This window comes from Dermacentor andersoni, chromosome 8 (assembly GCF_023375885.2).
Source record: "Dermacentor andersoni chromosome 8, qqDerAnde1_hic_scaffold, whole genome shotgun sequence".
Classification (NCBI taxonomy): Eukaryota; Metazoa; Arthropoda; class Arachnida; order Ixodida; family Ixodidae; genus Dermacentor; species Dermacentor andersoni.
Genome location: NC_092821.1, coordinates 38,008,986 through 38,153,164, shown reverse-complemented (window position 1 = coordinate 38,153,164; position 144,179 = coordinate 38,008,986). Strand labels below are relative to the sequence as shown.

General features: G+C 45.6%; 1 protein-coding gene and 1 long non-coding RNA gene across 4 annotated transcripts; both read left to right on the top strand.

Annotated features, from left to right (window-relative positions):
- Window positions 1–29,072: 29,072 nt before the first annotated feature.
- On the top strand, window positions 29,073–134,393 carry LOC126526411 (uncharacterized). Of its 3 annotated transcripts, XM_072289641.1 has the most exons (8): window positions 29,073–29,345; window positions 44,622–44,718; window positions 68,999–69,175; window positions 77,784–77,809; window positions 97,154–97,300; window positions 106,703–106,770; window positions 108,109–108,204; window positions 132,540–134,393. In XM_072289641.1, exons 2-6 carry the CDS (start codon window positions 44,655–44,657, stop codon window positions 106,709–106,711), a joined length of 423 nt encoding a protein of 140 aa, XP_072145742.1. In that variant the 5' UTR covers window positions 29,073–29,345; window positions 44,622–44,654; the 3' UTR covers window positions 106,712–106,770; window positions 108,109–108,204; window positions 132,540–134,393. The 3 variants fall into 3 exon arrangements, with proteins under 3 accessions (XP_072145742.1, XP_072145741.1, XP_072145743.1); XM_072289640.1 differs by lacking the exon at window positions 29,073–29,345 and having other exon boundaries at window positions 42,479–44,718; XM_072289642.1 differs by lacking the exon at window positions 29,073–29,345 and having other exon boundaries at window positions 42,479–44,718; window positions 108,109–108,208.
- On the top strand, window positions 51,611–59,249 carry LOC126526412 (uncharacterized). Its single transcript, XR_011896266.1, has 4 exons — window positions 51,611–51,675; window positions 52,427–52,517; window positions 56,661–56,846; window positions 58,670–59,249. It is a non-coding gene; the product is annotated as an uncharacterized lncRNA (long non-coding RNA).
- Window positions 134,394–144,179: the final 9,786 nt, after the last annotated feature.

The following is a 144,179-nucleotide window of genomic DNA, read 5'->3' as shown; positions in this document are numbered from 1 at the left end:
AGGATTTTGTACTTCCTTTGATCCTCACAATCCATTCTGGTAAATGTGGAAGGTAATGAGCATCTTATGATTTCCTGCTCAAGAGAAGTTCCCATTCCGGGCTCCGACAGTGGTACAATGTAGAATCGAGGTGCAAGTTACAGAGGACAACTGCGAAATGATTGTGGCTGTAGCTTCTGGTTCACATTCAACAATTTACCGACAAGTGCAGTCATGTTCACAATACAAGAACTAGACGCTGCACTGGCTTCATCTCGAAGATCATCAGCAGCTGGACCAGATCGCATCACATACACAGCACTCAGTTCTCTGGGAGAAGACGCACGCACTGTTCTACTCTCCCTCTTCAATGCATCGTGTAGCTCAGGCACTGTGCCGAAAAAAATGGAAAACCAGTCACATTGTAGTGCTTCTGAAGCCTGGAGAGAGATCTCATGTGATATTTTCCTACAGACATGTTGCCCTGGGAAGCTGCGTGGGCAAGGTCACGGAGATAATGGTACTGATGAGGCAAGAGTGGTTTCTCGAAAAGCACAACCTTTACCCAAACATTGTTCGTACACATTGCCTAAATGTTTTATATTATGTTACATACCTATTCTGTGCACTTCTGAAACTGTAAAAAAAGAAAAATACTTCTCTGTATGTTCATTTCTTGCCTATGTATTTCGCTCTATATTACGGGTGACAGGAGCTCAGTCAAGCTGCGATAAAGCAGCTTTTTCTTACCACCTTTTTTTCATTCTGCCATGTATACGAAAGACGAAAATAAAGACTGATTGATTGGCTGAAAAAAATGAAATGACGGGTTTTCGCAAAGGAAGATCCCCCATTGACAGCGTGATTGACATGGCGTCAACCATAGAACAGGATAAGAAGCGCCGACGCTTGTCAGAAGCACTATTTTTGAACGTCAAAGGTGGACATGACAATGCGGTGAATGATGTCATTCTTGATGCACTTGAGGAGCTAGGAATTGGAGGTAGGATGTTTGACTGGTTAATGAGCTGCCTTACAGGCCAGACCATATGTATGACGACGGCAGATGGGGAGACCATTCGTCATGAAATCAGCCGTAGCGTTCCTCAAAGAAGGGTACTCAGCCCTACGCTGTTCAATATAACTGTTATTGGACTCGGCGATGTACCACCAGAGACTGCAACCAGGAGCCTATACGCTGACGATATATGCATATGGGCTTTTCGTGTTTCGTGGCCACAACTTAGTGCAAGACTGCAACGTGCAGTGTCGGTCACCTAGAAGTATTTGCAGCAGCGAAGTCTACAATTCGCTCCTACGAAGTGTACGGCCCTTGCATTTACCCGCAAGATGATGCACCGCTACCAGATTACTAATAACGGCGCAGCCATGACGTACGTAACGTATCACAGATTTCTCGGACTGATGATTGACCTGATCTAAGCATTTGTCGATGCTCAAGTCAGAATTAGGCAGCTTCATACACATTTTAAATATATAGCAGGCATGAAGTGGGTCCCGTTAGAGAGGGCATTGCTTCAGCTATATGAATAACTTTTTGTAGGCTACCTACGATACAGTGTACTGATTATTACAAACATTCGGCCCACCTGCCTACGTACACTGGAGATCTTACAAGCTCAGGCACTGAGAACATGTCTGGTTTGCCATGCTGCACTTCGACAAAGGGGTTCATTGTGGAAGCACGTGTACCTCCTGTAGACGCTTATCTCTTATGCGAAACTTTAAGGGTATATTTTTGACTACTGAGCCGCCATGAACGTCACCCTCTATCGACCATTCGCATTCTCCGTCCAGACAGCACTTTCTCGGGATCCCTTTCGCGTCTTGAGAGCATCCTTTCCTCACGCTTTACTACGGCAAATGCAGCGGCCGTACAAGCGCGGAATTTGTCATGGCCTGCGGTGAGTCTATCCATTCCCGGAGTCAGGAACAAATCACGTGTACCTTCATGTGGACTTAAACCGCTTACTTTAACCGATATATCTGAAGAATATGCCGCTTCTCTATATATATTTATTGACGGGTCGAAGTTAGCTACTTCAACCGCAGCCCTAGCAGTCTAGCAGTCGCCGGAAGAGAACGCCCGGCTCTTCGCCTGACCCCCCTACCGCGCGCGCCACTGGAGAAGGCACGTATCCGGGCCGCGTACCTCGCTCGCGTGCGCGCCACCTCTGCACCACTATGCGCCACCCACCCTCACCACGTCGTTATAATAAAGAAATGTACGGTATTACGTGCCAAAACCAGGATCTGATTATGAAGGACGCCACAGTGGGCGACTCCGGAAATTTGGGACACCTGGTGTTCTTTAACGTGCACCTAAATCGAAGTCCACGGGTGTTTTCGCATTTGGTCCCCTTTCGAAATGCGGCCGCCGTGGTCAGGATTCGATCCCGCGACCTGGTGTTGGGCTTAGCAGCCCAACACTATAGCCACTATGCAACTGCGGCGGGTGAATCGTTATACTGCGCGATGCTATTTTCGCACTCAGCATTGACTCTCTCTCAACGCTCTGCCCCCAGCTCGGCGAAGCTGCGGACGTAACGAGAAACCGAGTGAGGCTCTAACACCTTCCTCATAGGCCTCCTCCATGAACGGACGAGGCTCCTGCTGCTTATCCCTCTCTTCCCTTCCTCTCATCTTTATTTCCCACTTCCCCTGACGCTGAGCCATGCTCCCTATTGGGCTGCAGAAATAAGCGTCTTTTCCCACATTAAACCACTGCTACTACTTGTAACAATTCCACTGTAAAACTACCATTACTCCAGCAGATGATACACATGCCTTTTAGTCGTGATTTTCCCATGCCACAAAGAACGCTTGTGACGTTTCTCCACGGGCGTTATCAGAGTAGCCAGATTAACACGGTTCCTCTTCATGACCGCTTTCGATTTTGCTTTTGGCATCATGCTTATCATCACCACGTTGCGTCCTGGCGTGCTTTCATCCTCACCTGAACTAAGCCCAGGCACCCTTGTAGCCCTATTCCTTACGTGCTCCGGCTCAGATTCCAGGGAATAGTACGCCTCCGGTATCCCTGCTTCCATCGGAAGGTTTGGGGCTTCAGACGCCGCTGGCCATTTGGGACGTTCTGCTCCTAGGTCCACAACCTCTGCTTACATAATGGTGCGTACGTACATAATAATGGTGGTCCAGAAAGATTATGTTGCTTAGAATAAGCCAAAGTTTTAGTAGCTTCAGAACCATGTGGTATTTTAGGCAGTATAATGATTCATGCACGTAGAATTGCTAGCTCCTTTTTGCATAATTTGAGCTTCTACGCAGGCTACTTGTTTGGGGATAAAATTTCTGACTTAGAGGACAAAACCAATCGACCATAGTACTACAGTTTTCATAACTCCGCCTTTAAGCAGCACATCAGGTAGCCAATGTGCCCAAGTCATTGCTTTGCCGTCGGGGTGGAATCAATGGAGGCGAATCATTTGAGCTAACTTGTTAGGTCTAAGCAATTTACGTAGACGGACGTGCTTCGAAAATATTTTATTGTCAAGTTTTCAAAGGTGCACGTTTTTACATTGCATACGTGGTTGTTCAGAATACATTAATAAAGAAATGTTCTCTTCGAAATGCAAAGGAAATTACATCCAAACGCTTTGTTAGTGGTGTTTCCTGAACAAAGCAAGAATATATACTCATTATTATATAAATGACACCATTCACTGCGTTGTATTTTTGGGCTTTGATCATGGGTTGTTATCCGCAAGTTGCGAGTGGAGTTTAGTTTACAACATGGTAACTTTCGTGTGGGATCTTGACAGTTGGACATAACATGTCTGTTTGCAATTCCGGGTATTAGTTTGCATAGAAATTCACTGAAGGCACCTAATGTTTTTGTCATTAAGAATGAGGGGGACATTGTGGAGTCATGGTGAGGCAGCGAAATAAATTTTGCCTTAGTAGCTAAAGCAACATAGAAAAATGGGAATCGACACATACACGCAACCAAAAAGTCTCAAGAGATGTTACCGGTATTGCTTTTTGCAGCCATTGAACTAATGTTTGGTAATGAAATCTAGCACATTTTCATAGTGGCACTTTTCTGTGCAGCCATAACAAAATGTGCAAGATCCGGCTTTTTTCTGTGACAAGAACATAATACATATTTCAAAAGAATAATATTTGTCAAGTTGATTACGTTATTTTAATGTACAACACAACAAAGGAAAACCTTGCGGCACATGTATAGAATGCACCACGTAGCAAAGAAAGCAGAACCAAAAAAGTGGTGCCGGTGGTAGAGCTTACGATAACGCCATTGTTATAAGAAGCATAGCTGCAACGAGAGTTTTGTTTCATATACACAACAGCAGGTGCCTCGATGGTTGCGTTGCCATAAGTTGTGGCCCCAAGAAATTATTCGGGCACCACATGAGTACCTCGAAAGGGATGGTAAAGCGTGCTCTTGCACTGAACGCTTCGCCCTTGGACGGAAACTGTCCAATATTTATTCTTTCATTGTGATAACAATTATGCGTGCTGTCGAGGCACACAAAAGCCATCAGCGTTGGCATTGGCGCTGCTACTGTGTTTTTAACTGTCTCAAATGACTCCTCGCAATGTATTCAAGTACATTACATATTTAAGACGTTCAAGATTTCTCGCGCGATTTGCAAGATATTAGTTTCTCTATGTGGAAATGCTTCACGAATCCTACCTGACCATAAGGTGGCTTCATTCAGAAGAAAGAAAAATTGAGAAGTAGCTTCGTCCACTCTTTGTTGCAGGGCTCCATAAATAAATAAAAAAGCTAATGTTTTCCGTCTTACTTTGGTAATTCCTTCTTCGAATTTAGTGTGCAGCTTTTGGCTTTCAAACCTTCCTGATAATACTGCTAAATTGATACCAACATGTTTAAACAGGCATTTGGTAGCAGAAGTTGCAGCTATTTTGTCTACTAACCCTACTTTTTTAGTACTTAATAATAATTCATTTATAGTATTCATGAAACTGACGATAGTTGATGGCAGGGTGACCTAGTGTAATTTACAGCGACTTTTGCTTTCTCACACTAGAACTTGCTGCATTTCTCCATTCGTTATTACATTGTTGGTAAGCGCTTTATTGTAATCCTTAACTGCACTGTATGATGTCATATAGGCGTGTTTTCAGTATTATTTAATCTATTAATGCCACTAAATATGCTACAGTGGTAAATATATCTATGGAAGCATTCTGCTACCACAAATCAGAACTTATACTAGAAATTAGTGAAATCATCTATGAAACAGCTAGCAAGGTGCCCATTCACGCAATAACTACGTGGTTTAAGTGCCATTACATATCATTACACCAATGGAGTTATTGGCGCACTTCTTGCACGCTGATTGGTTACATATTGTTACGTAGGAAGACACAGACGAAAGGCTATGTACAAGCATATTTACAAGAAAATACGCTGCGCTTGGCCAAGAGCCAACAGCCTGCGCTAGCTTCTAATCGTCGTCGTCGTCTTCTTACGGCTCGGCTCTTCGTCATTGGAAATACTATCCCGTAGCACTACCCCCGGCTGCAAAAGCGCCGTCCCGGAGCGACTAAAGGCCGGAGTCGCCGAAAAACGTCCAGGACTGCTGAGAGGCGCTCGAGGTGCGTAGCGAATGTTGGGGAGAATACTATAACGTCGTCCAAGTAGCACAGGCACGTGGACCATTTGAAACCGTGAAAAGGGAGTCCATCATGCGTTCAAAAGTGGCAGGAGCGTTACATAGACCGAACGGCATCCCTTTGAATTGATAAAGACCGTCGGGTGTTACAAAGGCAGTCTTCTCGTGGTCGAGATCGTCCACGGCAATCTTCCAATAGCCGGAGCGAAGGTCAATAGAGGAGAAAGAGCGAGCACCGTGGAGGCAGTCAAGAGCGTCATCAAGCCGAGGTAGGGGATACACGTCCTTTTTGGTAACCCTGTTAAGGCGCCGACAATCCACGCAAAAGCGCCATGAGCCATCCTTCTTTCTTACCAGCACAACAGGTGACGCCCATGGACAACATGACGGTTCAATAATGTTCTTGGCAAGCATTTTCCGAACTTCAGTGTGAATAACTTGACCCTCAGCCGGTGATACGCGATACGGGCGGCGATGAATAGGAGGGGCATCGCCGGTATTAATGCGATGTTTGACAGCTGTTGTTTGGGCCAAAGGACGATCGCTAAAGTCAAAAATTTCTTGGTAGGAAATGAGAACGCGGTAGAGCGCACGAGCGTGCTCGGAAGGCATGTCGGGTGCAATCATTTTTTGTAAGTTGGCGATGGTACAAGCTGCCGACTGCGACGGTAGAGGAGGTTCGGCTGAATTGTCGTCTACTGAAATCGATGCTACAGAGTGATCCTCGAATGAGTAAAGTTGGGCCAGAGACATCCCGCGTAGCAGCACTTGTGTCGTCAAGCCAAAATTGACCACTGGCAGGCAGACGCAATTCGCCGTAATAGATAAAACTGTGTGAGGTACTGTGATCCCGTGTGTAAGGAGGACGTCTTGCATAGGAGCCGCGATATAGTGACCGTCGGGGACTGGTGGGGATGACACGAAGTCAACGTACGTCAGTGCCGAAGGTGGTAAGCGAACGAAGTCGACGTAACTGAGGCGAGTAGGGTGTTGTTCAGCGGGATCCAGAACAGGGAGGTCGAGGCGGAGAGTACTGGCAGAGCAATCGATGAGAGCAGAATGTGCGGAGAGGAAGTCTAAGCCGAGGATGATGTCGTGGGGACAGTGAGCGATGACTGTGAATAGCACGATTGTTGAGCGATCGGCGAAGGAGACGCGGGCGGTACACATACCAATTACGGGGGCTGTTCCGCCAACGGCGACACGGACAACAGACGTCGTGGCGTGCGTGATAATTTTCTTGAGCCGGTTACGAAGGTCAGCGCTCATTACGGACAAATGCGCCCCAGTGTCTATGAGTGCAGACACAGTAACACCGTCGACTTGCACGTCAAGAAGGTTCAGATGAGTGGGCAACGTCAGTAGAGGATTTGGCGGCGTAGGGAGCAATGCAGCGATACCTCGAGGTGCTGCATCGTCTAGTTTTCCGGCTGGGAGCGGCGTCCGAAGGGAGTCGGCGAATAGGAGCGACGGGGCTGGGGAGAGCGAGATTGTCGTCGTTGGGGCGATGTCGAACGAGAATAGGAGCGGTTCGGTGAAGGAGAATCCGCGGCGGCGTTATCGGAGCGTGCGGCATAGGGACGAGAAGGGCCACCTGGGGGGCGAGAGTAGGCAGTATAAGTAGGCCGCGTCGGGGAAGTCCAGCGGCTGCGACAGTCCCGAGAAATGTGCCCGATTCGATGGCAGTGGAAAGAAATGGGCTTGTCGTCAGCAGTGCGCCATGCAGATGGGTTGCGGGAACGTGTTGGGTAAGAAGTTGCGGGACGGGGCGGAATCGAAGAAGCCGGGCGGGTATCAGGACGATGGGCCGAGCAGATGGTGTGAAGACCCATGTTTTCGAACTCCTGGCGGACAACTGCCTGGATCAGTGAGACCGTTACTGCAGATATGTTGGTGGGACTGGAGTCGAAGGCAGCCTGATAGGCGGCCTCGATCTCACGCCGGACGATCCTGGTAACATCGGCAGTGTTATTGGGACGAGGAGTGTCGGCACAGGAAGATGTCGCTGGGTTGTTGGGCAGACGGGCAAAATGCTGGTCAATACGTCGGCTTTTAGCGAGTTGCAGGCGGCGGCACTCTTTTATAACAGCATCCACCGTCGCTACGTTGTTGCAAACGAGCAAGTTGAAGGCGTCATCGGCAATGCCTTCGAGGATGGGGGCAACCTTGTCGGACTCAGTCATGTGGGTGTTAACTTTCCGGCACAGAGCCAAGAGGTCCTGAATGTACGTGACATAAGGCTCTGTTGACGTCTGCACACGGCCGGAAAGCGCCTTCTGCGCGGCAAGCTGGTGACCGTAGGGGTTGCCGAACGAGTCTCGAAGCTGTGCCTTAAGTGAATCCCGACTGGTGAGCTCATCTTCGTGCGTGCGACACCAAACTCTAGGTGCGCCACCGAGGTAAAAGACTACGTTGGCGAGCATAATAGTAGGGTCACACCGGTTATTGCGGCTGACGTGTTCATACAGGCTGATCCAGTCATCGACGTCTTCCACATCTTTGCCCGAGAATACGCCAGGATCACGGGGAGCGGGGAGAGTGATGTAGGTCATCGAGGTGGCAGCAGGTGTCGGAGCCGGCGGAGTCGGGTTGTAGTCGCCGGGAGCCATGAAGGAAGGCTCGACGTACCGTCCACTGCGAAGCTCCATGACGAGGTACAAGAAACGTCCACCTCCACCAGATATGTTACGTAGGAAGACGCCGACGAAAAGCTATGTACAAGTATATTGTGACGCTCTTAGGTGCATAGTGGGTTCACGAATGTGACGCGCTTAGGTGCATAGTGGGTTCACGCCTCAACAAACAGTATGTGGGGGCACCGGAGGGTAGTGAACGAGGACGACGACGTGTGGCTGGCTGGCTGAGTCTCGACAGGCGCTCAGTTGACCAAGGCCATCGCTTCTAACTCTACCCGGCTTCAAAGTAACGCCTTTTGTGGTCGTAACAGAGTGGTGGAGGTGCGGGGTACGACAGAACGTACCACGGAGTCGCAACATCTAGAACTTCGCCGGAGCCGTCGTCTTGCCGGTCTCTTGCCAACGACCTTCCCTATGGCTCAGGACGGAGGTGGACAAATGCCAGCTATAGTTTCACCTTCTCAAAGGTCAGCGCCAGTTGGACCTTTGCGGCACTACATGGAACCACGCTCGTTCGCGGGAAAAGTGGGCGAAGACGTCGACGAGTGGCTGATGCACTACGCAAGGGTGAGCCGCTACAACCGTTGGGATTCTGTCACTCAGCTTGAATATGTTGCACTCTTTCTGAGTGAGACAGCGCTGATGTGGTATGAAAACCACGAAGACTCCCTAACAACGTGGGAGCACTTTGTTGAGGAAATTAAGAAGTGTTTTGGCGACACCCACGCCAAACAGAAACGCGCCGAGAGAACACTTGCTCAAAGAGCTCAAGCTCCTGGAGAAACATGCACTATATACATAGAGGAAATCCTCAAGCTGTGCAAAATCGTAAATCCGCAGATGTCCGAGGAAGACCGAGTCGGACATCTCCTCAAAGGAATTGCAGAAGATGTGTACAATTTCCTCATAAGTCGGGAACACGTTGATTCCGTCTCAGATGTCGTGCGTCATTGCCGTACGTTTGAGACGTTGAAAACACGTCGCATTGTGCCAATGTTTGGACGCCTGGCGAATGTGACAACCATTGCCAGCGTCGATGAGGGCCCGTCTGCCGATCTTTCGTCTACTATACGGCAGATCGTGCGTGAAGAACTGCTGCGGCACCAGGAACTTGCGCGCGACGTCATACGACAACCTGACGCTTATTACCCGCAACACATGGCGCCTGCCGCACCCTGCGCTTCCTGGCAACCGGCGGTATGTGTCACAGACGTCAACCACAGAGGTGCTCCATGGCCACGTGAGGACACATTTACGCCCGAACACCGACCAGCAGAACACCCTCGCCCCTGCAGGTTTGCACGCAGACCGACCGTTCCTCCTGTGCAGCAGGCTCAGCCGCTCCGCTCTGCTACGCGACCCCCCACGGCTGAGCGCTTCGAAGGGCAGTTCATCGATCGTCGTTTACCTGTGTGCTATAGCTGTGGCGACTTGGGTCACATTGCCAGGTACTGCAATCGCCGCCAACCACCGAGGTTCGACCGATCGACGATGTCTAGGCGGTACCGCGCTCCTCTGGGCGAAACATATTCGCCCTCGCACTCATATTTAGGAAGCTTGCCTCACCAGCACCCGGAGCCGCTACGGAACCGTTCTCCAGCATCCGATCGCAGCTTGACACCACCACCCGCTTCTCGTGTAAGCCGGTCGCCCTCTCCGCGGCGTCGATACCCGTCGCCACCCCCGGAAAACTAGCCAGCGCGGCCGTTGGAGGTGAGGTCGCTGGACAATCTTCGATATCGACAGAGATACCTCCAACCATTTGTATGTTTAAGAATAAGGTGTTTGTATTAATTGACGGGGTTTCATCCATGGCCTTAGTGGACACGGGAGCAACCGTTTCAGTGATGAGTCTTGCGTTTAAAAGCCTCCTAGGACGAAAGGTGATGTTTCGCTGGGACCGTGCCGATACGTTTCGCGGAGTGAGTGGGGAGTTGTTGTATCCTGTGGGCGTGTGTAATGTAGACGTTACCTTGGGTGGTCAAATATTTAATGCGGAGTTCGCTGTTCTACCTCATTCTACGCATGACGTAATCCTGGGTCTTGATTTTTTGAAACTGTGTGGTGCCACCGTCGACTGCAAAACGGGTGAAATCAGTGTAGGTACGAGCTTTGCTGCGGCGTTTATGGAAGCCCCACCGTGTCGTGAAAGTGTGCTTTGTGTATCCCGGGATACAGTTGTGCCTCCGTTATCCGCAACGTGTGTTTCAGTCGCCTGTTTCCCCACCACCGACGGAACGTTTGACGCTACCGTGGAGCCCGTTCACCTGAGTTGCATCAAGAGGAATGTACTGATACCGTATTGCACGCTGTCAGTTGTTCAGGGACGCACCAACTTATGGGCCGTAAACTGTTCGAGTGAACATGCAATACTACCACAGGGTCTGAAACTTGCCGCCTACCATGAAGATCACGTGCTATCGCTCGCCATTCTTACAGAGGCCCTTGATTCTGCGGATGAGCGCCATTTCGCTAATGTCTGCCCTGCGGCGCACTCCTCATTTCTGACTATGGTAAACAAGTCGCTCAGCACTAAGCAGCTTCACGAAGTGGCGAATATTCTGCTAAAACATGCCCGACTGTTTGACTTCTTCCAGCAAGAGGGACCACCATTGTTTCCTCCTTCTCCTATACACCATCGCATCGATACGGGATCTGCCCAACCGCTGCGACAGAAACCATACAGAGTCTCACCGTCGGAACGCAAGGTGATCAATGACCAAGTCCACGAAATGCTAAATAAGAATGTAATCCAAGAATCCGTGGGCAGCGCCAGTGATCCTGGTTAGAAAGAAAGATGGCACATGGCGATTTTGTGTTGACTACCGCCGCCTCAACACCATCACTAAAAAGGACGTATATCCTCTTCCGCGTATTGATGATGCTATCGACTGCCTCTCATCAGCGTCTTACTTTTCGTCTGTTGACTTGAGGTCGGGGTACTGGCAGATTCCTATGCACGAGGCAGACAAGGAGAAAACGGCATTTGTAACACCAGATGGACTTTTTGAATTTAATGTGATGCCGTTCGGGCTCTGTAATGCGCCTGCAACTTTCGAGCGCTTCATGGACAACATCCTGCGTGGTTTGAAGTGGGAAGTATGCATGTGCTATCTAGATGATGTAGTGATTTTCGGGCGCACGTTCAGTGAGCACAACGCACGTCTCGATCTTGTGCTAGACTGCTTGGACAAAGCGGGTTTGGTGCTCAACTCGAAGAAGTGTCATTTTGGAGAGCGCCAAACACTAGTTCTGGGACACCTAGTGGATAAGGACGGTATACGGCCTGATCCAGCGAAGACTGCTACGGTGGAAGCCTTCAAGCAACCTCGCCATGTAAAAGAGCTACGCAGTTTCCTAGGGCTTTGCTCGTACTTCCGCCGGTTTATTCGTGGATTTGCCAACATCGCGTATCCGCTGACATGCCTCCTCCAGAAGGGCGTTCCCTTCGAGTGGACTCCTGAATGTGAAGCTAGTTTTCGTGAGCTGAAGTCTCGTCTGACATCTCATCCCATTCTCCGACACTTCGACCATGCGGCTCCCACAGAAGTTCATACGGACGCTAGCGGTATTGGCATCGGCGCCGTCCTTATTCAACGCGTCGACACCAAAGAACACGTCGTCGCCTATGCGAGTCGTTCTTTAAGTAAGTCCGAGCGTAACTACACCGTTACAGAGCAAGAATGTCTTGCAGTTATTTTCGCAGTACAGCGCTTCCGGTCGTACCTGTACGGGTGCCCCTTCACTGTGGTGACAGACCATCATTCTCTTTGCTGGCTGGTTAATCTCCGTGATCCGTCGGGCCGGCCTGCGCGTTGGACACTCCGTTTACAGGAATATAACTTTACCGTTTCTTATAAAAGCGGCCGCCGACACGCCGATGCTGACTGCCTCTCGCGCATGCCGCTTCCAACGACGGACTGCGACGCGGACAACTTCGACTGCTATATCGCATCACTGGAGCCGGGATTTCCTGATATAAATACCTTCAAGGTCGAGCAACAAAAAGACAGAACTTTAGAACCACTGCTCATTACTGCAAGGCAATCAGCACCATCCACTCGTTTCTGTGTTCGTGATGGGGTTCTTTACAAAAAGAACTATTCTACTACAGGCCCACGATATCTTCTGGTGGTCCCGGAGAGTCTCCGTGTCTCCGTCTTGCGCGCTATGCATGACGATCCAACATCTGGACATTTGGGGTCTGCGCGAACTCTCTACCGCCTCCAAGAGAGGTTCTACTGGCCTAAAATGCGCCAGACGACCACCCAGTATGTGTCCAGCTGCAGCGAGTGTCAACGTTATAAGCGTCCGACGAGTGCTCCTCCTGGTCAACTCCATCCAGTGCCACCCCCCAGCTCTCCCTTTGAGCAAGTTGGCATCGACCTCCTCGGTCCTTTCCCGCGTTCATCTGATGGGAATCGCTGGATTATCGTGTGTGCCGATCACTTGACACGCTACTGTGAGACAGCTGCAATACCATCGGCTACTGCAACCGAAGTGTGTATTTTTCTGCTGCGTTTTGTCATTCTCCGACATGGACCTCCCAGAGTCATCATCAGCGATCGTGGGCGGCAGTTCACTGCAGACGTGGTCGAAGAAATGCTTCGTCTATGTGCTTCAAGGTTTCGACATTCCACCCCGTATCATCCCCAAACAAATGGTCTTACGGAACGCACGAACAGAACTCTTACTAACATGCTGTCCATGTATGTCGAGTCAGATCATAAGAACTGGGACAGCGTGCTACCTTTCATTACGTACGCATTTAACACCTCAAAGCATGAAGTTACGGGCTACAGTCCCTTCTTTCTTCTCTACGCTCGTCCGCCTCGTTATACACTAGACACTATCTTCCCGTTTTCCAGCCACGATAATCTTTGTATATCAGAGACAGTCTGTCTTGCTGAAGAAGCCCGACGACTTGCTTCGTTACGCACTCTTGTTTCACAAGACCGCTCGAAGGCACGCTGCGACCGCCGACGCCGACACGTGATATATGACCCTGGTGATTTAGTGTTGCTCTGGAAACCAACCAGGAAACGTGGACTATGTGAAAAACTGCTGGCCCACTATGTTGGACCCTATGTTATTACGGAGCGCATCAGCGAATTAACCTACCGCATAGCACGTCTCACATCAAATGGCCGACGGTCAGCAAAGACTGAACTTTCGCATGTCGCCCGTTTAAAGCCCTTTATTTCTCGACAGCCTGTTTGACTTGCCCGGCGGGCTTCGTCTGCGCGGAGGGAAATGTGACGCTCTTAGGTGCATAGTGGGTTCACGAATGTGACGCGCTTAGGTGCATAGTGGGTTCACGCCTCAACAAACAGTATGTGGGGGCACCGGAGGGTAGTGAACGAGGACGACGACGTGTGGCTGGCTGGCTGAGTCTCGACAGGCGCTCAGTTGACCAAGGCCATCGCTTCTAACTCTACCCGGCTTCAAAGTAACGCCTTTTGTGGGCGTAACAATATTTACAAGAAAATACGCTGCGCTTGGCCGAGAGGCAACAGCCCGCGCTAGCTTCTAATCGTCGTCGTCGTCTTCTTACTGCTCGGCTCTTCGTCATTGGAAATACTATCCCGTAGCAATATTTCAGAGAGAAAGGTCACACAATGCAAAAGTATGCGTCGAACAGGTCGACAATATGAACACTAGGCAAAAGCATAAATTTAATAAGGCACCGCTGTCCAAAGCAAGTCAGTATCACGATACAGTATATTAGAGTGGGGATATGCAATAAACAGTTTTAAAAAGAGATGTATATGCGATAGATGTGGCTTACTGTGGGAGCTTATCATATCCTGTGTAGCTTTCCGGCTATATAGCCCGTGAGTAGGTTACGGTATTCCAGCGAGGGACATCAAGCTTTGCCTGAGGTTAATCCTACTTGAGATAAGTTATGGTGGATGAATAAAATGCTGATGAAGGTGGTTATTATGATAGTACATTTCGTAAAAGAAAGACAAAGCGAACTATTTCGTGACGGGTACAATTGAGGGGAAGATTAAAATTTGATTTAAGTTTTCTAACACTTGCACTACGGTGACGATTGGATGGGATAAAACAGGCGCCACCCTTTTGACTGCTTCAAGCTCATACTTTAGTGTTCTTTTGTTGCTTTGCATCTCTGATCGCCGACTGTGTTCGCCGCTCTCATTTTGCTTTAAGTGTAGCCTGTTTCGTGGGCACAGGTTGGCCCAATAAACGATAGTTTTGTCATGCATTACAGTTCGGTCTTGGCGTCAGATCACGACTGCGTCGCGTTGATCTGTGGCTGGTATGCGACGTTGTCAGGTCCTCTTTCGTCGTCGTATTCTTCCACACTTCGTCGTGATGGCGGCGTGTCGTTATGTCGTCGAGGTAGTTTCCTCGGCATCTTCGTCGTCGGCGGAGGATATTCGTCAGTTCGACGAACTGCAACCGCGCCTGCATCGGTTGCTGCTTTTACTTTTCCGGATATGGGCTCGCTGACCGGCCCCTGGCTGGGCAGTGTATGGCCGGTGCTGCGGCAACAGGTAGCGGCCTGGTGACGGCGAACGGGACGGTCGTCGAGGGCTCCACTGAGTGGCGGCGAGGTAGTCGGCGATATCGCGAGGTTGTTCGCCAATCTGTGGTCGCGGCGTGTTAACGGCGAACCGTCGGAGTCCCATCTCCTGGTATGGGCATCGGCGGTAGATGTGCCCGGCTTCTCCACAGTGATACCAAAGCGGACGGTGGTCAGGGGCGCGCCAAACGTCAGTTTTCCTTGGAATGCCGCGTGAGGTGACGGTTTGGCGTGCTGGCGGCGGGGGTGGTGGTGGACGACGAAACTGTGTCGTCATTGGGCCCGGTCTGGGGCGCGGAGGGGGAACGTGACGGCGGGCTACAGCAAAATTCCGCCCTTATCTATATGGGAGGCCATTCAAAGCGGTCAGCGGCCATCACGCGTTGTGTTGGCTAGCTCACTTAAAGGACCCTTCAGTACGCCTGGCGCGGTGGAGCTTCAGACTACAAGAATACGACATCACTGTAACCTACAAGTCCGGACAAAAAGACTCAGGTGCCGATTGCCTATCACGCAACCCCATTGACCCGCCACCGCAAGATGACGAGGATGACGATGCCTTCCTGGGAATATTAAGCGCGGAAGACTTCACTAAACAGCAGCGAGCAGACCCGAAGCTAAAAGGCCTCGTTGAGTACTTGGAAGGGAACACCGACGTTGTCCCTAGGGCATTTAAGGGCGGGTTGTCTTCGTTCACGCTACAAAACAACCTGCTCGTGAAGAAGAACTTCTCACCAGTCCGCGCCAGCTACCTTCTTGTTGTACCGTCAGCGCTGCGTCCAGAAGTACTGCACGCCTTACACGACGATCCAACCGCTGGACACCTCGGATTCTGCCGGACGCTGTCGAGGATGCAGGAAATTTATTACTCGCCGCGTCTGACCGCCACGTCGCCCGTTAGGTCAAGACATGCCGATACTGTCAGCGACGCAAGACACCACCGACAAGGCCAGCAGGGTTACTACAGCCAATCCAACCTCCTCGTCGACCATTCCAGCAGATTGGGATGGACTTGTTGGGACCGTTTCCGGCGTCAACATCCGGAAATAAGAGGATCGTCGTGGCGACGGACTACCTCACCCGCTTCGCTGAAACTAAAGCTCTACCGAAAGGCAGCGCAGCCGAAGTGGCGAAATTTTGCGCCGGGAATATCCTGCTGCGACATGGTGCTCCAGAAGTCCTCATCACCGACAGAGGAACGGCTTTTACAGCAGAGCTCATTCAAGCCATTCTGCAATGCAGCCAGACAAAGCACAGGAGGACAACCACCTCTGATATGTTTCTTTTTGACATTTCAGGTAAACACGCCTAGAATTTAGAATACCACCGCGATGAACGATGTCGAACGCTGCAGCGCTACGTGTCACGGGCGTGCCATAATGTGAAAAAAAGACCCTCCCATGCTTTTCCCCGGGCCTTTTCAGTATCCGCAGCGCTCGACCTGACGTCACCAGAGTGCATCCGGTGACGTCACCAGGGGTAGACCCTGTCGATCGGTCCAACAAGAACCTAGGACCTCCGGTTAGGCTGCTATCAGGTAAGTACACACACTCCCGGCTCTTCCTCGTTCCTTTGCTGGCTTGTGCGCTCTTGCGAATCGGCAAATACGGTCCGGACGCGAGTGCCCAATGATTTGCGTTCCAAGAGACTCGTGTTAACGGTCTGATTTGCTGCGCGAGCAGATTCTGACAGTGTTTTGCGTTGGCTAGAAGGCATCCAAATGTGGTGCTTGACTGCAAGAGCGCCGACTGTGAAAAAACGAAAACGAAAACGAAAACGAAAAAACGACGTGACACCGGCTGCCGCATGATGACGCCCTGCACAATGCCTCGCTTGAGCGCATTGTGCAGGGCGTTGTTGTACATTGTTACGTTGGACTCTTTTCAAGCGTTTACAGAAACTGGCAGCGAGATTTCAGTGAGGACAGAGTAAAGGTGAAGGCAGGCAAGTTAACCAGAATAATGTCCGGTTGGCTACTCTACACCGGGGGAATGGGCAAGGGAAAACAAAGATGACAGGGAGAGAGAGGAGGGAAGGGAAGAAGGAAATTATGGGTGAGTTCGCTGACGCGTGAGGTCTAATAGAAGCTGCATTAATAGTCACATACGTTCACAAAAGCCCGTCATCCTCAAGAAGCACAAAAGCGCCTTCACTGCTTTATGGGCCGACGAACGATGGGGGCGCTGTTCCAACAGCATCTGCACAGAGAGTGGCCGATTGTCCAGTTTTCTGAGAGTGTTAGCATGTTCTCGTCTTTCTGAGGCATATCGGGGCAGCAGATGGTCGATATGTTCTTCGTTCGCTGCCGCAGACCTCGCATGCTGCACTCTCGGTCACTCTAATTAACGTAGAGTATGCCTTTGGGAAGGCAACTCCTAACCAAAGGCGACAAAGAAGCGTAGATTCACGTCGAGGATGTCCGAGTGGAGGTGGAAGTCGCAGTGAGGGGTTTATTCGAGGGAAAGTTCAGAATGAACTCTCGCTCGATTCACACTACTGTGTGAAGGCTAAGGCCTGGAATAACAGTAGTCAAAGAAATGATATCGGCGAAAGTAGTTCAGATAGCGTCATCAAGCCATGATGTTGTGGCCGCCTCACATGCTGGAAAATTGACAACTTGTGTCGGTCCAATGTCCTTATAAATGCGAATAAAAACAGTGTTAATGCAAAGAAAAGCCTTTACAATATTTCCCATGTTAAAATCACCAATTAGCAGAACAGGCACTCCAGGAAAAAGGTCGGTGATCTCGTTGAAGCCTTCGTGAGGTGCGTCACAGTATCTACTGCAGTTAGATGGCAGTCGATATCATACTACCCATACTATTTGATTGATGTTCACATTTATGAAACACAAAACTATTTCTAACGCTGTTCTATTCACGCACGGGCACACTGAATTTGTAGTATCATTGCTATTATGACACCTGCGTCGAATCGCTCAGGTCTGTCAATGCGAAATATATTGTATTTCTTTACACAAGCGAAAAAATATTTGTTATTAACAGTAATAGGGAGCCATGTTCCCGTTAATAAAATATCCACATTATAGTCAATGATGAATAAATAATATGGAAAGAGCCCACGGGGGAGGCCGCAGCACCTCGCACTCCCTCTGGTTCTTGCGCGACCGGAGCAAAGGTGGCACGGGGACGCACTGCGTTAGGTACAACTAACGACATGCCACTCGCGACCGTTGACGCTGCCTTTAAAATTTGTGAGACTGTGTCATTACTGGCATCGTAGCCATATGATGTGATTAGCGAACCGTCAGTCATAGTGCAGATTTATAGAAAAATTTAGAGCCATGGCATCCTCTGTTAACTATTGTTGTGCTTTGCGTGTTCCCGCGGACTAGTCTTTTCAGCGTTGCGGTCGGTCTACCTTTCAGCATTTTACGTTTGCAAAAAATATAAGTAGTCTGGTAGGAAGCAAACTTGAATATGATAGGCCGAGTCTTGTTTGCTGAAAATCGGCCAATTGTGTGCGCTCGAGCAATGCTTACAGTGGGTAAGGCTGTATCCAGGAAATGTTTAGGGAGCATTAGCTTGTTTCGACAGTTGTGATTTTCCCAGGCAGTGTCTTCTAACCCAAAGAAAGCTAAATCATGTCTTCGAGATTCATCCTTGGCGTCGCCTAGACATGCGATAAATACAATGGTTTCTTTCTGCAATCGTTCAATTACCTCACGAGCAGAACCAAGATCGTGCTGCCGTGTGTCTATTGGAGATGTTTTTGTTTCCATAGTTGCGAGGCAATTTTTAATATCAGCAACGTGATTTGCCAAAGCCTGGTGCTGATTATTTAGCACACTGATATTGTTAATCATTTGTTGTTGACTAGAGTGGATTCGAATAGAACATTGATTCACTTCATTATTGATTTCAGGACCAGGATTACGCTCGACGTCACCGCTCAGCACTGACAACAATATACTGAAAGATTATGGAAATGCTTCTGGGTATGGAAGCACAAATAGACACTGATTCTTCATTCTAAAACATTTGCCAATAAAATGCAAGATATCTGACCTGTGCTACGAAACAAAACTTAGCTGAGTACAATGTGAAGCCGTTCCTTCAATGTCCACAGCCAGAAAATGCAATGAAGCTTCGATACAAAGCCTAGATTAAATACAGTTGCCTTCGCAAGTATTGAGAGATGTTCCGCCATCCGCCTATCCACATTTTCTTTAAACGCTCTTGTTTTCTTTTGCCAATATATTTCGTTTGATTTGTAAGCCGCGAATGGGACGCCGAAATATCTACGAGGAGTTGTGACCCACTTCACCTTGGCGAAAAAGCAACGGTTGATTGCCATTCGCCATGACAGAGCCCCATGTATTTCCGCAGGTTTGCATAGTTGCCCGTGACCTCAAAATAGCTTTATACACTACTCGTTGCGGTCTGGGTGCTTTCTTCATCAATGCAAAATACAGCTACATCGTCTGCATACGCCGGAAGCTTTACTCCAGAGCCTTGTGCACGCAACCCCCGAAAGGCGTTCCGCTGCTGTCGTCGATGTTGCTCCGTATGGGCGACTTATAAAAACACACTGCACTGTTTTGAGTCGATGACTGCAGACGGGCCAAGCCGAATCCACTAGAGAAGCCAGTGCAATGACCAGTGAAACCAGTCCTGTGCCGGGGATTTGGTCGTAGATCTTGTTTGCGCAGCTTGACTTGACAGCTGACCCCAAAACACCAGCCATAGTGACGTTGCGCATTGAAAGGATACCTCTGTGACGACGTTGAGCAGCCTTTCATTGCTTGCTTACTATTGGATAAAGTGATTGGCAACAATTTTATTGGGGTGCTGCCGCTGTTGTCGATGAAGCTCCGAGCGGATGCCTGGGAAAGAGGATCTCCACTGTTATGAGTCGGTGACAGCAGCCATGCACGCAGACACCAGTGGACAGGTTGGTGCGATGCCCAAAGAAACTACTTTTGCCCTTATGATGCCATTTAGGATCCCATTTGAGCAACATAACTTGACATCAAGCCCGAAAACACCAGCCATTCTGACAAGAAGCAGCGGGATGAAAGTTAACTTTGGTGAGTACATTGTGCAGCCGTTGCTTCCATGCCCGCTCGACATTCTTACACGCAGCCCTGCATTGTACATGACACTGTCTCCAATAGTAGCAACGCCTGTTAAGCACCTATGATTACTAACAAAATCCGGTGAGTTTCTCAATAAAGATAGAATGTGTAGGCTGTCTAATTTCCACAACACGTTTAGCTGTCAAGCCGTCGTCTGTGAAAATACAGGACTGTTTCCAGTTATGTTCAGTCCCACTTTTACTTTGAGCTTAAGATATCTAAACCAACTAAGCCAATTTAGTTTTCTGGGCAGTGAAACATTCAAAGAGACGCGTTGAAAAAGTGATCAATGTGAATATTTGTATAGACATAATCCTTTGTTTACCTTTCAGCTTGATGCGCTTTTAGTGTAATTCATTTATAGTAAGTGAATAACTACCACAAGGAGGCTCCTATGCCGGCGCACGCCCCTCGTCATAATTTACCAAATGCCACAACGGGCTTGTCAGTGAAGCCCTACTATACTCAATTTCAGACATGAGGTGCGACGCTTTGGAGGTTAAAGGTACTTTTTGCATTAGCTACGTTGGCACTTGAAAATAGTTCGACGTTTTAAAGCGAAGTGTTCATGGCCTCTTCTCTCTACTTTCCGGGCGCTGTTGCTGCCATGATGGTCTCGCAACAATACCGAATGGTGCTCGCCTCTGTGCATCACTGCCAACACCGTTGGGGCAGCGTTTCAGTGTTTCTGCGTATGGCACGTGCTGCGCTGTGGATGTCGTGTGGCTGCGCTATGATAGCGAAAACATTATTTTCTTCCATAGCCTCAAGAGAGCGCTGGGCATGCATCCTCTGCACGTTAACCCGAGAGCAATGCCGCACTTGCATTGTTTACGAAAGCTTCGATACAAAGCCTAGATTAAATACAGTGGCCCTCGCAAGTATTGAGAGATGTCCCGCCATCCGCCTATCCACATTTCCTTTAAACGCTCTTGTTTTCTTTTGCCAATCTATTTCATTTGATTTGTAAGCCGCGAATGGGACGCCGAAATATCTACGAGGAGTTGTGACCCACTTCACCTTGGCGAAAAAGCAACGGTTGATTGCCATTCGCCATGACAGAGCCCCATGTATTTCCGCAGGTTTGCATAGTTGCCCGTCACCTCAAAATAGCTTTATACACTACTCATTGCGGTCTGGGTGCTTTCTTCATCAATGCAAAATACAGATACATCGTCTGCATACGCCAGAAGCTTTACTCCAGAGCCTTGTGCACGCAACCCCCGAATGGATTGATTTTCAATAATACCCCTAAACATTGTTTTCGATATACAGGGTGTCCCAGGTAACTTTAGCCATAGCTAAAAATATGCGAATTCCACTTAACCAGGGAGAACAAAGGTATTGTTGTTTACCGTCGCTTGGAGCCCCCGTCGTTTGTTCCGAGTTTAGTGACAGAAGTAGTGCATTGTTCAATAATTACATAGTGCGACCAGGTGACAAACACACGTGTGGGCTGCCTCGATCGTACTGCTTGACACCATTTAGGATGGGGACAAGTTAGCCGTGATACAAACGCCATATAGCTGCTTCGTTGCGGGTAAATCCGGAAATCTTTTATAGGCCATGCGTCAAGCGGAAACTCTGCCCTTTCGTAGCTGCAGAATTAATCGACTGGAGCGCCGGAGTGTTTCCATTGAACTTTTTTGTCAGTTCACAAGCTAGCTGACAGCGTGTCGCTTGCGTGTTTAGCGGACGCACTCGGGCACGTGTGCGACTGGCATGAATTCGCACTACTGTCTGAGCGCGCGAAAGGTCATCGCTGTCTTGAAGCTCTCTGGAAGCAGCAAACAAGCGCTGCCATAAGACACCCCAAATGCACGCGATCAGTTGTATGGCATCAGCAACGAAATCCACCAGTTCTAATGCGTAAACACTTCTATAACTACAAAACGAGGAAACACTTTCTGCCCGCATGTCACTTAAAACGAACCGCTATAAAGAAATAGGGTATAAAACAAAGTAAATTTAAAAGGAAAATTATTGTCGGTGGTGAGTTTCGAATCAAGGACTGCACGCTCAAAGCACGAGTGTTGAACCCACTGTGCTTAGCACCTTCTTTTGAAATATTTGCTAGTTCAGTCAAACACACGTTCGCAAAGCCGAGGAAAACAAGATCTGCAACCAACAATATCAAATGATTTTCCAGTACGAACCATCAGTACAGCTGTGCTGGCGTTGTCGTTTAATATTTCCTGAGCACTGTAATGAGGTCTGCCCTCGACAGCCACTCTGGAACACAATCGTGCAGTCTTTGTATCTCTACAAAAAGTGTCATGCAATCGCGGAACAACAACCAGCGGGTCACACGCCCGGGTCACAGTGAAATTCCGTCATGCGGGTGCGCCATAAACAGTGCAAGCCAGTCAGAATTGCCAAGTCGTATGGTGCTCCGTCGTCGCTGGTAATGTTCATAAATCGTATGCTATAAGGATCCATGGAAAGTACCCCCTCCTAGCAGTGAAGAAAAACATTATCAATATTCTCCGGTTTCTTAAAGATAAGATAGTGTGAGCCCTACAGCAGAGAAAAACCCTCTTCTTCTAAACATGTTCTTATAGACACTGCATTTTTAAGTTGTTCAAAGACAAAAAAATATTGTGCCTAGGTTAATTTTCAATCTCATGACTTACTTTAAGACATCCATATGCTGGCCTGCACTGACACTCGCCTTAACATAGGGACAGGTAATCCGAAATATATGCATTTCGATACAGCTTCTTTTTAGCACCACTCAAGGAATATTCGTAGAGAACCTTGTAGCCGAAAGCTGTACCCTGGCTACCACTTCCTTTATATAACCGCGAGTCCGACACACGACATCAGTGCTCGCTACAAACTCAGGCAGTGCACATTGGAGCATCACATGAATCACAGTTCGCCGAAAAGGGTTCATTAAACCTAGGGAAAAAAGATTTACCAATTGCGTAAAAATAGCTATGCCAACCCAGAACCGAAGTCTTCACCCTACGAAAAAGTCGCAGGTTAGGCCGAAAGGCCAATCATTGATTGTGATAGCAAATAAGCTGCCAGCTATATGAAGTAAGGATAGTAGTTTTATCGGCAGTATTAACTTGTAAACGTAGGCATAATAAATAAATAACGAGCATGGTGTCACGCACGCACACGCCAGCATGAACACATCTCACTAGATGACCGCGCAAACTCACTGGCAAAACGTTGGAGTGAGGAAGCGCGGCAGCAGCCGCGAGCGAATTGACCTTCCCACAGCGTCTCGCATCAACTTTAAGTGAGCCACGGAAATACAGCGCACGGCGGGCTATGCCCACGTCGCAGATGGCATTCAAGATGCAGTGGCCTGGACGGGCGCGCACCTGCCCGTAGTAACACAGGCCTCCCTCCCTGCTCTCCCCGTGGAGGAAATTCGCGCGCGATAGAAGGCGACGCGCTTTCTCCCCTCTTCTCTCTCTTGCGTGCCCGGCACCTCGCACACTTTCACGCGCACATAGAGCATGCGGCGCGCGGCGACGGGAATATCGGCCTTTGACTACATACGGAACCTCCCGGGGATGTCGACGGCAACGGAAAAAAATTCGCCTGGAGGGTACATATAAGTGCCATCGCAGTAGTAAATTCGCGCGACTACAACTCTCCCAGGTAGAAGCCCACACAAACATGACGAAAGTGCGATGCATCCTCTGCACGTTAACCCGAGAGCAATGCCGCACTTGCATTGTTTACGAAAGCTTCGATACAAAGCCTAGATTAAATACAGTGGCCTTCGCAAGTATTGAGAGATGTCCCGCCATCCGCCTATCCACATTTTCTTTAAACGCTCTTGTTTTCTTTTGCCAATATATTTCATTTGATTTGCAAGCCGCGAAAGGGACGACGAAATATTTACGAGGGGTTGTGACCCACTTCACCTTGGCGAAAAAGCAACGGTTGATTGCCATTCGCCATGAAAGAGCCCCATGTATTTCCGCAGGTTTGCATAGTTGCCCGTGACCTCAAAATAGTTTATAGACTACTCATAGCGGTCTGGGTGCTTTCTTCATCAATGCAAAATACAGCTACATCGTCTGCATACGCCAGAAGCTTTACTCCAGAGCCTTGTGCACGAAATCCCCGAATGGATTGATTTTCAATAATACCCCTAAACATTGTTTTCGATATACAGGGTTACCCAGGTAACTTTAGCCATAGCTAAAAATATGCGAATTCCACTTAACCGGGCAGAACAAAGGTAGTGTTGTTTACCGTCGCTTGGAGATACTCAAATTATTTTTTCATTCCGCCTAGTTAGATAATTAGTCGTAAGGAAATAATCAACTTCTCAAATATAATAATTAGATGAAAGATGTTAATGAGAAAATTTCACAAGAACATGAAAAAATCACAATACAGCCTGATGTTGCTCAACACGTTACATAAAAAATTGGAGGACGCTTAAGCTTCGCCTTCAAGAGTGGAACGCGATAGCGTTATCGCACCCTGTTCGCACCGCCTACTCAAACGCGCTACGCCAGCCAAACGTCGCGATCGGCAGAGATAGCCGGGCCCCGACGCGCCATGAAGGCGGACGCGGTCATGGGGCGAGTGGCGCGCCACGTGTCGGGGCAGCGCCGTACATTGCGAGGAGGGGGTCTTCTGTGTTTGCCGCAAGATGGCTCTGCGTGTGCGCAGAGCGCAGAAGAAGTTTAGCGGAAACGTACTTCGCTACTCGTGAAACTGCGACTTCTGTAAGTTACATGGTCATAATTACCGATATACACCGCAGTATAACTTTCTACGGCACGTTTCTGAGGCAACACCGCATTCACTAGAGGCGATTTTGTCCCGTTTAGAAGGACTGAACTGGTGGCTGAGTTAATAAAAAAAAACTCGTGGCTGAGTGGTAGCGTCTCCGTCTCACACTCCGGAGACCCTGGTTCGATTCCCACCAGCCCATCTTGCAAGATGTTTTTATTTATGAAGTGCCTTCTGGGATTTATCGCTCACGGCCAACGCCGCTGACGCCGACACCGACGCCGACGACACCGGCTTTTCTGCGACACGAGCTCCTTAACGCTATCGCGTTAAAAGTGCTTTTCAAAGCGTGAAAGAGGCCGGCCAATGCACGCAGAGTGGCTCGAGCGGCCAGGCGCGCGGCAATTTGGCGTGCATTGGTGTGCTTCTTTCACGCACGGAAAAACACTTTATGTTGCACGTATTGAGCTAAAGAAAGCTGTATCTGGAGCTTTTCATGTGGCTGTACAATTTTCTCGTTCACAGTTTTTATGTAATTTTAATATGCGAGAAGTTGAATAATTATTAAGTACTATGTATCTATTTAGGCGCACTGAAATAAAACATTAGTTGACCATTCGCAAGGTACGGCAAACAACATTACCTTGGTTGTGTCCCGCTACATGGCATTCGCATATTTTCAAATTTTGCATAAAGTAAGTGGGGACAACCTGTACAATAAATAATAGTGAGCGAATGGACATTCCCGGCGAGAAAATTGCTTCAGCTTATTGGGGGCCCAAATGCCTGATTGAATTTTGATATCGTATCACAGTTACAATACGCCTTGGGCACTACTTTAGTTATGATAGTGCCCAGATTAACATTATTCCTCATCTTAAACGAAATACTAGGATCAATACAGTGAAGGGCATTTTCGATGTCTAGTTGAAAGACAGCGACTCCAGCTTGCATGGCATCACAACACTCCAACCCATTCAGCCCTTTGTGCATATTCACAACAATGGTACGATTATGTATTGCGCACATCTGATGTGGCCTAAATACATCTGTTATCTGTTATCGTCTTCAGAAGACACGCGCAAACGTTCAGAAAACGAAAATATAATCGCAGTTTGTTACAGATATTGACCTGTAAGATGAGATTGATTTTAGTTTGCCAGGGTCTGCTGTCTTTGGAATCTGAACTGTGTCACTAACCGACGGATGTCGTTCCTTTATCTTATGCGCCTCATCAAATATTGCCATCAGAACTCTGGATATTGCTTACTTTAAATGTTTTTTTGAATACAGGCCATACCGACATGGACACTTTCCGGGATTGAAGCTTTCCATCGCCTTTTGCACTTCCAGTTCGGTTAGTTTCGCGTCAAATTCAGTATTCCTCTGAGAACCTAGGAATTGTTCCAAAATAACAGTCTAATAAATCGTTCACACATGACCAACTTAAAGGCTAAACGCAATTTGTCGTTTCGAGTGAACGCATGCCTAATGTCCTCATTATGTGTGGCTTCGACTCCGTCATGCATGGTAATTTTGATGTTCTTTCCTTGGATATGCTTTCGCTCCAGACTCACAGCCGTTCTAGTGGGTGTCTCCCCACATGCGAAAGCTTCTGCGCTTGCTCCAACCAGTGCACCTCGAAAACGTTCTTCAGCATAAACCTCCGGCTCTTTGCACTCTAGCGCAGTCAAGTTCTCATGCATTTTCTTGAGCACTATTTTATCACTTCTTTTTTGATAAAGTATAATACTATATCTTTCTATAGCTTTCATTTTTGTTGTCTGTTTAACATGATCCCATTGTTTCATTCTCCAATCTTCAAATTTGACATCTTTTAACCCGTTAACTGTTTGGTGAAATGGTGGGTGCTGCAGCAAAGTTGAGTTACTTTTCGAAAGGTCCAATGAGAAGGCAGCGCGCCTTTTCTAGGTGCCTACTCGATAAGTTACCAGGGAGTGATCAGAAAACTGAACAGGAGTTACTGCGTAAACGTTATATTTATTGATCAGTTCAACAGACGAGTAGATTCGATCTAAACATGCATGATTGCGCTCCTGAAAATGCTTAATTTCAGCCCTTGTGACACTTCAAAACGTTCTCTTACATCACCAAGGCCAATCTATGATATGACCTCTAATATGGTTTGACTTGTGTCGCAAAAAACCTGAAAAGAAGTTCTATATTTCGCTTTGAGCAGGCAAAAGAAATCCCCAAGATAATCATTATTTTTTGCAACAAAAATCGTTTAGCACTCGAAAAAAACTTTAACTCGTTCGTCCGTGTCATTTGGCGCAAATACACAAAGGATGCACCAATGTGTCTTGTGGTAATAACTACAAGACAAACTTTCACATACAACAAATCATCCTAAAGTACAATAAATTACGTTCGGTGCCTTCCCAATGACATGACTGATTGCTTTTAAGTACTGGGGAATTAACCTAATCACCATGCTCCCGGTCTGCCCCTCGCCTTCAACCTTTCACTCTTGGACAGCCAACACATCGATGCCATGCTCCCACAACAACCGACACACCTGAGTAAGTTTTTTCTTCCCAGATAGACCTCGAGCGTTTAGTGCACCAATGCTTATTAATGGGACCGACACTATTTTAGCTCAAGGAAGTATGGCTAGACGCCCCAACGGCCGTCCGGTGGAAAACGTTACGAGTTCTGCGGTGGTGGCCTGTCGAGAGTCCTCCTTGCAGGTAGGGGATAGAGGCTTTGTGCACAATGTAGTAGTACTGCCAGGAGGCACCTTTGCCGGCCGTTCCTCAAATTTCTCTCGCGGCTCCCCCGGATTAATGATGACGAAGTGGAGATACCTCACCAGCAGTTCCATCCGATCAGATGATCTCATCATCTCGGGGCTGCAGATCGTCACAGCCCAGGCGTGCTCAAGTTTATACGCGCCCAAGGCCTCGATTTCTGTGGGCGCACCGACCTTGGTCAGGGCGTCCCTGAAGTCTTTCACACGAAGAGCATCACACGCACGTCTCCGTGCAAAAAAATCGTGTTAAAATCAGCACAACCTATTGGTACATGTGGCATAATAATATCATAATCCTTATCGGCAGCGTCAACAATCATGTTCTTGCGACTAATAGCCGCCGATGCAGCTGTGACTTAGCTCGCCATTCTGTGACCGTACACTTGCGTGAGTGGGAGCAGTATGACTGGGCTAAACACCCACCTATGCACAAGGTGAATATGTCTTAACCCTATGAGTGTGTTGTACCGGCGCTACAAAACAAATGTAGCAAGATAACAGTTCCCGTGAAGGTTTTGTTAAAATATTCGGTGATGGTGCAATAAAAACCATCTCTAGGAGCACGTGTAGAGCCAACTTGCAGCATTGTAGACATCAGCGAAGTGCCGACTGCGAAAATTTATTCCTTAACACACAACATCCCCAATGCGTTTCGGTGGTCACGTGAGGCCACTTGTTCCTTCATCGACCGAAATGCCTCCCATCTCTGAGGCTCATGTGTTTTGCGTCGCGCCACAGTGACAGATAAGCAGTCAACGAGTTGATGAGTGATGACGGGTTATATGGGTATCATGAAGGTTGATAATCGTACGACGAGGATGGATAAGGTCATGAGGAGCGATAAGCGCCTATAAATATTGGAACAATTCTAATAAGGTTGATAAGAACTGATAAGGGTTGATAATGGTCCAATCAAGTCCGATAAGACTGATAACAACCGCAAGTGTTGATAAAGGTCGGATCCAGTCCAATGAGGTTGATAACTACCGATAAGGTTTGATAACTTTATAGTGGTCGGATCACATTTTATAAGATTGATAATAACATCGAGCTACGGGGAGACGAGCAATTCGTACAGTGGTTATGCCCACTTACGCAAGTCGAGTGGACTGTCTGTGTGAATTTGCTTTCCTCTTCTCGCCTTGAATGCGACGCTCTCTTGTCTTGTCTCGTGATGATCGATTTGTTATTGCGGTTGCAATTATTTACTTCACTTGGAATAAAGTTTGGCTTCAAAGCTGCTTTTATATGTGACACTGTTTTCTTAAAAACCATGCTTAAAATAGCAAATATACGTTTTGCTACTTTTTAATTCGTTGCCATTGCCATCAATTCGAAAGGGCATTTCTTTTCGTATAGCAGCGCGTCGCCAAAGTAACAGTCAGTGGGCTCAAGTGCTCTTCGTGTAAGTGACACTAAGTTTATCCGTGTGACACGAATAGAACTTAACTTCCAGGAGTTCTCTAACTTATTGTTTACAAAGAATAGAAAGGCGCCCGCGCTGCACTTTTCACAGATGATGATCGATGAACATTCACAATGTTTTGTATCTAAGCTTGACAGCAAGATAGAAGGAGGAAAGGCCACAACTAATACGCTCTCACTTGCTGCCGACTCCAATCGTCAACTGCTAGCAAAATGTCACGGCGTTCGTCGCATGGCCACTTTTATACAGCTTCGTCTGATGCGACAGCTCTGCTCGGAGGTATAGAACGGCAGCAACCGGTCCAACATACCGTTAGTAGTCTCTACCGCAGACTGGTCTACGTTCTCCTAGCTGCCCAAAACTTTGGCTCAGACAAGCTAAGTATATTAACCTGTGTCGCTGGATATTCGAGCTGATGCGTTCTTATATTCCATATGAACATGTATATTAGGTCCTGCGCTGGTTGCATACAACTGCTCATCAAGCGAAGAACTCACAAGAATATCGTGCAATTTTATTGCCTCCAAGGTCAGTGACTAAGCGATATGATAGTGATGTAGGGTGCCTGGATGTGGGCGCCTCAGATTGGTCATAGTAGAGACAGAATAAAAACTATTGCATTAGGTAGTGATTAGCATGAAACGTGCGATTTCCGGTTGGCTGTGCAAACGTACTACGTCTCTGCACACAAGCTCCATCAAATAGAGAGTGGTAGTAGTTTCAGCCTAGCCATTGAGCTGAAGGTGAGTATTAGCGAAATCCTTCGGCTCCGCAATTGAGAAAGCCACGCTCTATGTGTGTTGACAGGTGTGCTCCAGCCTTTCGCATTCCTTAGGCGTACACAAAATAGGAACGTAATTTAATCCCTCCGAAATTAGCGTTATTTTAACGGATAACTTGTATAATAAGATTGTTGGCATCACGCACTTGTATGCAAGTGCGTAACATTGCATTTTACCTTCATCGTACTTAATGTTTACGCTTGAAAATTAACACAGAATTTGTTCATACCCAACAATGTCTGTCTTGATACTGACGTAAACCCAGTAGATGTCTATTGCTACTGCACTGGTCAAAAAATTACGGGTAAAGTTGTAATTGAAAAAACAATTCAAAATAAGGCAGACTATAAATTGTGTGCAAGGAACTATATTTTCTGCATCTATGCGGTGTAATTATTACGACTACAAAGACAGGTATAATCAAAGGCAACTTTAGTACAGGGCATATGACTCAAATTTTGAGGACAATTCAAGGAGTTCCAGGACTCCAAAGGCCACTATTTAGGGTGAAAAAAAAAACTTTTATATACCTACACTGAAAAATAGTGAACTCTGCAGCTGATGAGTTGTACACATTCTTCAGGCTCATCGAGTTGCTTTTTCTAAGTTAACCTTGCCGTTGTAAATGCAAATCATTTCCTTGCATTATATTTAGTATTTTCCGACTTAAGTAAAAGATACTCGGCATGTTAATTGCAAAGCATAAAATGTCGTTAGTTCCCCCATTTATATGGCCTACATCGCGAAAACAGAGTCATTGTAGCTGCTGTGTGAACCAACTAGCAAAACGCAGATGGTGGCATGGCTTAGGTGAGTTATCTGTCTTTGTCTAACTTCACGATAGCGAGGGTGATTTAAGCAATCCTGGCGTGACTTTCTGCGGACACGCCACCTTGCAATCGTTTAGCAACGCTCCCAAAAGAAAATAGTCTGGTACTGTTTCCCCCCAGGAAGTTCTCGTGGCATAGCCCGGAGCTGCGATGACTTTGTTGCTTTTAATGTTCGAAAGTCGAAAGGAATTCAAGGAGCTCATTGATGTTTAACAAATTTTAGCGGCCCTTCGTTCACTATATTTTATATTGAATGTTTTCCAATGATTTCGAGGACGTTTACAAAACCTGACGAGGTGCTGCAAAGTAAATGTGAAATATGCTGCTCAGTAATCTTTCAAGTAATCTGACTAACATTGGTACCTCTTGAGAAAAGGTGCAAGACAATATACATCATCTACTTTTGTTGGGGTCGACTGGGTTCAGTGGGGACGTGCGTCTTATTCTGGTGAGTATTATACAGAAGAAAGAAGCGTTGTATTCAAAAGTCTAACGGAATTCTGCCAGATAAGAAGGCGTCATATGGCAGAAACATTCTGCTCAGCATAAAAAAATCCGAAAACAAGCGTGTGCTTATCAACTTTCTTAGGATCCACGTTTCAAACATGACACGAAATATTGGCTCTTGCAAAAGAGTCCTGCAGAGTGCGAAATGCTTAGAGAAGAAGTGGATGCAGACGATATTCTCATTTGGACGCCTCATCATATGATTGTAGCGAAGCAGTAATGCGGCAGTATACATGTTTACATGATGCACACAATATATGGAACGTTTTTTTCAGCGTGCATGGAGATTCTTGCTGTGCTGAGGTGCAGTTCTCCATGAAGAGAATTTTGTGCCTTACCCGTCTTGCTTTGTTGCATTGTTTATGTATACACAGTTGGTATATTGCCTACATGTGTGACGTCGTACAAGTAGCATGTCGTATAACTGAGGAACAAGTTTATGATGGCGTCTACTAAATACTTTAGATAATAATGGATGCCAGGGGTTTCCGGGCCTCTATCCCGCACTCTTACTAGGCCCCACGCGTCTTGTCGAATAGTGTTAGACTTCAAGCACAGAGATCTCAGCCGGTTCTGGAGTGATAACTACAGCCAATAATTTCTTGCAAGCTGAAGTATAAAAAGAAACATTTATGCTCGCAAACACCACCATAGACATGCACACGTGTTACGCCGAGTTATCCTTCGTTTATATATTTCCACCCAGTACTGTCTGTACCTCAAACCTCCTGGGCACCTTCTGTATTCGTTATTTACTGTTCTTCCGAAGCTACGGCCATTGTTCATTTGTGTCAATGATCCCGCGGAAAACGAGGCACAAACATCTGTAATACTTCATCAAGTCGGCAGCTTCTGCACGTAACAAAATTTATTTACAGAAATACATTACATTGGTTTAGTTTTCAAAGCATCCATATTTATGTATATGTCAGATGAGGGTTAAGCATAAGTTTTCATTTGAAGCTTTGTTTAGCAAAACGAAGGTTTTTTAGCACTACTGCCGCATTTTGGGGGCCCTTTCTTTCTTGTTTGGGGTCCCAAGGGAGTTCTTCACAAGATCACACGCAAGATCTTCACACTAGACCACCAGGTGGTGCTTGCTGGTCCCGGCATCGCTACTTAAAGGCCATTTTCATCTAATGTCGACCATTCTTGGCAGCAGTAGCAGCTCGTGCACAAAGTCATGCCTTCTTTTCTGCTTGTGCAGGTTGGTTACGACGGCATCTGTCATTTTCTTCGTTATCCTGTGACTGTCACTGCTGCCACAATATGTTTTTACGCTACTTGTGTCCTTGCATTAGGTTTTTAGTGTGGTTTTTATAGTTGTGTCCTGTTAGATATGCCTACATGTGCTGAGCTCGCTAAGAGAATTCATTAACTGTATTTTAGACTTCTTAATGAATCTGATCGGATGGCTGATCCCATCGTGAACAAGGTTATGGTTAACGTGAAGACCTCTGGGGTTGACATGCTGGAGCTAAAGAAGCACGTGGACAGCCTTTAGTCCAGTTTAAAGTTTCTGAATGGTTTGGTTGACAAGCTGCACAGTGGAAAGGCCTCACTTGTGGCAGAAAACAAAGTCATGAAAACTGAAAACTGCTTACTTCCCCGCAAGGTCTTCGAGCTCGAGCAGTACTATAGCATTAACAGCTACGAGATAAAGAGTATCTTCTGTACTCGGAGCGAGAACTGTGTTGCGGTATTGGAGACAGCTGGCAGGAAAATTTGATGTCCCGCGACTTCCTCTGACATCGATGTTGTTCATGGACTCTCTACTAAACATAAGGGCAAGGAAAACCTAATTGCTATATTCTGTTCTCAAACGAAAAACAACGATTTTATCAGCAAGGCACGAAAGGCAAGGCTCTACCTCAGTGACTACGGTAAATATGACAACTTTCCTATATTTGTTAATGATCACTGGACACCACGAAATAAGACACTTTCTTCCAAAGCACTGGTGCTAAATAAAGGTAACAACTGGAAGCACTTGTGGACTGATAACTGTCAGATTAAGGCTAGAAAGACAAGTGAGAGCCGTGTTTGTCACATGGCTGGAGAGTCTGGCGTTTCCGATTTCAATTAACTGCCTCTATTCTAACCCTTAAATGTTATTACCATCAACCAAGGATTCCTACTTGTCAACATCTACACTGAATAAATTCATGTCGCGGGACTGCCATTCAATCATTCCCTTCAATGGTAGAAGTCGGCGCAAGCATTTTCATGATTGTCAGTAGCTGTCTTTTGCACTTAAAACATCTTTTCAATAATATGTGTGTCTGAAACCTGGCTTAGTAATGATGACAAGGACCTATTCTGCTTCAAGTGCTCCATTTTGAGAATTCTCACACAGATACGAGTAATCATTGTGGTGTATTTCTCTCATATAACATTTCATACAAACACCGCCATGACTTGGAATACTAAGTCTGAATCTGTATTTATAGCATTTCATTCCCACGCCTCCTGTACGAACATCAAGAACTTCATGTTTCGCTGCATTTATCGATCACCTTTGTCTTTAGAGATTGAATTCTTTAGTGAACTTGACCAAGCATTGGAAAAAATATAATGCCCTATTAGTACCGCAATCATCATCAGGGATATCAACATTAACCACATGGACACCAATTCATCTAATTCTTCTAGTTATTCAAGCATTTTCCATAGTTTCTTGTATGAATATTCATTACTCTCTCCACTGGATGCTGTAACATTGTCGATGGCACCTAAATTGATCAGGCAGTATCGAACTTAACAGACCCACCTGACACTGGCATTGTTACCACCGACATTACCGATCAGTACCCTATCGTTCTGCGCCTGCACAATCACTCAACCTTAATATTTTATTATTTATTATTTATTAGTTACCTGCATCACCCCGTAGGGCATGTCCCCGTAGGACAGCCTTGAATAAATACATGAACAAATTATTTCAATGCATGGTTAAAAAGCATCATTTTCTGTGATGTATACAATACTCGATGGCAAACTGTTCCAATCTCGAACAGTTCTAAGAAAAAGTAATAACGGAAGACGTCACCCGTACAAGAAAATTACCTGACCTTCAAACAGTGGTCAAGTCGCTTAGATATGTAGTGTGGTGCCTGTATATATTGTTCGCGGTTTATACCTGTTTTAGAATAATAAATATCGTGGAAAAATTTTAATCTGATATGCCTTCAACGATCCTTCAGCCCTATCCATTTAAGTTTGTTTCCTTTCTGTCATGCTAAGCTGGTGGCTATACTTACCAAGAACAAATCTAACTGCCCTATCCTGGATGTTTTCTAATTTATTTATAAGCTCAGATGTGTGCTGGTTCCAACAAACACATCCATATTCAAGTATTGAACGTACAAATCCCGGCCACGGAGGCCGCATTTCGATGGGGGCGAAATGCGAAAATACCCGTGTACACGTGCATTTAGGTGCACGTTAAAGAACCCCAGGTGGTCGAAATTTCCGGAGCCCTCCACTACGGCGTGCCTCATAAGCAGAAAGTGGTTTTGGCACGTAAAACCCCATAATTTAATTTTAATTTTTTTTGAACGTGCATGACTGAAATACAACTGCGTTTTTAAGTTACTCGATAAATGACTAAAAGTGCGCCGCAAGAATCCCAAAACTGACGCTGCCTTATTTCCGATATGGTTAACATGTTTGTTCCATCGTAAATCAGAAGTAAAAAACACACCTAGATGTTTAAATTCCTTGCTTGTGTTTAGAGTTAAATCATGAATTCTATACCTATACGGACGATTAGCTCGTTTTCTTGTCAACGTGACCTGTACAGTCTTATTTCTATTTAATGACATGTCCCAACGCACACACCAGTCTGCTAAAGTATTTCAAACATTTTCAGTTTGAAAGTATTCCACAGTTGTTAGATATCTAGATTATCTGCGAGTGCGTCAAAAGTTGGGAAGAACCACTCGAAAGCAGCGCTAATCACCTCGTAGTTGGCCCTGCTGTAGGCATAAATTTTTCGACTAGCTGTTTTTGCAACCTTCAAATACACAGCTGATAAATCTGCTAGAACAACGTTGTGATCGCTCAAACCTGGCAACACCCATGCAATGTATACAACATCAGGTACGTTACAGAGAAAAAGGTCGAGTACGTGACCTGTTCCGTCAGTGCGCGATGGCTCGTGCACATACTGATAGAAAGTGTTCTGATCTAAAATATCAAAGAAAGTTGAGTATAGGTTCCCTCGAGCTGTATCCCATAGTTCCCCAGCTCACCAGTCAATATTCGGAAGGTTAACGTCCCCCCCCCCCAGAACAAGGTATTCATTGTTAATAGTTTCAAGAAAATTTGATAAATGAATTAGTGGTTCTACAGAAGGCCCAGGAGGCCTATAATATGACGCAAGAACGATTGCTTTCCCATTCTGCAGCCTTGCTTTACAAAAAATCGATTCAGTTTCATTATCCGGAAATTACATTTGCACTCTCGGGATACTATCATGGACAAGAATAAGCACCCCTCCACCACGTGCACAGTGGTCTCGACGAAAACACTCGTACGTTGCCGGAAATACTTCCGTGCTTGCGATAGTCGGGTGAAGCCCAGATTCTGTTCCCAACACAATGGTCTGTTGGACGGTAGGAAGAAAAAAGTGAAAATCCTCAACTTTAGTTTTTACACTGTGGCAGTTGACTAACAGAACGCTGACGGTGAACATCGCAGTATTAACAGTACTTTGTCATCGCTCCGGTGCAACGCCGGCTTTACTATCCCATTGAAAGCGCCCGCTCCCCAAGTGAAGCGTATGAAACTTCAGAGCTGGTTTCAAGCCTTCTTTGCTGTTTTGTTTGGCATACGCACATAATTTATATCGCTTATCACGGACAGTACGGGAAAGGTCTTCAGATATAGCAACGTTCGATCCCGTGAGCCAAAATGCTTTTGCAAGCTCGGCTTGGCGGTCTTTAAAAGAATTGAAGCCAACAATGATGGGCCGATTTTTTCCTTTGCAGAATTTACCCAGCCTGTGTTCACGTTCAATAGCTAACGAAGATAATTCAGGCTTCGCAGTGCACTGACTTATGATGAGTTCCTCAGACTGGGCGGCCGTCTCATTGGCATTAGAATCCTCCAAGTCATAAAAGCGCTAATTATTGCGCCTCTCACGATTTGCCAAGTTGTCTAATTTTTTAGTCATGCCTACCAAAGCATCATGATCTTGTCGCTGCTGATCTTGAACGTTAGCTAAGGTTATTTCAATTGTGTCGATCTTTTCTAGCTTAGTTTCCAACGAAAGAAGCCGAGCTTTAACGTCAGTAACGTCTGCGATGAGCTACGATAACTTGGAAAGTATTGCACATCGACCATTTAACAGTTCTTGGATTTGTTCAGCAGTTGGCGGACCTGGGGGACACTCGATATCTCCGCCACAAAGCAGCAAAATAATTAGATAAAATACCGGGCTACGAAAAAGTCAAAACTTCCTTTTGACATGCACATGTTTCGACAATGCAGAACCGCGTCGCCGACAGGTCTACACTTCAGTCTATAGAGTTGTACTTGACAAAGAAATGTTTCTTGATAGCGTAACTGAAACTGACTGGTCGGAAGCTGTACCATCTAATGATCCTCAAAAAGTGTTATCACAGCTTTCAACGACACTTTCATCGTATTTCAACTCCCACTCACGTAAACTAAAATTCACAAAAAAAGGTGTCATCGCCGCAGAATCCATGGCTTACAGATAGCCTTCTCAAAGCAATGTGGTCTCGTGAAAATTTGTATAAAAAAACTAACAGACAACCTTTCAATACCAAACTACTTGCCCGTTACAAAAAATTTTTCTAGCTCACTTTCTGCACAGCTGAGAAGTGCGAAGAGGAATTATAACGAAAAAACATTATAGAAAGTGGTAACAGCACTACGAAAACTGGGAAATACTTGACACCTTTTTAAACCGTAACTCTCAGAAAGTCATTTTGAGGATCATTCACAATGAACTGATATACATTATTCACATCTTGTGATGATTTCTTGAAATACACTTCTGATTCTGCTGCATGCTGTGACATGTCCTTTAGCAACTTACCTCGTTCATACTTTTCTTCTTTTTCCGACGACACCTGATGTAGTAATTTTAATAATTAGGACTCTAAAAGCCGGTAGCTCTGGCCTCGATAAAATTAACGCTTACACATTAATACGATCACACGACATATCACTAACGTTCTCTGAGCTATCATTAACGTGATTTTAAAACCGATGTTTCCCACGTGAACTCGAACTCGGTCGAGTCATTCCTATCTTCAAAAATGGTGATCGCACATTTGCACAGAATTATAGACCCATTTCTGTTCTTCCATTTTTAAACAAAATTATTGAAAAACTTATCGAAAAGAATCTAACATAATCTTTAGATAAATTTAGCTTTTTTCCCTTACCAGTTTGCGATTGATGAAGGTGCATTTGCAGGCTCGATATTCTTTGACCTATCCAAGGCCTTCGAAACAATTAATCACACTATTCTTTGGGCTAAAGTTGAAGCCATTGGAATAACTGGTCCGCGACTACATTTAATCCGCACTTACTTACAAGTTAGAATAGAAGTCGTTAACATTCCTGGGTACTACCTTAAAGAAGCTACTACTAACATTGGTGCATCACGCGGGTCCACATTAGGCCCCCTACTTTTCCTAATTTGTATTATTGATCTGCCTAGTTGTATTTTCTCATCGAAGTGCATTCTGCCCGCTGATGACAACTATATTGAGTTCTAACGATTGTGTAACAACGCTAACAAATCAGCTAAACAAAGTTCTCGGGAAAATTCCCACATGGTGTGAACTTAATCAGCTGAAGATTAAAAATAGGGTCATTCCACGCAAACTGTTCCAACCTTGGCGCTCGACCATCAGCGATTTACTTGAAAAAAATTGAGGACTATCTATTTAAAGCAAGAAGTCATTCTGTAAAACATTTTCTGAAAAAAATTTTTCAGCACCGCTAGGAACATGTGAAGTTTTTAGAAAGCTCGAAAATAAGAGTCATAAAACGCATCGTCAAAAAATGTTCTCTTTTTAAATTAGGCGAGCAAACGATTTTTTCTTGGGAATGAAGATAGGCTTTTCACTTAAAAAAAGGTGTTATCCATCTTTACGTTTCCGTGAGCTTTTATACGGCACTGAGTATGCAAAATTTGGTGCATATTGGGAATTTTCTTGGAGAAAGATTACTTTTACTGAAACGTTGTGTTTGATAGTAACTAATTGCCAGCAAGCTGTACTGTCAGTGAAAAATAATTTGGGACGAATATAACGTGAAATGACCTGTACAGCTGGCGACAAAATTTAAAAAAAGTTAGTTTTAGCCTATGTTCAGTCGTAAATTTAACATTGAGATGGTCGGGGTAAAAATACGCTATATAGTGTATTTATTAGAAACATCTATTGTCTAGAAACTCAGAACCTTTTATCAGATTACTTTTTGTTTTAAGCAAGAAAAATATTTTTGAATTTATGTTATACCGGTCTCTGCGCTTGCACGTGTTCCCCCTTGGTAGGAAAGCGTTCTAGCGGTAAGTAGCACTTGCGCGGACGCGAAATTTCCTGAGTCGATGGAGGAGCATATAGACAAGATGATCAGCTCCATGTTTTTACTTGAGTGCTTTATTAGAAATTATTAGTCGAGCCAATAAAAACGCGAGCCCCAATAGAGCACATTTAACCGGATGTCGCCGTACACCTACGGCCTGCATAGCGTCGTCACGCGGCATAGGAAAGTTACGCCGGTGAGTGCAGAGTGCACTTAGGTACACTAAGATTTAGACACCGGCGAAAACATTGTGAATAAGAAAACAATCTGTTGCTTTATTACGGCAAATATGTAGCAAATGTCAGCCAACACAATCGTGTTTTGGCGACCATGTTGGCAATGAAGTTAGAGGAGCGGTGTCCACTCGTCATTAAATGTTTTGGCATGCTTAAGTTCAAAATACTGCATTTAAAAAGATGATGGAAATAAATGAATACGTTTAGTTGTTCGCCCTCTCTGTCTTTCTTGTAGTTAAATGTTCACTTCAGACCGAATGGGGCAGTTCGCTGACCTTTGTGAAGCGCAGGACTTAACATTCAGTCTGCGATAACTGAAGAAAGAAATGGGAAGGCTCGTTCGAGTTATCGACTGTATAAAGGTTGCGGCTATAATCTTAAAACGCGCTCCTATGCTCCTCAGATGCGTTATATTTTTTCACACAAAACCTGATATGTTTCAATGCTTGCACTTCCCCTCGTGGTCTTCTTGCAGCAATGTTCAGATTAAGGTAAGAATGACGTCTCTTAGGCATTAGCAGGCCACAATAGTTGCTTTAAATAAAAGGAAGGAGATTTCAAGTGCAAATATTTTCTGTACCTACAGCTATAATTTATTTCTGTAGCGGCTCTAGCAAGACCTGAGAGCTATTATTGGTGATATCTGCCAGAGAAATCAGCCTATTTATGCTGAAGCGTGGAAAGACTCATCCAGATCCGCCTAAAGGATTACAGTTTTGACTGTGCCACTTTTGCGCTACAGAATAAGATGGGCATCAGATACTTTTCTTCGCAGCGACTTTATTATAACTTCCCCGAAACTGCATGGAAGGCTTCTAATCCCACCAACCCGTACATCTCGTCGCCTCTTTAACTCTTGCAGCATCCAGCGCTTGCATAGTTCAACAGCTTCCTTTAATCAATCGTTTTTGCCTAGCGCCATTATAGAGTGGAACAATTTACCAGATAGAGTTGTCAATGAGCGCAACCCCATTATCTTCAAGCAGCTGCTTACTGATCACCTTAAACCCTAACCTTACAATGACCGTACTGTGCCTTCATTCTTTTGCGATTGCTGTCTCACATTGTGACTGTTCTGCTGATTTGCTTTTGCATTCTATTCAGTGTGCCTCTTGTTGTTGTTGTTGTTTTATTTTTTTTTAATGCGAATCCACAGGCTGAGTCTTGTAAGAAATTGTAACCATATCTTTGTTTCTATCCTTATCTTCTGTAACCCCCCCTTATGTAATACCCCGACAGGGGTCCTTAAGGAAAAATAAATGATGATGATGATGATGATGATGATGAATAGTCTTCTTGTATATGGGTGTTTAGTGTGGCAGCAGTCATTATTTCATATCTCGGAACGCAGGAATAAGAAACCCATGCTATTCATTTCGCACACGTTTATTGCATCAGACATGGAGGAAGGAAACCCAGCAGAGGCCCCGACCAGCACGAACGTATTAGAGAGAGTGTGGCGGAATTGATGTGCTGTTTTTCGCAAAGGAGCACTGGGACGGGTATCCCAAATGTCAACATTGCCATAGCAACCACGCTCACGAAGCTTTCGTTGCTGCTCTTGGTCTCTGAAAAGTGAGATAAGATTTTTCCGCCGGTGCATTTTTGGCAGAACATTGTGTTTGGCGAAAACAGCTAACTTTGGAGTGTGGTGTGTAAGCTTGAAAGTTCTGTTTGGGTCTGTGAGGGTGAGTGTCAGCCAGCAACATATACACTCAAGCAATCACGGCGCGGATCTTTGTCGTCTTCTTCAACGTGCCACGGAAAGAAACAGGAGCACGTCTGCTTCACTAAAACTGCAACAGAAGTTTCGTAGGCTTTGTTTTCACGCGCGTCGGCAGCACACGCTTCCGGCGGTTTGTAACAATGCAAGTTCGAACTTCGCGCCCATCTGCTCCGGCGAGCTGCAGAACCGCCTATTTGAGGCGCAACCTTTTTACAGTCGATAGCTCGAACGAGCCTTCCCATTTTTTTCTTTCCGATGCCGCGTGACGACTCCATGCAGGCCGTCGGTGTACGGTGACCTCCGGTTAAATGCGCTCTATTGGGGCTCGCGTTATTTATTGGCTCGGCTAATAATTTCTAATAAAACATTCAAGTAAAAACTTGGAGCTCATTCTCTTGTCTAGATGTTCCTCCACCGACTCAAGAATTTGGCGTCCGCGCAAGTTCTACATACCGCTAGGACGTTTTCCTACGAAGGGGAAACACGTGCAAGCACAGAGACCGGTATAACACAAATTCAAAAATGTTTTTCGTGCTTAAAACAAAAGGTCATTTGATAAAAGTTTTTCAGTTTCTAGACAACTGATGTTTCTAATAAATACACGATTTAGCTTATTTTTACCCCGAACACCTCCATGCTAAATTTACGATTAAGCATTGGCTAAAACTGACTGTTTTGCAAATTTGTCGTCAGTTGTACAGACCATTTCACGTTATATTCGTTCCAAGATATTTTTCACCTAAAGTACAACTTGGTGGAAATTAGTTACTATAAAAAACAACGTTTCGGTGAAAGTAATCTTTCTGCAAAAAAATTCCCAATACGCACAAATTTTGTATATTCAGTGCCGTATAAGAAACTCACAGAAACGTAAAGATGAATAACACCTTTTTTGAGTGAAAAGCTTAACTTCATTCTCAAGAAAAAGCGTGTGCTCGCCTGATTTAAGAAGGGAAAATTTTTTGACAGTGCGTTTTACGAGTCATCCTTTCGAGCTTTCCAGAAAAATTCACATGTTCCTAGCAGTGCTGAAAAAAATTTTTTCGCGAAAATGTTTTACAGAAAGACTTCTTGATTTCAATAGATTGTCCTCAATTTTTTTCAATGAAATCGCTGATAGTCGAGCGCCCAGGTTGGGACAGTTGGCGTGGAATGGCCATTTAACTGGACCAATTTTTTCGTCTTTGCCTCGCATCAGCAATCGCCTGAGCTGCTTCAGTATATTTCCATCAACAATCACCTAATCAGTGCAAATAATCATTGAAGCTATTTGGGTATGGAATTTGCTCGCCACCTGAAATTTCTCCAGAACATAGCTAATAGAAAAAAGGTAATGGCACATGGAATATCCGTTTTGTTCAAGGTAGGACGATATTTCCATTTTCTACTCTCAGGTAACTTTATTGTGTGTTTTTTCATTCTCATTTTAAGTATTATAACTATGAATCATGGCGAAACACTTATAACAGTCAACTAACTTTGTTGCCAGTCATTGAGAATCGAGCTATTCGCTTAACATTTTCACCTCGTAGCATTAGTGGTCAGGTATTACACGAACATAATATATTTAATGTGACTGATTTTGTTAAATATACCCTCGCCATATTTATCTCTAAGCCCTTAAACAATGATATTCCAGTAACCACCATACCAAAAACATCCCTTATTAATGTAAATAATACTCGATTTGTAGGCAATATGAACTTCATCTTACCCTACATTCGAACCAACTATAGTTAGCAGTAAATGCACTTTTCAGTTTTACCTCTCTTAAACACTTTACCATTTCCTTTAAAATTGCTGAAAGCTCACAGATTTTATACAGAACTCAAGCACTTTTTTTTAGCTTCCTCCGACTTTTCTACTTAAGCGTAGTAGAAGTAGTGTGTCAACTGGACTTCAACTTCGTTTCTATATTTGTCTACCGCATTTTTCTTGATTTTTTTCCTTAAGCCCCCTTTGTAGTTTCACCTACCGTGGGTGAATTCGAACCCTTTTTATTGTTTAATGCATTCATCTGCTGATTTTCTGTCAATTTATGCCTTGTCTCCTAAAACTTTCATTATGGTAACTGTTGCATGTCGTCATTGTTTGCATAGTGATTCTAGTCATCATGCACAGGAGGTCCCACTCGATTTTCCAGCTAGGGATCTTCTTGTGTATTTATTTATCATCTAATTATCCCCATTTTGGTCCTGAATAAACTGATTCTGATTCTGATTCTCCTTTTAGCCTCTATCGTCTGCGTAGGTGTACACTGTCGTCATATCTTGCGTATAAGCTGATATAATGTATTATTCTGATTCCACTATTGCATCCTTTCCATACCATTAACTCTCAAGGATGCTTAATTAGCCAGGTGCACTTAAACGCTTGAGTCATCTTTGTGTGTTGCATGTGTTTTCAGTTCGCTAACATGTTTTGCGATCAACGCACCAAGTAGCAAGTGATTTTGGCACGTGAAAGTCGTAAAGTCATCTGCACTTTGTCGTTCGTAGCGAAATTATTTGCGTTTCGAAGTAGCTTGACTAAAGCGCTCTCTAATACTCACTATTAGGAAATATGCGATTGATGTCATCAGGCGCATATGAAAGAGAATGCAGAACTCCTTTCTTTGAGTTCGAAATGGCGCCCCCTCTTAGATCTTGGCAGCTGCGAAAGAGGCAGAACTTACATGAAGCCATAGAGAAGTCGTATTTCTGGAATAAGACACCTGCACACTGCACATACCACGTGTTCTTTCACAACACAGCATGCTCTCAAACTTGGAAAGCTTATCTTCCATAGATAGACCTGAGCGACGAGTTGTGCCGATTTTTTGACATCTTCGCAATTTCATTTTAAGATTTGAATTGAACGTTGGTTTGCTTTACCTACGAACCAACTCAATAAATATTTCATTATGCTACCCTAAACATTACGTCGGTAATTCAACAAGACATTTCCCAAATACTGAAGATCACGTCGCTTTCTGTTGAATGAATAAAATGATTTTGGCTGTAGCTAGTCCTGTATCTTTTCTCACATATTTCTTGAACTTGTCTGCCTTTGACCTAGTAGAACCGATGGTATGTGACATCACGCCATCGATTTGTGCCTAAGGCCTGAATATCAAGACGTTTCGGGCATATACACTGAATATAAATGCCAAGATTGTATCAATATTGGACCCTGAACAACAAAAAGCATGAATAGCTGTTATAGACTAGCGAAAAACAAACAATGAGTCATCGTCTGCGTCCGCCTACTTACTCAGTACGCAGAAACAGCAGCAATACCCTCATCCACCTATGCTTGCATCGCAGCTTCTTGCGTTTCGTGAATCTGCGACACGGCCCAACTCACGTGATCATAAGTGATCCCGGAGGGCAGTTCATCACCGACGCTGTAGAAGACCTGCTTCGTCTGTGCGTTGTCCATTTCCGACACTCAATGCCGTATCGTGCACAGACCTATGGTCTTGTTGAACGGAAGAACCGAAAGCTGATAAACATGCTATTACGTATTCTCTGACTACAGAAACACAGAGGTTGAAGAAGTAGAGGATGACAACGTTCCGTGCGACGAGCAGCAGGGTTTACACGGCTATCTTCGCGATCAATCATCTATGTCATGCTTAATCAGTAATTAAACACGCGATAACCCGTAACAATGCTATTACGGGGGCGAAATGCCATATCACGCCTATAAACTACCCTAACAAGTCTGACACGCGTCCGATGTATGTCACATACCAAACGCCCTGATATGCTGACACTGTGAGGCCACCAATATCGTGAGGACCACAAGTGCGCTGTACGTCGCGCCCTATGCGGTGGCGCACACCACGCCAGGGACTAGGAGTGTAAGAAACTACTCAAGCCCAAAGATACCACTAAATAAAAAACATGTAGGCTAGCCCAGGTGTCAATGTCACTACGACAGAGTAAACATTGCTGTGGCGAGTTCTAAATAGCCAGCACATAAAGATGTTTGTTTAGGCTGCTAGATAAACGTCTACAGTGACGCAAGCTGTCCGCCTGAAATGAAATAATACAGGATATCTTTCTGTAGACGAAACAATTCTGGGATGTGGTTTTCATATGTGCCTTTTCTTTAAAAATGGAATGCAGCCTAACTCGTTGCATCTTTTTGCATGTCAAACTCGTTTCTAGGGTCAACGGCTACGACGCACGCAAAGAAGTAAAATGACGATATGGCAGAGTGTGTTGTTGCTTGCAACAGCAAGCTATGTGTCGTCTATTTGTGACGGTAAGTTAAATATTATAGAACTACAATTTGCGCTATCTTGTAGACTATCATATTTTTCTGCTATTCATAGAATTGTCTGGCAAAATAATTTCAATAAAAATTGGATGGCCTGTAAACACTCTTTAGCATACAAATTTTTAATTGATGTGTGGCTCAGCGCAAGCGGATTCGGCATTATGCGGCATTACTTACGCTTCCAAGACGTCTTAGTGCATTTACCTGACGCTGGTACACCTTTTTCTATGTATGTATTTGTGTATTTAGATGTAATTGCTAATGAAGAATTCCGAGATTCATATGAAATAAGTGTTTACAAAGCCCATACGCCTGCACAACATGCTTCGGAACAATCCAGTGTGCTTTTACTTGCTCTATATAGATCCGTGCAGGTGGAGGCACTTATTACAACAAGCGGCTTCATGAATTGAAGCTCCAAAAAAGACGGAAGCACGGAATGGTCGTAAACAAGCTCTCGACAGCCCCCCCCCCCCCTCGTCCTTCTTGATAATGTATACTTTTCTGATTCTCAGTGGCTATGGTGTTCGGTGGCTGAGCACGAGGTCGCGGGATCGTATCCCGGCCACGGTGGCCGCAGTTCGATAGGGGCGAAATGCGAGAACAATTGTGTACTTAGATTTAGGCACATTAAAGAACCCCAGGCGTTGTAACTCTCCGGAGTCCTCCACCCCGGCGTGCCTTATAATCAGAAAGTGGCTTTCGCACGTAAAACCTCATATATTAAATATTTTTTTTTTACTTTTATGCACAATAACTTGCATTGCTAGCCAAATACAACGGTTGCATTAGACAAATACATCAATTTATCAGAAGCAACAAAATCAGATTTTCTGAATGAAGTATAATCACTTTAGCTGAACGCCTTCTTAATTAAAAAACTGCGAGAGTGCTTTAATCATTTCGGAAGGAATTCACTATTTTCATTGACATTAAAAGTATGCTTGATAATATTTCATGCAACAGGTAACGGCATAGTTTTAGTCAATTAAATAAATGAGATATTTATCTTGCGCCGTCGAAAAGGGTACGTATACAAAATATTCTTTACACTCTACTAATAACTCTCCTCAGCTCTTCCTAGGGCATAGACTATATTCCCCCACTGCCTTGTCTCCAGCCTGCTTGTTGCCTACCCTGGTAATGAAGCCGCCCATCAGTATAGTATATTTTGTTTTGACTTTACCCATCGCCGATTCCACGTCTTCATAGAAGCTTTCGACTTCCTGGTCATGAAGGATGTAGGGGCGTAGACCTGTACGAACTTGAATTTGTACCTCATATTAAGTTTCACAACAAGACCTGTCACCGTCTCGTTAATTATATAGAATCCCTGTATGTTACCCACTATATCCTTATCAATAAGGAATCTGAGTCATAGTCTTTTGGCCTCCTAACTTCACTGAGCCCTATTATATCCCATTTACTGCCCTCTAATTCCTCCAATAGCATTGCTACGCTCGCCTCACTAGATAACGCTCTAGCGTTAAACGTTGCCACGTTCAGATTCCAATGGCGGCCTCTCCGGAACCAGGGATTCTTAGCACCCTCTGCTGCGTCGCAGGTGTTACCGCCACCGTGGTCAGTTGCTTCACAGCTGCTGAGGACTGAGGGGCGGGGTTTGATTGTTGTATTCATATAGGAGGTTGTGGTCAAGTGCTGCACCAGGGTGGCCAATCCTGCTCTGGTGAGGGAGTGCGTTATCGGTTCTGGTCACCGGGATCAGGCCGCACTCCAGGCCTGTGCATGCAATTTTATCAACACGCGGTTTTTTATTATTTTTTATCCTGTGGAAAATTGCCCGACACCGGGATTCGAACCACGGTACTCTTGCACGTGAGGCGGATGCTTGACCTCTACGCCACCGCTGCACATTCGAACACAATTACTTCAACAGAAATGACCGAGGTCCTACATTTTATCTTGTGTACTAAAAACACAATCCCGTAAAATGAAGCACGTGCAACTCATCGCACATGTTACCTGAAGTTCTACTTGGAGAAAGCCTATTATTGTTAACATCGCTCACGAAAACTAAACGAAGCTGTGAATTAGGTTGCAAACTGTGGTCCCAATATTTGACAGCAATGCGGTAGGTTAGCATGAACAAAGAAGATACCGATGTGAAAGCAAACGGCTTCGAAAATATCAGTGGGCACGAACCAAAGCCTTACCAGTGAGGGACTCATTGTTTCTTCCAAGCAATATGTGCTTCCTCTTTTTAACCTAAAGGAAAATCCCAACGGACGCCTACTTTTTAAGTCATGCAAACCTATAATTTTACAGCAAAATTTTTAGTGAAACCTGACACGGCCGAAAACGCTATGTTTCTTTTATTTTTGTCACTGAAGTTTAATATTCAGCAAGTTTATATTTTAGGAAAAAGTGTGGAGCGTTAGGTGGGGTGCGCAGGCAAACTTGTAGCAGTCTTGGGTGTAAATAGCGCTTAAGCGAGCATGGAAAATCACTTGTGTTCTGGCTGTGTTGAGGTGTGATGTTAAAGGGACCGTAAGGAGCAAAATAATTTCTTTTGCATCAGTAAATTACCCTTCTACAACACCAAAAACACCACTCTTGCCACGATGAGGCTCCTGATAAGCCAGAAAATCGCCAGAACGAAATGCGGGTGGCGCGCCTCTTTGAAGTTCCCGCACCTGGTCACTGCGACGTCATGGATTTCTATAGCATCTTCTAGGGCCTACTTAATGATACAGCGATACACATTGACTACATTGTGTTGTTCTAAAGGAATCGAATATTAAACCTGGCTAGCTTTTGGAACCTTTACTGAGCCAACGCGGCCCAAATGCGACAACATATACCTTGGAATCCCTGACCTTACACTGACGTACCAGCATCGGGGTGTCGGCGCGAAATTCACGTACTGATCTTTCCACCTTCATTTTCTCATCTAATAATCGAACAATTATTTTTAAATGACTGCCTGCAGGGTTCTCAGACAATGCTTTATCAGACTAAACTGATTGATTGTTTTGCTTGAGTGTTCCTTTAAGCATCTACAAACTGCCACCCTATCATTGGAAATTGAAATGTGGCAAAAATTGTATTTCAAAAGACTGAGAGCCATGTAAGGATGATATGGCCCATAATTATTAAGCGCAATGTTTATATACGAATTATAAATCTATTTACTTAATTCTGATATGTCCATCTTTTTTCAAATGCTACGTACACGTAGTAGCTTTTGCCGATCCCCTCGGTTACCTGAATGAGATATGCTTAATTTTTAATTCAGTTGAAATTGGGCCTCATACGGTTGTGGATATTATACAAAAAGTATTAAACTGCGTAAGATATGCATACATTTGGTTAACAATTGTGAATTGCATCTGGAGCGTCGAGCCCAAGATATTTACCAAATATCCTGAAAGAACTCAACCTACTCCCATTTAGAAATTTTGGGACCATAAGGTGCATTTGATGAGTGACCTGCTGGAAATTCTTTATAATGTCCGCAAATAACGGGCCTTCCGAAAAATTATTCAAGGCAGTGCTGGAAATCATACAGGGAAGTTGTAGGCAGTGTTTATTGATCCATGGTGTTAAGCATCTGCAATGAGTGCTAGCACTATGACATATGACAATTACCGCCTACCTGACACTATGAAATAGTGTTCAAGTAGGAGGCAATTCTGACAAGCTAGGGTTCTTTAACTAAACCTGAACGCTACTGCAGGGGCGTTTTTCAATTTCCTATTTTTTGAAATGCAGCCGCTGCGACTTGGGATTACAACCCACTGCTACGTGCTCGGAAGCAGAAAGCCATAGTCAAGGCGTCAGAGCAGCGGGTGCACACACAATGCTCCCCGCTCTCTTGAGAAAGCTGTGCGCAAAACTGCGCGACAGAGAGTTCAAATTCCGACGAATGAAGGCCCATGTTATGTTTAATGCATTGAGAGCTTACCATTTCTGGCCATAATGAAGCCTTCGCAAATATTTGCTGAATACTCGTTTTCTCCTCACGATTGTGTACAACACTAGGCCCATAGGTAACTTTCTCAGTGGCTTCCGTGAAGGAAAGGAGGAAACATGTTTATATTTGGTGAAAATAAGGGGCAGGTCATTTTTTTATGAGTGTAATTCGAACTATTTTCACGTTCGTCTGTGCCGTACTTCATTTACCTAATATATGCAAGCGCTTGTGAGAGTTGGAGGTGTGTTCTACGAAGGGTGTAATCTTTAATTCGCTACTACCGAGTAATAATGGGATGGGTAAACCTTGCGAATCAACATGGCTTCTATGCGTAAATTACTGCCTTTGAAAGACAACTTTGATGATGAGACTACGATACTTATTCGCAATGTTTCCCAGTGAACTCGCAAACGTTTATCTGACACCGACTTCACATTATGTTGAAACGGGGATGGCGCAAAAAGGAAGGTAAAGCTACTGTGTGGCAAAACTTCGCGCATCTGGCTTAATAATTCTCTTCGGAAATAGTGCGTGAACATCCGTCGTTTCACTTTTTATCAGGCGTTGTACGCAGCGCACGAAATGTCAGCCCGCAATCACAGAAATCACAGTGGCACTGATTTGGTATTTTGCAAAAATGCGGCAAGTACATAATGACTGCTTGGCGCGTGAATTTAATGTGGAATCTGTTTAATCGGTTAATGAGCATTTTAGAAAACTGTTCTATGCATGCTTTTAAGGTATCCTTGGAGAACAACTGCACTGTAAAAAATTTCCGTAATTATACGGAGGATTTCCGTCATTATACGGAGAACTGCAGGGTAAAAATACGGAAACTATGTCATATTTCAAAAATACGGCAAAATCTGCCGTTAATATACGGAAAGTGCTCTCCGTTTTCAGCTTTACGGACATTTTCACTGTAATCATATGTACGGCTATACACTGTTTTCGACGAAACAGACAGAATTCCGTATTTTTGTTATGCGAACATCCCTATTATTGTGAGAAAACTTAAGCTGTCTGAATGAGCGCTCGTACTCGTACAGTTTCAGCCAACAATATTTTATTGAACACGTAAACTGTACGCATTATGAAGATGCGTACAAAATGTGAGAGCTAGCCTTCTACCAAAAGCTGCGATAACAGATCGTATAAATATATATACGCATCTTCTATTGCGGTCGCAGTTTGCCGCGCATATGGGCCTCGCTGATCATATGCGCAAATATATGCGTGTTCTCGCAATGTTCTCAAATTAAGCGCTTTGTAGTTAATAGTTGTAGTTTAAGTGAACGAAGAGCCGTGGACATACGTGCATACGTAAACAAGCTTGCAGCATTCAGGTGCTGGTGCACTGGGAATGACATTGGTGCTCTGTATACGCCAAAAATTGTGTGCACTCTAAATCAGTACCGAAACGCAGGGAGTGGTATAATGACCGTAACGGCATTTACATTTTGCAACAAATGGTCTCGAAGGGGGCTCGCGGCCTATAGATCCAAGTACAACGGTCGGATGAAATTTTCGAATGCGGCAAGCAATTAACCCAAGTGTCAAAGGGCATTGCTGAACTGCAATGTAGTTGGTTTAACTCATTCCCCTAATATTTACAAAATATCTCGTCTCTGACAATAACTGCCCATTCATTGAGACAAATCGATTACGCATAATCTTCACTGTTCATGAGTTAATTCTTGCGATAAGATGTAATCGCAAACATTTGACGCTTCATCTTGAACCAAGACCGGTAAGCGCGCTCGTTCTTGTACGGTAGAATAAAGAACGCGAACATGCACCGACATGTGTGTAAACTACTGGAAGGTGACTGAAGATGAAGGACCTATTACCGTGCTAGTACTGTGTGTACTGTCAAAAAGAAGAAAAAAATAATACGGAAAGAAAGAATGCCCAGTGCCGAGATGTAACGATTCAAGCTTTATTTCTTTTTGACCTAGAATGCAACACCATTAGTTCCATGTGCTTTATATATGGGTAATGTTATGACAGAACTCATTATTTACCCGTTCATTACATGCACCAACCAGCCCAAATTATCACTATACTAGAGATTATGGACGCATCGCAGTGCATTGCTTTGCACTTCATTGCAGCACAGGGGTTAGCTATCCCCAGTAGCGAACGCTTTGGTTGACCTGCCTGCCTTTCTGCTTCTTGCATTCTCTATCCCTTTGTATAAAACGCACTAACTTGTGGGAGAGAAAGTGTTCTCCTCTTTTAGAATTCAATTATTTGTCAAGCAATTATATTGCAGTTCCAGTAACTGTATCGACCGGGTCCCGGTCGAAGAAACCAACAGCAGGCGTTTCAAGACAACAGTGAACTGTTATGTTTATTGCGCTGGGCATTTTATACCAGAGCGAGGGAAAGGGGGTAGTGGAAATAGAGGGCAAGGAAAGGCACGTGTCGTTCCAGCGTGCCAAGATAGCTTGTGCTCGTTGAACTGATACGATACAGTAACTAGAGCACAAATGCGAAAACGAAACCGATTCTGTTATCCACGCTCACAGAGTGCGGCACCAGGGGGCAGCGCGCGCTGCGCGTCCGTTAGGAGTGGCAGACGGAGCTGCACATGTGTAGTCAGCCGGAATTTTTCGTGTCGTATTGTAAAAGTTGTTAATTTGCCGTAAATATCTCTTGATTTGTACTCAAGAGTGAAGCAAGACTCCAAGGAAGAGAGACTGACGCATCGGGAGCGAAGAACAGAAACGATGGATGGTTACGCTGCTTGGGTCTCGGCACGTTCGAATTGGCAAAGTTCCGAATTTGTCGCTGTGTTTTGTACGCTTGTGCGCTCGTCATTTGCCGTCATCGCGCGGAGATATTTGCGCTGGATGTCTTTCACTTCGTGTACAAAACTCTGCACGCTGCGGCATCGAAGAAGTTGTCATGTGTTTGGGTGCACGTATGCGCTTGGACAAGGATGTATCCTGCTTGCCCTCAACGGGTGTTGAACAGTCTACGCGCACTCGTAACTTGCTCATGAGGTAAGCCCATTTTAATCTTATTTGGTTTGCATAACGTAGGTGTTAAAGTGATGTGCGGTAAGCCGGTGTCGCGAACAGAAATATTGTTTCAAAAGACCACTATGCAACTTCTTAGGGCAAAACTGACGCATGAATTGGGAAAGGGATCACCCTATCTTTTCAGATCGATTCCAGTCGTAGCGCGATCGGCTCGATCGCAATTTCGGTGAGGTACTTCTAACCTTTAGCTCACTCGCGTTAAAAGCGTAGAATAAAACTGCGTTCAGTTGCGCACTTGTATTGACGCTTGTATTGGCTTGAGAGCATACTGTATCTGATACAAGAAGTTCTGTTAAAATACGGAAATAAACGTTCGAGGCAATAGCAGTCGCTCACTACCTGTGATCGTTACTTCCTTGCTTGGGTGCACGTTTTAATTGTGACCAGAAAAAAAAAGTTCTTTCCTCTGGCTGATCTGCTGTGTTTCCTCGGTGCAACTTTTTGCAGTGCAGCAAGACGTGTTGCTTCGAACGATGGCTGGGCAGTCAAGGCATTCGTGTCAGTAAGCAAGCAGTAAACGGGGTATCAGTGCGAAAAAAATTGGACATACAAGAGAAGCGAATGGTATCATCATTGACTCTTTTATTTTACGAATAATTCAGTTGTATTACTAAAGCGGAGAGTGGATATGCATGAAAGTCAGATTGTATTGATACTCAGCAAAAACAAGGTAAATTATCATTATTAATCAATCCTTTTCTTTTACTGAAAGGCAAGTTGCTGTTGTGCTGGAGCTGAGAAGAGGTCTGCTGCCTGCAATGGGTCCATCTCTCTCAAGTTATCGCAGTATTGTAGCTCTCAAAGTGAGTGGATTTTTTTTTTCTCTTAGCTATTTGCCACCTGAATCATGACTGCCACCTGCCACCTGAATCAAGCTGTGTAGGTGATCTTTGTTAGTGACATTGGAGTGCTGGTGGACAAGCACTCCTTTATGATTGCAATGCATATGACAGAGTGTAGCTGTGGCAGTATGCGAAGGTGTTAATCTATAAGCCCAATTAGGTTCTGTGAAGCAATATGTTAATATATTGATGACATTGGATTGTGGTCTAGCAGGCAGAAATGATAAACAAGGAGAAGTAATCTTAATTTGCACTTGGCAAGATGTGCAAGCAATTCAGGCTGTTACACATGAAATGGGACATTTGTAGATGTCTTCTACAATGCTGCAGTCCTGAATAGCTTCAGAGTTTAGTGATACCACTATAATTTCTCTGTAAAGCATGCAGCACAGTTTAGCATTGGGGGAGGCTGGCATCAACAGGCGTCTACTTACTTACTTAGTTAAATGGGGTTTAATGGCGCAAAAGCGGCTAAGGCTATGCTGCGCCAAACATGAGGTGTTTTAAAATCCAGTTAATGAAGGAAAAGGCTTTGTTAATAATCTATATTTTATGTAAAAATCCAGTGTTGTCTAGAAATTTACAAACGTCACATAATGGGACTAGCGGATCATCACCTAAAATTAGAGCAGGGTGTAAAGGTATGTGTAGTTGATATAATTTGTGCAAAAGTGTTCGTCTCTGTGTTTCAGTCTGCGTACATGTGAGTAATATGTGCATAACTGTTTGTGGCTGTTGACATTTCTCGCATGTTGGTGTGTCTTCTTTCGTAAGTAAGTAATTGTGTGTGAGCTGTGTGTGCCCAATGCGTAGTCGGCATAAAACTACATTGATGAACCGCTCCTGATGGTAGCATGACTTCCACTCGCCAACTATGGGTTTCGTGAGATGTAGTTTGTTGTCAGCACAGTGGTCCCATTCACGTTGCCATTTCGCCGTTAAGGCATTTCTAATCGCGCGGATGCTATCTTTGTATGGAAGTGTTGTGTTTGTTATCTGTTTGTTCGCTGCCATCGATGCATATCTATCGGCTGCTTCGTTACTCGGTATCCCAACATGACTTGGTACCCAGCAGAAGTGGATTGATCTCCCATATTTGTTAAGTGCGACCATGTTTAGTATGTCCCCTAACAGGGGTTCACACTCAGATTTTAGGTTTAGAGCCTTCAGTGTACTTAAGGAATCAGTGTAAATGACTGTGTTTTTGTGCTTGCCAGTGATAATCTTTTTCACTACAACCCATAAAGCGTAAACTTCAGCAGTGAAAACAGAGGCATGTTTTGGTAGACGAATACTTCTTTCCCAATTTTCTGTTACGGCCCCTACACCCACGTGTTGTTTTGTTTTGGACCCATCAGTGTAGAATGGCATGTGATTTTGATATTGGTCCTGAAGAGCACGGAATTCTTGTATAATGTGGTCGTGAGGAGTGTCTCTTTTCCTTAAATGTGTTAATGTCCAGTCGCACAACTGCGTGAAATCGTACCACGGGGCCAACCGTTCTGGTTTCCTGGCAACCTGGAGGACTTCATGGGGAATTTCATAATCCCGACACTATTGCTCATACTGCAGTACAAGTGGCCTAAACATGTTTGGTTTATTTCTGTAGTGTAAGCGTGAGTTGCACTGTGTGACGATGTTGTAGCATATGTGTTGCGGTGATGACTTGAATTCTGAGTACGTAAGGAAATGTGAGGAATGCTCTGCGCTGCTGTAATGAGGGTTCGTTACATTCAACATATAAACTTTGAATAGGTGACGTCTACTTACTGTGAAGTTCAAATGAGGTGTTACTGTTAGGGTGACTATATATAATTTATGGTTTAATTCTAATCTTGTATGAGGCAGACATAGTTTACCCACTTCGTTAAACAATAGAGGTGTAATATCTGTGTATACAAGTATTACCCATCCATTTATGCCATTTGGACAATGGCAGAAATGCATGGGCAATACTTGTGTACATAGACATTACATCACTATTGTTTAACCAAGTGGTCCCCTGCATGCTAAATTTTACAGGGCTATTATTAAGTAATGTCAACTTTTGTTGTAACATTAAGGCACCTTTTATATTATTACAGATTACCACCATTGTGTACCATCATAGTGTGATATATACACTAAATGTATTTGACTTTGCTATAAAACCCTGCACAGTGGTGCATCATGAAATTTTTTTCTATAGTTTCTGGCCTCAGAATGCACTTCACGTTATATTCTTGTTTGCAACAAAACTATAATGCAGGTTTCTCTCCTTATATTTTGTGGCACTTCAAGCTGCGGCGAGCTAAACCACTGGGCAGCAATACTGGAATCGCTACTGCGTGTGGAGCTGTCTTCAAACACACAGAAGGAATACATAATTGCTTTTTTAGCGCAAAACAATGGACACAAGAAAGACGACAGAACAAGGCGCTACTCTCAACTGACATCACTTTATTGCGTCCCTCCTTTGTAGACAGCAGAATCTAGAAGAACATGCGCTGTGAACACCATGTGCAGGAACCACCAACATCTGATCACAAGAGCACACTCATAGGACAGAATCCAAAAAAACCGTATTGAGCACTGTACAAGGTTAAAGAAAGCACACTAATACACTGTGACCCCAATGACTGTATGAAGAAAGCTTCCGATAACTCTCTGGCGGTTGTATCACGGCTCTTTTTCAAAATCGTAGTATCACGAAACATTGCGAACATAAGCGATCCATACCAACAGGCACAGGTTCCCATTTGGCTCAACATTGTAAAATATGGAAGTGCAAAGCCATGTTTCGTGATTCTATGATTTTGAAAAAGTGCTGTGATGCCACCGCCCGAGAGTTATCGGAAGCTTTCTTCATACAGTCATTGGGGTCACAGTGCATTAGTGTGCCTTCTTTAACCTTGTGCGGTGCTCAATATGGTTTTTTGGATCCCGTCGCATGAGTGCGCTCTTGTGATCGGTTGTTGGTGGTCCCTGCACATGGTGCTCACTGCACATGTTCTTCTAGATTCTACTATCTATAAAGGAGTGACGCAATAAAGTGATGTCAGTTGAGAGTAGCGCCTTGTGCTGGTCGTCTTTCTTGTGTCCATTGTTTTGCGCTAAACAAAGTATTTATGGATTCGCACCAACTAGCCCGCCAATGCATTGTGTTGAACGCAAAGAAATACTGCTTTGCCTTCTTTGACTGTGTTGCGGGCACTTCTGAAGTACTGTCTGTCCAATAACCTTGGTGGCATGGAAGTGCCGTCCACTTCTATGCGTTGCTTTCTGTTTCATTGTGGCATCACATCACATTATATTCATAATGTGTATGTACTTTTTCTAAGAGACCCATATTCCTATCCTTGTGTTATATTTGCTGTCGCCTTATTTATGTGCAAATGACCAGTGCTCCAACTTCCATTTTATCGCAAAGTAAACTACTGGTACCTAAACAGTTGTGTATATCAGAAAACCAAAGCCGAACTGCCGAACACTATCAAGCAGCAGCCTTAGTACAGTGTCAAGTAGTCAGATTTTATTGGTTATGCAGAGGCGCACAGTGTACCTCTTTATTACTTACTGAACAATTAAGCTGTGTGAAAACTGAGTATTTATGTAGCTTCAACCACATGCTATTGGCCATTGTTCCTGCCCTCAGTAAATGTAGGAGATTATCATGGCATTTCTTTTTCTAACTCTTTTTCCTTATTACAGTGGGATTACTGCATGTGTAAGTAGGAAACGGATCACATAGGCAATCAAAAGCCAACAATGTGTAAACTAGGAACATTGATTGTACAGTTTGATGACCCAGAATAAGTAGAAATACACCATAAATGATTGACGATTAACTTTTACTTGACACAGGGCTAGAGCATACAGTAAGCATACTGTATGCTCATATGGTGTCACATCAATTTAAATTTTAGTGTAGCTTTACAGTGTACGCTTCTATTGTTGCATTCCGTCAGAGGGATGGTAATGTTTCGCGTGTCTAGCAACTAGACTGTCTATATACAGTAGTAAAAGTGTGCGAACTGTATTTTTTAATGATTTGATAGAATGTGTAGAACAATAAAGCCATACAATCAACGCACAGTGATGTGACTTTCTCTGCACATGTTGCAGGTTCAAAAAAGTATGGTGGAAGCTGTTGCCAAGGTTCCGACCAGAAAAGACAGCCAGTATAAAAGGGTCCACACCACTGATCTCTACTACAGGGCATGGACAGCACATCGAGCACCCTCGACTGAAGCCAACCTTGTCCCGGAAGTTGGTGCTTCACAACTTTGCGGCAGCACTTCGTTTGCACGGGTGTGTGGCATTTCTTCCCCTAACATGCCTGCCTGATGTGCCATAAACTACCCAAGCAGTGTTTCGAGGTTTCCAGAATTTTTCCATTGCAGTGTCTACAGTGTAGCTAACATAAGTGGCGTGCAATGGAAACACTGGTAGATGAGAAAAAACTTGATGTAAGAGAACACTATCGTATACGGGTTCAGATTGTCATAAAAGCGCTTACCAGACATGTAGAGACCTCCTAAAATGTGAAAAACTACAAAGAAAAGTTTTTCGGCAGCAATATTATCTGATCGCACGCACTAGTTAGTCCACCATATGCCCTGCTTCCAGGACAAGCGCCTGCATGACACCGCATTTCCACTGGCTTCACCTGCATCCGGTGCGGTGTGCTGCATCCAGCAAAACATTAGAAATCACTGGTGCACAGTGTTTTCTGTCCCCTTTCTCGACGCCTACTGAACACATGGTAAACTGTTTCCAAAGCAAAAAAACAGAGGGAAAGGGTTCTGAACACATTGCATTTTAAAATGGCTGGTACTGGGTAACGCAAGTACTGTGGCATAGTAGATTTGCACCAGGCAACCTGTGCGCCCAAAAAGGCTGCTGTTTACTTGCAAATGGCCAACGTATTGTGAGCATGTTGAAGTTCTTTTTTTATTCTCATCGCTTATTTAGCTAGTGGAGACAGCTTTCACAACTGGAGAAGAAGCCTTGGAAGCATGAAACACTTCACAAAACCAGCTTCAATATATCGTGTCTGCATCACAATTTCATGGCTGCATGAGTGAACCCTCTGGTTAACATGTAAGAGTGTTCATGATGTTTGCCATGCATTATCCACTTTATTTACAGGTCAACCCTATCTTGAGATTTAAGCTGATGTTGTGTTTAGAGAAATTATGGTCGAGAGCCAGCTTTTGAGAATACAGATTGAGCTCGACAGATTAAACGCCAGAACAAGTCGTTGAGGATTTCAGATCAAGAATCTTCAAAGGCCAGTTCATTTAGTGGTGTTAATATTCTGCTCAAAGTTGTTGACTGTTACGTTCGTATGGTGCCCAAGCATTGCGGTAACAACTTCACTTGGAGTACATAGCAAGGGTGTATTCGACGTAAGCTGCAGGCTTTTTTCTGTGTTTTCAAAAACTGGTTTCTTGTTCAGTTCAAATTTTCAAATTTTGCATTGTTTATTAGGTGTTGTGTTCTGTTTCCTTTTCCTGCAGCTCCTTAATTAAACATCTGAATAGTGAACACAACTTGACCTTTTGCTTGATTTTCTAGATTACCGCCCTCGATGCAAAACAATTTCACTTCAAAACTGCTTGTACCGTACTGAAAGAATAACTTGAAGCAGCCATAGCCACCAATAACACGCAAGAGATGATTATGAAAATTGTAATATTGTTTTTTGATCTACAGGGTGTCTTAACTATCGTGCACCAAGATTTAGAAATATGTAAATGCGATGTAACTAGACAAAATGAAGGTAATGTTGTTTGCCGTCGCTTGGAGATACTCTGATTATATTTTGCATTCTGCCTAATTACATAATTCTTAATTAGTTAATAAATATCTCAAATAATTAAATGAAATGTGTCAATAAAAAGTTGTAGAGCAATATGAAAGCCTCCTTATACACTTTTTTGTTACTGTTACTCATTGTGTGCTACACAAAAGTGTTTTTCCAAGGAATAAGCCTGCGAATACACATAAAGTGTCTTGAGTGGCCAGTCATGTGTCAGTTTTGTGGTGCAAAGCCACGAATACACCTTAAATGGGTTCTTTTAAGAAAAAGACTATTATTCCAGAGGGTTCAATTATCCTTCTTTATGCAGCCTGTGGAGACAAGGTTTCTTAGACATGGCCATGGCCCTCAAGGAAGATGCCGAGGCCACAGGCAGTTCCTCCAGTGACCGTGAAAATGTCCCCTGGAGCACAAGTCTAATTTGGCACCCCTACCTTTCTCCTGCAGCTTTTCTGTCTACTTAGCTAACCAGGTGGGTCAATGATGGCAAAGGGAAAAAAGAATCAACAGCTTCAAACGTAGAACTTGCTCAAGCTCAACGCATTTTTGGTGTGAAGTTTTTCCCTTATCATTTATCAAAAAACGGGTAATAAGTATATGATATGGTCTTCATACGGACACCTCTTTCCCACAGAGAATTAGCAGTAAAAAAAGCAGCTTATGAAGGCTTGAATATTAGCTAGGATGATGTGGCATAGATAGGATAATGATTATGAATGTTTCTGGTAAAGGTAGTGGTAGTAGAGTGAATAATCAGTTTATATATGGATTAAAAGACATTTCGTTCCAATGCCAGAATTTTAAATCATCCCAAATAATTCTTGCGTTTGATAGTCTATGCGCATTGAGTGACAGTGCTTCTTGATGCTTGCTTCTTGCTGACATCATTCTCATGCTGCATAATTCACCTGTTTAAGTTCCCTATTTCTCCCGTTCAAGCAACTTTACATTCATCATAACATACCTTGTAGATGAGTTCCAGAAACTTGCTGATGAGATTAGGGGGCGGCGTGCACCCCAGGCTTAGATATGCATTCAAGAGCCTAATATCTTGCAAATGTTAGAAATACTCCTGCTAAGCAAGTTCTTGGTGTCATACAAGGTTATTTGCGAGTATGAATTTGCCTAAATTTAGAAAACAGTCAATCTAAAACATGTCAAGCAATATCGCTGACAGTACACACATTCCAACGGAACTAAATACAAATAAATGTAGCATTAAATGCAGAATCATTGGCATGATGCCATTCTTTCAGTGGAATAAAATCTGTCCTGCGTTGTAAATCTGGAATCCTTTATAATCCAGACTACTAAATGCCTCATGAGGGTTGTGACGTAAAATATGCGTGTATTTTTTCCTCGTTTTTTTACTTTAAGACCCGATAATGCTTAAACAGCAGTGAAAGAACTGAGATCACGGTACTTAATACTTTATATTGCTCCAGAAATCCGTTTTTCTGCCGATCGCAGCATTTGACACTACCAATTTTTGACAGAAAATGTGAGACAGAAGGCACATAACACTTGAGGTGGTGCTATTCACTTTGATTGTTTGGGAACAAAACTCATAATGTACATGTTATGGCCCTATGTGTCATTGCCTTTGAACAACAAAAAGGTAGGGGGTTTGCGTTTTGCAAAACCGCATGGAGGTTTTTACTGTGCGCAATTAAAATTAGAAACCTTCACAGCTGATACTAAATGCATTCTCCACAGCTTTAGGTTATACAGGTGCACTACTTTACACAGAACACACTCTTTTACCTCATCACTGCCCACACTCTTAGGCAAAGTTACACCCTTTGGAGTACCCCTTCTGCCACACAACGATAATCGTCATCTGCCTTGTTGCGTTGCCTTTCTTTAACGCTGCGAGCCCTGTACTTTCCAGTAACGAACGGCATGCGGGTTATCAGCATGATAGCATTCCCGAAAGGAAAGTAGCGGGCGTGGCGTTTTAAAGAAAGGAAACACATCAAGGCAGATAATGATTATTGTTGTGTGGCAGAAGGGGCACTCCAAAGGGTGTAACTGCCTAAGAGCGCAGGTGGTGATTCAGATTCTTCAAAGGTGTTTCATTGTATGGGATGGCACATCGCTCTTCACTTATTCGCAGAATATTGCATTCCAATTGTGTCATATCAGATGAATCCATTAGAGAGCTTTAACTTGCCCTAAATTTATTACAGCTCTGTACTGGTAAACTGGCAGCAGCTTGCAGTGCTTGTGGGAAAACAATTGTAACCGCCATATTATATGCAACTGCTAGTGCACAGGCATCGGCAGCAGCAATGGTTAGGGTACACTTGTTTCTTCTGTTCTGGGGTATGCATCCTCCACGAGAAAGTAGTTTTTTTTCGTCTTCTTCTTCTACCACATTGGAATGTAAAATGGGGTGTAATTTGTAGGGTATACTCTTGAATAAACTTCATGAGCATTTATTCTTGTCTGTGCCACAGATCATTGTTGCTACCACTATAAAAGCAGTTTACAGCACCCGTAGGGAACAATCTGTGAATCTTTACCGAACAGTAAGGATGATGAATAATCGAATAACTTTTAGTAATTTTCAACAAATTTAGCACTCTTTGCTTTCCACTGTGGTGTTTTTCAAACCGTAATGTTGGCACAAGGTTTGTCTGCAGGATGTCATTTTGTGTGAATGAGTGCACTTGTGCACATAACACCTCATCGTCAACATTCTGCTGCACAGAATGTCATTAGCTTTCGTATGCATTGGTCACTATCGGCTGCTCCTTTGTTAGTTGGAATGTAGCATTTATGTAAAGCACATTTGATGTTCTAACAAAAAGCATTGTGCCCTATTATCTTCCAATTCTACTTGATGCCTAGTGCTATAATAGCATGGTTGACACCATGAGAGTGAGTGTGGTGTATAATTGTGTCTGGTGGGGTGGGGGGTGTACATTAACTTAAGCAACTTTTCCAGACGACTTGAATCAATATTGTGGAATGCTGGTTTTTTTTTTTCAATCACTGTTACCAAGTTTCACTTTGGTTGTGGCAACAAGTTTAATGTAGTTCGCTAGCACTCCTGCCAACACATATAATGTGCAGGCATCTGTGTTGAAAAAAAGACCAGCTAATGGTTTGCGAGGAGCTAAGGTCCATTTAGACCATTAAATTTTGAGCTTACACCGGTGGAAATAACTGGTGAATGAAAGCACACCCAGGAGAACTGACCATAATATTTTCTTTCAATATAATAATGATGAAGCTTTGAACTGCATATCAACTGACTTGTTTAAAAAATGACCCATTTCCTTGTTCAAGTACGACAAGGTTCCACAGGAAGACAGAAACTTAAAGCCATCAACAGCAGCATGAATATAAACAGCGCTCGACGTTTTGCAATCTTGCACCTGGTTATCATATTGTCCATTCCATTTTTTTCCACAGGCTGTTCTTTACTGTTTTATGGACATAAACAGTTTAATTTTAATGTCCCTATTTTTTAATATTTCGTTAATATATCTTTTCTTCATCGGCTTTTAACAAAATATATATTCGTAATGTGCCTTCATTTACCATTTACAGCGATCTTAACCAGATGCATCTTGATACAAAATTTATTTTCCTTAATTCTTCGTTTTCCTTTTCCAAAAGTGCAAACTGTTTATCTTGATACCTATTTTGTCTTCTCGGAAGATTAGGTCTACTGGATTAATGACTGCTTACATGTGTACATCATTTTCTGTTTTGGTCACCCCTACTCTTTGCAAGAACTGACAGTAGTGCTCATACCCGCTCCATCACAATCACCACTGCCAAGCACACCCTTCCTTCCTTTATTTTAACACTTAGGCTTCTCTTGACCTATTATATGCACCAGTTTCTTCTCCCCCAATGAGGCTAGGGGCCACTGAGCTATGCACAATCCAAAACAACACAGCCAAGGAAAACATTTGCTACCCTAATGACAAGCACCTATGTCAAAATGTTGGCTATAGCAACATCCCTTGTTCCAACAATGTTGGTCTACTTACATGTTTTTCTAACACAGAAGTTACTGCTTTGTCGTGTTCTGTGATTATACTTTTTTGCTGCTTTCTTTAGGATGGATATTCACGAATACTATTTGTTTCTCCTAACAGCAGCAAGTTTATCCTTGGAAGCATTTTGGGTCAAGAACAACTTTCACCAGGAAGAAGTGCAAGACGAGTGATTGAAGAAAATAAAGTTGCTTCTGTGATCTAAGAACTTGAGGACTGAAATGATGCACCTTTGTGTATATATGCTATGCAGTGCATTCATATCACAAAGTGCAAAGTGTTTTATCTCTGCAGCCATGTCAGTGTGTTGGCAAGACAATTTTCTCAATGGTGACCTGCTGCTTTGTCTATGAGCTGCCTTCATGACATTTGCATTAAAGGCGATGTACTATCGTGGACAAAAGTACCCTGGAAGTGCGAGCGTTGACCAAATTGCATTTCTGTTCAAGACCGCTGAAAACAGTGGGTCACGTATGCACATGCCGAACGCAGATGGTAGCACGGCTGATCCCAGCAAATAGTGCACCATAAAATTCGGTGGACTCTCGCACGTCCTGGGCAATTTTGTCCCCGATGGCACATTCTTCGAACAATGGATATGCTCGGGAATACGGGAAGTACCTGTACTTTAACGGATATAGTACAGATTTAGCATACGGAGTCTTTCGTTTTCTGAATACGGCAAGCACCTGTATTTTAACGGTTATAGTACAAATTCAGCATACAGTGTGTTCCGTTTTCTGAATACGAGAAGCACCGTACTTTAACGGTTGTAGTACAGATTCAGAATACAGAGTCTTCCGTTTTCTAGATACAGAAGCACTCGTATCTTGTATTACGGTCTCTCTTTTACAGTTGTCCGTTCTACGGAAATGACCGTTCTTAATTTACGGAAGAGTGTTCGGTCACAAATTACCAGCAAATTTTCTGTAAAGTAAGGAAATTTTTTTTTACAGTGTGGTTACGCACAGCGTATTACTGCATGAAATGAAGTCCATAATATAAACTATACGTTGTTTCCAGGCGATTGATATCTAAAGGGTTCGACTTGAAACAAACACCGTCGTTACAAATGTAATCTAGATTATCTTGATTAAAGCAGCACCGCAAACAACGCGTCGTGCGTCGTATATGCGAAAAACGGCGTGTAGGAAAAGAAAGAACCCTTAAATTTTATTTTACTCTTTTTTACGCAGTTACAATAATTTAAACGGTTACATTTTAGTTTTGACTCGATTATTAGGCTAGAAATCAAGAACCGCAATAGCCTGCTTTTTTTCTTTTAACAGGTTTCTGTCATAAAGCATTCACAGAAAATGTCTTTCGCGGTACAAAAAATTTCTATAAATTTTGTTTACATTAACAGCTTTTTTACAGTGTACTTTATCTGGCATGCACGAGCTTGTCCCAGCCTTGTGACCATATCTTTTGTAAATGTTCGCTTTGCTTTCACGGCACCCAATCGAATTTTTTTTCTTTTAATCACGTGCTCAATGGCATTAGTAAGCAGAGCCTTGCCCTTTGAAAAGGAGGTTTTTGATTAGCTGTATTTCAATTTAATCAGGTCGTGCAGCCGCGTTATTAGGGACACTTCTGCTTTTTTCCAGAAAACGATTTCCATGATAAATTTTGATCGGTCGGGCTTCTGTTTTTGTCCTATGCTTCCTTTTATGCCGAAGTTACCACTAATAACGTCTCCGATGTACCGCAGTTCATCGTTCCTTACAAAGATGTTACTGTTATCTCTTATAGCCCCGTTCGAGCTCTAAATACTCTTACATGGTTCCGGAACCTTTCTAGTGCGGTTTTGTATCTTTTGCGCATGTTATGCATCCAACGTTCACTTGTGTAATTAATTTTCTCGTGCACTAGCTCACTCGCCTCCCTTTTCTTTGTATTTGTTCCGTGTTAAGAGCACCTTTCCTTCGCGTAATCCCAACGTTTGGGCTTCTTGATGTTTCCCAGACGCCTGGTCAAGCACTTTTATAACTTGCTTTACATCCTTGTTGCACCACTTGCATGGTATTCACACTCTCCTCCAAAATATCATTGCCGTGTCTGTCTCATCTCCTGCTGAATAACCTCTACTAGTTTCGTTGCAGGAAAGGCCTCAATTTTCTTCTCTGTGTTTTTTTGCTATAGCTCGTATTTCCCTTTCATTGATCTTTAGAAATTCTAACACTATTGGTTCCTCTTTTGCATTAGTAGCTCTCCCAAATTTTAGGGTAAACGTTTATAATCGCTACCCACGCTTTTTTTCAAGTTTATCTATAGTAATCCGGTCTAGTCGTTCGTAAACCATTTCTTAGACTAAGGCGTAATTTATATATGGCTGCCTATTCCCGCATTGCCACGTTACCTGTCCATGAGACTTATTCTCCCTAGTTCTGTCCACCGCATGTAGGCTTAGGCACCGACCTAGTGGGTCATACACAGGGACCAAAATCAGCATCAAAATTGTACATCAAAGACCAGCACAGACCGGTCGGCATGTACCCAGTGATTGAAGTCGGTATCGTCAATGTCGACAGAACACTAGTACATACCCAGCAGAGCATCTACAGCGACACATGTCGGCGAGAAAGAAGTTCGTAGAAGAGTGGTACAAGTACACATTGCCTACATACTCAGTTACCAAAGTTGCTGAGACAGTTGCTTTCGAATCATGTTGCCTCAGCACAGCCAGCCTTACGGTAAACCATTAAACACCTGCTACAGAGTGAAGCAGGTCGTTTGGACAGACAGACAGACAGACAGACAGACAGACAGACAGACAGACAGACAGATAGACAGACAGAGAGACAGACAGACTGACTGACTGACTGACTGACTGACAGACTGACTAATAGATAGATAGATAGATAGATAGATAGATAGATAGATAGATAGATAGACAGATAGACAGACAGACAGACAGACAGACAGACAGACAGACAGACAGACAGACAGACAGACAGATAGATAGATAGATAGATAGATAGATAGATAGATAGATAGATAGATAGATAGATAGATAGATAGTTGGATAGATAGATCCCGAAAAGTTCGTGAAGTACCCTAATAATGTAACACATTATTAGTACAGTGTTCTGCGACAGCTAAATCACAGAGCAAATCGCTGTTACGTTGCAATCGCTATTGCCTATCAAATTCTCAGTGATTGTGGCAAATTGGTTACAAATGATAGGGCAGTACCAATTCATCTTTTCGACATTGTACGACTGCACAGAAACGTACAGTGACGGAATTCGCCTGCTGGGCCACTCAATCTCTATGTCAGCTTTCATTAAAAGATAACTTGAAACGTGTATAAAAGGACAGACAATAGTATTTGCTGCATGAAAGAAGAGGACGATAGCCCACTCATAATAACACAGCGTAATCAAGGCTGACAAAGAACGTCCAAGCAAGCATTCGAATCTTAGCCCTTCTTTGATGAAAAGATCAATGCTGCCGCCTTCTGTAGGGTATAACTTTATTTTGGGTTAATACAACTTAACCTAAACCGTAGCGCCCATATTTTTAGCCATATATATATATATATATATGTATATATATATATATATCACCGCGCATTCTGAATGAATAGCATGCTAAGAAATGAATGCGGGAAATTCGTTTGTGTTTTTCCTGATGCTTCCATGGTTGCATCGATATTTTCTGTTTCCCAGCAGACATTGATTTTGCACTCTACGTCAGCAAGATTTTCCGCGTATGCCAAATCAGTATCCAATATCCAACTAAAATTCCACCACTTTCTATATTTTTAAGGGAATAGCGCTTTGTCACGCAGTACGAAGCTGTCCGCACAAAGATTCTCCCTGAAAGAAATAGAAGCGTTGTTATTCGAGCATACTGCTACTAAAACGTAGTACAAAACATCCTACTGAAAAATACGCCTCCCGGATTCTCTGCATTCATAATTGTGCAGTATACATGTTGCGAGTTGCCGCATGTTCCCATACAACCAACATAGAAACGAAGGTTGTGCAGTGGTACACGTGGCTTGGAGCGCATGGGCCCGTGGGTGCCTCATTACATAGTACTGCTCTTTATTAAGGTACTAAGAGTTAAATACAGAAACAATAATTGCGCAACAAGTGGGACGGTCAAAAACACCGTACGGGGTTTATTAACATGCAGTGCAAGTTTTGCCATCAGATATCACCCCACTAACTAACAAAACCGTATGGTTTACTTACACAATTTTGCTGGTACCTAATACAGGAGCATTTGTTTGTTGCTGAAGCATCCCTGATGACAGAATCCTGGAGGTATCATATTCTTACTTTGTGCCCACTTTATTGCGAGAGCAATTGCATGGACATTCCAGTTACATTTCTGCCGTTACCGTGATGTCTTGTAAAATGTCCAGGGGAGAAGACATCGTCGCCACGTGCTGTATGCTTCATGTACGACTGGATGCGTGCTCACGTACTCACGCACGGGGCAGAAACCTGGAGGCTTATGAAAAGGGTTCTACTTAAATTGAGGACGACGCAACGAGCTATGGAAAGAAGAATGATAGGTTTAACGTTAAGGGATAAGAAAAGAGCAGATTGGGTGAGGGAGCAAACGCGAGTTAATGACATCTTAGTTGAAATCAAGAAAAAGAAATGGGGCATGGGCAGGATACGTAATGAGGAGGGAAGATAACCGATGGTCATTAAGGGTTACGGATTGGATTCCAAGGGAAGGGAAGCGTAGCAGGTGGCAGGAGAAAGTTAGGTGGGCTGATGAGATTACGAACTTTGCAGGTCCATGGCCACAATAAGCACATGACTGGGGTAGTTGGAGAAGTATGGGAGAGGCCTTTGCCTTGCAGTGGGTGTAACCAGGCTGATGATGATGATAATCATGATGATGATGATGATGATGCGTGCAAGGATGAGCCAGTGAAGCCGACTCAATCTTGCCGGAGACGAGGGAAGTGCAGAGAAAGAGTCTCACGCAAAGCACCAAGGGGAGGGGAGGGAGGCGGGTCGTTCTACTTCGGCAGCTGCTGTGTATTATGCGGTCGCACTAGCCCTATCATGAAAGGGATCAGCGATGGGAAGAGAGTGCACCGAGTGCTGATAGCTTCGTATGCACTGTGTTTTTGCCACTTAGTTCGCGTTGAAGCGAGAGACAGCACGAAGGACAACTCGCTCGCTGCTGCTGCCGTGCTTCCTCACTCCAGCGTATTAACAGTGAATGTCCACAATGATTGAGTGAGATGTGTTGATGTTTGCTTAAGCACGTATGACATCATTGTTCGTGATTTTGTTAGCAGACGATTGCTTCCATGTTTATACGGACGATAAACCTACTATCCTTATTCGTATAGCTGTCTACTAATTTGTTTTCCAAATAGATGTTTTGCCCTTAGACAGTGAACTTTTTTCTTTAATAGCGCGTGCAACGTTTCCCGGGACACTTGACACATGTCAGGTGCACACGATCATATGTGTTTTGTACAGATGTGTAAAGCAGTGTAAATAAAGGAAAAAGAACATTTTCAGTTACGAGAAATGTAATGAATTCATCGTGAACAAAACTAATATAAACTGTTATTTCCTTTATGAACCTCTTACTGGTCTATGCATTTGTGTTCTGTAGTTCTTTAACCTCTCTTGTTTCATTCTTCCATGATACACAGATTCGCTGTTTTAGTCTTTTGCCACACTGTTATGCACTTCTGTATGTGTTTTGTATTTTAACTACCGTTTTTCTCTTTGTTTTTTCAAGTTGTAAGAGTGGGATGGCCGCTTCTAGGCTTTGGCTTAACGCCCCAGATTTTACATTCTCGAAAAAATAAGACGACAACGATGGAGGGGAGCTTGCACTGCATTCGTCCACAAGCATGTCCATTTTGACAGGTCAATAAAAGAAGAGTTCGGCAGCAGGTTACATTCCCGTAACAGACGAAGCCGAAAGCCTACTACACATATGATTGCACTCATGCTTCTGCATTAATTTATATTATCGGACGGGTCAGAATTTTTGTAACACATAACAAGCCGTAGGGTTATGTTAACCTACGGCGCTCTAGCTCGACCTCTTCAATTACACATGTGAGCGCCCAGTGGAGTACCTAAAGGTTGTTTCTTTCTTTCCCTCTTTCTTTCCGTCTTTCCTTCGTTTGTTGTTTCCTTTGTTCTTCCTTTCTTTAGTTTCTTCATTCACATTCATGCATGGTATCTTTGCTTGCTTACTTACAGGAGTATGAGCCACTCCTGATAATGACATTTTTCTCACAGGACTAGACGTCGTTTCTTTTTAGGGTGCAAGTCATTGCTACGAGCCACTTCAGGCTTTTGCCCTGAAAAGCCCGTATGCGCTACGGCGCGAAAGCCGTAAAAAGATATTCTCGTCGGATACGTGTCTACTTGGAACAGCAAAATTAATCATGACCAATAAAAACTGCATAGAAACACATAAAACCGAACACCATGACCCCAGGCCAAAATTCACACAGCTTGCTCCCAAAATTATCTTCATTTTGTTTTGTATAACCTTTCTTAGTCTAAGATATCAGCCACCAAAATTTGGTCATTGTAGCAGTAAAGCTGAGGAAATTAGATATTACAAGAGCTGCAAAGCAACCTTAATCACACTCTGCTTCCTTTTTTATTCTTCTTGGCTAGAATGCTGGCGAGACAATGAATGGAAAATTATATGCTACGATTATGAAGTGCCGGAAGATTTGTGCCCTGGTGTTCCCGCGACATATTGCAGGAAAAAGAGGCAGCGATGTGTTTGCGGCTGCAAATATGGAACGTATCGGAGGATGGACTGGGCATGTGTGCCGTATAGAGAATGCGGTGAGTAGATAAGCGGATTAGTACTTTCGATCGCGTCTGCTATGGCCTTGCTCACAACTGAGGAAAGAAATGGGCAATAAACCAATCCAAACATATGCCTAAAGCGTGAAAAATAGGTGTCCTCCGTGTATATACTATGTTGCACTGGCAATGAGTATCGAAGAAGGCCAGGTGAGTGCCGCTCTAAAATGCCTTCCACGTATTCATGCAGACTCCATAAGAAGTACCACGATGAACATTTTTTTTTCAGTTTCCAGTTATTTCTTTTTATAACTAAACGTTGCTGAAAATCACCTGGGCGCTTAGCAATACTGCTAGTTCTGAGCCCATGCAAATGAATACGAAACACCATGGCAGCTCTGGTTAACAAGTAATGTGATTTGGAAGTACAGATTCCGCTAACGTTGTTAGCGGGAAACCACCAAACACAAAATCTGTTACTATTACAATACACAAACATAATGATTACGAATTATAAATTGCTTAAGAGCATACGAAAAAATTTCTACTCTCTTTTATCCTCTTCGGAAAATTATTCCATATCTTTGTTTAAATGTAGGCTAACCTGCGCCTACCATGCAAGTTCCTAACAGTTGATACGTTAAAATGTTTGTTCAATTCTGTCCTAGTGTGTATGCGTGGTGCCCTAATAATGCTACTTGGAAAGGGGTCTGTGTGCGAAAGTATGGCATGAACTGAGCACGCTGTTTCGAGATCCCTAATAATGAGAAATGGCGTAATGTTAGTTCTTTTTTGTTAGTGGCAGTCTGTGTTTCGTATAAATAGATAAGTACATAATTTGAAGCGCTCTTTTGTGCAGTTTGATTACTGGATCTAGATAAGTTGAATACGTACGCCCCCATGTCTCATACGGTAAGTTAAATGACCAGAAAAAATACTAAAGCAACTCATTCGTAATGTACATGCGGGAAAATGCTGATGCGCCTGATATAAAGTAAAACATGCATTACTGACCCGGCTGCAAACATTTGCTATGTGTACCCCGTAATGAAATGATGAATCTAACGTTATACCAATGTATTTATATTCTTGAGCTTCTGTAATTGCTGTCATCGCAATCTTTAATGTTATTGGTGGTATTTCAACTCTACTAGGACGAAAAAATCATGTACTTAGTGTTAAATTGTTGTTCATAAACCAGTTTATTATTGTTTCTAGTTTTCTATTAGGATTGTTTACTGAGGGATCGATGTCCTTTCCTGAGATTAAACCTGTGGTATCGTCGGCATAGATTATTGTCTCACCGTTATCAAGCCTTAAGCGTAGCTCGTTGATGTACAAGTAAATAATATCAGACATAAAACAGACCCGTGCGGAAGGCCGTGTGTACTGGGCAGGAAGTAAGACGACACACTGTCCAAGTGTACTCTCTGCTATTTGATCGATGGTGTCGCAAGCTCTTTTAATGTCTAAATATATGCCAATCACTACGTCGTTGTTAAGTTCTGCAGAAACCTTGCGGGTTTCTGCAGAACTACTACGTCAACTACTTCGCTGTTATTCAGATAAGTGTTATTAAATCTTGTAACACAACTAACTGCGGTTATGGTTTACTTGTTTGGGCGAAATCCGTACTGATGCGGTGTTGGTATTTTATAGTTTGCTCAGAACTTAGTTAATCGCTTGACCACAAGCTTCTCGAAGACTGTGTTAATGGTAGAGACGACCATAGCCGAAGTCTACCGCGGATGCGACGGGGTACCACGACCAGCTCTTTCGCAGCTTTTGCACCCAACTTCTGGGCGGCGCTTTGGCTTCTTGGCTTCTGCCCTGTCACGGCAAGGCGAAAGGGGAGACGGGAAGAGCAAGCGCGTCTCCCTCTCTAGACTGGCCGGGCTACTGTCTGGCTTCTGGTGCGCTGGCGGAGACCAACAGAGAGAAAAGGCCGCTTATAGGTGTGGTAACTCTACCAATAGTTTAAGCATTTGATAAACGTTAGCAGCATAAGATTGGCGGCACAACATCAATGAATTGTGAAACTGTTCTTTGATTAGTCAAGCAACTGTGTCAGGGCCCTCTTATGTGCGGACAGGTGTGTACTGCATCTCTGATAAAGTTCTGGAATCTTGCTTCAAGCGCCACGCAATACAAGACGTCTTGCTAGATACATTGCCGCACATGTCCCCTAATAGATCTATTTGTAAACGAATACCGTATTTGGCTCTTTTAACTGCTTTCGTGGTCAGCGGCTGGAATATTTGTTCTAACCGAATGAGAAAGGTGTAACGCCCACATAATACTCCTGTTAGGCGAGAAAAGGAGCTTCCATAACACAAAAGACGAAGGAAGGGAGCCATCATTTCACATCAGGCACTAGCATTCGTAAAACCTGCGGTAAACTTTAAATTATTTCGGCGTGTGTGTTTGTGCGCGTATGTGTGAGTTTGTGAGAGATGTTTTTTGAGCCGGTGTATAATAAGTACGGGTGTTATTATTATGAAATGTGAACGTTACGGGTGGTATCTCTTCCTTTGTGGCTTGGCGTTGTCCTACAGAGTTCTTGAACCGAAAAGTCCAGCGGTACCATGGTCAAAATGGTCGCCATTCGTGGACACAAGTATTACCATGCAAGAACACGGCCAACAAAACAGAGGTCACGGGTCAAATAAATTCCAAGTGTTTACAGTACACATAAATACTAGTACTAATTTGGTTTGTTACTTTCGTTTGTAGTTTCCTACAATTTGAATTGATATTATTGCTACGGGGATGTTGGGAGTATACACAGACTGTATTTACAATACACGCAGAAGCAGAGTCAATGTGGTTAAATATGGCTGACCAGCAAGAACACGCAGCAGCTAGCGTCTCGCGATCTTCTTCTTTCTCTTTTCTTTCATCCTTCCGTAACAGGATCCCAGGGTGGCGAAGCGCCGTCTCGCTGTATGTTAGGCGAACAACTGCGAGCGAACTATGGCTTCAGCCGCGAAACGTGCACGATGTCGATAGGCATCGGACTTGAGCATCGATCAAACTGTAACGGCGATATCTCGCAATTGACGTCCTTAACTTGACCTAGGACTTCATAACGCCCTGTGTAGCGAGAGCGAAGCTTCTGAGAGGGGCCAACCTGATGACACGGTGACCAAAGGAGCGCCTAAGCATCTGGAGCGAACTTAACATCGTGATGGCACCGGTCGTAACGCCCTTTTTGTATACGCGCCGAAGCTAATAAACGAGATCGGGCGACATGACGCGCCTTGTGAGGGCGATCGATGACTTCACGAGCGTACTCAGTTGCAACACGGGCCACATAAGGCAGGACGGTGTCAAACGGCAATGTATGGTCGCGGCCATACAAAATACAAAAGGGTGAATGTCCTGCTGTATCGCGTAGAGACGAGTTATACGCCAATGTCACGTAGGCCAGCGTGGCGTCCCAGTTGGGGTGATCGTTAGAGACGCACATCGACAGCATCTCTGTGAGTGTTTGGTTGAGACGTTCCGTAAGACCGTTCGTTTGTGGGTGGTAGGCGGTGGACAGCTTGTGCTCTGTGGCACAAGAGCGGAGGTCATCGGCAACAAGAAACAAGAACGAGCGACCGCGGTCTGTAAGTAAATGACCAGGTGCACCGTGGTGGAGGATGAAGTCGTGGAGAATAAAATCGGCGACGTAAGTTACGCAATTAGTCGCGCACGCCTTTGTTATCGCATAGCTTGTCACATAATCAGTAGTGACGGCGATCCACTTATTCCCTCTAGTCGTCGTCGGAAAAGGGCCAACCAGGTCAATGCCTACGCGAAATAAAGGTTCAGAGAGAACTTCAATCGGATGCAGTCGTTCTAGAGGTGGTAGGGGAGGTTTCTTCCAGCGCTGACACTATTCGCAACATAACGACAGACAGAGCGGTAGGACCCGGCTAGAGACGACACCGGTCGTATGCACGTAAAACTCCATGGTGTCCCGCCGTCGGGACATCATGATGTTCAAGAACGACGGATCGCAGATGACGAGGACGGACAACGAGCAATTGAGGGCCGTCAGGGTTGATTTTGTGGCGCTACAGGATACTGTCGTGCACCACAAACATGCGACACGCGCCGTCGGTGCTGCCACATTGCATTCCGGTGATAATCAATTACTATAAGGATTCGTCACGTTGTGGTTCAGCGCACATGACGGTCGTGTCAGTCAAAGCCATCACGCAGGTCACTGGATCATGTGCAGCAGGATCGGGAGGATCCATGAGGGGACGAAGGAGACAGTCTGCGTCCTTGTGCAAACGTCAAGACTTGTAGTTAACTATAAATGACAATTCCTGGAGCCGCAAAGCCCGGCGACCTAGCCGTTCTGTCGGGTCCCGGAGGGAAGACAGCCAGCAGAGGGCGTGGTGGTAACGGCCAAAAACGTGCGGCTCTACAAATATGACCGGAACTTCCCGACAACCCAAACTAAGGCCAAGCACTCCTACTCGGTGATGGAGTAATTTCTCTCAGTAGGTGACAGCCGGCGGCTGATGTTGACGATCACGCACTCGGTATCATTCTTCTGTTGGGCAAGAACAGCGCCGATGCCGTGGCCGCTTGCCTCGGTGTGGACTTCGGTTGGTGCAGATGGAACAAAGTGGGCAAGTGTGGTGGGAGGGGTGGTCAGAAACCCAATGGGAGTGGCGCAAGCGTAAGCCTGCTCAGAGCCCCCTGAGAATGGCGTGTTCTTCTTTAGAAGATCTGTGAAAGGCCGAGCAACGTGGGCGAAGTTTTGACGAAACGGAAAAAGCAAGAATACAGGCCGACGAAGCAGCACACGTCAGAAGCAGAACGTCGCAAAGGGAAGCTGCCATCGGCGCGAACTTTTTCCGGATCTGGTTGTACACCGGATGCGTCAACTAGGTGTCCCAACACGGTAGCCTGACGGCGCCCGAATTGACATATTGTGGAGTTCAGTTGGAGGCCGGCTTTTCAGTAGACCGAAACGATAACAGCGAGTCGGGTAAGGTGGCTGCCGAACGTCGGAGAAAAAACAATAACGTCGTCAAGATAACAAAGACAGGTGGTCCATTTGTAGCCTCGCAGAAGAGAGTCCATCATACGTTCAAATGTCGCAGGAGCAGTGCATAGGCGAAGGACCACGACTGATCACGGCTATCTTCGCGCGGTCCATTTCAGCAACTGAATTGAGCCGGAAGCTGGATCGAAGACTGATGGACGAGAAGTACTTAGCTCCGTGCAAGTAGTCCACGGCGTCTTCGATGCTTGGCAGTGGGTATACGACTTTTCGGGCGATCTTGTTGAAAGCCGATCATCGACGCCAGAACACCGGATACCATCTTTTATTTTCACAAGGACAACAAGCGAAGCCGAAGGGCTGGATGATGGTTCCATGGCCCCTTTGCAGAGCATTTTGTATACTTCTGGTTTGGTGACTCGACATTCAGCATGCAATACACGACAGGGACACTGGCGAATAGGATTCGTGTATACAGTGTTTATGCGGTGGTGAACAACAGATACTTGGCCTAAAGGCCTGTCGCCAAAAGCAAAGATGTTACTGTACGATTAAGCAAGACACTTATGTCTGTGGCCTGTGCAGAGGTGAGGTCAGGTGCAAAGATTTTCGCGAAGACACCCGTTAAGGAAACAGAGCTGTGAGCTGCTATTCGCGCTAGTGAGCCACTCCCGGCATTCAGACTGTAAATTTCAAATTCTAAAGTATTAGAAACGCTGGCCAAGAACATGCGGGCTGGAATCACTTGAGAGCACACACTGAAATTCAGGTGCGGAAGAACGACGTCGTTATTAGCAACCGTGACCAGCGTAGGCGGAACCGTAACCTTCCGGTTCAAAAGCACGTCGACAATGGGGCGAAGCACATATTCATTGTCAGGAACCTCTGGCTGTGCGGTCAAAGCGACGTAAGGAACTGCCTCGGGCGACAGACGCACATCTTGAAGCGAGCACAAGTGCGCAGGGCGGTGCTCAAAGCATCGGCGAGTTGAAGCAATTCCAATTGACGAATGTCAGTTACGCAGTCGATCAGAGCAGAATGAATATATAAGAAGTCCAATCCAAGAATAACTTCGTGAGGGCAGTTGTCGATCACAGCAAAGAGAGCCGAAGTAGTGCGGCTGGCTATAATTAAACGCGCAGTGCACATTCCAAGAACAACCAGCACACCGCGGTCGGCCAGACGAAGCACTCGGGCAGCTGCTAGTGTCAGGACCTTCTTTAAACGTCTACGTAGGCTACCACTCATCACAGATACGTGGGATCCAGTGTCGACCAATGCTTGGACAGGTACGCCGCCTATTTTAAGTCAATTATACTTCTCCTTGTGGGTACATACAGAGGATTTGCTGCGGTAGTAGGCAATGCAGCACCACCTCCGACGGCTGCATTTGTTAGTGTTCCGAATGGCTGCGGCAGAAAGCCACAGGGGACGAAAGGCGACGTGGCTGCGGCGAACGGGATGATGGGCGACGCGTTTGCGGTGAACGAGACTGTTGTCCGTGCGGCGATGGTGAGCGACCGTAGCACGTTGTCGGCGCTTTTAGACTCGGCGGTGGACGAAACGTTGCGGGCATTTCCATCAAAACGGCTTAGGTTGGCCGGCATGCTAGGCGTTCAGGCGCACGAGTTGCGACAGTATCGGGCGACATGACCAATGCGGTGACAGGTGAAACATATCGGCTGGTCGTCCAATGTTCTCCACTCAGTTGGTTTGCGATAACGCGAAGAGAAGCGTCAGTGGGGAGCACAAATAGTGGAAGAGCGTTCGTAGGCTCTGGGGTTCATGGCCGCAAAGAGAGAATGTATACCGATGTTTTCAAGTTCCTGGCAAACGATGGCTTGTGGGAGGGCAACTGAAAAAGTGGTAGCATAAGGGTTACGCTAACAGAAAGCTGCGGGCGCCATCGCGTCAAGTTCACGCACCAAGAACAATTCGCACCACGTCCTTTGATGGTGACGCATGCTGCTGTGCGGGCCGATTTCCACACGTCGATGTTGCGGCAGTATTCGCAAATCTGGTGAACGGTTGCCGGACGCCTCGACTTTTGGCCTGCTCGAATTGTTGCACTCTTTCATGATAGCATCAACTGTAGAGCAGCTTTCGCGCATGAGCAGATTAAAAGCGTCGTCAGCAATTCCCTTCAGCCCTTGCCCGACCTTCTCAGCTTCTGGCACGTCATGATTGTCTTTACTATAAAGCGCCAGCACGTCCTGAGTGTATGAGACAGAGGATTCCTTGGGGGATTGCGCGGGAAGCCACTTCCTGGTTTGCGGAAATTTCATGGCGGTCTGGCTGGCCAAACAACGATGTCAACTTCTATTTGCATTGGTCCCAACTGATTAGCTCCCCTTCATGGTTTTCGTACCACACCTTTGCAGCGTTTCTTAGGTAGAACAACAGGTTAGCTAGCATAAGCCCAGCATACCATATTTTGATTCCACTCAGGCATTCGTACATAGCCACCCACTCTTCAAAGTCGATGCCATTGGTGCCGTAGAAAGTTCCCGGATCTTCGTGTTGCACAACCACAACCGAAGGGAACAGCGACGTAGGTGGCGGCCGTGACGTTGGAGGCGGCAACGACGCTGATCCCGTGTGCTCACCGTCATTCATGGTGGGATGATGATGAGACGTGCGCAGCGGAGCTCCGTTTCCAGTCGTGGTACCCGGCACGTCCCACCAATATGTTACATGGATGTTGTGAGTATAGGTAGAATGTATTTACAATATGCATACAAGCAGGGTCAACGTGGTTAAGATGGCTGACCAGCAAATACACGCAGCAGCCAGCGTCTCGCGATCTTCTTCTTCCTTTGTCTTTTTTCATTCTTCCGGAATAATATAGGCATCAGAAGACACAGAAACCCACGACCCACGAAACACCGAATGAAATCTATTCCATATCTGGGGAGGAAAAAAAATCCAGCGATGGAATTGGTGCACCCGCTGGCACGTTCGATACAGCCGCTCCCTCAACTCCAAGCATGTGCTACGGCGTGGATAGTACATTGTTTGGCAGTGCCGCACTACTGCCGCAACTACCACTGAAACGAGATGTTATGCGGAGGCACAAGTCTCCTGTGCTAGTTGTACTGTCAAGCCCCGTGTTTCTCCTAAGTGCGCAAGCACTCAACTTTATTAGCATCGTGAGGTTCGTAGCAGCCTTCACTTTGTAAAAACTTGATAAAACGCATTCAAATAATAGATACCTTCGCAATGTATACTCTTGAGCGGATTCTTTCCAATATAGTAGAACAAATCTTCTACCTATATCATAGAGTGCACTTGAGGGCTGTTTGAGATTTTGCTTATAAAATTTTACAGCCCTGTGCAGTATATGAAGGTAAGTTCTCATGGCCAAACGAGGCATCAAATGGACAGACGGAAGTTGCGTAGGAGCACAACGGTGGCACATAGAGAGCAGGTAATTGAAGCCACTCATGCGCTTACATGTGCTTGCCTCTCGATCTCTTGCTCTCCTATGCTTGAGCAACAAAAATATGCATAAATGAGCATACACAAATATCTCCCACCATTACGTATTTACCTTGTTGTTAAGCTTGTGCCTTTATCTTTGTTCTATTGTCTTGTTTTCTATGGTATGACGATACTAATATATGCACTGGAATAACCCTAAAGAACCCAGGACGATGGAACCAATGCCCGTAAGTAGCGGATCACGCGTACTTTCATGCAAATTGCTCTCTTTGCTGCCTAACATTTGCATGGAGTTTTATCGCCATAACTGGAAGCACATTTTTGTCGGGCCGCACAACTACCACAGCGATGAAACTATTAAACACAAACAGTGCTTCCATACAGATTACATTCAATTCAAGTAAAACTCTTGCTTGGGCTAGTTGGTTCATGCACAGCTATCGAATGAGCAAACAAGAACCACACGTGGATCAGCACAGGAGACAATTGATCTAGTATAGTCTTTTTCCAAGCCAACGGGGACAAAAAACCAGACATAAAAAGTACCGTCTACACTTCACTACCAACCAATCTATCCCCAACATAACACACTTTAAACGCATAAGGCCCAGTCAGTGATAAAACCCGCACGACTATGGGAATAATGACCAACGAATGACACGGAAATAACATGAAAAATGCGTCTAAGTACAGTGTCTGCGTCAAAACTAATATCTCTAATAGTCACCACCCTAAAAATTGATAAAACATGTGACCGCGCGAAAAAAGAACCACGTGACAAACAATGAAATGGACACAAGTGATGAACGATAAAGGTTAAGAGCAGCGTATGCGTCAAAAAAAGAAAAAAAAGCAACAAAAGCTTAAGAGCCACTAGAAAATCGTCAACAAAATAAAAACTAGTTAAATAAAAGGAAGACAGACGGTAAAACCAAATCAAATCACTTTAACAAGAGGCCTAAATGAAACATTTTAAAAAAGTCGTCTCCTTGTCTCTAAGCATAATGGACGGCCTGCTGACGCATGCGTTTCCCTCTTTTTTGATGAAAAAGGCTTCCACAATTTTCCTCTCAAACCTGTCTTTTCCATACTTCAAAAATTTAGTTTTGTCAAACTGAGGGCGGCAATTAGAGCAGTCTCTGCAATGCTCTGCAAGGAAACTCCCTTCCTTGTTGCGCAGATTACGACAATGTTAATGTTCCATTGCACGCTCATTGAAACATCGACCTATTTGTCCGATATAGCTGCGACCACAGCTTAGGGGATTTGGTATACTACACGTGTCCTGCATTCAGTGAACTTCTTCTGATGCTGGATTGAACAAGCCGGGCGTTTCTGTTCGTTCATGGCACAAAGCTTAGACAGCTTGCAAGGCGCCGAGAAAACAACCTGAACAATATGCCTGCTTGCCACTTTCTTAATGTTGTGCGATACCTTATGAAGGTACGCAATTACCGCAACAGAACTGCGTGAAACTGGCTCCCTGATAAGAGGCGGGTGCTTTAGTTTTTGGAGCATCGTTTCGCAGACAGCTGAAATCAGACATGGCGGGAAGCCTGCCTGTTGTAGTCGTTGCACTTGAACGCTAAAGCTACTTGACACCAAATGGATACAAGACTTAGTTAAAGCCGTTTGTAGAGAATGTTTCAAGAATTCAATTCCACAGTAACTTTAGTCAAATAAGCAAAATTGGTATGCGACAACGTGTGGATCCTTAGCCAGATGAGTGTTATGGATCCATGCAGCTACACAAAGTAAACGATTCAGACACGGGCACAATCATTTCTTGTTTTGGATCAAACAAATAAATAAGCAAAACAAAAAGAAATAAAAGAAGGAAATGCAACTAAAGAAAAACCAATAAACTAAGGTGCAGACCACCGCAGGAGCGTAAATGCTACGGACCCCGCCCGCACTGCCGCGCGCCATTCCCCGCATGCCGACGACACATACTTAGTGGAGTATGTCACTAAGGTGTGAAAAAACCGAGTCGACATTTACAATATTCGGGATTTCAAACTGTTTCCTTTCTTTGAGAGATAGCCGGTATTATTTATGTCATACTTTTACGTAAGGTGGTGCACAAGAACGCGCAAACTAACCGAGTGGTAAAGACCACACGGTGGTACACTATGACCCAGCCATTGTACCAGTGTTACCCTTGGTACTGTGGACTGTTGCATGGTAGTAACAGGAGCATCGAGGCCTAGTACAGCGTAATGGAAACCGTAAATTTCCAACCCGGAGTCATAAAAAGAAGGTGAGAAACAGAATGGTAAGTTGTATGCAAAAGGTAGGAATGATAAAATTACGGGGATTCAGAAAAGCAGAAAAACAAAAATCAGTAGTAAAAACTTGTATAATGACGCAAAGAGCTGTGTCTTGCTGTTGGAGGCCCGAGAGGGCTGCCTGAGAAAAAATATATCGAAACACATATGCGCCAGAGCATGACGCACCTGCGTGCAGCAACAGCAGGCGCGAAAGGACTCCGCACATCGAAATTGAATGCAAAGATATCCCCCATCATGACGCGTAGGGAATGTTCGTCTTGTAGAAGTTTTGGAATTAAAAGAAGATAGGAGGAAGAACTGGTTAGCAGTCGATAAGTAGGATACTCATTTTCTACTTAGGACAGGTAGTGACCGCGGATCCGGATCATGAGATTGAAATAATCAGAAGAATAAGAATGGGCTGGGGTGCGTTTGGCGGGCATTCTCAGATCATGAACAGCAGGATGCCATTATCCCTCAAGAGAAAAGTGTATAACAGCTGTGACTTACCAGTACTCACGAACGGGGGCAGAAACCTGGAGGTTTATGAAAAGGGCTCTACTTGAATTGAGGACGACGCAACGAGCTATGGAAAAAAGAATGATAGGTGTAACGTTAAGGGGTAAGAAAAGAGCATATTGGGTGAAGGAACAAACGCGAGTTAATGACATCTTAGTTGAAATAAAGAAATACAAATGGTCATGGGCAGGACATGTAATGAGGAGGTAAGATAACCGATGGTCATTAGGGGTTACGGACTGGATTCCAAGGGGAGGGAAGCCTAGCAGGGGGCGGCAGAAAGTTAGGTGCGCGGATGAGGTTAAGAAGTTTGCAGGGACATGGCCACAACTAGTACATGACTGGGGTAGTTGGAGGAGGAGGAAGTAAACTTTATTGCTCTAGAAAGAGTAATTCAGCAGTCACGCCGGACGTCTTCATCTTGTATTGGTTGATGACGATCTCCGGCCTGCATGGCTGGCGCCCCTATTCCAGGGCAGAACTGAGCGGGGCTGCTCATCGGGCATGATCCACCGGCCTCCGTTGGAGGCTAGGGTTGCAGCGGCAGAGCACGCTCTCCCACTGCTCCGTACTCGGATTTTCTATTTTGTGGAATACCTTATTCGCATTGCACTCCCATGTGGTGTGATAAAGTGTGGGTACTGCGCCACACCTTGCGCATGTGTGTCTGTATTGACTTGGAAACATTTTGCTTAGTATATGTAAATTTGGGAAAGTTCCTGTCCGCAGCATTCGCCAGTAAACTGCTTGTTGTTGAATGGGTGTATTGTGGTTCGGGGGATATCTGATCCTCGTCCCTCCATGGTAATTTAGTATGTCAGAGTACGTTGGGATCACTGTCATAAAATCCTCAGGATCTCTCTTGAGGTCCGCTCGGTTTGTATGCTCGCGAGCTATCCTATCAACCCTTTGGTTGCCGTCAATTTCAGTGTGCCCAGGTACCCAAAAGATGGCGTATCTAAAGCGTTTATTCTGTGGGCCCGCGCGGAGGAAGATTTCGAGCGCTTTTTGACCGATTCTACCGTTAATGTAGTTTCGGCATGCTTCCTTGGAGTCTGTTAGAATTATAAGGGATCTATTTGTGCTGTAGCCCTCCACAGCTGCTAGAGCAACAGCCATTTCCTCTCCCTCGGGTACCGTACAATCCCGTGCCGACGCGCAAACGATTTCCCTGTAGTCCGAGTCTATTACTGCCGCGACGACTCTTTGTTCTGTTTCCCTTCGTTCTCGGGGATATGCCGCGGCGTCCGTGTATACCGTGTTCGCCTTGGTTGCTAGGTATTTTTCTACATATTTTGCCCTAGCATTCCGCCTGGCTGCGTGTAAATTCCGGTCCATGTTTCTGGGCAGGGACCCTACCTTGATGGTGGTGCGATACTCATCGGGTAGGTTTGCCGTTCTTTGTTCTTCCTTTTCAATTTCTTTGTGCCCCACTTTTTTTAGGAACTTTCTGCCCGTGGAAGTCTGCTGTAGCCTGGGTAGTTGCGACCATAATTGTGCTTCTTTGAGCTCCTCGAACGTGTTGTGGAGTGCGAGGGCCAGCAGCTTCTCTGTCGAGGTGTTGTTGGCCGGCAGGTGACAAGCTGTTTTGTATGTTTTCCTTATGATGGCGTCGGCCTGGTCCCGTTTGCCTTTGTTTGTGTTGTAATATGGGAGGGCGTAAGTGATCCGCATGACTATGAGGCTTTTAACCAACTTGACCGTATCTTCCTCCTTAATGTCACTTCTTTTTTTGCGAGACGCAGGTGATCATACGTGCCAACTGTGCCGTCGCTTGCTTGAGTAGGTTTATGGTGTGTGTGCAGCGTTGATTGCTCTGCACCCACATTCCCAGAATCCTGATGGCTTCTTTTTCTGGTATCTTCTGTCCTTCTAGGGTGACGCTTATTTGTTCTTCCGAGCGCTTTCCTCTTCTGACTCTCAGGAGCTCGAACTTCCCCGTCGAGCAGGCGAGGCCTCTTTCCCTAACGCATTCTTCCACGCATGTTGCTGCGGCTTGTAGTCGTGCTCTTTTTGGTTCAGCGAGCCTTGGTTAGTCCAGACGGTGATATCATTGGCATAAATGGCGCGATGTATGCCGTCGATCTCTTCCACCTTCCGGGCTATCCCAATCATTGCAATGTTGAAAAGGATCGGTGAGATCACGGATCCCTGCGGGGTTCCTTTGTTTGGCGTGTTGAACTTGTGTGTCCGCAGGTCCCCTAACCTCACCGTGGCTGTTCTGTTTGATAGGAACGCTGTCACGTGGCCGTGTATTCTTAGTCCACTGTTGAGATGGTCCAGTCCCTTGAGGATGGCCGCGTGGCTGACATTGTCGAACGCTCCTTTGACATCGAGAGCCATTATTATATTTTCTCCGTTGTAGGGGATGTTGCCTAGAACCCCCTCTTTAATTTGTAGTAGGACGTCTTGCGTTGATAATTTGGCGCGAAAGCGGAGGAGGAGGAGGAGGAGGAGGAGAAACTTTATTATTGCAGAAACCGTTGCGCGGTTTATTCCTGGGTGGTTCCCTCTGACAGGGCTCTACTGGCGATCGCGGCTCGCCGGGCCTGGTCGAGGGTCGCCAGTTGGCTTCCCAGGTCCAGTTCGGAGAGTCTCGCCTCCCAAGACCACGTAGTGAGTGTGTGTGTTGTGACTCGTGGCGAAATTGCGTCGCCCGGGCGGTCGGTGCATTCGTGTGTTATGTGCGCGAGTGTCGCTGTGTGGTTGCTACACCAGGGACATGTTCGGGACGTATAACTGTCTGGGTAGATTGCGTGTAGACGAGACAAGTGTGGGTATGTGTTAGTTTGCAGGCGGCGCCAGTCCCTTGCCTGGAGTTTATTGAGAGTTTTGTGTGGGGGAGCGTATTGCGTTCTTCCGAGCCGTTGGACCTGTAGTATTTGTGGACCTGTCGTAAATAACTCGTGGGTCGCTCGTCGGTCTGTTGGGGGCTGAAGAACGGTGTGGTCTGCCGCTCGGCTAGTGAGACCTCGAGCTGGGCAGTCCGCCTCTTCGTTGCCCCGCAGGCCTTCGTGCCCGGGGCACCAGACGATGCCATGGGTCCATTGTAGTGTGCGACCCAGGATTCGAATGGCTTGTATAGGGAGTGTTCCATTCAGGTATAAACGACAAGCCGCTTGTGAGTCAGTAAGGACACGGGCGGACCTTCCCTTGCTCTCAGCGTCGCGAAGTGCGAGAGCGATTGCTGCTGCTTCTGCTGCTGCGCTGCATGTGGCGCGGATGGAGGCTGAGGCTACCCGATTCCCCTGATTGACAACGGCGATTGTGTATTTGAGCCCGCAACGTGGCGACGAGGGATACGGGCTAGCGTCCGTGTAGTACGTATCCGGGTCTCTGAAACAACGTTTGTGCAACACGCGGGCACGCGCTGCTCTTCTCTCCTGATTGTGGGTGGGGTGCATGTTCTTGGGGATAGGGTCTACTACAATGTTCTCTCTAATGTGGTTAGGCAAGAGTTGTGTTTCTTCTTTGCAGTACTGAGGTGTCAGCGGGTACCCTAGCCGTTGAAGAAGGTGTCTTCCCTGTTGAGTCTTGTTGAGGCGCTCCCTCTGCGCTATGAGCGTGGCACTTACTAGCTCCTCAAAGGTGTTGTATACGCCTAGCGCTAGTAATTTCTTTGTGCTTGTGCTTGACGGTAGCTTTAAGGCCGTTTCGTACGCGGTTCTTATAAGAGTGTCCATGCGTTCTGTCTCGCTTTTGCGCTTGACTTGATACGGTAGCGCGTACGTGACACGGCTGATGACGAGGGCTTGTACCAGTCTTAAGGTTTCGTCCTCTGTGAAACCATCTTTGCTGCGCGCTACTCTGGCGATGAGTGATGCGGTGCTTCTTATAAAGTGATTTAATTTCTCTGAGGCTAGCTTTATGCCGTTGTTCTCCTGGATGTGCATACCTAGTATGCGTGCGGTCGGGACGCGCTTTATAGGTTGCCCGGCAATCTCGAGATGCATTGGCGGGGCTCGATGTTCCTTAGTTTGCTTAGGCCGGACTTGAAGGTAGTCCGGCTTGTGTGGGGCACACCTCATTCCTGCTGTGGTTAGGTATGACTCGATGTATCCGATAGCCGTGAGTAACGTGTTTTCTCTGTCGCCGTATGAACCCTTGGTTGCCCATAGAGTGATATCGTCGGCATAGAAGGCACATCCGTGTTTTGGGATGTTTTCCAGTTACATACATACATACATACATACATACATACATACATACATACATACATAACATACTGTGGGGATAAAGATCTTCATCTTCCATGTATTGTTGTAGCCTCCTTGTCACGATTCGCTCGTACAACTTGCCAAGGCACGATGGGAGTGATATCGGCCGTAGGTTTTATAGTAGTAGCTTTTTTCATGGCTTGGGGATCATAACTACCTCCGCATGTTTCCATTCCTCTGGCAGTGTCCCCGCTTCCCAATGTGTGCTGAGGAAGTTCATCAGCTGTGTACCCACCTCAACACTTAGGTTGCGGATTAGTGCATTCCTAATCTTGGCTGCGCCTGCGGCTATGTTCCGGGTCGATACGTTAACTGCTGCGAAAACTTCCTCCCTGGTGATGGGTCTGTCAAGGTCGGGGTTTTCTTCGCCTCGGTATCGCTCCGTGTAGGCTTCGCGTTTATTTTGCCCGTAGAACTTTACACGGATTTTTTTCATTATCTCTTCTTCTGTCCCTTCAAAGTGGTGTACTAGTCTTGGGATGGCCTTGTTACTTCCTGACTTGGTCTTGCTTGGGTCCATTAGAGCCTTGAGGATACGCCAGGTCTTTGCGGTGCTGAGGGTTCTATTCAGGGAGTCGCTAAACTTTTGCCAACTTTGTCGTGTGATTTGGGCTGCGTATTCCTCGGCCTCCTTGGCAACCTTTGCTATATTTTTCTTTAACTTCTTATTCAGTCATTGTTTCTTCCACATTTTGGTTAGTCCACGCACTGCCTCCCATAGCCTGAGGAGTCGCGAGTCCACCTCCGGTGTTTGCTCTGACATTTGTACCTCCTTGGTATATTGTTGTTGTGTTTCCTTAAGCTGTTTGCACCATTCCTCTATGGAGGTTATCCCCCCCCCTCCATGTGCTTGCATTCTTTGCGAATAGCGTTCCTGTCCGTTATTCTTGCTGCTTCTTTTTGCGCTTGATGTTCTCTACTAACAATTGCGTTCTTATAATGTAATGGTCGCTACCCAGATTCTCCAGCACGTTCTCCCACGTGGCTTGCCTAGCTCCACTGACATATGTCAGGTCTGGACATGTGTCGGGACTAACGCTGTTTCCTAGGCGCGTTCGTTGCTTTGCGTCCGTTAAGAGGGTGCAGCTTGTGATTTCTGCTGCGTCCCTGACTTCCGTTCCAATCTTAGTGTCTTTTTCATATCCTCAGCTCTGTCCCCTGCAGCATTAAAGTCGCCCATTATAAGCAGGGTGTTGAATTTCACTAGCTTGCTGGCTCTTTTGAAATGTTTCTGAATATCGCCGTCATTTTATTGCGGTGGACGGTATAAGTTTAGGATAAAAGTGTTTTTTATTTTCTCTTTTTCTCTCGAATTATCTCTGCATTGAGTTGTTCTATCTGCGTGTTCCGAATTTCATCGTGTGCTATGGGGACTAGTTTTTTAGCAATTAAGGTGGCCGTGAGACCTTTCTTTTGGCACGTGTATCCCTTGAGTGTCAGCACCGTGTGTGTATCCTGCAGCGCGATTATGTTAGGAGCACTTAACTGTGAATTTATGAATTGCTGCAGGGGGCCTTCCTTTTTGCGGTAGCCTCTGCAGTTCCACTGCTATATATCTAATGTGTTGTGTCTAGCCATGTTGGTTTATCATTGGTTGTTGTTATACTTTGGTTTTTGGTGCCTAATCTTTTTTGTGATAGAGTCTATCTCTAGCCTCATTTGTTATCTTTTGCGTATTTTCATATTCATGTAGTTGGGAAAACTTCCATCTTGCATTGCGATCTTTTGTTGCATTAAATTCATTTGTTCCTGCACTTTTTCCATAAAGGATTGCATTAGCACTTCTACGGTTCCCTTTTCCGGCTGCTGTGGCTGTTGCTCCATGGTTGCTCTCCTCCTCTGCTCCCCTTCCGGGCTCAGCCACCTGTGACGACGCCTACGGCTGCGGCTCCGCCCTCAGCTTTTCTGCGGGGCTCGTCCTCGCAGCTCGACGATGTTCTTGAGGCGCATCCGGCAGTCCCTGGTACCGGCGGCGTGTTCGCCTCCACACACCAGGGACTTTGGTTGGCACTGATGTCCTTCAAATGGGTTGTTCGCTCCGCACTGCCTGCAGGTTCTTACCCCCAGCCTTGGGCAGATGTCCGAGCGATGTCCTTCCGTGCCGCATACGTAGCAGAACTACCTGGTTGGTCTCTAAGGGTATGTTTTGCATTCTAGTGGGCTGAAGATGGCCCACTTGGGAATAAAATTCCGGAGTGCATGTAAACGCAATCAGATCGCGTTAGGAATTATGGCAAGGTAATTAGGTCCACATCTGCTGCGCTCGCCAATCGGCGGGAGAGCAAGATCGCTGGGAAAATGGCGACCCCGATGGCGACGCGAGAAACGCGGCTTTGCCTTTGATGTGAGACACCATGCGCCGCCACCATCGCACCAGAGGTAACGTACCGCATGTACACGATGGAGCATTGCATCTCTCGTAATGTGCCAGGAAATGTGATGCTCTACTGTCGAATTCAATCGCATTCAACGGAAGGCGGCTATAGTGTCCTGTACGCGTACATCTATAAACCGCTCAAGAAGTTTTACAATTGCTGCTCATCTAACTATGCGTAATAACCATTGTAGAGGTTCGGTCAAGAGATGGGAGGAATATTACAAGATGTTATCATAGAACTTTCGCGGCTACTACTGAGCAAGAGCTACTTAAAAGAAATTCCATGTTAACATAAACACCATGTTATATTAGGAAGGACAAGAAATTGATTGAAAAGCAAAGAAAAGTCCAAAAAGCCACTTAAAAAGCACATTCGATCCGGTTTCATAAGAAATTGCTGCACTGCGGAGCCAATAATTATGTGGCTCAATGCCAGAGCAGACGTTCGAAATCAATGAGACCAAGCCCATTGCTAACCATTCATTGTCTCACCTTCTAGGCGAAACGGCCAGTTTTTTATGCATCTGCTTCCATTTAATCTTCAAAAATGTAACATGTTGCATTTTTCTCGGTTATATATTCTGTCCCCATTAAAGGGCAACAATCCAGGTTGCCACCATGAATTTGTTTATTACTGCCCATTAAGGAATTGTGCGACTACAATATCTTTTTATGAATTCTGTAGTAGCCGGGATAGAAGTAAAACATTCTATGGGTACTTAGTTATACCAACGTCGATGAAAGCGAAAGCATTGCAAGCACCGCGCCATGCTTAGACATTATGTCGAAACACAAGGTCGTGGGTTCGACTCCGACGAAAGGTCGATGGTCCAACTTCCAAGAAAAATCAGAGGTTCAATTCCCTAACTAATTCTACCCTGAATCTCTGTACTTTAACTTCACCTTAATTAACACCTGATGTCGTTGGTTCACGTGCCTTAATTAACTATGATTTAATAAATCTCGTCTTAAAGCCAAAGGTCGTGGATTCAACTCCCACCAGATGTCTTAATTACCTGTGCATTAATTAACGTAATCTGAAAGCGCAAGGTAATCGGTTTAAATTCCTAAATCAATATATCCTATTTAACTGTGTCCTAATTACCTTCGCATTAGCTAGAAAAGCAGATCAAGGCTACGTAGCCTTAATTAAGACCAAAGGCCGTGGGTTCCAATTCCACCACTGCTCTAAGGTTCGTAGCCTTCTTGGACCATCGTTTGGTCACGCCGACAACACTGAATTTTCAGCGTCATGAGCCATTTCATCATTTCCGATTACAAAGTGACATTGTAGGAGATGAGCTTCTCTTCTCCAACAGATGCTCAGTCTCGCTCTTTGTCTGTCCTGAGAAAGCAGAATTATAATTTCTTCATGGCCCCATCCTCGCAATCACCGTGTGATTTTATCTGTACGCCTTGTTCTCTTGCTGCGCCAAGCGTGCCAGAAAGTCGTTCTGTGCGCTCTGCATTTTATGCGTGCGCAGTATTTCTTGCACCTCTGATGACCTTTGGTGCCCCGAAGGAGTAGTGCGTGCGACGCGGGAACAACTGACGTCTCTCTCTCTCGTCTAACCGGTGGCTTCTTCGACGAGCACACCTGTTTTGCATGTATTTTCTGTTGTTCTTGCGGGAACAATCAGTGTAGTACATCGCAGACATGACCGTCAGCGCGTGAACCACGCACCATGGTTTTCTCTTTGGGTTGCCCAAACCTGAAACTAGCTTAGGGAGGGATGACGATCACTAGACCAAAGTTTAAATTATGGTATGTTTTGAGATAATGGTATGATTTCTAGGCAGTACAGTAAGCAAGTACCAAGCTAACAAACATTTAGTGTAAGCACTGCAAATTAAATCCCGTAGAGTTGGCCGGAATGAGTGATGTTGCATCGCAGACAGGAGCACCTGCCAAGCTGTCGGGCGACTGAAGTTCTCACGACCTGCTGTAGCACAGTTTACTGCCAACAGCCTTTTCTATGGGGATTGCAATTTTCTCAATATTCGTGGGCGTCATACACACAAATGGTCCTCAGTCTACGTGGAGTGGGCGACATCAACAATCACAATAAGTCTATACAGCGAGTACGAAAACATGCCGCGAGCAACGTTCTTGGGGAAATGATCTGGGGTATAATTTTTCGCAAAGAAATGCGCACAACTTTAGCATGTGCTTTTTTCAATCAGCCTTGAATGGATGAAATGTCATACCCGCCAACTCCATCAGCTCCTATCGGCCATGGGAACTAATAAGGCCAAGTACAATGATAACTCTTCAGCATTAGTGAGGTATCCCAGTAACACCGTCAATAACTTCAGTTGTTAGACTTGGTGTCGTGAAATTGCAGTGACCGCAGCAACAATTTCGGATAGCTGGGGCGGGCATATTCTTAACTCAAGTTGCACCATCCATGCACTAAAGCGTCTCGAACACTCCCCGTCCGTAAACGTCTCCTAATCCATCGATAATTTAATATGGGTACTATCGAGCGTTGGCGTCTTGATAGGATAGGAATAAACTTTATTTGTCCAACGGTTGTTGATGTTGGTGCCCGGGGCTAGGCTGCCAGGGGTCCATCGCCCGAGGAAGATCTTTCGAGATCCTCGGCAACGGCCCTGGCCCGCTGGACGGCCCACTCCTGGTCTTCGGGTGCCTCGCTGAGGAGGGCGGCTTGCCATCTCTCAGCGAGGCGCCCCGCTTCAGAGGGTTCCGCTGTTCTATTCCCCCTTCCTCGTTGTCCTTGTTCCACGTGGCGTTGGCATTCCCAAAGCACATGGGCCATATCGGCCCGTTCGTGCTCGCACCACGGGCAGCCGGGCGACGGGTGCAGCGCGGGCCACAGGCGGTGCAGGTGGTAGGGGTTGGTGAAAGTGCCCGTCTGCAACCGTCTTAGGTCGACCGCCTGGGACCTGTCTAGACGCTCGTGGGGTTGTGGATATTTTCTTCTTTCTATCCTGTAGTGACCAGTGACCTCTCTGTACGTTGCCGGAAACTCCTTGACATCGCAGTCGGCGTTCGCGTGATCCCCAGCTCCGTCCGCCGCGATTTGTGTTGTATTGGTAACGACAGCGGCCGCGTCAGACGGAGTGGCAGCCGCCGTCGCCGTCACTCCTCCGCTGGGCTCCCGCACAACAACGGCAGCGGCTGCCCTCTGGGTGACCGCGTCGCGGCGGGTAAGTTGCCTCGCGACGAGGTGGGCGCGCTCGTTGTGGTTGGGTGGAGTGTCGTTGCGTCTTCGGCCGTTAGCAATGTTGGTGTCATTGTTGCTGTTACTGCCAAGCTCCCCGACGTGCGCGGGGAACCACTTGAGGGACTTGTTTGTAATGGTGCCGGATCCGAAGTCCCCGGCCCGGGCGTTGAGCATGCGCGCCACATCCGCGGACACCCAACCTTTGATGTAATTCCGAATCGCTGATTTGGAGTCGCTGATAATCAGGTTATCCTCCGCACCTCCGTGGAGTACCGCGAGGGCTATGGCCATCTCTTCCGCTGCTTCGGCCGATGGCAGCCTCGCTGATGCGTCTTGAATGAGAAGCACTTTATCTTGACTGCAGATGTCGGGACAGTGATGCGTTGCCTTTGCTCTGTAGGGCGCAGCTAGCGATGGTGGTCCATAGAGGCTGCGCTGCTTGTTTAAAGCAGTGCCCTTTCTGGTTCCCACGACTTCAAGCCACAAGGACCCAATGTTTAGTGCGCTCAAATTCAGACAACAGATCTCGCATTTAGAAAATGTTTTGACCCAACTTGCAATGAAGTATATTATTGATTGTACTACAAGCTCAGCATGACATGAATATGCAAAACACGCACAAACGACCGATCAAATGTTTATATACGTTGCTACGATGTTCACTGACGGTTAGCAGGTTAGCGGATCCAGCGCAGTGAGCAGCCGAGCAGCCGAGCAATCCTAGCCAAACCACAGCGCGGGCCAAAGCAGCCACACAAACCCTTTGGTCTTTATCTTCCTCATTTCAGGAGCCATTCGGCTGTGGTAACGTTTGTGCGCTCTTCGTCATTACAATGACCCCACGATAGAAGAGTTGCCATTCTGGCGACACACGGTGACGGTACGACAAGGGGGTCATAATTGCGTTTAAGCTGGTTGACGCGCACTGTCCCACGGCTGCGACACCACAGGTCATCAGATAGAGTAAGAGGTTCGACCGCTCCGGCCATTGTCAAGTTCATTTCGTTGGTGAGTTTGAGCCTCCGTCATGAAGGAACGGGCAAGTTGGCGGCATTCTTCAGCGTACTTGGCTGCTTCTGATATAGGCCTAAATTCGGAGGCGTCGGGTTGGTATGGCAATACTGTATCGAGCGTGCACAAGAGTTCTCGTTCATAGAACCAATAGAACGGCGAAAAGCCTGTGGTCACTTGAGCCGCGGTATTGTAAGCGTAGGTTACAAAGGGGAGAACCTTGTCCTATTTGGAGTAGTCAAACGCGACATATTTGTGAGCATGCAGCCAAGAGTGCGGCTGAAGCGCTCATGTAATTGATTGGTCTCATGACGCTAAGCAGTAGATGTGCGGTGAATTATGTGGCGCTCGGCAAGCAGAGCTTCTACCACCAAGAAAGAAAGGCACGCCCTCTGTCGCTAAGGGGTTCACGACGAGCGTCATGCCGAAGCACGAAATTGCGCAAGATGAAGAAAGCAACCTCGCGTGCTGTAGCGGTAGCAAGGGCGGCTTTCTCAGCATATCGGGTGAGATGGTCAACAACAACGATTATCCACCGGTTTCCAGACGTAGTTCTGGGCAGTGGCTGTAAAGGTTGATGCCAATGCGACCGAAAGGCCGCGCAGGTCAAGGCAGGGACTGAAGAGCACCGTTCGAGCGTTGCGGAGCACCCTTGCGTTGTTGGGAGGCTTCGCGAGCACGGATATATTTCAAAACCAAGCTGTACATACCGCGCACTAGAAGCGTTGGCGTAACCTTACGTAAGTTTCACCACGCTTGCGTGAGTACTCTGTGGGTGGGCATGAAAAGCAGCGCAGATGTCGGAACGCATGTGACGTGGTATTACGGGAAACCACTTGTCACCCTCCGGTATATAATTTTGGCGATAGAGCTGGTTGCCTCGAGAGGTAAAATGAGACTTGACGGCGTGATCGCGGTAGAATCCGACGAAAGGTCGAGCAGGGTAACAATCAACGGGTCCTTTTGTTGCTCCGAATTCATGGACTCGACATTGAGCGCCAAGAGAGAGTGATTGACTGTGCCGAGAGAGACGCTGTATCATATGGTAGAGGAGAGCAAGAAAGGGCATGCACGTCGGAGTGCTTGTGGCCAGACCTGTATACCACGTGGCTATGATACTCTTGTAGCTGCAGGGCCCAGCAACCGAGGCGGCCCGACGGGTCTTTCAAAGTAGACAACCAGCAAAGACGGTGGTGGTCCGTTGACGACGTAAAAGGGTCGCTCAAAAAGGAAGAGTCGGAACTTCCCAAGAGCCCAGACAAAGCCAGGCACTCTTCCTCAGTCTATGAATAGTTGGTCTCGGCCTTTGTGAGGGTTCGGCACGCGTATGCGACAACATACTCATTGTAGCCAGGCTTACGTTGCGCAAACACCGCACCAAGGCCAACGCTGCTTCCATCTGTGTGTACCTCCATAGGTGCCCGTGGATTGCGGTGCTGCAGTATCGGAGGAGATGTGAGCAGCTGGCGTAGTGTCTGGAATACGTTTTCACATTCAGGAGACCAGTTAGACATACCGGTGCCAAACGTGAGAAGGCGCGTCAAAGGAGCAGTAACAGTCGCAAGATTGCGCAGAAATCGACGAAAATAAAAAGAAATGCCAATGAAGCTCCGGACGTTCTTCGGCTACGTCGGTTTAGGGAATTCGTCAACAGCTCGAAGTTTCGCAAGATCGGCGAGGACGCGTCAAAACCTCGTAGAGACAAGATACGGGAGAGTTGAGTCAGAATCTTGGTGGGCATCAGGCATGTTTCGATCAACGACGACGTTCGGACGCGGCAGGCGGCGGCGGCAAAAGTGCACCACATGTCCTGCGAGACCGCAGGAGAAGCATATAGGCCGATTGTCCCGCGTGCGCCTTGGATCTTGCGGCAGGAAGTACTGAGGGGGCATTTGAGGCACAGGGAGAAGTGCTGGGCATGTTGCTGGTGTCGGGCAGGGAAGGGTTGTTGGTCTAAGACCCGACACAACTTCAGCTTATGTGAGTGGTACGGCAACTGTAGCGTGCTGGTAGCCTGGCGGAATAGCCTCTGCAATCTGCTCGCGGATGGCCTGCTGCATGGCCGAGGACAAATGTTGGACAGGCTCTTGGGAGAGAGGGAACAACGGGAGCTGACGAACAACGTCTTCACGAATGAAGACTTTGGTTTGAGGTAGCAGAGACCCGTCATCAGCCTGTCCGGGAGCAGTCACCAAACAGGAAAAGGAGGCCATGTGAGAAACAGTTTGGCGAGCGAGTGCTCGTTGCCGGCGTAATTCCTCGAAGGTGAGGCAGTAGTTGACTACAGCTGCAACGGTAGTAGGATTCTTAGCCAGGAGAATTTGAAAAGCGTTGTCTTCAGTGCCCTTGAGGAGTTGTTTAATCTTCTCTTTCTCAGTCATCGCGAGGCTTACTCGGTTGCAGAGATTGATCATGTCCTCGATATAACTAGTGAAATTCCCGCCAGGCTGTTGTGCTCATTGGCGGAGGCGTTGTTCGGCGTGAAGCTCTCGCATGGCCGCGCGACCAAATACTTCCACGAAAGCAGTCTTAAAGTCATTCCATGTCGCAATGGTGGCCTCACTTTTTCCGAACCAGAGGTTGCCCACATCCGCAAGATAAGAAATAATGTTGGTGAGCTTTGTTGAGTCGTCTCATTTCTTTTGGTTGCTCACCCGTTCATACGACGAAAGCCAGTCCTCGACGTGAGTATCAGCGATGCCACTGAATACAGCTGGGTCTCGTTGACTACCGGCACCGCAGGTGACTGATCCAGTTGACGTGGGTCGCTCATCGGCATCATCTGGTATCGTCTCGGTGGTATCGGTGGGCAGATTGCGGCTCCAGAGTTCCAGGGCGATGCGTTAAGATACCCAGCACCTCCACCAAATGGTACGAGGTTTCTTGATGGTTTGCGGGTCAAACGCAGAGAGCAGCCGAGCAGTCCCAGCCAAACGACAGCACGTGCCAAAGCAGCGACACCAATCCTTTGGTCTTGATCTTCGTCCCTTCCGGAGCCATGCGGTCGCAGTAACGTTTGTGCGAGCTTCGTCATTACAACTTGAACATCTCCCTGGATAACTAGGCGCGACGTCCACTAACTGTGCAGAATGCTCTGTCTGGATACGAAAGAACTCGCCGGTGCTGAGGGTAACACAACCTGCTAAAGGCACCGGCTGTGGCCGGATATTCTATTCACGATCACCGTTCAGAGCTTGGCTGATGTAGTCTGAGATGCCAGCCTAGCCTTAGTTGGACTCACTAATGGCACCCGCCAAACAGGCCATGAAAAAGGAATGATGAAGCGTCTGTGTCTATGTGGGAGCCTTCTGCGAAGAAAATCTCCACAGCTCTGATGGGGAGCAGCAGCAGAAAACATTTCTCGTAGAAAATAGGACGAGATGTCTTCAGCCTGGTCGGGGCCCCTATTCTAGGGCACCGTTGGCTCGAGATCTCGGGCTTATCTGACGGTCGGTTTCCGCGATATCACTTTCAGCGCGCGCTTATCCACTGGTCAAGCAAAACTGGATGAGCTGATTGGCTGGTTGAGCATGAAATCATTGCGAATGCGTTGGTATGGCGGAAAGTGATCGTCCGAGATTACGTTGCATGGTGGCTAATCCAGCGCTACGTAAACCACTTTCACCGTTTGCTCGCCGAATGCCTGAAGTCATTGTTGAATTCTCTCAAACATTGCTTTAGAGCCGCAGCATTCTTCGGCTGCTTTGCCCATTATTCTTGGCTGACCCTCTCTTTCCTGTGTAGGTATAGATGGTGACATGATCTATGTAGGAGGAGAGAAAGGACTCGTTGTGGAGGCGCAAACACGGACATGCAAAGAACAGAGCGTTTGATTTGAGAGCGCTCCCAGTGACATCGCTTAGATAAGGGAGGAGGAATGAAAGGAATTCACGTGCCAATCGTAAACTTCTGACATGACGTGATCGCGAAGATGCGCACACGGCATGAACACAATGCTTGCGGGATAGCATTTTAAAAACTGTTATGACGTCAGCTTCGACATTTGCACTGATTTGCATAAAGCGTGAACGTTGCGTGCGCTTGGTTTATTTTCAAAACTTCCCTGACGTCATCTCAAGAACACCTACACAGGGCGTACAACCTAATTACACCCAATCGCGTTTCGAAAACTCACGCGATTTGACGTCGGACAATGACGTCATTATCAAGCACATTGTGCGCGTGCGCAAAATTTTGTCTCACATACACCGACACCCTCGTATCTTGCAGTAAACATGCATTGCGGTGGAGCTTAGTGCACGCGAAAATGTGGGTAGAAGATCTACTGTGGTCAATGGGATGGCATGGAGGCACGCAGCAGGGTCGCACAAAAAATATATTCCTCAGTTTGAGAATCATCTCTGCTGGCTTTTCATCTATATCTTTTTATGCGAAATCATCAAATGGCCCATTGAGCGAAAAAGGCGGCGTCTGTATCAGTGAAACGGCACCTAAATTCCTACTGACTGCGACGCCGCATCACGTATGCCGCTCTACGAAGCAGAGCGGGCGAAAGGGAAATCCTGCTACTGCGTTAGCCCATCGGATGTTGCGTGAGGGGAGAGGGCATCGCAACGACGGCGCGTCACTAGGGCGACTCGATGGAGCAGATAAGGCAATGGGACGCCTTGGGGCGAGAGGGTGTTATCTTGGACAAGGCGGTCGCGTGACGCACGCGGGCGGGCACGCCGTGTCGCTCTTGGAAGCCGGTGCGCGGTGCATATCCCTCTCATCCCCATTGCGCTTAGCTGCCGTGCGCGCATGCCAGCCTTGTTGGCCGCTGCTGCTTCCGTGCATGCGGTATCCGCGGTTTGTTAGCAATATCGCCGAATATGCAGCCAACACGCTAACTTAAAACCTGATTACATACCTCGAAACGAAACTCAAAACATTACTCGTAAGCCAACACTCTATTGAACGCCGCTAAGCGGCGCTCAATTTGACATTAATGCTTGTGCTTCAGCAATTCATAGGAAGTGGTTAGGTTTCGTCGGACCTTTTCGGCACTGAAGGTCGCTGATTGCCGAACTCCTCGTCCTTTCTCTTCACACCCAGCGTCGGGCCACAACCGTATATTGTCTTTATTTATGAGAGGTTTTCAGTGGGCAACTCCTGCCGCCCCTTCAGGTAGTCATTGCCTTTTTCTGAGGAACGCCGTACAATGCGTGGTTGGTTGGCTCACTTTGCCTATTGCAATCATAAACGTAACGAACAAAGATGCAACTACGATCATTTCTGGAAAATGCATTATTTACGATGGAAGAGCAGTTAGCTTCTATTCGACATCTAAGTGCTACATGCGCCATTCTACCAGCCCACAACCAGTGATCACTACAGCCACATCATTGAGGTTGCTTAGTAGGACATTTGACGTTGTTCATTTCAACCTACCCCCTTTTAGCTACAATTATTAACTTCGTGTGCTCCTTCCATCTGTCTGCTGTGGGTGTATTAGTGCATGTGCTTTTGTCATCTCAATCCTTTTTTCATAACCATTGGCGCCTGTCTCAAAGACAATTTCCATAGTTACGCTAACCACTACACTTCTGCGTGTTCGCTCATTTAGCAGTGTACTGGGTGACCTGCATTCGGTGACCTGCATTCATTTAGCAGTATACATGTGACTATTCGGTTTGACATGATTGTTTTGGAGACAATGGATAGAGTGAGTAGCAGGAATCGCATCGCACTAAATATTCTGGAGGCTACTCTCCCAGGCTATTCGCGAATGACACGCAGCGCCAGATTAGGATCATTTAACCTATGGACACAATAAATGAAATATAGATCATATTTTTGCTAAAAACTATATCTCGCAGTAAAGTGTCATATTGTCTTCATTTCTACGGCATCCAAACACAGCCGAAGCCTGACTTTTTCAAGCTCCAGACTCCAATGCGCATCTGCTCGGCGAATCTCGCCACAGAGAAACCCAAGACCTCTATCGTGCTCAGAGAGTATAAAATTAAACATCGATTTCCTTACGCAGCTGCTGACGAGCAAAGAAGACCTCATCATGGTGGGCGTTTCGGGAGACATGTACCGATGGGCTCCTGTCAGCTGCTTCAAATCTGGATTTATTGGCTATAAGAATAACAAACTCCAGCGCACCATACAATACGAAACCGTTCGCTACGTGAGTACCGTTCCATTTTTTTTATGAGCTACATTCCGAAGCAGTTCAACTGTGAAATATTTATCATGCTGCTGAAACAGGCTGAATGAAAGTCTTCTGTTCAAACCAGGGAGGTCAACAGCCCTTGAAGCTAGTGCAATGGCTATTTGGTTCTATCTCACGTTTAAGTAAATTTTCATTAGTTCAAGCAGGTTGCAATGGTGTGCGTGTACTCGCCGTGTGCACAATGATAATGCAAGTGCGGTCAATGTTTAGCGCATACAGATTACCTTACCTGGTAAGATCATGCTTACTGTAGGGTGTTTAAGTGAGTTCTTTTCTAATTGCAAAAGTTGAAAACGCCCTCAGGAATGAACAAAGCATTCACACAGAAGCTCCAGCATTGGAGTTGTCTAAATATGTCTGCGCATTGTTCTACTTCGTCATCTTCGCGTTGCGCGGTGTCATCATGAATCTTATCAAAGTTGATCCGGCCACTATAAATATGTATCAGTCCTTGTCGGACTAGATCAATCCCTTATTAACTCTTATCGGCCGTTATCAACCTTAGTGCAATCAATCCAATTCTTATCAACACTTATGTGTGCTTCAATCAATCAATCAATCAATCAATAAAATGATTTTATTTCCATCCCGATAGTCAAGGGACACCCCAGGCGAAAAAAGAAAATGCAGATTGAAGGTTCCTAGGAGCCCGTACAACAGATAGATAACGTGCAAATAAACATAACACACACAACGAACAAGCATCCTTAATCTACTATAGAAAAATTGATGATCTAAAATGCCGTGAAACATAACCGATGCATACATTTAACATGAGTCGGTCTAACTAGAAGTAGTAAACAGGTATGATAAGTCGCGGGATCGAATCCCGGCCGCGGCGGATGCAACTCGATGGGGGCAAAATGCGAAATCACCCGTGTGCTTAGATTTAGGTGCACGTTAAAGAACGGCCTTCCTCATTATCAAAAAGTGGTTTTGGCACGTAAAACTCCATATTTAATTTTTTTTAGGATTGATATCACATAGTTACAGCACAGTAGCCATTGGCAAAGACGACAAAATAATAATAATACAACACCAAAAACACATATGGTTGTTAAATATGTCACGCAAAAGAAAACATGGCAATAAGGTATAATGAAATGAAACTGTAGAGGGAAGAAATTGACGGAAATGTTCAGTACGTTTCAAAAATGAAGTATTCGCGCCAAAGGTCTTTTTAGAAACGTTGGTAAAATTGATCCCGCGCTGCTGATGTTTGTTCAAAAGATATGGGGCATTGAATGTCAGTGGGCGTTTGCCACAAGATGTGTGGCAAATATATCTCGTTGCCTCTAGTTCGAGGATCGCCTATTTTTTTTTTTCAGCCTGGAATGACTCTTCAAGAAACTGTTATTGTTTACCGTGGACGGTTTCTCACACATGTTTTTTTTTTCAATTTTCCTAACGTGAGCAAGTATGAAGAACTTTGAACGCCTTTATAAAACCACTCTTCCAACAGTACCTTGATTTTACCGTATATATGCAAGAAACCTCATCAGGAACGATGCTGTGATTGTCAGCAAAACAAATTTCTCTGTTCTCATGTGTGAAGACGATACCCACCGTGATACACCGCCCCTTAATGTAAAATTAGTTCAGGATTAAATAAGAAGGAATAAACTGAGGCCGTTGAAGGCTGCTACGATTTTTCACGTCCTACTGAGATAGAAGTAGAGTGAACTTCTGCACACCACAAAACAGAGAGAGGGAGAGAACTAAACAATAGAGGCTGGGTGCCTGTATGTTAAGTAGCCAAAGGGGATAACACAACCTATACACTATTTAAATACACTTAGTGTTCGAAGTCTCCAATACGAATCGAAGATTGCGCACTGGCTATTGGTATTCGCAATTTCTTGCTGTCCCTCAGAGTGCAAAAAACAAAGAGAAAGTACTAAAAGAAACCCTAGTTAATCGCTTTTTAAATACCTAAAAAGCAGCACTTGGCGTGCATTTTGCTTGAGGCTAACTCTTTTCGTAGACGTGGAAACATAACACTGAATTTTTATGGCCATGACATTATTGCATTTTTAAACATATGTTTTCCTTGAAAAAACTTCCCCTATTACTGGTAAACTAATTCAGCTTTTTGTGCATTGTATTCCTATCTATCGCAACAAATGTTATTGTGCATTCTTTATATTGGCAAGTAAAGATTATCCGGAAGTTATTTTTTAGTTACATGTGTGGGCAACATTTTCCCTAAGTGTTGCCTCTACAGGCATAACTACATGAAGCCGTTTAGCGACGTAAATATCAATGTAAATTAACCTTCCAATTGACGCAGTGGTTCGATCATTCCTTTCCTAAATAAGGTTCACTGAAAAAGAATGTTCCGTCTGAAATTTCGCACTTAACTACATAAACTACTGAAGGCACCATCGGCTAAGGAAGAAATAAATGTTGACCTAAACAGTCACACGCATCAGCACTGAAAAGTTCTCGTCAGCTCTCATATTTATTTATGAAATTAAATTGTTTATATGCTATCCTGTACATAGACAGATGGAGGAACAGTAATGAAAAAGCTATCCTTCAACAGCTTGACGTGTCTACAATCCCTGTTTCTACAGGGAAGCAGCGTAGCATATGCGGACATATATATACATATATATATGCAGCTGTATACATAACTTCACTGACATGTTTCTCACCCATACTTTGCTTCATGTCAAGAAACAAATGCAAATACACAGACACATAACGCTACCAGATATTACATCGAAACCGTATACCTCAGTTTCAGTTCCTTGGATGATCACGTAAAAAGATCAAATCGGACCAAATTCTAGAAATTTAGCAGTGCTGGTATTATGTACTTACGGCATCGTTTCCCATAGTTTGAATGTGGTGTTGGTACTAACCAATCATCAAACTGTCTTGTAACGTAATTTGTAGGTTTTCTCTGAAGCTGGGCTACAGCACGCAGGTTGTTGATATTAGATGGATTTCCAATTTATATGCACGAATCAGACGATATCTGTCGAGATGGTGAGCTGGGATCACACCAGAATTAATAAAGAAAGTTATTGTCGATGCTGTGTAGGAAGAGTTATATGCGTCGCAGAGATACTTCTTTTGTAACAGCTGAATATGTTTTAGATTGGTGGATGTTGTGTTAACCCATACTAATTGGTAATAGTTTCAATGTGATTGGAAAAGTGAATTGTACAGCAAGAGTTCACTACGTGTGGAGAGAATGTATCTCATACGGGCTACTACACCATTTATTCTACTTATTGTCCTTAGAACGTATTTTCCATGATTGTCCCATGACATGTTCGCTGAAAAGATGACACCCAGACATTTGAAAGCCTCGGCTATTTCAATACTCCTTGAGTTTATTACATTGTCTTGATGGGGAGGTATTTGCTTTTTTTCGGTCTGAATATAACTGCTTTTGTTTTGTTTGCGTTTATCTTCATTAAGTTCATTCTCGACCATTCCTCTAAGAATTTAATTGCATTGTTACATTGTTCTACAAGGACATGAATATTATTACCAGGGAAAAAAATACTCATGTCGTCCGCATAAATAACAAACCTCGCCTTAGAGTTAATATTGACGATATCATTCCGACAGATATTAAAAAGCGAAGGCCCTAAAACACTTCCCTGTGGCACTCGGCAATGGACAGCTGTAGCCTTAGAAGTAAAGGTGTCGATTCTCACAATTTGTGTTCTATTAGATAAGTAGAATTTCTTAAGAGATAGTGCCTGTCCTCGCATTCCATAATAGTTTAGTTTCTCCAATAAAATGTTATGATCAACTAAATCAAAAGCCTTAGAAATGTCTACGAAAATACCACCAACTATGGATTTGTTTTCAAACTCTGTTAATATATATTCTCTCTGATCTACTAATCATGACTCGACTGATTTTTTTTTTATGAAAACCAAATTGGTGTAGTATTAACAGGTTCTGTTTTTCAATGCTAAAACTGAGTAAACTGTTTACCATTAGACTCGTTTTACAAAGGTCCAGATTTCGAAACGTAGGCTACCCATTTGATGCACTGCATCACTGTTTATGTAACTTGTATCCCACAGTGTGTGATTCAATTTGTTGGCCCCATAATTGACTTTGAGCTTCTTTTCAATTATGACAATAAATGGAGGGTTATCACGAATGCTATAGTGGTACCCGAAGTGTAACTTTGGTCACATGGACCTAAAACCTGTAAATGAGCGTCATGGCATTTTTCTTGCACCGAAACGTGGTCACCACCAATGTGAATCATTATCACCGACTGCATGCTCAGGATAATGCACAATACCAACTTAGCCATCGCAGGTCTGATGAACAAACATCTTGTCATCGGTGAGGATACAGAACCAGCTTACATCGAGAAAGGGGCGGAAAGAACGAACTGTTAGGTGAGCTGCCAATCCCTCTCTGGTGGACGTGATGCAGCCTTTTTCTGGGAAAATTATTCGCAAGAGGAGAAATGTCCGTGCTGTCAATCGTGCTCACTGTGCCGTTGTATGAATCATCGAGATCGCTGAAGTCAGATATATGGTTATCGACAGGTCATTTGGTTGGCAAGCTGACGTCATGAGGTCGTTGAAAGGTTTCTGTGTGCGAGCTCAATTGAGTGTAAGAAACTGGCATGAAATTGAAGTCTGGTCTTTGGCGTCGAGCAGGTGACTGCGGAAAATGTCTGCTGGCCGGGTAATTAAACTGTTGTAGACGGATCAAGGTGAAGTCAAGGGTTTATCTCATGAAAGTCAGATATGGCACTTAACTTTGCGCTTTCCGATATTTGCGATGCGTCTTTTAGAGACTAGGTGCTGGTGGACAATCGGAATGCTTCAGCAATTTGCTTGTGGCTCGTTATTCCCGCACAGCGCGTCGTCGAGGGTAGCTGTTGCAAAAGTGTAGACTGCGCAGCACTTTGTTGGTTAAGGGCTGAGAGCGTTGCGCCAAGTTTCAACGCTCGAGAGAAATCCGCACAAGTTAATAAAGCCGGAATGGGGGATGATCGCTGTCATCGAAAATTCATGGTTATATTGCGCTCAGTTTTACAAACACGATATTAAGGAAAGACAGGACGTGGACGGACGCAGCGCAAATTGCGCTGCGTCCGTCCACGTCCTGTCCTTCCTTAATATCGTGTTTGTAAAACTGAGCGCAATATAACCATGAACGTTCACCAACTAGCCCCCTTCATTGCTTTACTAAATGTCATCTAAAATGTTCGCTGGTCGCCTACGAGGACAACAACCTTCTTCAAAGATGTAGTCTCCCCGCGGTTGCTTCCAATGCATATATATATATATATGTGTGATGGTACAGGTGTACATTTTACTTCTATACACAATGGTGGGGACCAAAAGATGTTCGAACATAATATGATGCCGAGCGCCAAGTTGGGTTGTAACTCATTCTGTGCTTCTTTGAATGTTTTATGTCAACGGCGACACATATGGTTGTGGAGAGGCTGGTCTTTAAAATTCAGAATATCGTCACTGATTGCCTTGCCGTTGGACGTTGACAGAATCAGATTAGGAAGCTGGAGAAGATCTGTCAATAAAGCTAGACGAGGTGAAGGCAGCTGGGCTTATCTAATGGGTACCAAAACATAACCCAAGCCTCTTGTACGAAAACCACATGCACTATATCAAAGCATTGCTGACGAACATGAGAGAGGATGTTTTATTAACAAAGGATACCTGCACCGATGCTTGGGCGCTAAACGTGGCCGGCTGTAGAAAGATAATGAAGAAAGGCAAGAAAAGATAGGCTCAGACTCAGTGAATTATCACTGTCAGATGCCATACTGCAGCCTTGGCAGCTTTGAGTACGAAGTCGGCGAACGTCTGTGGTCGGCAGCCGTGGTTGGTACGATGCTTACTTCGCAATCTGTGTCTACCAAGAAGTAGGCTCCAGTGACGAGCCTATAAACGAATTGGCAGCACGTAGGTGGGACAGTGGCAGTTACCGCTGTCAGTCATGTGACTTATTCTGTTCTCGCGTCAATGCGGGGAAAATCACAGGCGGGGTGGTGTCATTGAAACGGAGATCGTACCGGCACAGCCTGGCGACATGAGAACACGCCCAAGTGCGGCGTAGGTTACACAGACGGCTTCATTCTAAATGAACATATTCAAATTAAAGTCAGTAAGGTGGGGCACGTCTTACGCTAGCTCTACCCCTGGATCCCCGAATCTGTGAGATTCGATGGCCAAGATGGAAGATGGCGAAAGGTCGATAAGCTTTTGCGTAAGTCTAGAAGGTAACAGATGTCAATATTATAACCTGCAGCTAAGATAAAACATGCCTTCGAATTATTCGGGAAGGGCTGACGAAGGAGAGATATATCAGTAGTCTTTGCTGTTTTAGAAAGTGGGCTTTGCATACAGCCATGTAATGGCGCAGTTGTGCGGCCACGATGGCCTTCTGCTGTGAGCGATTTCTGAAGACGCTTCCGATCACAAACTGAATGCAATTAGCCATGACTTGTTTCACGTGTTATAGCCTGAATTATCTGGCCGAGGGAAACCTTCCGAATGTGAATTTGGATTATTCATATCGAAGGAAAGAATATTCTAAATGCTCTCGGCGCCGCTTAGAATACTAAAATGGGCAAATAAAACAATAAAAATGCTATATATTCGCATGTTTTCTCCAGTAAACAAACACATACGGTACATGTTAGCTATGTCATAGATTGCAAACTGTCTAAAGTAGTCGGTATCCCAAAGAAAACGACTTCAAACTGATGCACCTGGATGGACGCAGCTGTACGAGTCTTATAGAGCGTTCGTTCGCCCTCGTTGAAAGCCCTGTGCACAAAGTGTTGTTCTCCGAGTTAGGAATGGCGACGCACTGAGGCGTTTTTCGCTTTAGCACACATGACGTAAATATCAGCAATTTTTTTCCTTATCGCAACAGTTTTAATTGTCTCACATTGGGTATGTCGCAGAATCGCCACAACACAATACAAGTGAGTGAGGGTAGTGTAGGCGGCCACGGACTGACGGATGGCAATAAAGGCACTAATTCGGGCAATGATGTTATTTATTTGGACAGAATGTAGAAATAGCGCTTCTCCACACAGTGTGTCCACCCGCTGTACAGGGGAACTTACCCCGACTGCAGGAAACAGAGGCCAAGGTTTACAGGCGCGAAAGAGGAAATCGAATTTGAAGTATACGTGGCAGCAACGCAGGAGCTGTGTTCACTGTATCACTGGCAGTAGGCGTGTCGTGGCCCATCGCCCCATGTTAACACTAACGTTGGACAGTGTCCTCAGCTTTGCAGTAACAAATAAACTTCAAAAGATAGCGGCTTTTTTCACCGCTTCGCTTTTTGTGAGACATCACGTACAAGTGCTAGTACAAATTCGTTAGATGACTGAGCAGTGAATGTTGTTCGGCCAAGTGAATGTGCGTATTTGCGGCATTTGTATTACTGCGCCATAGATTGGCTAGCCGCAAAGAGTAACAATAACACTTTTGTTGTCTTTCAGGGTTGTCTGTACGTATGCTTGGATACTTCTACAGAATCTGTCAATATATTCTTTTGTTTCGTAAGTTAGCGACAAGAATGAGAAAGGTAGTGCTCTCCCTTTTTTTATCTGCTTCCTGTGCAAAGCTTCTCGACATAACTAGAGGCGAATGCCTTTAGATCAAGGATCCTACAAAGAGAGCATGCATCAAAATGACGGAAACAAGCCATGTTTTATCTCCTGCGTTGATAATGACTGTTCTTATATACGAAAAAAGTCATAATATCATTACACAGGCTGAAAAGATTGTAAGCAGTATGCCTACGGAATTCTGTTATTGTAATTATGCATGAGTCGCCTCCCGTAATTTCTGACAACAATACAGTGGCCATACACCTTAACAAAATAACCTGTTGTCTCACCTAACCTAGTCAAAACGTGTGGGCATTATGAACTACCAAGTTCGGTATATTTAGTTATTTTAATTTTCGCTAGTACTTCGGCAGCTTAACGTTTTTTTGCGTCCGTCTACACATAACATTTGCTGAAACCTGGTGCTGCTTTCTCGTATATGTTACATAGCATATTTGGCGTTCGTTCGTTGCCCCAAATTTTTGATAATTTGGGAGTAATAATTGTAACCACCGAGCTAAGTTAGTCGATAAGGCGACAAATATGTGTATTAGAAATGGAAGCGTCTTATTGAATAAATAATATATTCACAAGAATTACTTTTTAGGTAATAATTTAGGGCACATATTTCAATCTGAGAATCGTACGCAGCTAGTGAGTTTGCAAGGCATAGTCGCTTGGGACGAATTTTGAGAATGGCACTGGTTTCGATATATGTGCCGTCAAACTTGGGGTAAAAAATGCACTGTTCAATTTAATTTCTTCAAGAAAAGAACCCTTTATGCATTTCAACACCAAAGTAACCGGAACGCCAATGCATTTCAGCAGGTATCTTGAAAATAGTATCTAGAGACTGGTTTAATCTTGAGCAGATTGGGTGAGGGAACAAACGCGAGTTAATGATATCTTAGTTGAAATCAAGAAAAAGAAATGGGCATGGGCAGGACACGTAATGAGGAGGGAAGATAACCGCTGGTAATTAAGAGTTACGGAATGGATTCCAAGGGAAGGAAAGCGTAGCAGAGGGCGGCAGAAAGTTAGGTGGGCGGATGAGATTAAGAAGTTTGCACGCACAATATGGCCACAATTAGTACATGACCGGGGTAGTTGGAGAAGTATGGGAGAGGTCTTTGCCCTGCAGTGGGCATAACCAGGCTGATGATGATGATGATGATGATCTTGAGAATCTGCTCTACATCGACACACGTTGCGAACTCACGGGCTACAATTCGTAAATTGCAACACGTTCCGGAAAGCAGCTTATTGAATATGTTATTAGTGCAAAGATGTTAATTAGTCGCCGTGGTTGCTCAGTGGCTATGGTGTTGGGCTGCTGAGCACGAGGTCGCGGGATCGAATCCCGGCCATGGCGGCCGCATTTCTATGGGGGCGAAATGCGAAAACACCCGTGTATATAGATTTACATGCACGTTAAAGAACCCCAGGTGGTCAAAATTTCCGGAGTCCTCCACTAAGGCGTGCCACATAATCAGAAAGTGGTTTTGGCACGTAAAACCAAATAATGTTAAATATGTTACTTATATTTATCGTTTGCATTTCTCGTAGAAGTAATCACCACATTATCTAATAATTTAGCTTAATGTCTGAAATTATGCTAACAGCCAGAGGAATTTTTTTTTCGTTTCATGGCGCTCAAAAACGCCTGGTATGCAAGGCTTGAAGTGCGGAGTTGTGACCTCTATCGATTTTTCTTCTAATGACGGTGAAGCGACAGCCTTCACTAAGTGCTACCTCTGCTCACTATGTTTCAGCCAAAGTGATGTTACATTGGAGGTCGAGATGCACAACAACGGAAAGGCAGCTGATATAAAGATCAATCGTAAGTATGAAAGTACGGCAGCATTTCCCTCTCCTCTTGATAATTACAAAGCGGCAGAAAATCTTCTCAGCAATTCCTGAAGCCGTATTGTCTTTAGTCTCATGACGCTAAACACTAAATTGTCGTTTGCTAAATATGGGAAGTCTATATCAAAGACCACGATAATTATGAGGGAAAATACGAATAGCTTAACTAAAGATATATAAAATAAAAGGCAACAATGCCTTTAGCTGGCTCGCAAAGTTCCTAAAGAAAAGCTGTGCCAGAATGGATTGTGCGCCGTTATTTCGCTTTGTGTAATTCCTCTAGCTGTTCATTTGCGTAGTAAAGTGTAATGGCATAATTTTACTGTAGCCTGACACGCGTTCTACACGCGTTCTACAGTTGGTCGAGTTTCTGTGCCGGGAATTACGCAGGTGACCCGGGCACCCGACGTCACGCGTACAATGTTTCTTTTTCTTTTTCCCGCTGACTGTTTCTACGGGATTATTAGAATTATCAAGTTATCGACAGGCGAGAATTCGCGCGTGCTTCATTCTAAATTTCTTTAACGTTGTCGCCCATTATATGTCAAAGAGCCTTGTCATACCAGACTTAGCAAACGACTTGAAGAAGGCTGATGCTGCACACTCTTGAATGAACAGGAATTGCAGCGATAACTCTCCAATGTATGATGATATTTGCATAAATAATGGATGCTCTTCACCCGTCACGTTCTGTTTCAACGAACGGCAACCGTCCTTGGAGCTATCGTTGTGATTCCAGTGTTGTCTTTGCTTCATAATTCTGCGCGGTAAAGAGTTCATTCGAAAAAACAATTATTGAGTTTTCATGCGAAAACCCTGACATGAGTATGAGGCACGCCGTAGCAAGGGATACCAGAATAAACTGGACCACCTTGGCTTCCTTAACGTGCACCCGAGGCACACTACAAGCGTTTGCACTTTGACCACAATTAAAATGCGGCGGCCGTGCACAGGACTCCATCCGGAGCCTCCGTCTTTGCAGCCCAACGCCAAAGCTGCTACACCACCATGGCGAGCAGAGCTAAATTCCTAACTGCCACTTTCGGCGATGTTTACTTCTTCACCGTCAATACGTGTCAATTCAAGCTGGTTAGATGTAGATTTCAGGAGTAGTGCTTGGCTAAAAGGTAACTCCACTTCCTGTGGTGCGTAGACCGCCGGGCTGCTTCCTTTCGACAATTACTACCCGATACATGAAAGTGCTTGAAACAAAGTATTAGCTTTGTGCAATTATTTCAGTTCAGCAGTGACACTATTAACAGCTGCAAAGTAACTCTGTCTCTTGCCCCGCCTCCCTCTTCACCCTTTACAGCGGGACGAACACCACCTAAACACGTGAACCCGAAATACGAAGTTTTGTATGCTTCGAAACACTGCATTATTGTCGGTAACGTGCCGCAGCCAACACGTAAGTAAACAAGACATCGAGGTGTTTATATAAAGTTTAGCACCCGCTCATATATCGATGTTGTAAAGGATCTGTATGTGTATACTACAAAAAAAATTAATACAACCAAACTTGAAACAGGAATGACAGTCATTGATTTGTTTCTAATTTAAAATTCTTATCATCCAATTTTTAAAAAATGATTGTTCTCGCATAGAGTTGTCTGAAACATGACTACAGAGCGCCGCACAAGAAACATGTAGAATATGATGTAGCACGCATCTATTCTTAGGAACGGCACAAAATACATTGAAGATTCTGAAGAACGCTGTTGCAATAGCTTCACGCTACGTTAAGCTTCGATAACTGCATAGTATGTGAAGACATTGTGTGTTTTTTACATAACATACAGTTCTCAACTATTGTAGTTCATTATAAAATTCTCAGGGATCAAAGTTATTAGGCCCGCTAGGCGTCATCTATAATGCGCCTTTTGTGCTGTCCATATCATATTCTTGCATTGGGGAGGGCTTATTTAACTATGCGACAAGGGTTACCGTGCCCACACCGATCCGCTCCAAAGACAAGCGCACTTCGTCCTTTTCTTTATCCGTCTTTGCTTTCACATTTGCGTAACACTCCTCTCTTCACAGACGTAGACCGCTGGGCGACTAACTGTTACGTGCACTGAGAGTCACGAGGATGACAGCGCTTCAGGAGGGCGACAAAAAGAACCTGCGTCTTCTTAGAACGGTACCTATGAGGCTCGAGAAGAGCCGCAAGGAAACATATCATATCTTTTAAGCGATCGGTGATGACTAAAGGCCTAGTGTAAAGGGTCAGAAATTTGTGGTACGGGCAGTGCTTGCGAAGCAGTGTCGAAATCCATAATATGGCCCCTTTTTCGTACAACACATTCATATGCCGTGAACAGTTGCTGATATTGGGGTGCTCCTGGGACACCAGCGTACTGAGCTGAGCTATGCGACGTCCTGCGCGATAGAAGAGTCCGCGTGAGGAGTAAAAGGCACAATGGTGCCAAGGAAGCTGCCGGATGGTCTAAATACGATACAAGGGGTTGCTCCCGATGGTTTCACGCTTTGCAGTATTGTAGGCGTATGCGATAAAAGGCAAGATGTCAATGCAATTTTCGTGCCTGGTATTGACATAGAAAGCACGCTCGTCATAGTTCTCTTGGTGCGCTCGACGAGACCATTTGTCTGCAGGTGATAAGGGGTCGCCCGGCCAAACTGACAAGTAAAGTGACACAACATCTCTTCGACAACGTCGGCCACGAAAAGGCGACAACTATCGCTCAGAATTATACGAGGGGTCCATGACGCAGTATAACTAAAAACAGCGGGAAGCTCGAAGGGTCTATAGCCGTGGACGTTGGCATCGCTGCTTTTTCAGCTTAACGTGTCAGATCGGTGACGCACACTATGATCCTACGGTTGTGGTTTGTTGAGCGCGGGAATGCGCCGAGGTCTACTTAAAGCATTGTGAAAGGAGATGATGGTGGTGCCACGGAGTGAAGGAGTCCAACCGGAGTAGTCTTAAGACGCTTCAATAGCTGGCACTTCTCATAAATGGCCAGACACCTTTCTATATTCCACCGCATACTAGGGCAGTATAATAGGCCCTGAATGGGATGGTATGTTCTGCTGAAACTCATGAGCCCCGTGGTCTCGTCATCGGGGATTGCACGGAGCACGTCTTCGAGCGCTGCGCGGTCCGCTTCCTCAGGCCCGGGCCCGTCCCGAGGCCCGAAAGTGCTTTGCGGCGGCCCGCCCAAGCCCGACTCAGCAGTTTCAAACGCGACCCGAACCCAGCCCGGTTCGTCTCATTAGCCCTTGAGCGTAAGCAAAGCATGGTCCAGTTCTCCATAATTGTGAAGATACGATCCGTGGCACAGGACATTTTCTAGAGATAGTATTGACTGTGTCAGTACTTTGTCTGGCATCGTGCTCATATATCAACAGGTAAAGTGAAAAGAAAGATTATATGTTCAACCCATTATACTCGTGCCTTAACATGCGATAGGAAAACCTGTGGCACATTTGCCAAATTGTTGCCCCGTCCTGCAGCGTGCCAGATGTTGCAGGTCACCTGATTAAACGATAGCTAAGCGGGAGCAGCGGCAAAGTAAGCGCGCTAGGGGGAGAGAGAAGGATATGTGTTTCCCCTCCTCCGCCTTAGCACAGGCTCTCCAACGCTGTCCACGCGATTGAGCCCCCTCTGTAGATGCTGTGGGAAACTAGCGACTCAGAATCACATAATATGGCACAGTGAGGAGGACAAGCCTTCTCCTAACCCCATGGCCTCTTCCTGACCTGAAGCATGGGGTGTTGTGGTTCATACTTGTATCCTGGACACCCAATTCTATGCCATAGAATGAGCTGAGGAGGTAGGCATGCAACATCAATGCGCGGTCATCTGTCCCACCTGAAGATACCACGCCTAATCACCCCGCCTAAAGCTGGGAAAATAAAGTTTTCTACCTATAGTAGGCAGTTTTCAAAAGTTACCAATGACTTACCGGGCCCATTACAAGCTTGATGGAGAGCCGGGGCTATTACGGGCCTGACCGATGCCCGGGCCCGCACTAGATAGTCCACCCGACCAGAGGCTGGCCCGCGGACCGGGCCGTACACGGGCCTGTTACGTGTTCTTGCGTGTGTGTTCTCAACTTCTTAGGGACCATTAAGAGGGAGCGCGAACCATCAGTAACGTAATTCTTTTTGTAGACCAGGCTATCTTATATAACAAAGCCATTGTTACCGGTCAGCTGAGCAGCTGGGGTGAAGAGGGCATCCAGGATGCGGTCGTTGTACTGCTCTTCCCGGGGGGTGGCCAGGTCGGGGAAAAGAATGTCGTCGATGGCAGTAAGAATCTCATCGAAATTGTCGGCGTCACATGCAGTTGTTGGTATAGGGAGCTTCGAAACACAGTCGGCGTCCTTATGATGAGGGCCGGTGTTGTAACGGACTGCAAAGTAAAATTTCTCCAAACGTAGCGTCCATCGAGCAAGGAGACCAGACGGATAACGCAGATCAACCACTCATCATAGTGAGTGGTGGTCAGTAACGACCGTAAAACGGCATTCTTATAGATACGGGCGGAACTAATGGACAGCGAAAACGACACAGAGGCACTCCTGCTCTGTGATGATGTAGTTCTGCTCGGCCTTGTTCAATGAATTGCTGGCGTAGGCAACGATACGCCCCGCGGCATGAAAACGCTGTACAACGATGGCGAGGAGGCCGATTCGACTCGCGCCGATGTGCAATTCTGTTGTGGCAGTGGCGTCAAAACAACGACGTTGAGTACAGAAGATAGCAGGAACTTCAGCTGACGAAACGAGAATTCTCAGTGTGATGTACAGGTAAAAGGCTTATCTTTGCGCAGCAACAAATTCAGGGGGTTGGCAGTATGGGCAAAGTTGGGCATGAAACTTCGTAAGTACGAGAAAAGACCCAAGAATCATCCAAGCTCGCGTTGTGACTGCGGTTTTTCAAAGTCATTAACGGCAGCGACAATTTGTCGGTCTGATCGCACGCTATGCTTGTCAAGTACAAGCGCCTCTCCTTGGCCCAACTGACATTTTCTTGAGTTGATAGTAAGGGCTGCTTGTTCAAGACACGTCAAATGAACATGAAGTCGCTCATTGTGCTCTGCAAGAGTGCTACCGAAAATGAAGAAGTCGTCAAGATAAAGAAATCTACTATTTCCGGTGGCACATTATTGTGGCCATAAACCTTTCAAATATGACAGGGGCGTTGCGTAAATCAAACGGCATGAAGTTGAACTCAAAGACTCTCTCTGGTGTCACAAAAGCGATTTTGTCTTTTTCGGCTGAATGCATGGATATCTAGCAGTAACCAGGTCAGAAGTCCACAGATGAAGATTAGGATACGGAATCCAGACAGTTGGTAACATCATCGATACGGGAAGTGGATGCACATCATTTTTTGGTCAGAGAAGTGAGACGCCTGTATTCGACACAAGGGTTGCTGCGCCATCACTGAACCGCTTCAAAGACAAGCGTACTTGGTCGTCCTCTTCTTCCGTCTTGCTGTCGCTTTAGCGTAACAATATGAATCGCACACACGAAACTTTGTTAAAGAACAAATCGTACCAATGCACTCGCTCTATTTTCAATAAGTAGGGATGGGAGAATATTCGAATGTTCGAGAGCAAATCACATATAACTTTTTAACTGTATATACCGATCGTACACCTTCCTTTTCAACGATAAAGGAAAGCGTTCAGTCAGGAGCTGGGAATGTCTGCTGTATCGGCTCCAACCCATTTTTATGCTGCTGTGAATTTCCCAAGGTCAGTGTTCCCTGTGATTAATTGACCTAGGTATGCTTACTCGTTTACAGACTCCAATGAATGACTGGCGATCCTGAACTCTTGTTCGCTTGCCGGGCTATTGGTCATTATCTTTGCTTTCTACATAATAATCTTAAACCCCATTCTCACATTCTCTATGTTAAGGTCCTCATTCATTTGTTGTAGCTCGTCTGCAGTGCTGCTGAATAGAATAATGTCATCTGCAAACCGAAGGTTGCTGAGATATTCGCCATCGATTCTTACTCCTAAGCCATCCCAGTTTAATAGCATCAGTACTTCTTTCAGGCACGCAGTGATTACCATTCGAGACATTATTGGGAACTTCCTACTTTTGTTGTGTGGAATTTGGGTAGATGTGGAATCTCTGTAGATATTTTCCAAGATATTTACGGAAGCTGTCTGTATTCCTTGATTACTAATGCCTCTATGATTGATGGTGTCCCTACTGAATCAAATGCCTTTTCGTAATAAATGAAAGCCATATAGAGAGGCTGATTGTGCTCCGCGGATTTCTCGATCACCTGATTAATGAAATGGATGTGATCCACTGTAGGGTATCCCTTCCTGAAGCCAGCCTGTTTCCTTTGTGGATCAATACCCAGTGTTGCCCTTATTCTATTCGAAGTTATCTTGATGAATATTTTATTGGAGCCTCTGTGACGTGTTCATTACTACTGCGAATGGCGGTACCATGGCTGCTCTTGGTACTGCGCAGGCCAGTATAGAATTCTTCTGTTGCTTTTGCTATATCTTCGAGATTCCTGATAACATTTCCCGGCTCATATGCCAGTGCGTACATCTTGGTTTGTGCTTTGCCAAGTTTCCTTCTCACTGATTTTATGCAGCGGCCATTTTTTCCCGCTTCCTCAGTCTTAATCACGTTAGAATTTCGATTAATCCTTATTGTCTCCTTGTTGATTTGTTTTGATAGTTCCGCGAATTCCATCTTATCTCTTGAGTTCGCCACTTTCATTCTTTGTTTTCCTAACAGGTTAGTTACTTTGGGGAGCTTACCTATTGTTTGCCTTAGTGCTCTGAACTCCCAGTTTAGCTGTTGCTTATAAAGCCAGCCTAGATACGCCTTCATTAACTCTATGTCATCTTCGTCCCTCTTCTCTAAGGCTGCATATCTGTTTGCAAGTATAAGTGAGAATTGGTCTGCTTTTACCCTTACTGCATCTAGGTTGGCCTACTTCTTCCTGGCCAAATTTTCTCTCTTTCTCTCTTCAAACTGAGTTGAATCCTAGACATCACTAACCTATGATCACTGCACTTCACCTTGCCTAACACGTCTACATCCCACACTATGCTGGGATCGACAGAAAGTACGACTGACCGACCGACCGATCGACCGCCAGACAGACAGAAAGACAAGAAACTTTATTTGCTCCTAAGGCACTACATTGTAGTCGCGGGCCGCACCCGTGCCTGGGGCGGCCCGTGACCTTCAACCCTGTCGAAGGCCCTTCGGACAGCCCGAAGCTGTACTTCAAGGTCGTCGCTCTTGACGGCTTCTTCCCAGTTTTCTTGCGTGTTGAAAGGCCAGTGGCGCAACGCAGAACATTGCCACAGCATGTGGTTCAAGGTGGACCGTTCCTCGCCGCAGTCGGGGTAGCGGGGACCCACAACCGGAGTGTAGTCGCTCAGCCTGGATGGAGACGGAAAGGACCCCTCGGCAGCATTCTCAGCACCGAAGCCTGGGTCTGCCTAGCTTCGGGGCAGGAGCCGGAAACTGCCTGCGTCCCAGCTGGTAATGAGCAGTGATATCGTGGAAACTAAGCAGCGGACCGGACATGCGTCTCGTTGACCTCCCTTACTTTCCTTCTTTCCTTCTCCTCCGTTCCTCCTCCTGAAGAAGGTGTCCATTATTCGCAGCTCATTTCTTCCAGCGAATTTTGCCAGCATCTCTCCTCTAGTGTTCCTAGAAGCGATGCCGTAGTTGCCAATTGCTTGTACAGCAGCCTCCATTTTCCACACGTTTTGCATTGAAGTCACCCATTACTACTGTATAGCGAGTTTGCACTTCTCTCATCGCTAATTTAACTTCTTCATAAAACTGATCTACTTCCTCATCGGCGTGACTGGATGTTAGAGCACAGGCTTGTACTGTCTTTTTTCAATACCTATTATTAAGTTTGATTACGACTACTGCAATCTGCACATTATTGCTGTAGAGCTTGTAAATCTGGCCTGTTATGTCCTTATCGTTAGTAGTCCTACCCCGTAGAGCTTCTGATCTAGGAGTCCCCATAGCAAAGGACATGGCCGTTAGTCTGAACTGTATAACCCTCACCAGTTCTTTTAACCTAACTAATGTTAATGATATCCCAAAGAATGCCTTATAGCTCCTCAAAATGTCCTGCTGAGCTAGCTTCGCTCGATAGCGTTCTTGTGATATTCGTTGTGAAGGTGAGTTTCCAATGGTAGCCGGTACATATTCTTAACACCCTCTGCTGCATAAGGGGTCTAACCGTCGCCTTTGTCAGGTGCTCCGCAGCTGCTGGGGACTGAGGGTTATTGGTTGATCCAATCAGTCATTTAGGAGGGGACCTGCCAGTGCCCTCTTACCAAATCAAGTATGGACATTGTCTTGGCGACGCTCACACGTTCTACCCGCTGCCCTATGTTTGGTATGTGGTAAACTTGGCCCTTCGTTGTAGTAGTAGAAGTAGTAGTAGTAGAAAACATGTTGTTTTGTAGTGAAATCCCAGAGGGTGAAGCCCTGAGTCCATGGCCCTATTTTCTGCGGCTATTCGGCTAGCCCGTTTTGTCAGGCATCTCTTGACCGCGTCCAATTTGCTCTTGGTCGCGTCCAATTAGCAGTAGCCCACGCATGGACTAAGCTGTTTTTCCACTCGCTTCTACGATAATCACGGAGGAAGTATGCTCACTATCCGTAGGCCTAATTACCCCGGAGTTCAAGCATCCGTTTTATTTATTCCTCCATTATTTCTCGCTGATGAGGGAAGACCCGATACGGTTTAGACCTGATTGGCCCGCACATCAGAGTTGAACTAACATCATGGGTTGAGCTCCTGCCCGGCTATTAAAACACTGGCGAAGCACATCAAAGAGCTCCCGAAGGTCTCCTAATTGCTCGGTGCTGAGGGCTAAAAGGTTTACAGACACATCCAATAGGTCATCTACGGGGTGCATCGCGCTTGTCTCCTTGTCCAAAACTGCAATTTCGGCCGTTAATTTCTCTGATGCATTGAGCACTCTTTTCACAACCGCCTACGTGCCGACATAGGGCTTCAATAAGTTGCAGCGGTAAATGGTCACTTTATTCTTCCGTGGAAATTTTAAGGTGTAGTTAGATTGCAAGATCTTCTATGTACCCTTGACAGGCCCCTCCCACTGCACTTCTAGTTTCTTTTTCCGCAAGCGCTTAAGAATCATCACTTTGTCTTCCCCCTGAAAGTTCAGCTACGCACGTTGCTGTCGTATCACTCTTTCTTGCTTTCTTGCGTATCCTTTAGATTTTTTTTACTAGCTCCCGTGACACATTCAAGAGGTCCAGCAAGCTCACCCGTAGCTTACTGCCGACTGGCTTTCGTCCGTTCCTTCCTACATTTCTCGCAACATTTTGAAGGGAGAGCCCAGGGCTTTCCAGTACAAGAACAATGTTTGGGTGAACAATGTTGCTTTCTATGGAGCTGTCCTCAATGGCAACAGTGGTGGGGATAACGAACCTCCCAGTCCTTTTTGTGCCCATAGCACAATACGCGCAATACTTTCTTAACTACCGAGTGCAATTTTTCAGCACTGCTTCACTGCTGATGATAAGCGGATATGTGCATAAGCCGCACCCCACAACTCTCCAAGAGTATTGTTGTTAAGGCACTTGTAAAGACCATCCCCTGATCAGCCTGAATTTTAACCAGAAAGCCAATTCACGCAAATGTGGAAAGCAGAGCGTGAACTATCTCGACAGAGTTAAGATCCTTCAAATGAGTCGCGTCGGGAAACTTTGACGCGGGACAAAACATGGTCGAAAGTTATTTGCACCGGTCCTTGCTCTGCGGCAAAGGCCTCACTCTATTGTTTTGAGCCGGCCGAACGGCTCTACGATCAGGACAACCAGCTTCAAATGGGCTTTTCGTTTATATCGCAGCTTTCCAACTCCTTGACACGCATCACACCATCTTATATAGTTCTCATACCCTTAAAACATCCGCACCATAATTATTGTAAAAGAGTTTTACCTGAGTTTTATTCGTGTATTTTCTCGATTGGAACCTCTCCTATCCCTCTGTTTGATTTTCTCTCACTTGTCGTAAGCTCTATTTCGGGTAGAGCTTCATCATTTTCTGCCATGGCTGCTTTCGAATTCTCCTTAGCTGAGCAGCAATCTGACGGGCTTCAAAGCGGGTTCCCGCATGCACCCTTTTTTCTCCAAGCTCCTGACCATGTTCACAACAAAGGAGCCGAGTGGTTTGAAAAGAGGTACAGATAGTATGTACAGCACATAAGATAGAGACAACGAGACGTTATACCAGCACCGAAGCTCAATCTCAGTTAATTTTTATTTCTTTGGTCCTTAGCGCCAGCTAATCTGCTGTTGTTGCCTCAAAACATGGTTCATGCCCACGAAGGGGATTGGCCACACTGGATATATTGAAACGAACACCCAACAGTATACCAAAAGGGTTAAAGGAGAACATTTAGATCGACCCATTTGGCAAATAACTGATAACAACGTTTTTGTGAGCACCTATTCATGAACTAAATAAATAAAAGTAAGATGACAGTGAGCAACATGAGAAGAATAACAATAAATTAAATGTCCCATGCTCGCTACCCTAGCAGCGTAACACTCCGGATGCTTGAACGAGCTTGTGCAGAGCATTAATCATCGGACCATGGCTTGTGCCTATTTGACAGGCACAAAAAGACAAAATGTATGGTGGTATAAGTGCTAAACCTAGTTTTCTAGTATGAAATATGAGAAACATTTTGCAAAAGGAGGGGAAGTGGCGGCAAGAAAGAAACAAATGGTCAATAGTTTCTGGCTCACTACAAAAAGAGCAGAGGTTAGTTATGGATAAACCATATCTCTGAAGGTAAAACTTTACTCGGGGACCTCGACAACGGAAACTTGTGAGCGTCATCTAGCATTGCCCTGAAAGGCATTTGCCAGTCGTACACTGAAATTTCAGATGTTGAAAATCATCTGCGCAAAGTACGGGTGATTCATTACAAGCCAACAATAAAACGCATTTGAATCTGGCTCCTGGTATAAAAGAGAAATCAGGAAGAACATTTAAGGCCAGTCCATTTAGGGATGACGATGTGAGCGAGTCAGCTAATTCATTTAGAACGATTCCGCTATGTCAAGGGACCAAGGCAACGCGGACTTCAGACATATTGTCTGGGACAAAACTCGAAAATATATTCAACAGGTGTTACCAAATAGTGGAAGTTAAATGTGTACAGACCGAAACCGCGTCTGCAACCACAATTATCATAGATATCTGTGGACCCAATTTTCGCATGGCCAGACTTATCGCAAGGAATTCCGCAAAGAATAGTGGAGTGTAATCGGCGAGACGGAGAACAAAAGATCAATTAAGCTAAATTGACAAGATGCCAACACCGGCCTTCTCCAAATTATGTGATGCGTCCGTTAAAATTATAAAGTGAGACGGAAATTGAATAACATGACCTTGAAGGAGACCCTCAAGTATGCGCACAGGAAGAAGTCTTGCGTGTTTTGGAAAAAATACCGTCAAAGATCAGTTTTATCTTACACGAAGATTTTGGAGAAGTCAGGTTCGGCAGACGAACTTGAAGTTTCGATAACAGCTCCGAAGCTCCCTTGCCGCTCGTGGCCTCGCCTGACCTCGTCTTCATTCCAAAGGCAATCGCATCGATGTTGCTGGCGGTGCATAACTCCCCCACTAGAGAGCAGTATGGTCTGCGAACTATATCAGGAGCTTCATGAAACTCGCTGGACTGAAGTAGCGTGAGCACCGACTGGAATGGAGACGTTGCGGGCTGAATCGAGGGATGCGAGTGTGCCAGTCGCCTTGCAATAGATGGCTTCAGCCGGTCCAGTGCAGTGGTGTCAGGTTTACCATGAACGTACACGATGTATGTCACTCCTGTCTTTCCAGTACGCGAAAGCGTACGATATAGTGTGGGTAGAGAACAGGCCGAACGGGTCCTTTATGAAGTAGGATGGGGGTTGCGTTAGCAAGGACAGTGGAAACGAAAAGTGAGCGTGCTGGAACTGGACGCGGCGGACAGGGTTTTAGATCCTTGAAGAGGTCATGGAGAAGGGGCACATAACCCTCACCATGAATAGACAGAGCAGCCGAAGGTAGTAGTGGTGAAATGAAGTCGTTGGGCCCACAGAGCCTAGCACGATGACTAGGCTCTGTGGGCCCGATGACTAGGCTCTGTGGGCTCTGTGCGCTCGAGCACCCGATGTGCGATATCAAGGCACACCGGTTACCCAGAAGAACCAGTAGTAGACGCTGAACCCACTGCGGCAGTGTTACATGAGCAATCAGCCATGCTTTGAGATGCCCATTAAAGTGTTCCACGAGGCCGTTGGTTTGGGTATGGTAGGCGGACGTCCTCAGACGATCCATGCCAAGCAAGCGCAGGAGCTCTTGAAGGAGCGCGTACTTGAATTGATGCCCTCTGTCAGCAACAATGTTGGTCGGGCATCCGAAGCGGTTAACCGATGCTGTAAAAAGAGCTGCCGTGATCGGTGCATCAGAGCTGTCTTCGAGAGGCGTTCCTTCTGGCCAACGGGTAAACCTCTCGATAGAGGTGAACAGGCAGCGAAATCTCTGACACGGTGTTAGCAGCCCAACTGTGTCAATGTGCACAACGTCAAAACGATTAGGTTGGGGAATCTGCCGTGCTTGGGAAACAGGATACCTAAGAACTTTTGCACGTTGGCAGGGTGCACATGCACGAACCCACTCGCTTACATTGTCATTCGTCCGTGGTCATATAGAGCGCAATGAAATAAAGCGTTGTGTTGCACGAACACAGGGGTGAGCGAGCTGGCGTATTGTGTTGAAAAGCAACTTGTTTAACGTGCTGGGGACAAATGGTCTCGGTGTTCCTGTAGAAGTGTCGCAGATGAGTGTGTCTCCATCAAGCAGGATATTGACCAGCCGTAGTGCAGTTTTCGAAGAGCGCAGTTGATGGAGACCAGAATCATTAGCTTGATACGCCGGCGAGTGTCTGCACATCTACTGGCGTAGGACAGCAGTTGGTGTCACGGCGTTCACAAGGCTAAGGGTGTCAGCAGGTGCATTCTGGTCACCACTGACATGTGAAATGTCGTTGGAGAATTCCGAAATAAACGAGAGATGGCGGATGTCTCATGCTGTATGTGTTGACGATACTCTGTAAAGCGCATACGTCAAGGTCTTGTTACACGTTAAGATGGCAAAGGAATGGCCCTCGACGATATTGCGAAGGGGCCGGAGGGCGAGGTAAATTCCAAGCTACTGTCAACCGAGAGTGTTGTGTAGAGCTTGGGTTGGGGCGAGTTTCTCGGGGAAGAAGGCTAGAGGTTGCCACGAACGGTCGATGCGCTGCTGAAGAACCGCTCCCATGCCTGTGCTGGACACGTCCGTCATGAGGGCGAATGATGCTATGGAGTTCAGATGTGCGAGAAGTACAGCGTTTGCGAGTGCGCCCTTGATCTTGATGAAGGCGTCGTCAGTGGCGGCGTCCCAATGCACCATGGACGTCTTGTTCTTGTTGGTAAGGAGGCGATACAGAGCCGCTGGTATAGCACCACATTTAATAATAAATCGGCGGTAAAATTTGACCATACCGAGGCGCTATTGAAGCTTTGTGATCGTTGTGGTCTTGCGGAACCTCTCTGCTACTTAGACGTTTGGTGAAAGTGGGCGACTACCACTTGCATCGAGGTGAAATTTGGCCACACCAAACTCGTTCTTGGAGACGTCGATGGCAATGCCATCTTCAGGTAGTCGTTGGAGCAAAAGTCATAGAAGCTGTAAATGCTCTTTGACGCATTTTCTCGCTGCGATCAAGTCGTCGACGTAGGCGAAGGGTAGCCCACGCTCTACCGTGTGAATAAAACGTTGGAAAGACTTGGTGGCATTGCTGAGACTAAGGGCCATTCGCAGAAACTCGAAGAGTTCGACTGCCGTTGCCATAGGCGTCTTAGGTATGTCTTGCTCAGCCACAGGAATTCTGTGGGAGGCCAATCTTAAAATTACAGGGTCTCCTAATATCTCTCTTAATAGGTGAAGGGCGTAAGCCTAATCTTCCTCCTGTTATCATTCGCCTCTTTCTCTTTGCCTCTTCTCTTGCTCTTCTTTCTCTTAGTCATTACTTCTCAATACTAAACATTTCTAGTAATTCGTAATCAAATGTGGTCATTGCAATTCGTCGTTAGACGTATTGGTCATTTCGTAGTCATTCCTAGTCATTACAAGTCATTTCACTCATTATTTGTCACTACTTATCATTACTAAGCATTTTTAGTCATTCATGATCAGCTGTGATCGCTACAAGTTGTCGTGAAACCTATTAGCCATTTTACAGTCATTACTAGTGATTACAAGTCATTGCAGTCATTATCAGTCTTTACTGCTCACTAGTAAGCATTTTTCGGCATTTGTAATCAATTGTGGTCATTACAAGGCGTCACATGCCCCAGAAGAGATGGACAATCTCTTCAGGGGCATGAGGCACGTGACGGTGTACTTGGACGACGTCCTGGTTACTAGCAGCGACGACGGCGACCACCTGCAAAACCTGCATAACGTCCTGGCACGGCTGCAGGAAGCCGGTCTCAAGTTTTGCTGGAAAAGTGCATTTTCCTAGCCCGCAGTATTGAGTACTTCGGACATGTAATTTGCCAGGCTGGCCTAGCCCCTGCTCCCCGCAATGTTGATGCTGTGCTCAAGGCGCCTAAGCCCCAGAACAAAAAGGAGCTTCAGAGCTACCTCGGCCTCATCAACTTCTACAGGAGTCTCCTGCCGAACCTGTGGGAGCATCTACAGCCACTCCATCTTCTCTTTCGATATGGTCAGCAATGGCTCTGGAAGAAGGAGCAGCACCGGGCCTTCCAGCGCAGCAAGGAGCTAATCACCAAGGCTCCAGTGCTAGCACACTTTGATCCTGCCAATCATGTCGGCCTTACCGTAACTGCATCGCCACACGGCGTGGGAGCCGTCCTGGCGCACCGGGACAAGGATGACCAGGAACGCCCTGTGTCGTTTGCTTCTCGTCGGCTTCATGCTTCAGAGCAACGCTACAGCCAGCTGGACAAGGAAGGCTTGGCCTTCATGTTCGGTATCGAAGGCTTCCACCAATATCTGCGGGGCCGGAAGTTCGAGGCGATCACGGACCACAAGTTGGGGCTGCTGGGGCCTGACAAGGCAGTTCCTGTACAGGCATCACCTCGAGAGGTACGCTAGGCCCTGAGGCTGGCAGCTGACAGTTACGAGCTGGTTCACCGTCGGGGAAGGAACCTGGGACCCGCTGATGCCATGAGCCGCCTGTCTCTGCCAGAGGTGTCTGATGATGTTTCAGACCTGCTGAAGTGTTGATGCTGGAGCACGCGTACCAGGAGTTGCCCTCCAGATCTGCGGTATGGCAAGCGACCAGCCAGGACCCAGTCCTGTCTCAGGTGGCCAAGGCGGTGTCCAGTGGGGAGGAATCGGTTCAGCAGGCCTATAGCCACAAGGCCGCTGAGCTGAGCTTGGAGCAGGGCTGCCTACTGTGGGGTTCCATGGTGGTGATCCCTCAAAGTGTCCGGTCCAAGGCCCTGCAGTTGCTGTGCGCGGGTCATCCTGGCGTGGAAAAGACTAAGACGGTGGCCCGGTCCCATGTTTTGTGGCCTGGACCAAGACACCGCTCACATGGTGCAGAGATGCCAAATCTGCAGGATCATCAGCGGGCGTCACGTCATGTGGAAATTACCCCCTGGCCGTTCCCACAGAGACCCTGGTCCCGCCTACATGTGGATTTTGGGGGATCTTTCAAGGGCCTTACTTCCTGGTGGTGGTGGACGTGCATCTCTGCATGTGCATCTCTTTCTGTGTCTCCGATTTCTCGTGCAAGTAATATTCACCGCTTCCGGATGTTCAGCTCCACGACTAAAATATGTTACCTGGCACAGGCGATTTTTAAAAATTTTGTAAAGTGTAATAAAAACGCATCGTTTGTGGCGTTCTACAAAAACATGAAGATGGGAGCCACAACCACAGCAGCGCGCTGGACTAGAAGTATGTTTCGAAGATGGAATTTCCGGACTTTGATTGTTACAACTTCAGAAGATAATTATGGATCTGTCCTTTTTTCCTGGCGTAAGAGTGATAGTGGTAGCGTTACACATCCACTACTGGAGGTTCTCTTAACGAATAAACGATTCTGTAAATCACCAACATAAGCGCGTATTAGGCGGGAACAATTACGACGGTTCTGTGTCATGGAGAGCGTTCCTACTGCAGTTCAAGGCCATGGTAGCCATGGGACACGAGTAGCTTTGCTCTGATGTTCATTGTAGGCGCACATACAAGATAACTTGCTCTCGAAATCTTGTCGCCAGACATATTCTCACGTGGTGGTGACGTTAAGAACACAGTAGCAATACTGTGAAAGGCAAAACTAGATTTTATTGGGCGAACCTGTGCCCACAAAACAGGCTACACTTATGGCACAACGAAAGCGGCGAACACAGTCGGCGATCGTCGGAAATCTGATCAGCGGGTCAAGCGCGTCGGCTTTTATAGATCAGTCGTCCAATGTTCCAGATTAACCGATGGGACCCGCGTGTCTTCTACAAAGTTCTACACTATTCGCGTCGCGCATACATGCAAACAGATTACACAAGTTGCGGTGAAAGACAGTGGACGGAACCATTGATAACATTCCAGAAACTTCTTTCACATGCAGGTGCGTCCTGCGCTGCGCGATAACATTTGTTAGGCGGCCAAACGTGGTCGCCCGATAAAGATAAGTACATGTGTCATTACCCCCCCTCTTAAAGAGCATCGACCCGATGCTGCGAACAAACGAAAGTAATAAACAAAAGCACTCGTAGCAAAGACAACAAAAATAAGGAAGTTTGTCAGCGTCCGTAAAAGGGTTTAAGGCGCACCACGTGGACCACTTCAGATCGTGCGTGGCGCCGCTGTGAATGCGAAATGCCGTCTGGCACGACCTCATAGTCCAGAGCGCCAATACGTCGGATGACCTTGTAGGGTCCGAAATAGCGTCGGAGTAGTTCCTCACTGAGTCCTCGTCGGCGTATTGGGGTCCATACCCAAACAAGGTCGCCGGGCTGGTACTCGACGAAGCGTCGTCAGAGGTTGTAGTGTCGGCTGTCGGTCTTCTGTTGGTTCTTGATCCGCAGGCGGGCGAGCTGGCGGGCTTCTTCGGCGCGTTGGAGATAGATAGCGACGTCAAGATTGTCCTCGTCAGTGACGTGCGGCAGCATGGCGTCGAGCGTCGTTGTCGGGTTCCTGCTGTAGACCAGCTTAAATGGTGTTATCTGTGTTGTTTCTTGCACCGCCGTGTTGTAAGCGAATGTTACGTACGGCAGGACCGCATCCCAGGTCTTGTGCTCGACGTCAACGTACATCGCTAGCATGTCGGCGAGGGTCTTATTCAGCCGCTCCGTAAGACCATTCGTCTGCGGATGGTGGGCCGTTGTCCTCCTGTGCCTTGTCTGACTGTATTTCAGAATGGCTTGGGTGAGCTCCGCTGTAAAGGCCGTTCCTCTATCGGTGATGAGGACGTCTGGGGCGCCATGTCGCAGCAGGATGTTTTCGCCACTTCGGCTGCGCTACCTTTCGGCAGTGCTTTAGTTTCAGCGAAGCGGGTGAGGTGGTCCGTCGCCACGACGATCCACTTATTTCCGGCTGTTGACGTCGGAAAGGGTCCCAGCAAGTCCATCCCGATCTGCTGAAATGGTCGGCAAGGAGGCTCGATTGGATGTAGTAATCCGGCTGGCCTTGTCGGCGGTGTCTTGCGTCGCTGACAGTCTCGGCATGTTCTGACATAACGGGTGACGTCGGCGGTCAGGCGCGGCAAATAATACTTTTCTTGTATCCTCGATAGTGTCCGTGAAAATCCGAGGTGTCCAGCGGTCGGATCGTCATGTAGGGCGTGCAATATTTCTGGACGAAGTCCTGACGGGACCACAAGAACGTAGTTGGCGCGGACTGGTGAGAAGTTCTTCTTCACGAGTAGATTGTTTTGAAGCGTGACGAAAGATAATCCGCGCTTAAATGCCCTGGGGACAACGTCGGTGTGCCCTTCCAAATATTCGACAAGGCCTTTTAGCTCTAGGTCTGCCCGTCGCTGTTCAGCGAAGTCTTCCGCGCTTATCATTCCAAGGGAGGCGTCGTCATTCTCGTCGTCTTGCGGCGGCGGGTCAATCGGGGCGCGTGATAGGCAATCGGCATCGGAGTGTTTTCGTCCGGACTTGTAGGTTACAGTGATGTCGTATTCTTGTAGTCTGAGGCTCCACCGCGCCTGTCGTCCTGAAGGATCCTTTATTTTCGCTAGCCAACACAACGCGTGATGGTCACTGACGACGTTGAATGGCCTGCCATAAAGATAAGGGCGAAATTTAGCTGTAGCCCGAACGATGGCGAGGCATTCCTTTTCGGTCGTAGAATAGTTGGCTTCCGCTTTTGACAGCGACCGGCTAGCGTGAGCTATCACCTGTTCGACCCCGTTTCTCCTCTGGACTAGAACGCCACTGAGGCCTAGGCTGCTGGCGTCAGTATGGATTTCTGTATCGGCGTACTCGTCGAAGTGCGCAAGTACCGGCGGCGACTGCATGCGTCGTTTGTGTTCTTCAAATGCGCCGGCTGCGGCGTTTCCCACTTGAACTCAACATCACATTTAGTTAGACGTGTCAATGACTCGGCGATGCGTGAGAAGTCCTTGACAAAGCGTCTGTAGTAGGCACACATGCCAAGGAATCTACGCACTGCCTTCTTGTCGATTGGCTGCGGGAACTTTGCGATGGCAGCTGTCATCTGCGGGTCTGGACGGACACCAGATTTGCTGATTACGTGGCCTAGGAACAGAAGCTCATCGTAAGCGAAGCGGCATTTTTCCGGCTTCAGAGTAAGCCCTGACGACTTGATGGCCTGTAGTACTGTCGCAAGACGCGAAGACGACGACGTCATCCAAGTAAACCAGACAGGTCTGTCACTTCAATCCTGCTAACACCGTGTCCATGACGCACTGGAACGTTGCAAGCGCCGAGCACAGTCCGAATGGCATAACCTTGAACTCGTAGAGGCCGTCTGGGGTGATGAAGGCCGTCTTTTCGCGATCTCTTTCGTCGACTTCTATTTGCCAATAGCCAGACTTGAGGTCCATCGATGAGAAGTATTTAGCGTTGCAGAGCCGATCCAATGCGTCGTGTAGTCGTGGGAGGAGGCGTACGTCCTTCTTCGTAATCTTGTTCAGATGACGATAATCGACGCAGAAACGTAAGGTTCCGTCCTTTTTCTTTACCAGGACAACAGGGGATGCCCACGGGCTTTTCGACGGCTGGATGATGTCGTTGCGCAGCGTTTCGTCGAGTTGTTCTCTTATAGCTGCACGTTCTTGCAGCGAAACTCGGTAAGAGCTCTGGCGGAGTGGTCGAGCGCACTCCTCGGGGATTATGCGATGCTTGGCGACTGGCGTTTGTCGAATCCTCGATGACGTCGAAAAGCAGCCTTTGTATCGTCGGAGCAGACTTCTGAGCTGCTGTTGCTTAATCAAGAGGAGACTTGGATTAATGTCATAGTCTGGTTCGGGAACCATCGTCGTCGGGGTAGACGCGGCGGAATCCGAGATGGCAAACGCATTACTGGTTTCCAGAATTTCCTCGATGTACGCGATCGTCGTGCCCTTGTTGATGTGCTTGAACTCGTGACTGAAGTTTGTCAGCAACACTTCAGTTTTCCCTCCATGCAGTCGAGCGATCCCACTTGCGACGTAAATTTGACGGTCTAGCAGTAGACGTTGGTCGCCTTCGATGACGCCTTCTACGTCAGTGGGTGTTTCGGTGCCGACCGAAATAACAATGCTGGAGCGAGGCGGGATGCTCACTTGATCTTCGAGCGCACTCAAGGCCTGGTGAGTACGAGGGCTCTCTGGCAGTATCGCTTTATCTTCCGACAGCGTTATTGACTTCGACTTCAGGTCGATGATTGCGCCGTGTTGGTTCAGGAAGTCCATACCAAGAATGACGTCTCGTGAACACTGTTGGAGGATAACGAAGGTGGCAGGGTAAGTCCTGTCATGAATGGTTATTCTTGCCGTGCAGATTCCAGTCGGCGTGATGAGGTGTCCTCCAGCGGTTCGAATTTGAGGGCCTTCCCATGCAGTTTTAACTTTCTTCAACTGCGCGGCGATGTGTCCACTCATTACGGAGTAATCGGCCCATGCGTCCACTAAGGCGGTAACTGCGTGGCCGTCGCGAAGCACGTCAGGTCGGTGGTTCTTTGTCTGGCGTTGCAGCTGGGTCTTGGCGTCGGATCACGGCTGAGTCACGTTGAACTGAAGCATGAACGTCGCGTCGTCAAGTCGTCTTTCGTCGGTGTAGTCTTGGCTTCCTGACTTCGTCGGGACGGCGGCATGTCGTGATTAGGTCGTCGAAATGGTTTCTTCGTCGTCTTCGTCGGCGGCGGAGGATCTTCGTCAGTTCGACGAACAGCAACCGCACCTCCATCGGTTGCTGCTTTTATTTTCCGGATATGGGCTCGCAGAGCGGCCCCGGGCTGGGCCGGTGTATGGTCGGCACTGCGGCGACAGGTAGCGGCCTGGTGACGGCGAACGGGACGGTCGTCGAGGGCTCCACTGAGTAGCGGCGAGGTAGTCGACGATGTCACGAGGGCGTTCACCTTCCCGAGAGCGCGGTGCGTCGACGGCGAACCCTCGCAATCCCAGGTCGCGGTATGGGCATCGGCGGTACACATGGCCGGCTTCCCCGCAGTGGAAGCAGAGCGGGCGGTTGTCAGGAGCGCGCCAAACGTCTGTCTTCCTCGGGTAGCTGCGCTGGGCGACGGGTGGGCGCGCTGGCGGCGGCGGCAGTGGTCGACGGAATGGCGGCGTTACAGGGCCCTGGCGCGGTCGTGGAGGGGGGCCTTGACGGCGGGCGACGGCGGCGTAGGTCATCGCTTCTGCCTGGGGTTGCGATGATTGTGATTGTACCTCGGGAATTCCGAGCGATCGGTGGACTTCTTTGACAACTTCGGCGATTGAGGCCACTTGAGGTTGCGATGAAGGGAAGATCTTCTGAAGCTCCTCTCGTACGACTGCCCGGATGGTCTCGCGCAGGTCGTCGGTGGCCACTGATTGAACACCGGCGTAGCTTGTTGGCTTGGTGCGTCGGTCGAATTGCCGGTTCCGCAATTCCAGTGTCTTCTCGATGTTCGTCGCCTCACGAAGAAACTCGTCGACGGTCTTCGGTGGGCTTCTTACCATTCCGGCGAAAAGTTTCTCCTTTACACCACGCATCAGTCGGCGGACTTTCTTCTCCTCCAAGGCGAAATAGACATGACGCAGTTTGTCGTGGCTGTTCCAGCTGTTAAATGCAGCGACCCTCTCACACGTCTCGAGCCAGGTTTCCGGGTCCTCGAATGTTGAACCGCGGAACGTCGGAGGCTCCCTGGGCTGCTGCAGCACGATGGGGGACGCTGGGGCTGCCATTGGAGTTTCCTTGGCCACAATCTTCTTGGTCTTCTCAGGTAGAAGTCCGTGCTCCGGGGGCAGCTGTTGAAGACGGCGGCTTGCTCGATGTTCCAGGACGGCGCTGGTGTTGTCTTTGCGGTCCGGGCTTGGATTACGGCTTGTCGGGGGCGTGCGGTACCTGAACGCAAAGCACCTCCACCAGATGTCACGTGGTGGAGACGGTAAGAACACAGTAACAATACTGTGAAAGGCAAAATTAGATATTATTGGGCGAACCTGTGCCCACAAAACAGGCTACACTTATGGCACAACGAAAGCGGCGAACACAGTCGGCGATCGTCGGAAATCTGATCAGCGGGTCAAGCGCTTTGGCTTTTATAGATCAGTCGTTCAATGTTCCAGATTAACCGATGGGACCCACGTGTCTTCCACAAAGTTCTACACTATTCGCGTCGCGCATACATGCAAACAGATTACACAAGTTGCGGTGAAAGACAGTGGACGGAACCATCGATAACATTCCAGAAACTTCTTTTACATGCAGGTGCGTCCGGCACTGCGCGATAACATTTGTTAGGCGGCCAAACGTGGTCGCCCCATAAAGATAAGTACATAAGTACCTGGCACAGGCGATTTCTAAAATTTTGTATTGTGTAATACAAACGCACCGTATGTGCCGTTCTGGAAAAACATGAAGATGGGAGCCACAACCACAGCAGCGCGCTGGACTAGAAGTATGTGTCAAAGATGGAATTTCCGGAGTTTGATTGTTAGAACTTGAGAAGATAATTGTGGATCTGTCCTTTTTTCCTGACGTAAGAGTGATAGTGGTACATCCACTACTGGAGGTTCTCTTAACGGTTAAACGATTCTGTGAACCACCAACGTGAGCGCGTATTAGGCGGGAACAATTGTGACGGTTCTGTGTCATGGAGAGCGTTCCTTCTGCAGTTCAAGGCCATGATACCCGTGGGACACGAATAGGTGTGCTCTGATGTTCATTGTAGGCCCACATACAAAATAACTTGCTCTCGAAATCTTGTCGCCAGGCATATCCTACAAAAAGCTGACGGAGGCTCTTGTTTTCGTGTTAGGTAATCATCACAAACAAGAGCTGTAGGCTGCTTCTTTAAAGAATTGTCGCCCCAAACAGACTACATTGCGAAAATTGTAGTTTCTCACACAAAGGACGGTGCGCAAAGGTCGCATAGAGCATTTACCAAACGCGGCACACTCCGATCAGTAGTATAGGAGCCATATTTGTACAAGTGTCATAGATAATCTCAAATAGGCAGGAGGAATTGAATTCTGGCACCAAACCGAAATTTCGCGACGTAGATCACTCCGCCCGACAAAAACGCAGCATCATTTTTGCGATAAAAGCTACAGAATTTCTGAGCATTGCCTACTACCGCGTAATCATTGTTTGCCTCGGCTAGCTCTTCGTTTTTGTTACCTTTTGCCTACTTGCTTTTGCTATCTCATGCACGTGCACCCATGGCCTTTCCGTTGGCAAAGCATGCTTTGGCTTTAGTAGAAAATTGTCAGATTTTCACGCCACATCCGTCCCTTTCAATGTAATCGTGCCAATTGAGCCGGAACCCTGGGTACGAGTGCGCCTAGATGGGGCAGAGGGGTTGAAAGGGGACCCCAGCTGACGCAGTAGCACGTGAGGCGTTGCATCAGGGCAGAGCGCGCCACCGCGAAGCCATGTAACCCTCGCCGTCGCTCTCGCAAGCCTGTGTAATGCCGTGTTTCTTCGCCACGTATGCTTTCGCCTGCTTTCTCACTGTGCCTCGGTAAGACCCAAGGAAACTCAATCGTTTGCCCGCGAGGTGTTCATAACTCGAAGTTCACTCCGCAGCGTTCAATTGGGCATTGGGTTACCCCAAGATCAAGTAGGCCCACTCCCAAATTATAAGTTTGCCTACCCCTACAGGAAACTTCATCATGTATCTTCTGAAGAGCCGTATGTAACTCCATCGGTATTCTCTTTTCAAGCGTAGCTTGTATTGCCTCACAAGTTTCGGTAGTGGTCTGGTCAAGCAAAAAGCCCAGCTGCTCCCACAGCAGAGCAGCTGAGTCAACGGGCAGTTTCATGATTTGACAGCTGCGCCAAAGCCAGAGCGTGAGTCGCTGTCAAGGATTTCAGCTGCATAAACACGCGCTCACGTCACGCCCGCAGCCAATCAGAGCCGTTCCGCTTTTTCGAGGGAGTGAAAGGGCAGAAAAGGGTGCCGCGCGCAATGCGCCAGCATTCTTTCCGTTGAGTTCATTATCGAAAAATGCTTGGGAAGGGCACCCATTCTGCATTACCCCGGGGAACTGGCAGCCTTCGACGAGCAGCGGCGGGAACTCGCACGCAAAAGGGCTCAGCGTGCTAAAGGAGCCGGAGCCGGAAGCAATCCGACACCGTCACCTATGGGTTACTTAACCGTGACGAAGATCAGGTGCATGCAGGACAAGCTGCGCTTATTCCCATTTCCGATAGAGGAAGGGTTCGTAACTTTTATTTTTTTATTTTTAGCTTTAGATTACTCATTGCTTAAAAGCTACCAATAATCTACATTTACACTATCATACCGATTGAATGTCTTGCCTTTGCAAATTACGCATTTTTGTGCAGACACAGTGCACTACATATATCGCGTGATAGGGCTGGGGAGCATGTCCAAGAATGCATACGCATTCAAAAGCCCTGCCGTTGGCAGGAGGATGAAAAGTGCTCACCAAGATGCCTGTTTATATATTTGTTGTGCACCTCGTAGTAATCACTAATAGGTCGCAGTCCTTTGTTTGCATGCAGACGGTGGCAAAAATGTGTTACTCTTCTAGAATTGAGATAACCGCTGTCATGTTTATCGCCTTTCTCGACGTGTTCAATGGATAAGTTAAACAGCGTATCAGCGTCTTCTTGTGTTCGCCCCGACTTGTACACTATGGCCACATCGTAAGCGTGGAGACAGAATCATGACCACGCCAGTAGCCCCCAAGGGTCCCTAATGTTTGTAAACCAGTGCAACGTAGGGTAATGTCCTAATATTAAAAAGCAGCATCAAAACAGCTAATACCGCCATTTAGCAATTACCTATGCGACTACCATAGAATCCTATTCAGAGGTAGTCTAGTTCAACTCTGCTGCGACAAACTGCGACTTCCGTAAGCGATTACTCTCTGGACGTAATCATGAATTTACACAAATAGGGCGCAAAGGCTGATGCGGCTTGCATCTGAAGGGGCTTCCGTGTCAGCCTTCTATTTGAAGTAGCCGAGAACTGGAGCTAGGGCAAGCGAATGTCTGAGCTTTCTAAAACCCACCTCTTGCATAGGCACCGGGTGAATGCTTCATTATCACTGATAAAACATTCAAGTGCTTCCTTGACCTTCAAAAAAATTGGCGATAAAGCACCGCTAATGGGCACACAAACCCTGTAAGCGTTGAATAAGTTTTTTTTTTCTCTCCGCAGAATCAAACCCACAGTGATAGCTTTCTACGAAAGGACGCGGACGCCTTCAGCGCTTACCAAATGTTCGCGAGACTTGACCTCTTTGTAGCTGCAACGACCCTTCTGAGGCCTATTTCAGAAATCAGCTGCTCGTGTGGCTGCGAGGGCTTGGCGCCGTAGGAGAATGTGTTCTAAAACATGGTCTAAATTGGAAGCACAAAGTCTTGAGAATGCAAGCGACTGGTCGACATTGTAAAAAATGTCACCGTGAAGCTTTGTTGCCTATCGCTGGATCTGCAGAGAAAATGAGTCGGCATTGCTTCCACCGGCGCGCTGATTGCAACCTTCGCAGCAGTTCTAGTATGTCTTTTTTTTTGTTTTTTCGTAAACTTGCAAGTTGTAGGCTGGATCTACGGATTGACCAACCGGGATGGTGAACTATACTTCCCATTGATTGAGGGGCAGCGTACCTTTTGCTTTGTGGGCATGGCGCAAAGTGCAGCTTAACTTGTCCATCTGCTCAAATATTCGCTTTTGCAAACAGCAATCCACTGTCAATATAACAGCATAGATTAAGCAAAAGAAGCAAGGAATCTCGTCCACCACAGTTTTCTCGTCTCGTGCTCTTTCCAGCTGTTAAGACACGGCGTATGTGGTAGTTAAATATGGCAGCTTGATAACACATCAGCTATTGGGCTCAGCATAAGGGGCATTAGGAACAATTAAAATGCCATTTGTTTTATACATATGCTCTCTGTCTGTGTCCAGGCTCGCTCTGGGCTCGGGCATCCCTGTAGCTATTCATGGGGACCAACAAACGTGTTTTTTTTTAATGTTTACTACGAGATTGTGCTAAAACTAATGACTTATTGGGATCTTGTTTTACCTCTTGTTTTCCAGTTAGAACATACTGCACCTACTGGGTCAAGAAGAGCGATGTGAAGAATCGCCACTGGGCTTGTGACTTCATATTAAACCATTACTGCCGAAGCCTACAAATTGTCATTAAGGATACAAAGGATTGTTGGCCTGAAGGCAATGCATAAAGATAAAAATGAACTACACCAACACAATTGACGATGATGTTCAATGTCAGCCAAAAGCCGAAAGCTTCTAGTTGACAATTCAATTTATTAAAGAATGGCGCGACGAAGGTGCTTATTTGTTGAAATGGGGATGTCGCGGAAACGCTTCTTGCTTCGTTGCGTAATTTGGAACAGAACATCTGCAGCAGTCATTAACTTACAAGCTGAATCGCCACATGTGGGCTAACCTGAGAAGTCTGGCGCTATTTACTGGAACACTTTAGGGAGTACGCCTAAGTGCCTTGTGAGCTTTGAGACCGCCATCACGGTACGCAACTGCTATCCTCCTTTACCATCGCGGTAGCTTTGTAGCACTTAGCTACGTTTGAGTGGATGTCTCATTTTCCCTTTATTAATTACTCCCCTCCACCTTGCGGGCTTCCGCAAAACTATTACGTCAAACTGTTGCCTTTGCTTCTGAGTTGTGGATAAATTCGACTTCGCCTGCCATATGCTAGCCGCCTGGTTAGCTCAGGTGGTCGATCAGTTGCCCCGGAAAGGCGGTCGTCCCAGGTTCGAGTCCCTGACCAGGATGAATTTCTCCTCAACTGCGAAGCTTTTCTTTCGAGGAACCTGTATGGGTTTCCGTAGTAGCACTTAGCTACATTTGGGTGGATGTCTCATTTTCCCTTTATTACTTTTCTCCACCTTGCGGGTTTTCGCAGAAATATTGCGTCAATCTAAACCTCATCCCCTTGTTTCCCTAAACCTTCTCCCTTTGCGCATGTTATTAAATCATAAGCTGTTGCTAATAATGTTCCGCCTCATAAATACGGAGCTAGGTATTGAAACCTTTATCCGTACTGACCTTACTAATAATAGTAACAGAAGGTTTTCCGCACGTCACAATTTGGTCCTTCCTAAAACTCGAATTAACTATGGAAAATTTACTGTCATGTTTTCATTGTGTATTTGGAATGTTTTCATTGTGCATTGTAGAATTCTATTCCGTCCGATATCCAATCATGTGCATTTGAAGCCTTCAATCCCAAAGCTAAGGCGTATTATATTAACTCTTTACCGAACTTCTAGTATATTTTGTGCGATGTAAACGTTATTAAATATATTTGTATGGTACTGTTCCTAATTTTCTTTTTATATATATTTTTTTAATTTTATTCTGTCCCTGTCAACACTTTACAGCATTGCTGGTTCCCCAGGCTACCACCGCCTAATTCTGTATTAAAACACTTTTTTTCTTCCCTAAACCTTCTCCCCTTGCGCATGTTATTCAATCATAACTTGTTGCTAATAATGTTCCGCCTCATAAATACGGAGCTAGGTATTGAAACTTTTGTCCGTACTGACGTTACTAATAATAATAACACAAGGTTTTCGCGTTGCATATTCCACACACTGCTACCACACTTTTGTATTCAAAGCTCTGCTTTTCTTTTCTTCTCCTTTTTATCCAGTCTTTTTTGTTTTTGTTTTTGCTGACAAACACAACCTTTAAGTAAGTAAGTAAGTGTTTTATTTACAGTAAGCAATATACATGTATGATGTAGCCTGCTACTGTTGCCGCAATTGTACTAACCTCCATTTGTTTCCTGTATAGGAGGTCCCCCTCGAGAGTTTTTACTTCGGGACCTCCGATTGTGCAGTTATACTTCACCTGTTTGTACTACTTTTTCTACTGCTGATGAAAATAAATTCAACCTCAACTTCAGATCTTGTTGCATGTATGCGCGACGGGAATGGTGTAGAACTTTGTGGAAGACACGCGGGCACCAGTGATTACTCTGGAACGTTCGATGGCTTGTGTATAAAAGCTGACGCGCTTGAGCGGCAGATGAGATTTCGACGATCCCCGACTGTGTTTGCCGCTATCGTTGTGCGTTAAGCGTAGTTTTGTGGGCACGGGTTCGCGCAATAAAATTTAGTTCTGTCATTCACAGTATTGCTACTGTGTTCTTTACTGTCACTACGACGTGAAAATATTGCACCTACTGGGGTAAGAAGAGCGATGTGACGAATCGGCACTGGGCTTGTGACTTTATAGGAGAACATTTATTGCCGTAGCCCAAAAATTACTTGTAACGCTGCAAAAGATTGTTCGTCTGAAGAGAATACGATTGACGATGATTCATGCAAGCAGAACAGCAGTTGTGTAGGAGCAGCGTAAACGTACCTCCGGCGCCTAACTATGTCGTGCAAATGGGACTAGGGTGCACTTTCTTTCTCATCGCAATTCGTTGTCCGTCATCGTAGTGATTATTTGAAAGCCGATTAATCGCAAACAGAACCCTAGCGCACGTGCAATATCACGTGCTTGGTAATCCACCTATTTTCCTCAGTAAATTCCGCCAGCTTCTTCCACATCATTCATGGAGAACTTTCTTCTATATGCTTGAGGTAGCGATGCCGGTGACTTCAGTGCAGATAAGTATGCCAAGCATTTATTCACTCATGTACCCTAAAGGCCATAACAGGCATTACACAGGGGGGAACGGCAGTGTAAAGAGGCTACGTTCACTAGGTAATCGACAGTAATTAGACAAGCACTAAATGTTCACGTGCAACAACAGCTTGAAGAACGCAATGCAATTAATATATTACAACACAACATAAATCACAATAGTCAGCACAAAGTGTGGAACAAGATATATCGACAACTCTACGTTGGGCAGGTGCTTCCATCTGTTAAGAAATAAATGGCTATCGCGCGGCTAAGATGTCGCTCGCCATTTTGTTAAAATGGTAAGAGGGAAAGTCTGAAGTGAACGTGAGTTAACATGACCAGCAGTATAATTTCATGGTTCAATCGTTGGATAATGAGATGAACTGGTTTGGTATGATAATATGAAAATGACGAATTACTTGGTAAATCCAGTGACAGTAGGGGAGTAGCGCTACCAGCGATGGAGTTAATACCACTAACTCTAGAGAAAAACCTCCCCCATAGCACCTGTGCTTTGACCGCAAGAGCGCCTCCGTGTTGCTGCCCTGTGTAAACGCACCGGCACCAATGACGAGATGCCATTGAGACGAGATGCGCAATCAGAGATCTAGAGCCTCCATCATTTTGGCAACGAAATGTCGTTCAGGTGCCTGCAAACGCACCATTCCATGCACCGTATAATTTACATCAAAATTTTAAAAATAGCCATTGGACCTTCCGGAAAAATATACGGGACGAACTTCACACATTGTCCATACGTACAAGCTATGTGTAAAGGCTTGCTATTGCACCGTAGTTTGAGCATATTTGCTTAGCAAATATTAGCTCTATGGCGGCACCTTTCTGGTTGCAGTTCCTGCGTCTATTTTTTCTTAAAGACATGGTACTCTAAGTTTATGCTGCTATCCTTCGCTTCTCGAGTGTAGACAGTTTAAATGAAGGTTTGATGTATGTTATACTATAGAAGTCTGAATACCTTGCCCTGATAAAATGAGCGGCATTATTTTAAATTCAATGAAGTTTGTAAATTGAATTTAGCCGACATGTTCCAAATAAGCTTGACATATTATATTTTCGCGAGAAATAAGGTTATGTATGTATGTATGTATGTATGTATGTATGTATGTATGTATGTATGTATGTATGTATGTATGTATGTATGTATGTATGTATGTATGTATGTATGTATGTATGTATGTATGTATGTATGTGTAAGTATGTATGTATGTAGTTTAACCTGGACACCCGTGACTCCATACATGTTATTTTAGTTAGTAAGCGAGTGATACCTTTAATTTACACATCCGATAAATCTAATAACCTTACTTCGCACAGCTGTCTAACAATTTGCTATCGCCATCAGATGCTTCGCATTTCGGCCCAAACTTGAGCTATTTTTGATGTAGCGTAAATGTGATTTCAACGTAGACCCATATTATAAAGCCAAGTAATTTGGACTAAGAAATGTAGCGACTGAGGCAGAAAAACACGCACATTACAAATAAGATCACAGTGTATTGATTTTGCTGTGGTTTCGACGAAAGGTGGACTCCTAATTGTCCTAGTGCATTCGTTCCTGTAAATATTCTTTGAAAAATTTTGCATTTTATTCAAGTAAACACTCAGCCGTCTGCAAATATCTTTAAATATTTTATTACAATGTGGTGTCACCCAGTTATATCGATAATTTTCTCTTTTATCTGTAACTTTGGACATATTGTCACGCAGCCCGCATTAAAGCACCACGCTGAACGATATTAATAGGGCAAGCGTAGAAAGAAAGAGAAACACCAACAGCATCTATCGCTACACGTGAAGCCGGAATGCGCTTGACAGACCTGCATGCGCATGAACTCCTACGGAGGAGCTGTATTACCAACGCGAAACCACCGTTTAAAGCTTGGTCAAGGCAAGTAGAAGCCGGCGTTGAAAAACAGTTGCACGCGGCAGATGAGATCTTCGACTGCCTCTGCTGCACAGGGGAGGGAGTGCTCGTTAGTTCTAGGCACTAGTTGGCCCTATATAAATAGATTATTTTATAAAGCGTGTTGGCTAAAGTCACGAAATATCTGGTGGAGGTGCTGTGCATCGTTCGGAGCGCCACACATACGCAGGGGAGCGCAGTCGTGCCCTTTGGCTATAGGAAGCCATGGAACTGACGCCGGTGCACGAATGGAGAAATTGGAGGGCAGAATTCAAACCTATTCTCTTCTGAAAAAGAGAGGCAGCTGACACTGCCACCATGACCAGTCACGTTACACCAGTGCAGCTCCCCTTAAGCCACTCTATCGCAACACGGGGCCTTCCACGGGGGCTCGTGCGAATACCCCGAAGTCTGATTAAGCCGTTTCAAGAAAATGGTAAGGAAGAGCAAACTGAGGGAAGAACGCAACCTGCGCAATGCGAACTTTGCTTTAAAGGTCATTGCGCGAACGTGGCATGAAAACCAGGAGCCCTCTTGGTCCTATAGATAAGAATTTCTGCGACAGCTGTAGTTCACATATGGTAGTAACGAACTCGGGAAGTACCCAGAAACTACCCTTATGTCAAGGCATCACTACACGAACGAGACCATGGCCATGTACATAAACGAAATGTCCTGTCTTGTAAGCCAGCGTCAACTCCAACGTGAGCGGTAATAAAAGGGTACGTCATTTCATGGATGGGCTTTTCATGGAAAAGCAAGCACTTTTCGCGGGACTCGTAGGTAATCCGCCAAACAACGTTCTCGAGTTTCAATCGGAAGCAGTGACGATGAAAATGACGCTCCAGCGATGGGCCTGGCAATATCGCCGCGACATGATCGACGCAACAGCACGTCTTTTCAGTGTGCACTGGGAATAATCTGGAAACACTGCAGGAACTCCAAAGGTGTGTAGTCACAAAATAACTACGCAAACTGCAGTCTCCAGAGGCTCGAACCGAACTGGCTTTCGTGGATCTGCTCAGAAACGAAGTGAAGCAAGCCACAGGTAAACAACAATGCTAGCCACCAGTGGCGCGACTGACACCAACATGCCGCGAGATGCACAGGTAATCCGCGTTCCCAGTACACCCACCGCGATGCCAAGAAATCGCGCACTGCCAACAGAGAATGAGTCCCGTGTGGCGTGATGCCGATCGTATTCCTTTGTATTTTTACTGCTGAGAGGCTAATAATCGGTATTGGTTTCGTCCATACACCCAAGCTACTCTGAAATGATTTCCCATGAATGATCCGAAGGACGAAGGGCCATCCGAGATCGAAGAGTACTTACGTAGGAGTCGGACCTTCAGCATACTTCGTCATTCCCATTAGTGGTCGCCATAGCTTCGGAGTTGCCGATCGGCTAGCCCACGCGTCTCTTTGCGCTCGCCTAGGCGTCGTTTGCGTAGCCCGAACCAGGAAAATTAAAGGAAGCAATGTCTGGGGCCCAGGCCGCTGACAATCAGACATGCAAAGTTCTTCCACCGCGGTACTAGCGTTAGACGATTTATTTGTTTTATACATGTTTATTTATTTATTCATTCAGCCATTTATCAAATTACTTTCCAGGCCTCAAGTCACGATAGAAAGTAGTGGTATACCCACTGATCAGACACATGCACAGCAATAAAGCTTTTAAACAACGTGTTTTTTACGGCTGTTCTGAAGCTTCCGTTGTCCGGAATAGAGGCTATGGAAGCAGGCAGGCGGTTCCAATTTAGACTAGTACTTGGAGTAAAGGAATACTGGAACAGCTTTGGCTCGACAAGACGGTACACCACCTTTAAGGTTCAGATCAAAACAGGAATAAATGCATCAACGTACGTGGTGCAATGGAGTTGAAATTACACAACTCACACCTAACAAATTACATATTGTGGATTACTTTTAGGTAAATAAATTTTTGGGTTATTTTCTATTTCGCACTTTACGAATTTCAATGTTTACCTCCGTAATGCTCACTGTATTTCAACTGCTTACAATGTCATTTAAGCAGTTACACTAATGAAGAGAAAGGCTGAAACAGCAGACGCAGCTTCAAGAACCCGACTTTCTTGGGAACTACAGCATAGTGCCCGAAATAGTGCTACGGTGCGCATGTACAGACATGCAAACCCGGGAGCATAGTTTTTGATTCCTCTTGTTGATGACTGCGCCAGATATTCGTCGACAAACTGAGCCAGTGCTAGTCTGCCACTATGGCGATGGCCACTGAAGAGGTTATTTCCAAGAAATTACATACTCCCAGAATTGAGAAGGCGGAGCGTTACATAGAGGAGCAAGCTGTTTTGTAACAACAATATTCTGTGCATGATGTCCGCACGTTAGAACACTGCTCTGCTCCCGAGCACGCACATCCAGAAAGTTGTGTCACTGCTGATTTCTTCATTACAGAAACGAGGTGACCGACAAAACATTTGAAAACAATGGTTTGTAAAAGTAAGCATAGTTTGAATGGCTGCTGGGGACGCAGTGAAAGTGTCGAGCCAGTTCCTCCTGTTTACTGAATCTGCGCAAGATGATTAAGAGCTAGGAGGAAAGTAAAGTGTATAAAATCAATTACTTTCCTGGGGCAGTAATTGGTAACGGAAATCAATTACATGTTGAATAAAGTACTTCCATTTGCAAGCAGTTGCTTTCTCCTGTAACGCGTACAAGTTTGACGAAAATGGCACAATCGCACGCATTTGCGCGGGATGAGGGTTCAGGCAGATTAAGGGTAAGGCTTATGGACGTTGCACTGGCGTAAGATTAGCGCAACTTAGGCAAAATGAAACGAGCAGCGCGAGTTTGAACGCTTTGAATAATATGTATTACACTAGATTGCGAAAGATCCGAAATTACCGAAGCATTCTCTAGTTTAGAGGCAACAAGTGTCTTGCAGAAGGTAAGTTTAATTTCGCTCGGTAGAGTTTTAAACTTATGGTGTAGTAATCTAATCCACAATCAGTATTGTTAACCACGTAGTCAAGATGTTCGTTTCATGTAAGTTTATTGTAGCTCAAGTTACTTGTATTAGTCCACAAAGTCTAACCAGGTACCATTCTTGTCATAAAGAAGCGCGCTCTTATGATTGTTTAGTGGACGAGATGCATGCGTTGATTAACATCGGTAATTTTTAGATTGATGCGCCGGGTATACAGCACGAAAAATTTTGTGATGATTACTTTGTAGTTTACAGAGGCATCGCAGCTAAATATTTTGTGGCGCATTACACAATCTCCTTAAAATTTTTGAAGAGAAGAAAATTGAGCCCTCTCAGGAAAGTCGTCAATAAAAATAAAAAAATAGTAGTGGCCCAAGAACGAATCCATGTGGAGCCCCAAATGTTACAGGAGAACATCAGGATAAATAATTCTGCGGGAGAACGTACTCTGGATGACCTTGTAGAAAAATGTGAATAAAATAAATAGCGTTTGGTGAAGCTGTTGCTCATTAAGCTTTAGAGCAAGCAAACGGTAGGAAATGGTGTGAAACGCTTTAGAGAAGTTCAGAAAAAAAAGGAGTCAGTATCGAAACCACAACCGGCATTAGCAGTATGTCGTTAGTAAAATATCGTCGGTAAGTTATCGATGTGTGACTCCACGCTTCAATATGAGTGGCCGGCTCTACAGCGTCCTAGGCGGTGCAATATATGCACATACACATACAGATGGACTTAGGCAAAGCCTCTATGGAGTCATGGCATACTACATACATAAACATAGATAACACCTCGCAAAAGAAGGGGCCCTATAACGTAAAACTATTCCAATATGTTTCTATTACAATCTCCTGACGTCAAATTTGCGTAACCACCAACGCAAGCACCGGGCGCTCACTCGCGGGGTTGTCTGAACAGACCAATCCAATGCTCTCCTCGTTCATAGGAGGTCACTTTTGTTTGCTTGAAAAACGAATAACATTGACTACACTGAGCAGCTTTTCGTATCTAATTGGCTGACAAGAGGCGAGGAGAACGCTCAAGTGGAGAGGGATTCGATGGGGCCGAGCCACTGCCCTGAAACTCGTTAACCGGATGAAGAGGGTGGTGCCGGCGTCTACGATTGGTCGGCTTTCCCTTACTTAGCTTGCGGTGGCTGGTCGAAAATCGCGGCGGCATGCAATGGAAGCTCAAGAATGAAGCTAAAACGGACCCTCAGCAAAGACTATTTGCAGAATGAGGGGGTAAACGTGCCGATAGTGCTCGAAAGTGCTCGAAAGAAGTTTTATTATACGCAAATACACCCATTCTTTCCGGCTGGTGCGAGTAGCGAGCGTCTGAGCGATCGGCGGCTGCCATCTTTTATTCCTTTCGGAACAGGGCAGCCTGCGGCTATTCCGAAGAAAATTCAGTTTTGTTCGGTATATTAATGCATCTTTATCGCGTACACGTCATTTTGACGCGGTGAGTTCTTGTGGTTTTGTGACGTCGCGTGACAGGCAGGTGAAGTGGGTGCAGCCCGAAAACTTTTTACCAATAACCGAGGGCTAATGGCGAAAAGGGGACGACTCACAAATAACTGTTTTTATTTTTTCTGTCAAATCATGCATCAACAGTGTGTACATATCATATCAGATGGGGAGGTATCGCGGTTTTCGTGACGTCGCGTGACAGACAGGTGAAGTGGGGGTGGCTGAAAAAAGTTTTTGACCAATCGTGGAGGGCTGATAGCAGAATTGGAATAGAAAAGTTTGGAATAGTTTTACGTTATAGCGCCCTAGGACTTAAAAGAACAATAATAAAATAGACAAAAAAGAAAGAAGAAAAGCAAAAGCACGGTCACTACAAGGTCCCAATAGACGCATGACGTCTCGCGCGCATAGCCACATAACCTAATAGTAATATTCTTCTCAGTCACATAGATTTTAACTTTTTTCGCTGCGATAGAAATGATCGAAGAGGAGGTAGTGTGCTTACTGCAACTTGTAAAAATTTAATTGCTTAACCTATTCTTTTTTACTCATTTCTTGAAAGCGCGTTTGTGTCCCAGAGGCCCGGTTTCACTCATCTATTTGCTGGTGTTTTTTTTATCGCCCCCCGAGTATGAATGCGTCATCCCAAAGCAAATTTCATCGTGTTGTTGAAATATGAGGGTGGTTTCCTAATTTGGTTCTTATAATCTTCAGAGACTTCAACTACCCAATATTCAATCGTCTACACTTTCTGTTTCAGCCAACAATACCCAGGCACAGGAATGTCTTGATTGTTGCCTTGATTTTTTTGGTGTGCCAGCTTATCGAAAAACAAACACGTTGCTCGACCACATGCGCAAACAATCGTGAACTAATTTTAACTTCTCATCCTGACCTGTTTACTGACATAGCCCTCCTCGACGGTCTTTCTGATCATGACATAATTAGTGGAAGCTTAACTTCTTCACTTAACAAAAAGAGCGCTACTGGAAAGTGTATAATGCGTTGTAAGCGAGCCAAGTTTGATGCGAGTATTGAATTATTCCATTTCACGGGACATTTTTTAGCTGCCCACTTGTCACGTTCCATAAAAGATAACTGGAACCTTTTTAAAAATACTCTTTCAAACTTAATTTACCTATATATTACACCAAAACAAGCACCATTGCTCCATGGTTCAATCACCAATTACGTCGGCTTAATAATTAAGAACGACTGCTCAGAATGCAGACAAAAACAGATTATCGGCTTCGTGGTGTCGCTATAAAGAATGTGACAAGGAATATCAACAGCTTTTAAAAACTACTCGTCGTCGCTATTCATTTGTGATTTGTCATCTTAGCTAATAACTAACCCTCACCGTTTTTGGCAAACCATAAATCCCAGCAACTACCCGGATGTCACTCTTTCTAATACCAATGGTTCTCCTGTTCCCGAATCCGAATGTGCCAAGTTATTAAATGATTCATTCTCATCGGTTTTTACTCTTCAGGATATTACTACATGCCGTAACATTCATGTTGTTTCCAGTATTATTATGACTAAAAAAATAATTGGCGAAGCCGGTATTTCATTTTTACTTGGAAAATTTAAAAGTTCATCTGCATCTGATCACAATGGCTTCCCCTATAAAATACTTTAAAATATTTCTTTTAGTATCTATCGTTGCTTGGTAGCCATCTTTTCTCTATCATTATCATCAGGCACCATTTCTGCTACCGTTTTTTTAAGGTCATTTAGGAGGTGGATATCATAGTGGTCTTCACTGTAGATTCCTCTTATTGGTTTCGCTTGTCCGACAAAAAATTGTTGCTTGCACTGTTAGCAAAAATGATCCGAGATGGGAATAAATGACTTGTCCTCTAGCGCATTCCCTGATGGGAGCTAAATATACTCTGGGTAGGCGGAGTGAATTATTTACTCCGCTGCTGAACGGAGGTTGTGGATGCACTTATGGGAGTATATGTTTACATCCATCGCGGAGTTTGTGCGGGGAACTATGAGAGTATATGTTTACCTCCATCGCGGAGCTTTTGCAGGGAACTATGGGAGTACATGTGTACCTCAATCAAAGAGGTTTTGCAAGGAACTATGGGAGCGCATGTTTACCTCCATCGCGGAGCGTTTGTAGGGAACTATGGGAGTATATGTTTACCTCCATCAAAGAGCTTTTGCAGGGAACTATGGGAGCACGTGTTTACTTCCACCGCGGAGCTTTTGTAGGGAACTATGGGAGTATATGTTTACCTCCGTCAAGGAGCTTTTGCAAGGAACTATGGGAGCGCATGTTTACCTCCATCGCGGAGCTTTTGTAGGGAACTATGGGAGTATATGTTTACCTCCATCAAGGAGCTTTTGCAAGGAACTATGGGAGCGCATGTTTACCTCCATCGCGGAGCTATTGTAGGGAACTATGGGAGTATATGTTTACCTCCATCAAAGAGCTTTTGCAGGGAACTATGGGAGCACGTGTTTACTTCCATCGCGGAGCTTTTGTAGGGAACTATGGGAGTATATGTTTACCTCCATCAAAGAGCTTTTGCAGGGAACTATGGGAGCTTGTGTTTACTTCCATGGCGGAGCTTTTGTAGGGAACTATGGGAGTATATGTTTACCTCCATCAAGCAGCTTTTGCAGGGAACTATGGGAGCACGTGTTTAATTCCATCGCGTAGCTTTTGTAGAGAACTATGG

What these genes read in the sequence shown, in the direction of transcription:
- LOC126526411 (XM_072289641.1), top strand. Translation starts at nt 44,655, where the DNA reads ATGACGATATGGCAGAGTGTGTTGTTGCTTGCAACAGCAAGCTATGTG. An exon ending in TGTGTCGTCTATTTGTGACG is followed by an intron (nt 44,719 to 68,998) that starts GTAAGTTAAATA and finishes CTTCTTGGCTAG; the next exon opens with AATGCTGGCGAGACAATGAA. An exon ending in GGACGATGGAACCAATGCCC is followed by an intron (nt 77,810 to 97,153) that starts GTAAGTAGCGGA and finishes TTCCTTACGCAG; the next exon opens with CTGCTGACGAGCAAAGAAGA.